The 144,179-nt window shown below is 36.4% G+C and overlaps 1 long non-coding RNA gene and 1 pseudogene across 1 annotated transcript; one reads left to right on the top strand and one right to left on the bottom strand.

Moving 5' to 3' along the window:
* Positions 1 to 25,721: 25,721 nt before the first annotated feature.
* Positions 25,722 to 77,502, bottom strand: LOC139037693 (uncharacterized). The gene is made up of 3 exons (XR_011490524.1): positions 77,433 to 77,502; positions 62,930 to 63,096; positions 25,722 to 25,855 (listed from the first exon to the last, which is right to left on the bottom strand). It is a non-coding gene; the product is annotated as an uncharacterized lncRNA (long non-coding RNA).
* On the top strand, positions 57,206 to 58,338 carry LOC110144195 (trifunctional enzyme subunit beta, mitochondrial-like; annotated as a pseudogene).
* Positions 77,503 to 144,179: the final 66,677 nt, after the last annotated feature.

Here is a 144,179-nt window from a genome sequence, read left to right as displayed (position 1 = left end):
GTCTACAGCCTACTAGGCTCCTCCGTCCATGGGATTTTCCAGGCGAGAGTACTGGAGTGGGGTGCCATTGCCTTCTCTGAAGCACATTTATATTTTTCCCCAAATACTGTATATTGATCGCAATTTATGTTTAACTTCATCCCAGTTAGTCTTCTCTCTTTTAAAATTGAGGTATAGTTGCTTTACAATATTATATAAATCTAAGGTGTACAACCTAGTCATAAATAACTTTGTGCAGATTATGAAATCTACCAAATATTCCCTTTCTCTGCCTCTTGTCTCAATAAAGTCCATTTGCTAAATATCATCGATAATGTTTCTTTTATATTACCAAGTCAGATAATATCACTTTTCTGTTCAGAAACTGTCCATGGATTCTCCATTCATATTAAAGTCCAGAACTTAACAGTGGCATAAATCAGATTCCAGCAAAATTTTCTGTAAAGATCAGTAAATAAATATTTAAATTTTGTGGGAAATAAGCATAACATGCAACTAAACTCTGCTATTGCAGGGTGCAAACAACCATAGACAGTGTGAATAAAAGAATGGATGTGTCTGTGTTCCAAAAAACTTTGTTAAAAAAAAATGGCAGTGGGTAGAATTTGATCTATAGGTTTACCATTTGCCAACTCCTGGCCTACAAATCTGGTTCTTTCTCTAATCTTAAAAACTCACTTCCTTCACTCACTTCACTCTTAACCCTGAAACCTGCCAGGCACTCTTCAACCCAGGTTCTCTGTACTTTCTGTCCCTTCCTCCTGGGATGATCATTCTCCAGACACCTACAAGGCTCACTCCCTTACTTTATCTCATTCAAGCATCTCCTTAACACAAAGGCCTTTCCTGATTGCCTTTCTCTGCTTTATTTTACTTAACAGCATTCATTACAACCTGATTTGTGTGTGTGTGTGTGTGTGTGTGTGTGTGTGTGTGTGACCACACCCTCTTTGCTAATAGTAAATTACATAAGAGAAGGATGTATCTGTTTTGGCTCAATGGTGGCACTAGTGGTAAAGAATCTGCCTGCAATGCAGGGGACCCAAGTTTGATCCCTTGGTCAGGAAGAGCCCCTGGAGAAGGGAATAGCTACCCGCTACAGTATTCTTGCCTAGAGAATTCCATGGACGGAGGAATCTGGCAAGCTACAGTGCGAGTGGTCCCAGAAAGTTGGACACCACTGAGCAAATAACACTTTCATGTTTTCACCTATCTGTTTTATTCATTGTTGAATCTCTAGCACCATGCACCTAGTTATCTCTCAGTAAATATTACAGAATAAATGATTAAATTAATAACATAACATCTGCATCTAATGATATATTGACATATATGTTGTAATTTATGAATCTATTAATAGTTTTTTATATTTCATTAATTATTTTTATTTTTTAACCAAGATTCCATATTTCTAAATAACTTATCTTGATATACGTCACTGTTAACTCCAAATATGCCTTTGAATTACTCTTTATTCCAAGAAGTAAATTTTTTGAGATTTTCATGAAATTAAAAGATGCTTACTCCTTGGAAGGAAAGTTATGACCAACCTAGACAGCATATTAAAAAGCAGAGACATTACTTTGCCAACAAAGGTCCATCTGGTCAAGGCTATGGTTTTTCCAGTGGTCATGTATGGATGTGAGAGTTGGACTGTGAATAAAGCTGAGTGCCGAAAAATCGACGCTTTTGAACTGTGGTGTTGGAGAAGACTCTTGAGAGTCCCTTGGACTGCAAGGAGATCCAACCAGTCCATCCTAAAGGAGATCAGTCCTGGGTGTTCATTGGAAGGACTGATGCTGAAGCTGAAACTCCAGTACTTCGGCCACCTCATGCGAAGAGTTGACTCATTGGAAAAGACCCTGATGCTGGGAGGGATTGGGGGAGTAGAAGGGGATGACAGAGGATGAGATGGCTGGATGGATCACTAACTCGATGGGCATGAGTTTGAGTAAACTCCGGGAGTTGGTGATGGACAGGGAGGCCTGGCATGCTGTGATTCATGGGGTCGCAAAGAGTGGGAAACGACTGAGCAACTGAGCTGAAATGAACTGAAGTGATGGGTAGTTTTAAAATTTGAATCACAATTTGTTTTACTCAAAACTACATGGAAATGGATTCATAGTTTTGACACTTATTTTTGTCTGAAAATTCTCATGTCTATCTTATTAGGCACCAAGTTGTTGTGAGTTTTTCTTTTTTCCTTTGTATTGTTTACTTTTTTAATATTTCTGCATGAATAAGTATAGCTGTTGTTGCTGTTGTTATTCTTGAAGTTACTTAATATATTAAGATGTGAGTCTCTTTTCATCACTAGAATTTGTTAGAGGTGATTAGAGGAAAGGGCTCAGGGAAAAGCTCTGTGGGTTTGAATCCAGGCTCTAACTTTCATCATGCACTTCAATTTCTGCTTCTGCAAAGTGCTGATAACAGTACTCCTTTAATAAGCTTTTATAGGGTTAATAAGTTATGAACATTAAGTGAATTTATAGACATAGAGCACTTTAGAAGTTAATCATTATTGTTACAGGCATAACTTATTTCATTGCTCTTCACCTTATTGTGCTTAACAGATACTGTGTATTGCAAACTGAAGGTTGTGGGAACTCTATTTGTCAGAGGATTAGTTAGTGTTTCTTTTAGCAATAAAGTGTTTTTGGTTAGGTATCTACATTTTAAAGACACATGTTCTTGCACACTTAATAAACTACAGTATGATATAAACATACCTTGTATGCACTAGGAAGCCAACAAATTTATGTGACTCACTTTATTGTGATTTGCAGTGGTCTGAAACCAAATTCAAAATATCTCAGAGGTATGCCTGTACTTTAATGCTAGTTATCATCATTACCATTATCCATTTAATTACCTAATATATCATGAATGCTTATATTAAAAAAGAAATTTTCTTAAACTTTTATAAAAATCTTATTTCTTTAGTATTGCTTCTCTTCCATTTGTCAACCTGGCATTCTGTTTACAATACTATCTAAAATTGTTAATAAATATATTTTATTTGTTTAATTATTTCATTTTTACCTCTATCATTTATTTTTAACCCTGTAGGAAAATCTTGAACTTCTTATTATTTTGGTGCTGACATTTTCTGTGTGAATAACTCAGTCTCATATATGGGCTTCTCTGGTGGTTCACACAGTAAAGAATTGACCTGGGTTTGATCCCTGTGTTGGGAAGATTCCCTGGAGGAGGGCATGGCAACCCACTCCAGTATGCTTGCCTGAAGAATCCATGGACAGAGGAGCCTGGTGGGCTATAGTCCATGGGGTTGCAAAGAGTCAGACACAACTGAGCAACTAAGCACAGTACAGCACGTGTATTTATAAAATCAGAAATCCTCTCCCAAATATAACAAAATTCAAGTCAACAAATATTTATTGAGATCCTACTATGAGCTACATATTATCCCGAAGCCACGATCCTTTTTTGATCTTATATTTTTCCCTCTTTATGTCTTTCACATCTATTTTTCTATATAGAGCATGCTCTTGATTTTATTCTTAAGAATAAAATCTGGGAAAAGGGGATTATAACAAAAATTTACTATAGTGATAAAAAATTATTTGTTATATGTAACACTCTTTAGAGTTGTTATTCACAACTGTTAGTGAGTTGTTTTAGAAGTAATATTAAACTTAATAAATTTAAGTACAGTCTTCAAGAAAATTAGAGATACCAAGGGAATATTTCATGCAAAGATGGGTACGATAAAGGACAGAAATGGTATGGACTTAACAGAAGCAGAAGATATTAAGAAGAGGTGGCAAGAATACACAGAAGAACTGTACAAAAAAGATCTTCATGACCAGATCAGCACGATGGTGTGATCACTCACCTAGAGCCTAACATCCTGGAATGTGAAGTCAAGTGGGCCTTAGAAAGCATCACTACAAACAAAGCTAGTGGATGTGATGGAATTCCAGTTGAGCTATTTCAAATCCTGAAAGATGATGCTGTGAAAGTGCTGCACTCAATATGACAGCAAATTTCGAAAACTCAGTAGTGGCCACAGGACTGGAAAACGTCAGTTTTAATTCCAATCTCAAGGAAAGGCAATGCCAAAGAATGCTCAAACTACCACATGATTGCACTCATCTCACAAGCTAGTAAAGTAATGCTCAAAATTTTCCAAGCCAGGCTTCAGCAATACATGAACCATGAACTTCCAGATGTTCAAGCTGGCTTTAGAAAAGGCAGAGGAACTAGAGACCAAATTGCCAACATCCACTGGATCATCAAAAGAGCAGGAGAGTTCCAGAAAACATCTATTTCTGCTTTACTGACTATGACAAAGCTTTTGACTGTGTGGATCACCACAAACTGTGGAATATTCTGAAAGAGATGGGAGCACCAGACCACCTGACCTGCCTCTTGAGAAACCTGTATGCAGGTCAGGAAGCAACAGTTAGAACTGGATATGGAACAACAGACTGGTTCCAAATAGGAAAAGAAGTATGTCAAGGCTGTATATTGTCACCCTGCTTATTTAACATATATGCAGAGTACCTCATGAGAAACGCTGGGCTGGAAGAAGCATAAGCTGGAATCAAGATTGCTGGGAGAAATATCAATAACCTCAGATATGCAGATGACACCACCCTTATGGCAGAAAGCGAAGAGGAACTAAAGAGCCTCTTGATGAAAGTGAAGGAGGAGAGTGAAAAAGTTGGCTTAAAGCTCAACATTCAGAAAAGAAAGATCATGCCATCTGGTCCCATCACTTCATGGGAAATAGATGGGGAAACAGTGGAAACAGTGTCAGACTTTATTTTTGGGGGCTCCAAAATCACTGCAGATGGTGATTGCAGCCATGAAATTAAAAGACACTTACTCCTTGGAAACAAAGTTATGACCAAACTAGATAGCATACTAAAAAGCAGAGACATTACTTTGCCAACAAAAGTCCGTCTGGTCAAGGCTATGGTTTTTCCAGTGCTCACGTATGGATGTGAGTGTTGAACTGTGAAGAAGGCTGAGCCCTGAAGAATTGATGCTTTTGAACTGAGGTGTTGGAGAAGACTCTTGAGAGTCCCTTGGACTACAAGGAGATCCAACCAGTACATCCTAAAGGAAATCAGTCCTGGGTGATCATTGGAAGGACTAATGCTGAAGCTGAAACTCTAATACTTTGGCCACCTCATGCAAAGAGTTGACTCATTGGAAAAGACCCTGATGCTGGGAGGTATTGGGGGCAGGAGGAGAAGGGGACGACAGAGGATGAGATGGCTGGATGGCATCACCGACTCATGGACATGAGTTTGAGTAAACTCCGAGAGCTAGTGATAAACAGGGAGGCCTGGCAGGCTGTAATTCATGGGGTCACAAAGAGTCGGAGACCACTGAGTGACTGAACTGAACTGATACATTGTCTACGTATTTTCTTGACTCTTTATAATTCTTTGTCATAGTGAGACATGTTTGTTTCTTAATATTGTGCTCTTTCCTTTGAACTGCAATATTTTTTCTTATGTCAGATAAATTTTCTCTTTGTTCCATGTTTAACAGGAAGAGAAATTAACTTTCATATTGTGAACTAAGACTCTGCCAGAGATTGTAGCTAACATTCATCTCTTCTTTCAACTTGCTATGAAGTAGAACATTTAGATCTCCTACAATCAATTTGGTTGTTAGACTTGACAATAGGCAAGATATTGAGAGAAGAGAAAAAGGATGGGTGGTTTTCCTTTGTTGAGAAAGCATCTGGACTCTCTGCTGAAGCCAAGTGTCTATCACCTGGCGTGGACACAATAGCTGAACAGAAGCATGGTCAGGGCTCAGTCACTTTGCCTGTGACTAATATTGTGCTTTCGTCAGATACTGCAGACTGGAGTAATGAGCACATCAGGATCTCTGTTCAACACTCCCTCATGAACATCTGAGAAACATTCCTGGAAAGGCTACTGATTTCCTGACATGATCTAGGTCTTACCCTTTCAAATGATGAATTCCACTATCAATTTTAAAGTGATTTGTGGTTGGTCATGTTCATCATTCATTATTTTTCCTTTCATTCATCCATTTTTATCTTTACTTTGCTGGCAGAAATGTCTTTATATTTTGACACATATACACAAGTTTTTTTTTTTTTTTCTGGTTTCCACTGCAATTCTTTTTCCTGTTTCATAGCCATTTAATTATTTGAAGATGAATCTGGGTTATGGGCAACTTTGAAGTGTGTTCTCACATATTTCACTATGTTTGATCCTTACTAGTATCAAAATTTCATTTTGATGGAATGTCACTACACTTCACCATACTCAAATGTGAAAAAACAATGATTTCTTTCCACATAAAAATGGAAACAATTATTGAGAAATAATAGAGATTCAGGACAAAATTTTTTAAAACACAAACTCATATATATATTCACCTTACACATATTGTGTTGCATATATTTCATGTTAATGTGTTCATATGAAACTTAAAAGAATAAATCTGTCTGGCTTAAATGAAAGAAAACTTTAAGTGTAGTATTTTAATTATAAATGTTATTGGCCCAATGTTTTGAGAGTTTCTCTCCAGAGATACAAATAAGTAAATACATCAAATTAAGTACAAGATTGATAAGAAGTTTCCTTTATTTACCAGCAACCCTCAGATAACTCATTCAGAATTAGAGATTCACGTATTCTCAGTGACAGCAGGACTCTACTTTCTACTCATTCTGGCATTTCTATCTCTGCATAATAGGAATACTTGGGCTTCTATTTGTATGTGTGCGTGTGTGTGTAGTGAAACTAACAAAAAAGGAAATAAAATATGTCACTGCCCATTTCTCTCTGCAGGCAAAAGATTTTTAAAATTTTCATTTCTGAACATGTCATCTACAACTACATAGCTCAAAACCAAAGTAAGGGCTGTGTTCTTCATAATAATGATTTAGTGTTTACATAAAAAATAAATGTGTTATTAAATGTTACATAAAGCAATTAATATTGAATATATTTAATTAGTAATATACTATAATATGGAGAAGGAAATGGCAACCCACTCCAGTAATCTTGCCTGGAGAATCCCAGGGACAAAAGCGCCTGATGGGCTGCCGTCTATGGGGTCGCACAGAGTCGGACACGACTGAAGGGACTTAGCATGCATGCCTGCATTAGAGAAGGAAATGGCAACCCACTCCGGTATTCTCGACTGGAGAATCCCAAGGACAGAGGAGCCTGGTGGGCTGCCGTCTATAGGGTCACAGAGAGTCTGACACAACTGAAGCGACTTAGCAGCAGCAGCAGCATCCCACTATAATATAGATAATATAATAATATATATAATCTGAAATTAGGATAGTATCATTTATAGTAAGAGAGTGACCAAACAAACCAATATAAAAGCTTTCCAGAAAGCAACAGTTTGGTGGTTGTTGTTTCATCACTAAGTGGTGTCTGACTCTTTGAGACCCCATGGATTGCAGCCTGCCGGGTTCCTCTGTTGATGGGATTTCCCAGGCAAGAATGCAGGAGCGGGTTGCCACTTCTTTCTCCAGAAGATCTTCCTGGCCAAGGGATCAAACTCATGTCTCCTGCACTGGCAGACAGATTCTTTACCTCGGAGCCAACAGAGAAGTCCAAGCAATAGTTTAGTTTTCTAAAATTATAAAAATACAGTCTTAAAAGGTAAACAGATTAATTTGCCTGTCTACCACTTAGTAAAGATGAATACTCAATATAAATAGGAAAAATTTTGACATCTGGGATAACGTGCCTTAATGATTCATTGACAGGCAGACTGGATTTCAACCATCTGCATATTTATTTCCATTTCCATGATGGTCCAGAGGCAAGTGTTACCACATTTGATAATGCCTCCAACTAGATCTGCACTCTTAAAGGATATCATTATTTTTGATAACCACTCTCAGATGGGTTTCATTCGAAGTATTCAACAGTAAAAATACATAAACAATACAGTTAACATTCAGTAATTTTCATGTCTCATTTCATTACAGGAATGCCAAATATTGATAGATTTTAGCAAATTTATGGCTTTGTACTATTTCAACATATCTCAATTTGTCTCCCCAGTGATTTTTGTGAACAATCTTATATGACTTTTAAATTAAAATATACATTCACATGATATATTTTACATGAAAAAATTAGGTCTTACGTATTAGTGGACTCCTAAAGATCCATTGCTACTTATTTTTCTTTATTTTTTGATTGATTCCTGCTTTCTTAACCAACTCTCCCTTTAAAATTATGGAAACACTCCAGTTCTCCATGAAGGAAGATGAAAGCTGAATTACAATTCATTTTTTCCTTAAGGCCTCAAACTATAAAGGTGGCTTCAGAAATCTGAGACATGCTGAGATTTAACTGGAAGCAAGGAGAGGCTTAAATTATCTCCACAACAGAAAAGCCTGCAGGCAAGGACGATGGACAAATTAAAACATTCCAAGGCACTCCCAGAGGTTCTTTTACGTCAGATATTAATTATCATTACATTCACTGGGGAGTGAACAGTGTTTTTGTGTATCAGGACTTATTTTTACCTTAATTTGGCTTTGTCCAAATAACCTCTGTCTGTGACAAAAGTCTTCTTTAACTCATAAGGCTGATTAGGCTCTAGAACAGTGAGCTAACTTTATTTTGAAGTCCTTTGATAGCTCTACTAACTAAATTCCTGTCCAGAATACATCTACCAGTTAAATAATCCCAAATTAATCCCCAGAGATAATCTTGAGTCATTTGGATTTTTTTTATTATGGGAGTCAATATCATTATAATAATAGTTGTGATCCCTAAGCAATAGGAAATGCTTTTTGATGACTCAAATATTTTGCTTTATTTCTTACACAATCAGGAAACAAAAAAAGAATAAAACAACCTTACATGTGGTTCTAGTTTATTACTTAAAGAAAAAAAAATCTGGTTCATTGATGGGTAGTATGTTTGCCTGACAACCCTGAACTAAGACCTCTATTGTTAGAGTTGAACAGAATTTTTAGAGTTTTAATTAATAGAATGGCATATTGGACACCTATGTTATCTTCTTTTGGGTCCTTATATTCCAACTATTCCTTTTTAAAACAGGACAATGAATCTGCTTCTTGCCCATTATATAATTTGTTACAGAAAAATTTTAATGCACTACTAGTTTGGAGCTGAGCTCGGTGCTATAATTTAAAAGGCACATGCTTTAAAGAGAAACAAAATTGAATTCAAATCCTGGTGCATTCTTTTGCTAGGTACATGGCCAGGCAAATAACTTATGAGTTTCAAACTCCTCACTCTAAAAAGTAGATAGTGATCACAAATGTTCAGGGTTTGTGGAAAGGATTAGAATTTAATGTATATGCTGCACTTAGTGCAGTACCTAGCAAAAACTGAATGTGTATTAATATATCTTATTGTTGTTATTATTATTAGAACTCTCATTCTGTTAGGGTGTTTCAAACTATCTGATCACTTCTACATTAAGAATCCTACAAAGCCATGGAAATTTATTATGTCCTGTTATAGTATTATTTTATATTTGGCAACATAATAGAGGATTAATGTCTCTTGGATATTTTCAATGTTGCAGCTTCAGAGTTATCCAGAATATTTTGTCAAAAGTTGTTTTCTGTAAATCAGGCTATGCTAAAGAGCACAGTTTAATTGTAAGCACATGGTGAACGTGGGCACATGGAAAACTGTCTCATTTGCGTCTTTCCATCTGCCAAATCATACAGAATCTACTAAAACAGTGAAGTGGAGAATGAGCCAACTCTGAGATATACTGAAGGAATGCAAAAACAGAAATAACCAGTAGTATAGCACAATCTCTTGCGAAGAGTGACATTTCCAAGTCTGGGCTAAATTTCATCAGTTCCTTAAGATGCAAGCCAGGAAGTGATTAGTATGTGACTCTTTATATGGCCTACTTAGGGTTTCTCTCAACTTTCAGCTATGAAATTTAGACTTCCCTTAAACCTTACAGGGTTTGGTTTTCTGGTAAATTAGGGTACATATGAAAGTGTATGAGCAATAGAATTTGAAAGAATAATATTAGTGATTTTAGCAGTTGTCCTAGACCACGAGGTGAGCAGAGTAATAGAAGCTGAGGTCACCAAAACAAGTGCCTGGACTGCACACTTGGGCAGTACTTCAGGTAAGAGAATTTGACATGATCCAAAATGAAAGGCTTTTATACTCAAAGGCAAACGAGCAGTCATGTTACACTTAGAGATGGATACTTTCCACAATAAGATGGAAATAGCTTTATGGTTAGAAACACTCTGCATCAAAGAAGCTAAACTCAGATCATCACCATATGTGAGTAAAATACCAGTTACCAAAAGTTTCCATTAATTTTTATAACCTACTGAAAGATTAGAGAGCATTCAGTGATTCCCCACGGTAATTGTAATCACTTGTGTTGTATATAATGCTGTTCTCAGAACATCAATTGCTTGAAATTGATAACAGTTCTACTCTAGAAACATAGCCAATTATGTCTCTTTCATTTGTCACACCAGATTAGATTTCTGGCCCATCTAGTTAGGCAGATTGCCTCTGCCAGTGACCAATGCAAGCAATGTTTCAATGTGAGGAAAAGAGAACACAAAGATATAAGAAGTGAAACAAATTAGCAAGTCTCATTGCCTGTGCTTCCTGAGAATATTAGCATGCCATCACATATCCTAGGCTTGTTAACATATATAATATCAGTATGTAATCTGATAAAAATATATATGACACATTTTGACATAAAAAATCTTTAAGGGCATTTAAAACATCTTTCAAGAAATTTATTTTCTATCACTCTGAATGTCAGTCACAAAGCATTGTCATCCCTATGGTTTAAAGGAAAAAAAAAACCTCAATTGTCTTAATAAAGTGAAGGCATTGACTGAAATGAAATGTTTCCCATTAAGGCAGTACACCGACAGTCATGTTTACTGGGGATCTAGCTCCATTCCACTGTCAGCTCTATCTTCAGGCTAGCTCTCTTCCTGGTGACTTGAAGTCTTCTCATAGTTCCTGTGGGCACATTGTTTTTTGTTTTTGTTTTGTTTTGTTTTGTTTTTTACATAAAAAGTGATAGAAACCATGCTGTCCTACCACCAAACAACATAAGAACTAAATTAAAAAAAAAAAAAGAACTAAATTTACTCTAATTTGATCATCTTTGGCCACATATGTCAGAAAAGAACATCTATTTTCTTGGTTTCCCATTTTTTTTCAGTCGATTGTTGCAAAAATAAACATTCTGGCCATTCTTTCCTATATTTCCTCTCTCACTGTAAGAGAGGAGGCTTGTCCTATCTAACGGGTAAGAGACTAGAGTCTTCCATTCTTTAGCTAATTCTTCCGGGGAGAAGGTGCTTTTTTTTCCTGTACTTGTAACTTCCTACGCTTACACTGTTGCAGCAAATATCATAGTATCCTCTGGGATTTTCTCTCTTTCTTGGATGCAGCCTTCTCCAAGGCTAGAATGAAATATTTATCACTACATCTACTGGCTGTTTATAGCCCTGAATTCATAGTAGATATTCAATATGTGGTTGATGATGAATACATTAAACTGAAGTTTAATTAAATAGTATCATAGAATGTTTTAGATATGCCTATATAAATTAAAAGACATTTGTTCCTCAGAAGGAAAGCTATGATAAATCTAGACAGCATATTAAAAAGCAGAGAAATCACTTTGCCAACAAAGGTCTATATAGTCAAAGCTATGGTTTTTTCAGTAGTCATGTACAGATGTGAGAGTTGAACCATAAAGAAGGCTGAGCACTGAAGAATTAATGCTTTTGAACTGTGGAGGTGGGGAAGACTCTTGAGAGTCCCTTGGAAGCAAGGAGATCAAACCAGTCAATCAAAATCAACCCTGAATATTCATTGGAAGGATTGATGATGAAGCTGAAGTTCTAATAATTTGGCCACCTGATAAAAAGAGTCAATTGATGGGAAAAGATCCTGCTTCTGGGAAACATTGAGGGCAAGAAGAGGGTGGCAGAGGATGAAATGGTTAGGTAGCATCATTGACTCAATTGACATGGGTTTGAGCAAACTCTAGGAGATAGTAAAGGACAGGGAAGCCTGGTATGGTTCATAGGGTTGCAAAGAGAGGGACACGACTTATCAACTGAACAACAACAATATAAATTCATACTGCATTTCTGTGCTGACTGCATCACTCCCTCCTACTACTTGCTTCAGTTTCAACTTGCTATGTGTAACGTCTTTCACTTGGGGAAGAAGTATCATAGTATCATAAGGATCCCTATTCATTTAAGCTGATTTTAGAGATATTTGCTTGAAGGCTGCTAACCTTCAATCTGGGTGTTCCAGATTGAAACAAAAAGACAGATGTTTTCATGTAGATTACAATGCTTAGGTCTTATATCAGAGGATATATTCAAGTTCATGCATAATTACCTAATGAGAATATACCATTAACCATTGCATCTATTTATCAGCTCTCTATCAGTATTCTGGATAATTAGTTTATAATGAATTTAGGGGCCATCTATAAAGTCTAACCATCAATCTTACTTGGGGATTTCATGTGAAAGTAGAATTAATTCTAGGAAGAAGAGTAGAGAATCAATGGGGAAGAATAAATACACTATAAAATCCCTTGAGAAGCTTCTTAACTGGTTAAAGGCCTTGCCTTGAGCTAGATCATCCAAATGATGAGGTTTTGGTCTAGCATTATAGATAATCTTGTAGCTTGGACCATCTCCTAAAGGTAGCCTGTGCTGCAGTTTTCTAGTAATATAGAAGGAAGAGTGAAAGGCTTTGGTGCCCTTTCCACCATATTCCTTTGATCACCATCTCCACAGCTGATATAAAGTGAAAGTGAAAGTCATTCAGTCGTGTCCAACTTTTTGTGACTCTATGGACTATACAGTCCATGGAATTCTCCAGCTCAGAATACAGGAGTGGGTAGCCTTTCGCTTCTTCAGGGAATCTTCCCAACCCAGGGATCAAAGCCAGGTCTCCTGCATTGCAGGCGGATTCTTTACCAGCTGAGCTGTTGATAGAACCAGGACATATTTATTGAGCACTTGTTTTTGGTTCCCTAAGATGAAATAATACCCATATTTCATCTCACAGACATATGGCAAAGATAATTAGGCCTCTAAACTAAAACTCTTTAAAGCCTTCAAACTGTATAATTTCCTTTGAGACAGAGATGACCAAAGAAGACATACAGTGTAGTATTAATTGCATCATATATCTCTAACATTAGACCCCTCCTCGGACTCTGTTGGGCTGGGAGTAAGTATGGGAACAGGGGAGTGGTAAGTTCTATGAACATGAAGAAGACATCTGAACTATTAAACTTAGATAGTTGGCCTTGGGCTTTGACTCCACTCCAGCATTTTAGCTACAACAAATACCCATTATGACATTTTAATAAATTAATCATTTCAGTACAACCAATTTGGAAGTCTACTTGTCACATTTTCTGTCATGAGGACTATGAATTCAGAGATATAGTTATCAGTGTTAGGTTATAGCAAAAAGTATCTAGGATTTCAGATTTAGGGGGAGGTGGGCAATGCAACAGCCTGGTGTCTGATAAGACTCATAATACTCTGATCATATATTTATGCATTTTTTTGTGCAGCAAATGCTTAATATTCACATAGTCTAATGGCATACCTAAGATTACTTGTGCATTTATGAATTTATTTATCTATGTTTTGGGCACCTTGGCTTCAGCAAAGACACTGCTACTTCAAGGAGGGTATCTTTTTTAAAAAGAGAAATAATACAAGACACTATGAAAAAATATGTAGCTTACTTAAGAATGACAAAATTTGGTGAATATTTTTATATTCAGGAAAGGGCAATATAATCAGACCATTTGCTTTATAAATGTCTAAAAGAAAAAGCTGCCATATATTTGGGGAGTAGGCAATCTCAGCAATTCTTGGGCTATGAGGTAATAAACCTCAGAATCTATCCTGAACCTGTCACTCTGGAAGCTTTCCACATTTTCACAGTGAAGTGTCCAAGTACTGAGAGGCCTATCTTTGGAAATGCACATACTTGGCATACTTTTCCGACCTAAGCAATAATCAGTTGAGTTCACTCACTCAGTCTCGTCTGACTCTTTGCGACCCCATGGACTACAGCATGCCAGGCCTCCCTATCCATCACCACTCCAAGAGTTTACTCAAACTCAAGTCCATTGAGTCCATTATGCCATCGAACCATCTCATCCTCTGCTTTCCCCTTCTCCTCCTGCCTTAAATCTTTCCCAGCATCAGGGGACTGTCAAATGAGTCAGTTCTTTGCATCAGGTGGCCAAAATATTGGAGTTTCAGCTTTAGCATCAGTCCTTCCAATGAATATTCAGGACTGATTTCCTTTAGGATGGACTGATTGGATCTCCTTGCAGTCTACGGGACTCTCAACAGCCTCCTCCAACATCACAGTTTAAAAGCATCAATTCTTCAGCAGTCAGCTTTCTTTATAGTCCAAATCTGACATCCATACATGATTACTGGAAAAACCATAGCTTTGATGAGATGGACCTTTTTAGGAAAAGTAATGTCTCTGCTGTCTAGGTTAGTCATAACTTTTCTTCCAAGGAGCAAGCGTCTTTTAATTTCATGGTTGCAGTCACCATCTTCAGTGATTTTGAGGCCCAGAAAAATAAAGTTTGTCATTGTTTCCACTGTTTCCCCATCTATTTGCCATGAAGTGATGAGACCAGATGCCATGATCTTAGTTTTCTGAATGTTGAGGATTAAGGCAACTTTTTCACTCTGTTCTTTCACTTTCAAGAGGCTCCAAGGTCAAAGGAAAAGCAAGATGGCAGGAGGGGAGAAGTCATGTTTAGAATCAAACCCCATACCCACCAGAGACACTCAGAGGGCTCAAACAAACCTTGTGTGCACCAGGACCCAGAGACACCACCCAGACTGAGACAGAACTGTGTCTGAGTGTCTCCCATGGAGGTACGGGTCAGCAGCGGACTGCCACTGGGTGCAGCAGATCTGGGTATGGAATAAGCCCTCATGGGTGAGGTTGCCATTAATGCCACCATAGAGCCACCAGAACTTACACAGGACTGGGGAAGCAGACTATTGGAGGGCACAAAGAGAACCGTGTGCACCAGGACCCAAGAGAAAGGAGCAGTGACCCCACAAGAGACTTACCCAGACTTGCCCATGAGCGTCCAGGAGTCTCTGGCAGAGGCTCAGTGGTGGGTCAGTGGTTGCCTGCTGCAGGGTTGGGGGTATACTGAGTATAGCAGAGTGTGCATGGGAACTTTTGAAAGAGGTTGCCATTATCTTCATTACCTACACCATAGTGTGGCCCCAGGTAAACAACAGGGAGGGAACACAGCCCCACCTACCAACAGGAAATTGGATTAAAACTTACTGAGCATGGCACTGCCCATCAGAAAAAGACCTAGTTTCCCCCTCAATCTGTCTCCCATCAGGAAGCTTCCATTAACCTCTTATCCTTCTCTATCAGAGGGCAGACACATTAAAAACCATAATCACAGAAAACTAACCAATCTGATCACATGGACCACAGCCTTCTCTAACTCAATGACACTATGAGCCATGCCAAGTAGGGCCCCCCAAGACGGATGGGCCATGGTGGAGAGTTCTGACATAATGTGGTTCACTGGAGAAGGGAATGGCAAACCACTTCAGTATTCTTGCCTCGAGAACCCCATGAACAGCATAAAGAGGCAAAAAACATAGGACACTGAAAGATGAACTTCCCAGGTCGGTAGGTGGGGAAGATGCTACTGGAGATCAATTGAGAAATAACTCCAGAGAGAATGAAGAGATGTAGCCAAAGCAAAGACACCACCCAGTTGTGGATGTGACTGGTGATGGAAGCAAGGTCTGATGCTGTAAAGAGCAATATTGCATAGGAACCTGGAATGTTACATTCATGAATCAAGGCAAACTGGTAGTGGTCAAACAGGAGATGGCAAGAGTGAACATCAACATTTTAGGAATCAGCAAACTAAAATGGACTGAAATGGGGGAATTTAATTCAGATGACCATTATATCTACTACTGTGGGCAAGAATCCCTAAGAAGAAATGGAGTAACCATCATAGTCAACAAAAAAGTCCAAAATGAAGTACTTGGGTGAAACCTCAAAATGACAGAATGATCTCTCTTCTTTTCCAAGGCATACTATTCAATATGACAGCAATCCAAGTCTATGTCCCAACCAGCAATGCTGAAGAAGCTGAAGTTGAATGGTTCTATGAAGACCTACAAGACCTTCTAGAATTAACACTCAAAGAAGATGTCCTTTTCATTATAGGGGACTGGCAAAGGACCCTATAGAAGTCAAGAAGTCTTGACTTCTTGAAAGTCAAGAAATACCTGGAAGCAGGAAGTCAAGATATACCTGGAGTAACAGGCAAATTTGGCCTTGGAGTACAGAATGAAGCAGGGCAAAGGCTAATAGAGTTTGGTCAAGAGAACACACTGGTCTATACACTCTCATCACCAGATGGTCAATACCAAAATCTGATCGATTATATTCTTTGCAATCAAAGATGGAGAAGCTCTATACAGTCAGCAAAAACATGACCAGGAGCTGATGGTGGCTCAGATCATGAACTCCTCATTGCCAAATTCAGACTTAAATTGAAGAAAGTAGAGAAAACCACTAGACCATTCAGGTATGACCTAAGTCAAATCTCTTACGATTATACAGTGGAAGTGAGAAATAGATTTAAGGGAACAGATCTGATAAGTAGAGTGCCTGAAGAACTATTGACAGAGGTTCGTGACATTGTACAGGAGGCAGGGATCAAGACCATCCCCAAGAAAAAGATGTGCATAAAGGCAAAATGGTTGTCTTAGGAGGCCTTACTAAAGCTGTGAAAAGAAGAGCAATGAAAGACAAAGGATAAAAGGAAAGATATACCCATTTGAATGCAGAGTTCCAAAGAATAGCAAGGAGAGATAAGAAAGCCTTCCTCAGTGATCAGAGCAAAGAAATAGAGGAAAACAATAGAACGGGAAAGACTAGAGATCTCTTCAAGAAAATTAGAGATGCCAAGGGAACATTTCATGTAAAGATGGGCATAATAAAGAATAAATGGTATGGACCTAATAGAAAAAGTGAAAGTGAAGTCACTCAGTCTTCTCTGACTTTTTGTGAACACATGGAATGTAAGCTACCAGGCTTCTCTGTCTATGGGATTTTCCATGCAAGAGTACTGGATTGGGTTGTCTTTTCCTTCTCCAGGGGATCTTCCCGACCCAGGGATCAAACCCAGGTCTCCCATAATGCAGGCAGATGCTTTACCTTCTGAGCCACCAGGGAAGCCCAGACCTAACAGAAGCAGAGGAAATTAAAAAGAGGTGGCAGGAATACACAGAAGAGCTATACAAAAAAGATCTTCACGACCCAGATAATCACAATGGTGGGATCACTCACCTAGAGCCAGACATCCTGGAATGCGAAGTTAAGTGGGCCTTAGGAAGCATCACTATGAACAAAGCTAGTGGATGTGATAGAATTCCAGTTGAGCTATTTCAAATCCTAAAAGATGATGTTGTGAAAGTGCTGCACCCAATATGCCAGCAAATTTGGAAAACTCAGCAGTGGCCACGGGACTGGAAAAGGTCTGTTTTCATTCCAATCTCAAAGAAAGGCAATGCCAAAGAATGCTCAAACTACCGCACAATTGCACTCATCTCACACACTAGTAAAGTAATGCTCAAAATTCTCCAAGCCAGGCTTCAACAGTACTTGAACTGTGACCTTCCAGATGTTCAATCTGGATTTAGAAAAGGAAGAGGTACCAGAGATCATATTGTCAATATCTCTTGGATCTTTGAAAATGCAAGAGAGTTCCAGAAAAGTGTCTACTTCTGAGTTATTGACTATGCCAAAGCCTTTGACTGTGTGGACCACATTATTTTATGTTTGTCTGCTGTAAAACTACCATGACAGAATTGAGTCATTACAACAAAGCCAATGATTTTCAAAACCTAAACTTTTTACTATCTGCTTCTTTATAATAAAATACTTGTCAAACCCTATTATGACATAAACTCACTCAAACTTCCACTCCTTAGCAAAATCTTACAGTCTTTCATAAAGCTCTTAAATTTTGCATGACTGTAGATTGTTTCATAATTAAAACCAATTGTACCAATAGTACTGTTCCATGTTGTCATCTTTAATTTACATTTCCAAAGTATTTTTAATAGGTTATAGACTAAGACTTTTTGGTGTTGTTAGAGAGGTCTTGATGCTTTGAATCAAACTAGTTACATGTTTTTATTTATGCCAGCAATCCTTATTTAAATAAATAAGAAACCCAATAAATTTCCTTGGAGAAAGAATGAATTAAGAGCCTTTTTGATACTTCTTGAAAGAAAAGACATTTACTCTTTATATTAATTTGCCACAAACTGAATGTTTTAAATGCTGTCCAAGCTATGTGTTTTTTTTTTTTGTTTTTTTTTTGGTTTTTGGGGGGGGGGGGGGATTGAGGTGGGTGGGTGGGTAAAGGGTATATGGGCAGATCAGGTGATTTACAAATCCCAATTCTACTGACTTAGAATTACAGTAAGATGTTGCTTTGCTGAATCGCTTCCTTTCATGTTCTTTCTCTCCAGCTCTGGCAGGAGAATCATTTCTGAGATCAACAGACTTTGCTTCCTGGAGAAACAGAGGCCGAACTGACAAGAATTGATTAATAGGGATGCCTTTACTACATTGTTCTATCAGAGACTGAGACATCATGGAAAATATAAACAATACATGAAGGAATACTCCAGAAAGTCAGAGGCAAATACTTGCCAGAGGCAAGTACTTGAGATTCTCACCAAGAATCTCAAGACACAGAGGTACAGTTAGTTCTTTACTTCTCCCTGAGGTATTCTGAAATTAGGATCCTGCTTCTCAAAAATACCTTTTACAATGTTACCTTTTACAGTGTGACAAAAGGTTACTCTTTTGTCCAGATCAAACTGAATCAGATAAATAAGTTCAACTATTTTCCTAACCATATGCATACAAAACCTACACTGTCCTTACAGATATTGTCAAGACTATTGCATTGAGACAAAGAAGAAGAGAAATAGAGATCTCCTTGTTCCTGGCTTTTTCCCATCACTATTCAAACATTAAAACTTTTTATTAAAGAACCTCTTCATTAACCCAATCATTGTACAGCTGCTGCTTTATCTTTTCCATGACAAAAATAAATTTCTTCCAATAACCTGTTAATCTCATTGTCCCCTTTTCCTCCATAAGTGATTGCATTATTAATAGTTTTCTGTATTAATTATTCCTCTGAACCTGGGATCCAAAATCATTTGACTTGTTCACCTTAAATTAACTGAAGATACACATTTTTTTTTGTTTTCATATGTCACCTTTTGATCCCTCCTTTTACTTCTATAAAGTTACAAAGCTATGTCTCAAATCACCCTACTCTCGTTTGCTAAAGATATATGTTTTGTTCAATTGCCAATTGCACATGTACATTTGAATGTTTTCCAGACACATAATACTTAATATTTGAACATCTAAACTCATTATCTCCCAAACTTGCCTCCTTTCAGTGTTCTCTTTTTAAGTAAATAGTTTGATGTCTACCCAGTTGCCCAACATGGGAGATTGTGACGCTTCTCTGTTTTCAACTTCTTAATGGCTTCTATTTCCTTTTAGAAGAAAGACTACACTCCTAAACCTGACTTACAAATGCCATCATCACTAGAAGGTCTAGTCCCTTCTTTCTCCAACCTTGCCTCTTAAACTAGTATCTTTCACACTCTGTATTCAAGTAGCTATCGCTGAATTTATTTTTTGTCCCCTTGATGTTCCATGTTTTCTCATCTAAGTCTTGAAATATGCTCTCTATGTCAAAAATATTTATCTCCACTCTGTGTTATGAGTCCAGTGCAGAGGTGGGGAAATCATGTCTATTGTGGCACCATTATATTCCTAACCGAAGACAGGGCTTGGCATTGAGTAGGCACTCTAGACTGCACAAAAACACTCATATTTTCTATCAGTGACTCTGTTGTGGATATTTTGAGTCTTAATTTTTTTTTTACTATGGTTATTACGATTTCTTTGCTTGCTTGCTTTAAGGAAGACTGATGAATTTTTCAATGTGCATTTATAGAATACTAAAGTAGTTCGATAAACAGCAGGTTCACAATTTATCATAACCATGTTCTGAAAAGTCTCCGTGCTTTGATGGAAAGCAACAATCACATTTTTGGGCATTAGAGTTTCAGCCAGCAGCCCTGGCTCTCCTACTGTAGGAGAGCCACTTTCATAATGAGAGCTATGGGGAAAGCCAGCTACCCTTAAGGGTTTCCACCATGGACCCGGATCCTAACTGTTCTTTCAAATATGAATGGAATAGGCAGGCTGTTTATGTCTAAGTTATGGAATACCTGGACAGGAAAAGTTATGTTTTCAATGACTTCATAAATGTTGCAAATATTTTATCATTTTCTCTCTCCCATCTTATTGGGAACATTTCATGTAAAGATAGGCACAATAAAGGACAAAACTGGTAAGGATATAAACAGAAGCAGAAGAGATTAAGAAAAGGTGACAAGAATACATAGAACTGCGCAAAAAAAATCTCTTAATGACCCAGAAAACCACGATGGTGTGGTCACTCACCTAGAGCCAGATATCCTAGAGTGCTAAATCAAATGGGTCTTAGGAAGCATTACTATGAACAAAGTTAGTGGAGGTAATGGAATTTCAGCAGAACTAGTTCAAATCCTAAAAGATGATGTTGTTAAAATGCTGTACTCATTATGCCAGCAAATTTTTAAACTCAGCAGTGGCCATAGTACTGGAAAAGGTCACTTTTCATTCCAATCCCAAAGAAAAGCAATGCCAAAGAAAGTTCAAATTACCATACAATTGCACTCATTTCACATGTCAGCAAAATTATGCTCAAAATCCTTCAAGTAAAACTTCAGCAGTATGTGAATTGAGAACTTCCAGATGTTCAAGCTGGATTTAGAAAAGGCAGAGGAATCAGAGATCAAATTGCCAACATTCGCTGGATCATAGAAAAAGCAAGGACATTCTAAAAAAAAAAAAAAAAAAATCTACTTCTGCTTCATTAGCTATGCTAAAGACTTTGACTGTGTGATCACAAAAAAATTGTGAAAAATTCTTAAAGAGATGAGAATTCCAGGCCACCTTACCTGCTTCCTGAGAAAGCTATATGCAAGACAAGAAGCAATGGTTAGAACTGGACATGGAACAATGGACTGGTTCAAAATTGGGAAAGGAGTATGTCAAGGCTGTATATTGTCACCCTTCTTATCTAACTTATATGCAGAGTACATCATATGAAATGCCAGGCTGAATGAAGCACAACCATAATCAAGGTTGCCAGGAGAAATATCAATAGCTGCAGATATGCAGATGATACCACTCTAATGGCAGAAAATGAAGAGGAATTAAATAGCCTCTTAATGAAAGTGTAAGAGGAGAGTAGAAATACTGGCTCAAAACTCAACATTCAAAGAACAAAGCTTCATGGCATCTAGTCCTATCCGTTCATAGCAAAAGAAGGGGAAAATGTGGAAACAGTGTCAGATTTCATTTTCTTGGGTTCCAAAATCAATGTGAACAACGACTGCAACCATGAAATTAAAAGTCACTTGTTCCTTGGAAAATTAGCTATGACCAAACTAAACAGTGTATTAAAAAGAAGAGATATCACTTTGCTGACAAAAGTCCATATGGTCAAAGCTATGGTTTTTCCAGTAGTCATGCATGGATGTGACAGTTGGGCCATAAAGAAATCTGAGCATCAAAAAGTTAATGCTTTTGAATTGTGGAGTTCCAGTTTTGGAGAAGACTCTTGAGAGTCCATTGGACATCAAGGAGATCCAACCAGTCAGTCCTAAAGAAATCAACCCTGAATATTCATTGGAACGACTGACGCTGAAGCTGAAGCTCCAATACTTTGGTCACTTGATGGGAAGAGTTGATTCACAGGAAAAGACCTTGATGCTGGGAAAAATTGAGGGCAAGAGGAGAAGGGAGAGATGGAGGATGAGATGGTTGGATGGCATCACTGACTCAATGGACATGAGTTTCAAAAAACTCGGGGAGATAGTGAAAGATGGAAGCCTGACATGCTGCAGTCCATGGGGTTGTATAGAGTCAGGACACAACTGAGCAACCGAACAATAACAAACTTATTAGGTTTTTGTTTGCTAATATAGTCTTAAAACTTTAAATATATAGACCAAAAACAAAGAAAAATAGCATTTTACCCTTCATATTTATAGTTTTAATTAGTTACTAATTATATGAATTTGAAATCTTATTTTTTAAATTTACCTTGGAATATTCATTTTAACTAGATGATCCAATTTTTAATAAAACCTATTCTACATTCCTAATGGTAATAACAAACTATCCAACATTTTCATAGGTTTAGGGGGTCAAAATGTTTGAGGACTGCAATGTAAACAGCATATGCAATATGTTCTGATTTCTTCCACAAGAGGTGTTATAGACTTACAAAAGTTGCTCAAATAATCTGAACACAATATATGACCTACAAATGTATTAATATAACTCTCTTTTCAAGAAGATAATCTCAGTTTTAGTCTACTAGATTATACAACTGGTATTAAATGAAATTTTTAAAAGTAGACAAAGATACTTTGGAATAATGTGTGCAATTCAAGCCCAAAATATTTTTTCAAGCTTTTACAGATTTTGTCCCTATCACTCTTAGATTTCAAAATTAAATTTCATTTGCTGGATGATTATGTTAGCACCACTGAGCCCATCAAAATGATAGAGTATCTTAAAGAGATACTAGCACATGTACATCATTAGCCATTAAACATTTCCCCCCCAGTTATTGGAACAGATGGTAGGAAAAGCACATCTTGGAAACTACTTATCTAACAGGAGCATAACTTATCTAGAATAAATAAAAATGCAAATTGATGTACTTTACTTCAAATTCTATTGAAAAGATGTTAAAATAATTTAAAGCATAGTAAAGATTAAAAAATAAAAAATACATTTTTTAATACAAGGCAAAAAAGAAATGGACTGTGATCTAGGAGGAGTACAGAAAATTAAATGCAGAGATGAAGACATATAACCCGCATTTTAAAACTTGGTAGTATATTTTAAAACTCGGTAGTGCATAGAGATTGTATATTGTATATGTTGTATATTGTTGTACAAGGTTGTATATTGTCACCCTGCTATTTAAGTTATACACAGAGTTCATCATGCAAAATGCCAGGCTGGATGAACTCAAGCTGGAATGAAGACTGCCTGGAGAAATATCCATAACCTTAGATATGCAGATGACACCACCCTTATGGCAGAAAGTGAAGAAGAACTAGAGTCTCTTGATGAAAGCGAAAGAGCAGAGTGAAAATGTTGGCTTAAAACTCAACATTCAGAAAACTAGGATCATGGCATCCGGTCCCATCATTTCATGGCAAATAGATGGGGAAACAAGGGAAATAGGGAGAGACTTTATTTTATTGAGCTCCAAAATCACTACAGATGGTGAATGCAGCCATGAAACTAAAAGATGCTTGTGCCTTGGAAGAAAAGCTATGACTAACCTAGATAGCACATTAAAAAGCAGAGACATTACTTTACCAACAAAGGTCCATCTAGTCAAAGCTATGGTTTTTCCAACAGTCATGTATGGATGTCAGAGTTGAACTATTAAGAAAGTTGAGTACCGAAGAACTGATGCTTTTGAACTGTGGTGTTGGAGAAGACTCTTATGAGTCCCTTGGACCGCAAGGAGATCCAACCAGTCCATCCTAAAGGAAATCAGTCCTGAATATTCATTGGAAGGACTGATGCTGAAGCTAAAACTCCAGTACTTTGGCCACCTGATGCAAAGAACTGAGTCACTGGAAAAGACCCTGATACTGGGAAAGACTGAAGGCAGGAGAAGTAGGGGATGACAGAGGATGACATGATTGGATGCCATCACCGACTTGATGGACATGAGTTTGAGCAAGTTCTGGGATTTGGTAATGTACAGGAAAGCCTAGTGTGCTGCAGTCCATGGGTTGCAAAGAATCAGACATGAACTGAACTGAGTACATAGAGGTGGTTGTATCTGCTTTATACACTATGATAATTCTAGAATATCTGGCCAAAATCAATAATATTTGGTGAAAAATGTCACTATTTAAGTAATGATGACTACTTTTGATGACACTGCTAATATGAACAGATTTTTATCTTTACCCAGTTCAGACAGTGACTGGTGATATATAGAGTAATTTACACAATTCAATCAGTGATTGGTGATATATAGTTCTATTAAATTTAATTCTGCCTATAAATATTAAGGTGGACTTCCCAGCTAGCTTAGTGGTAAAGAATGTGCTTGCCAATGCATTAGATGCAGGGGATGCAATTTCAATCCCTGGGTCAGGAAGATCCCCTGGAGTGGGAAATAGCAACCCACTCCAGCATTCTTGTCTGCAAAATACAATGGACAGAGAGACTGGTGGGCTACAGTCCAAGGGGTGGCAAAGAATCAGACAAGACTGAGTGACTGAGCAGATATGTAAGCTTAAGAGTGCTAAGGTTGGATATACACAGACACTTGATATAAATAAGGTAGTTCAATCTTTTCAAGAGCCACATGTTTATCAGCTGATCCACTGACTTATCAAAGTTAATTTGGTTTCCTGGGTTTATATAAAGAGCTCTTAAAGCATTGTGGTGATATATGATTTGCATGGATTGTGGAAAGGTGTGAAATTCCATTTGTTATATATTTGAAGAGACTTTAGGTCATTATGGTAAAGATGCTATGATAATTAAAAGGTATCATGGATAGAGCGTTGTACATGACATCTATGTTCTTCCATCAAGGCCCAATTTTATGACTTGTACATTAAGTTAGCATATACATATTGCATCTGTCCAAGTGAAAATAACATATGCTACTTAGAACTACAACATACAAATCATAAAATATGGACTAGCACACATTTGGTCCTGCCCAAGCCAAAAGGTCCTTGAAATCTGATCCTATCAAAACATCCATAAGCATATTTGTTACATAAAAAACGTTCCTTGATATTTGGTCCTGTCAAAATGCCCATGCTTAGAAAATGTCCCTGGGTTCCTAAATGCCCAAAACATCTATTTATACTTTGGTTTAAGAGAATAATACATAAAATATTATCATATTGTATTGGTCCAATAACTATGTTATGGTTGTATTGACAATTTATAACCCTTCTTGCCTCAGTGGCCTACCTAGTAATGGCATATGCAGTTAGGTAGATGGGTGAGGGTTCAAATCTTGCAAAAGAGTGGGAGTTATATTAATTATGGGTACCAAGGAAGAGTCTTACAGTTGGAGTCTTACAGTTGGAGAAATGCATAGAATATATCAAGTCAAGGATGGGATCTTGTGATGCATGGTGCATTAATATATCATCAGGCATTTGGCTGGATGAGGCTGGTCATTAGAGTGGAGTTTGTAAACAGGAGCTTGGTCAAGACACTGTAAAACAGGTGGCAAATGAGTTTATGTGAACACTTTATACAGTATCTCACTTGTCACTGTAATATCTACCATGGGGTGATATCACACATCTAATTAATGCCCAACCAACTATTCTATGTCTCAGAGCTAATGGGTGATTTTTCCCTTGAACTGATGTCCTATAGATATACAACTAAGGTAGACTTCAAGGAGCACAGAGAGGCTTTAGTGGGTGTGACTCCCACACTTACCTGCTAATCAACATGAACCACCACATCTTCAGCTGGGGTCTCCTGACTGGCTGAGTCAGCCTGGCCAAATAGGATGTCCAGTCCATAAGACATTAATAAGGTTTCCCCTACCAGTAAACCAGCAACCACTGATCGGATGTCTACAAAAGAAAAAAAAAAAAGCACTCTTTTTATTTCTTAGCAATGTGAATATGAACGGCACAAAAGGTATACTCACAAAAAATGTTGCATTATAATGGTTTTGTTACCATTTCCATTCCTTTAACAAAAACAGAAGTAAAAGGTACCAGCACTGTAAAGAGAGAAAAATCTGCAATGCATAATTTAGTCAGGATTATGATAACAGTCCAGTCATTCAAGATGCAACAAGAAAATATCAGCACAATGTTGGTGTTGGAAGGAAATCAGTCCGGAATATTCACTGGAAGGACTGATGCTGAAGCTGAAACTCCATTACTTTGGCCACCTGATGCAAAGAAGTGACTGATGGAAAAGACCCTGATGCTGGGAAAGATTGAAGGCAGGAGGAGACATGGATGACAGACGGTGAGATATCTGGATGGCATCACTGGCTCGATGGACATGAGTCCGAGAAAGCTCTGAGAGCTGGTAACAGATAGGGAGGCCTGGCATGCTGCAGTCCTTGGGGTCACAAAGAGTCGGACATGACTGAGCAACTGAACCAAACTTACCACACTACTCAGTAATGGCAACTTCAAGATGGCATCAACACTGTTCAGTCAGATATGTACTGTGCACAATACTGAGTTACATAGTACTACTGATTTTGCATAATAATGGAAAGATGAAAAGACATACACACACACACACACACATAATACTTGCATTTACATGGGAAAAACTTTTCAACATTATAACCTTTCACTGTGTGTGATGGATTTTGAGATTACAAATATGTGTGTGATTCAACTACTCTTAACCAAAGGCACAAGTAAAAGAATCCTTGTTTCACTTTTCATAATCACTGTGGCAAAAATTATCTTTGTTGGCTTTAACATAAGAGTATACGACAAGTAACACCTCTAAGCATGTATTCATGTTTTTGGACTTTCATATATGCTTTTGGAAGATGTGAATGAAACTTTTGAGTACATTGCGGAGAGTGCAAAAAAAAATTTAGATGACCAAATGGATTATGTGGAGAGAGTATATGTCCTTGAAAGGCATGACAGAGGCAGAGAACTAGAAGGCCCACGATTTCCACAAGAAACTTGGAATGTTCACACATCAGCAACTGAACAGCAACCACAGGATGAACAATGCAATGGAAGGCTGGCATGGCAAATTTCAAAAGCTGATAGTAGTGCCTAATCCTTTAATTTGGAGGTCTAGTGGAGTGTTAAAAGATGAACTTAAAAAAACATGTATAAGTTATCATCCAGATTTTTGGTGGTCACTCTCTGAAAAGGTCACCAACCTCATGATGATACTAACAAAATCAAATTCATACTATAGAGATTGCTAGCATATCACAAACATAAAACTAATAATCAGGTCTATATACATTTGAGAGAAATTGCTCATTTACTGAAAAGTAATTTAATGATGAAGAAGAACAAGAATAAATGTGAAATACAAAATTCATCATGAACTACAATAAAAAATAATATAAAAAGTAATGAAGTTAAATGTTTATATTAATAAGCAAATCATGGACCAATGTCTCAATGGATATTTTGGACAAGACCAAATGTCTTCCAAGATAGACTATGTAATACCATGAGGCTAATTTTCTGGTATTTGTTATTTTTTAAGTGCTTGGAAAATTGATCATCTTGGCTATAACACCTTCACATATTCTTATCAATCTTCAAATATATCTGCAAAGGTGTCATGTTCCTTTTACAAATACCCGGACCCATCATCTCTGGTTGTGTGCTTACTTTAGGACAGAAACAGTTTAGTTGGCAGAATCAAAGGTAATACATTGGTCATAGACACCTTCACTCCACCATTTGCCACAATAAAGAACTTGTTCTGAGCCAGAGACAGATTTTAATCAATCACAAATTTGATTTCAATAACTTCTCAGGAAAACTTTCTACCAATTGTTTTCTCACCTAAATGACAGACTAATAACAACCCTCTTTCATATTAAAAGGGCAGAGAAGAGAGTTTTTCCTAAGGCAAAGACAATTTCAGTAGAGAGATGATGCTAAATTTTATTCCATCTCTGTCCTGGTGGTAATATCTGCCTGTCTGTCTCTTTTTCTTCATTTCTCTTATAATACCTTAATTTCTCTCCAGTTCTTATAATCTGGCATACAATTTATGTTAGACATAGAGGTAGAGAACCATACCAAGTGTGGATATTTCTGAGTGTAAGGCCCTGTGTAAGCATATGGGGTCACACTTATGCTTGTTCAACATCCTTTATGTTTAGACTTCGATATAATCAATAAGGAAACAAAGGTATTCTTTAGCAGCCCTATATTTACAATTGTTTATAGATATCCAACTATAAAAGGGATCAAAGTTGGGACACGTTTGTTTAATTAAGTATGTAACTGAATCAGTGGAGAAGGAAAATATTACAGGGAATGTTACAGGAAAATATTACAGGGAATCATTACAGAATGATTCTGCCATTGAAGACACACTTTTAAAAAATTATGCACCATCTAAGTTGACTCTTAATTATGTGTTAATGTACAATTAATAATATTATATCACTGATGTATAGAACAGACATTTGGACTCTGTGGGAGAAGGCGAGGGTGGGATGTTTCGAGAGAACAGCATCGAAACATGTATATTATCTAGGGTGGAACAGATCACCAGCCCAGGTTGGGTGCATGAGACAAGTGCTCGGGCCTGGTGCACTGGGAAGACCCAGAGGGATCGGGTAGAAAGGGAGGTGGGAGAGGGGATAGAGATGGGGAATACATGTAAATCCATGGCTAATTCATGTCAATGTATGACAAAAACCACTACAATATTGTAAAGTAATTAGCCTCCAACTAATAAAAATAAATGAAAAAAGAAAAGAAAATAATATTACATATCAAAACCACACATCTGTTCGGTTCTGACATAGACTTCTGTGATAGCTGCTGGTAGTGGTTCTGTGTTAGTGGTATTTGCTCTCAGTTTAACAGCCAATGGATACCAAGGACAAGTTAAATTAGACATTAAATTAGACATTGATTCACTCAAATTTGAATGAATTTGAGGGAACAAAATGAAAAGTTGAAAGACTGCAAGGAAGACAACTGATATGCCAGTAAGATTGCCTGAGCAGAAGGGACAGAGTTAATCAAGACTCAAAATTAGTGTAGTCCAAGGCAAATAAAATATAATGGATCAAATGAGAAATTTTGGTGTTAGTGCCATATTTGCAAGTCTATTATAATATTCTGGTTATGAGCACTTTGGCATGTCATTCAGAGGTGAACTTAGTAGGCTCATAATACAAAATTTAATCACGTACATTTCAAAGCCCAGAGTTTTCCTGAAGTTTAGAGTTTACATAATCACAATCTAATAAATACCAATCAAAATAACTACATATCAATATTATATTAATGAAAAGCTATATTTAAGCTAGTTGTATAATGCCAAACTTCGAGCTAAAATTTATTCCAATGTCCTTAAGTACCACGCCAAAAGAAACCCATTTTGTTCATGCTTTCACTCCAGGACCTTAGAATCTATTCCATGTGTAGTGTTTTCTAAATATTCTCAATATCTGGAATTGGGAATCTGAATCTGGATATCTCCCGATATCTGCACCTTGTCTATAAGAATAAAAAATGCTATAAAGACATGAGTTTAATGTTTTTAGTCGTTAATGATATACTCATGATATGTGTTGTTTCTTTTGCCTAGAAGCTTCTCTACGTTAACCTTCTAACAATAAAATACTACCCTCCCTGTGATACTTGGTTGGATGGTTTCTGGTGATTTACTTTACAATGATATCACAGATGAGTAATAGTTGTGAGTAATAGCAGTTAATAGCCAATGTTAGAGTATTTCCTAAGGGGAAGGATTTATGTGTAAAAAGGGATAAAAGAAGTTCTCACATAAAAATTACATTTGAAAGTAGGGTATTTAGAGGTGGGAAAAACTGTTTTCTCAAGCAGTAATCATACAAGAGCAGCTGTGATGACTGGATCCCTGCCAAAACCTTTACAAAATCTCATCCCTGTTAGTATATAGCAACAAGGTGTCAAATTGAGCCATTAGTTGATAGGAGTTAGCTCTAAATTAAATACTGGGCCTCTGCCATCATAGTTATGTTAAAAGAAAATTAGGCAGATTGCTTGCTTGTAAGTAATTGTAAGACTGGTGAAAAATATATCTTTTAACAATATTCAATTCAAGTGACTTAGAATTATGCCATTTCTGACTGATATATAATTCTGACACATCTTGTCACTTGATTCAGGAATCAAATTTTTTTTAAGTAACATTGGCTTTATTTCTTTTTTTCTCCATTTATTTTTATTAGTTGGAGGCTAATTACTTTACAATATTGTAGTGGTTTTTGCCATACATTGACATGAATCAGCCATGGATTTACATGTATTCCCCATCCCGATCCCCCCTCCCACCTCCCTCTCTGCCTGATCCCTCTGGGTCTTCCCAGTGCACCAGCCCTGAGCACTTGTCTCATGCATCCAACCTGGGCTGGTGATCTGTTTCACCCTAGATAATATACATGTTTCGATGCTGTTCTCTCGAAACATCCCACCCTCGCCTTCTCCCACAGAGTCCAAAAGTCTGTTCTGTACATCTGTTGTCTCTTTTTCTGTTCTGCATATAGGATTATCGTTACCACCTTTCTAAATTCCATATATATGTGTTAGTATACTGTATTGGTCTTTATCTTTCTGGCTTACTTCACTCTGTATAATGGGCTCCAGTTTCATCCATCTCATTAGAACTGATTCAAATGAATTCTTTTTAATGGCTGAATAATATTCCATGGTGTATATGTACCATGCTTCCTTATCCACTCATCTACTGATGGACATCTAGGTTGCTTCCATGTCCTGGCTATTATAAACAGTGCTGCAATGAATCAAAAATTTAATTTCTAAATTAAGTAACTGATGTTTAAAGAAAAGATACTGAATCCTTTTAAAATTGACACACACTAGGTCTGTGGTTGCATATTTTTCCCTGAATATTTTTGTCACATGTATGGAAGAAAGAAGTCAAGAAAAATGCTTTCTGATACCATTCTCACCTATCTCTTTCTTCCTTTTTTCCCCTTAATTAACAGTAGCTTCATGGAGAAAAGGCTTTTTTTCCCTAGTAGACAATAAAACATTTAAAAGAGAGAACTGCAGTCTCTTTACAAGTAGCCCAAGTACCTTTTCTCTCCTAAGCTTCCTTCCCTTTCACTCAACCTGCATCACTGCTCCCTTATGTCAGGGTCAAGCATGGTTTACTCTTAACTGAAGCTCTAACTTCAGAAGGAACTTAAGAATTAACCTGCAGTTATAAACCCCATGGTGCCCTTACAAATAAAAAAGCTGGAAAACGTGGCAAATTATAATAAATTTTTATGATACTTGTAATTTAAAACAGAAACTTCAATTTTGATTTAGTTTATTATTTTGTTTTTGAGTTTTGGCAATAAAAATACATCCGCTTATCTAGTTATTATGTGAGGTATATATGAAACATGGAACAGTTTTCGGTCTTCATTTATATTACAATTTTAATGAGAAGGAATAATATAACACATAATACTGCTTAATGCAAGCAAAATATATGGAAACAGCTACTCAAATGACTATCTTGCCTACTAGAATGCAAGCTAGTAATTCTCAGATCCTGCTGCTGCTGCTAAGTCACGTCAGTCATGTCCGACTCTGTGCGACTCCATAGGCGGCAGCCCACCAGGCTCCCAGGCAAGAACACTGGAGTGGGTTGCCATTTCCTTCTCCAGTGCATGAAAGTGAAAAGTGAAAGTGATGTCGCTCAGTTGTGTCACACCCTTCACGACCCCATGGACTGTAGCCTACCATGCTCCTTCGTCCATGGGATTTCCCAGGCAAGAGTACTGGAGTGGGTTGCCATTGCCTTCTCCTCTCAGATCCTAGAGCAGCATTAAAACACACCCCACATAGTCATACCCACCCACTCATACACATACAGACACTCAGAGGGAATAGCTGGTCATGACAATTAATGTCATAAGTTATTAGTTAAATTAGATAAATATTACCAACAATTAGAGTACTCAGGCAAACAATAAAAATTCATGTTCATTCTAACTCTACCCATTGAAATATGACCATCATTTAGGAAGGTAATGTCTGGGTGAGAATTTCAGGAAGTAGAAATTGTAGAAAAAAGGAGGGAGAGGAATAAAATGAGCACTATGTCACTGTGGGATGGTGGTACCACTAGACTGTTGAGGAGGTAATCAATATCAGACTGGGGTATGTGTGTGTATAAAGATAGGGTAGAAGAAATATGCTGAGATAGACTGTAAGGATTTGAAATTCAGTTTGAAAAAATTGGTAAACAGAATAAAACATATTTCAGAATATTTTTTCCCAAATATTTTATTTCAGGATAATTTGATTTCCTGATTCTTTTATATAGTGAAATTTTATTCAAGATGGTTCAAAACTGAATATACTTATGGTAAAAGAAGACAAATAACATAGTTATACCTTATATCAGGGGTTAGCAAACTACAACCATGGACCAACTGCATCAGCCACCTGTTTCTGTAAATAAAGTTTTATTAGAATATAGCCATGCCATTCATATTACATGTGGCTGCTTTCACATTATAATGGCAGAGTTGAATAGTCATGACAGAGAACATCTGGCTCATAAAACCAAAAATATTTCACCTTTGGTTTATTACAAAAATGTTTGCTCTAGACAGAGAGCAGAAAACCGGGTGATCTCTGGAGGGGTTGTTTCTACAAAATTATGTGTGAAAATTCCCAAAGACCAAACAACTCTTTCTGAATCTGGAGAAACTTAGGGTTGTGTGGAGTGGATTAAGGTCCTAGAGTAATATCTTTAACCCTTGAGTCTTGAGTCTCATGTCCCAGGACACAAAAAGCAATGCCATCTGTTAATGTGAAAAGAGTACTGTCAGTGACTCTAGGACTGGGAAAATATGAGTGATTTGGTATCCACTGTAAGAATATCAAGAAGCCAATAAAACATAGCCAGTATGATAGCTGTTTGCTGCATAAAATAACTCTTTGCTTAGGTCAACCTCTGTCTCTGTTTCTTTATTTCTTTCGGTTTCTCTGCTTCACACACACACACACACACACACACACACACACACACACACACACTCACAGAAGCAGAGTTTTATAAAAGCTTCCAAAACTGATAAATTTTGTAAATTCAGGGAAAATTTTAGATAACGTGGAGCTCAATTACTTTACCCTAATTTCTATGTAATTCAGGAAAATCTGTATTTTAAGAGATGGAATTTTAAGTTTGACTTTGAAAGCACTGGTTGTTTGCATTGGCTCTTTTCTAACCTAGTAAGATTTGTTTCAGAGAAGAAACTATTAAGCAAAAATAGATAGATAATAATAAAGTTTATGCCCTTGTTGTCAACTGGTTCTCCGTTGATGTGTGCTGTGTATTATGCGTCTGGTGATAAAAATATGATGATGTAAACATAAAATATATACTTAATATGATGGAAAGACCACAGTTTTTAGAAACCAAACAGTTTGGGGATGAAATTTGAGTGACTTCAGTTATAAGGCACATGATTTTTGCAACCTGCTTAAACTCAGTGAGTTTCAGATTCCTCACTTGTAAAATGAGAATAATGCCTGCTGAGAGAGTAAGAATTTATATAAAATGACAGAAGTGTCTACACAGTGACTGACACAACAAATGAAGGTACTATTGTTTTTACTGGTAGGTGGCTATACTATTTGTTCAGTCTAATAATTTTGTTCTCTGAAAATGTCATTTTGTAGATCTTGTCCCTTAAAACGCAAGACTGCTTATCATTAAATACCTATATATAAAGGATAGTACTGATACTGACACTCCAACAGGCCGTATAGTCCACTTACTATGTGAGTAATTCTGTAACAGATTATGGATCGAGGTATCAAGTTTTTAATAACATATTAGGTTTAATTTAATTTCTCCAATACCATAGTTTTCATCATGTAGTCCAAACCCTTAATCCAAATAACAGCAATAGTCTTTTAACTGGTTTCCTTGCCCCTAATGTCACCCTTCTCCAAATCCATAGTATTATCAATTAGATAACCTTGTACCACCCAAGTCTTACTCAGAGTAAACAGGGAGATGGAAATCCAGAGCTGGTGTTGGCTTCACATGGATTCATTCATAAGTCCAACTTCATTTTTTTTATGTGAGATTATAAATTTATATCAGAGTATTTTTTCTTTTTTTTAATATTCCTTCACTAAATAAGCAGGACTGTCATCAATATTGCAAAAGTCACATTATAAGAATGTAGTGATTATGATCTAAAGAGTTCAAGAGAAGACGTTGTGCTGTTCTACATTTATGCTATTAAATTCTAAATGGTAACTTTAACATGTCCAAAAAATGAATTATCACCCACTGTTCCCTGCACATTCTGAGTAAGACTTACATTTGTAGTCACCATCAATGATTCAAAGTAGCAATCTTGGATAGAGCCACTGAAACTCATTATTTCTTGGGTGACATGTTAGATGATGCAGCATCACCAGTGTATTAGCTTTCTAGGGCCGCCATAACAAATTACCATAAACTGAGGGGCTTAAAACAATGTGAATTTAGTCTTTATATTTCTGGAGGCCAGAAGGTCAAAATAAAGGCTTTAATAGAGTTGATTCCTTCTGAAGGCTCTGAGGGAAAAATAGTTCCGTGCTTTTCTCCTAGCTTTTGGTGGTTGCTGGAAATTCTTGGAGTTCCTTGGTTTGTAGACATACAAAAAATAATCTCTACCTCTATCTTCACATGGTCTTCTCCCCTGTGTCATCTGTGTCTGTGGCAAAATTTCCCTCTTCTTACAAAGAAACAAGTCACTGCATTAGGGTTACTTTTATCCCATATGACCTCATTTTAACTTGATTATAAATAAGGTCACCGTTCACCAGGGGTTAGGCATACCAAGGGTTAGGATTTGAACATATCTTTTGGGAAAATACAAATGAGTAATGATATAAGTAACATTAACTACATAGCAAGCAAATCTATGTTGTTAAATATAATTAGGTCCTGAAGAACCATGCATCATTAGTGGTACAGCATTCTTTCCTTATGTCTTGGTGAGAGACATGAAATTAACTAGAATGGCACAGCTGACAATAAAGGTGAGATGGTGCATGGGCACTAAGAAAAACTCTTCCTGTATACTGCTTGGGTGATAAATATACCTCCTCTATCCATTGTTCTAAATCTCCAGACAGATCACTAGAGCTTACATGCTTTATGAATTTTTATGAAACAGTATTTAATCTAATTGTTCATTTACATAGACAGGGACCTCCAAAAATTAGTTTTATGAAGCCTCAGCCATCTGGCAGATTTAGCAGCAGCTCTAGATCCTCCCATGATAAAATAATACCAAAGACTATGCATTGCCTGTAATATGCACCCAATATTTCTTAAGTTATACTTTAATTCCTATCCCACTACATGAACTAATTGAGAACATTATTATGCTGGCTTAAAGAGTTAGCTATTGATGTCTCTGAAAACAGTTTACATTTTCCAAAGTTATTCCTAGGTTTCTCGTTGTTGTCCAGTCGCTAAGTCATGTAGGACTCTTTCCAACCCAAACAGCATGACAGGCTCCCCTGTCCTTCACTATCTCCAGGAGTTTGCTCGTCATGTCCACTGAGTCGGTGATGCTATCTAACCATCTCATCCTCTGTCGCCCCCTTCTCCTTTGCCTTCCATCTTTTCCAGAACCAGGGTCTTTTCCAATGAGTCAGCTCTTCCCATCAGGTGGTCAAATTATGGGAGCTTCAGCTCAACATCGGTCCTTCCAATGAATACTCAGGGTTGATTTCCTTTAGGATTGACTGATTTCATCTTGCAGTCTAAGGCACTCTGAAGAGTTTTCTCTAGCACCACAATTTGAAAGCACTGATTCTTCTACTCTCAGCCTTCTTTATGGTCCTGCTCTCAAATCCACACATGACTAATGGAAAGCCATAGCTTTAACTATAAGCATCTTTGTCGGCAAAGTGATGACTCTTCTCTTTAATATGCTGTCTAGGTTTGTCATAGCTTTTCTTCCAAGGAGCAAGTGTCTTTTAATTTCATGACTATAGTCACTGTCTGCAGTGATTCTGTAGCCCAAGAAAATAAACTCTGACCCTCTTACATTTTTCCCCTTTTGTTTTCCATGAAGATGCCGTGGTCTTAGTTTTTTTTTTTAATATCTAATTTAAGCCAGTTTCTTCAGTCTCTTCTTTCACCCTCATCAAGAGGTTCTTTAGTTCCTCTTCACTTTCTGCCATTAGAGTGGTATCATCTGCATATCTGAAGTTGCTGATATTTCTCCTGGCAATCTTGATTCTAGTTTGTGACTAATTCAGCCCAGCATATCATATGATGTACCCTGCATATAAGTTAAATAAGCAGGGTGACAATTTACAACTTTGTTGTACTCCTTTCCCAATTTTGAACCAGTCCATTGTTTCATGTCCAGTTCTAACTGTTGTTTCTTGACCTGCATACAGGTTTCTCAGGAAACAGGTAAGGTGGTCTGATACTCCCATCCTTAAGAATTTTCTAGTTTGTTGTAATCCACACAGTCAAGGCATTAACATAGTAAATGAAGTAGATGTTTTCCTGGAACTCCCTTGCTTTCTTCATGATCCAAGGAAGGTTGGCAATTTGATCTCTGGGTCCTTTGCTCCTTTGAAATCCAGCTTGTACATCTGGAATTTCTCCATTCACATACTGCTGAGCTTGAAGGACTTTGAGCAAAACCTTACTAGCATGTGAAATAAGCACAACTGTATGTTAATTTGAATATTCTTTGGCATTGCCCTTCTTTGGGACTGGAATGAAAACTGACCTCTTTCAGTCCTGTGATCACTGCTGAACATAAAATTAAGTTTCATTTATCCCATCGTACATCTGTAACAGTATATTTGTACATCTTTATTCAAACACACAAACTATAATTAGATTGCATCTTCCTCTATATTCCAAAGTTGATTTGCAATTGATTGTATCAAGTATTTCACCAAGTTTTCTAGGCAACATATTTATAAACTATGTCTTTGGAAAAGGAATCTCTGCAAATAGTTATGCCATTTGTTTTAGCCCAATTTTTCATAATAGTTTTGCTCTCTGAAACTGTCACATCTAGACCTTGTCACGAGACCACTTACTGTTAGATGCCTATATACAGAGTAAAGCATTGACACTGACATTCCAGCAGGCTGTACAGTCTATGTAGGAGCTCTCACATGAGTAATCCTGTAACAGATTATGGATCATTTTAAGGTGTCAGCTGTGTGCTAAAGACTGACAACTAAACCGTATCTTACATGCAGCCAAATATCTTCACAAGGGGTACAGCACTGAAAGCTGTTACTGAATTCTCATGCCCCAGAAGTAAGCTTTTAACTGATTCACCAAAAGTCAAGTCAAATCAAAAATTGAAAGATAACATGAAGGAAAGCCAAATCAATAAAATCCCTGTGTCTCTGGGGGACTCACTGACAGACCGTGGCTTCAATGCAGCATGAAGCTCCCAACCAAGAATATGCGCTATGACACAGGTCTATTCTATAGTTGTCCAGGCAGGAGGATAATACTACAGTTAGACAGACAAGGGAAATATACAATGGGGCAGGGGGCTTAAGATTTTTAAGATTATCAACATTAAGCAAAATACAGAAGACAATTGCATGAAAATATTAATGAATGTAACCAATAAAGAGCTTTCAAATCTAATATTTTGGTTTGTAATCATTTAGGATGAATGACTGAGATTTTATAAAATATATGCATAAGTTTAAGGTTTAGATATAGATCCTCAATTGTATTTAGCATATCTTATCTGTAATTCAACTAGAATATAATGTTTACTTTCTAAAATAGAGTATTATATTTGAAAGCCTCATCTGATGGCCTTGGGAAGGGAATTTGAAGTTATTGATGAACAACTGGTTATAACTATCGCTGCAAAAATTTAGGCATCCTTTTTTATTTTCTTCTCATCACACACAGAACAAAATGACTTTACAATTTATTTTGAAATATCTCCCCTATGCATTTCTTCCTTTCCTCTCTGGTTATCACAACTATATTACCAATGTCATCACTGATGAACTATTACATATTTTACAGCACTATTAGAAAAATACTTCCTCAAATAAGAGATGTGATATAAAGGGAGACTAATTTATTCATAATAAAATATCACATGATACATTCAAAGTTACCATGATAACTGAAATATGAAATATAAATCCATATTTAATAAAGTACCTAGCATTTGCTTTTGTCATAAATTATATGCCATTATGTCCCAAAAGGAAAAACAGTAATAAAATTTTTTAGTCCAATGGGGTAGTAATATTTTGAAAAGGAAAAATATATTTATAACATCATGGTCTTTTGAGGCACAAATTTCTAACAGCCCTTTAGAGAAATAAGAATTTGAAATCAGAGAGAGCTGATTTCAAATACAAAGCAGGTATTTTAAAGTTTCTTTCTCAAAAATTATCTGATTAGGAGTATTAATTAAGGATTTTTAACATTCAACAGTTAAGACTAATGAAACTATGAATAAATTTGCACAAAATTTAAGAATCAAACCTGATTGATACAGAGCTAGTGGAAGTCCATTTGTATAAATCAATACCTATGAATTTAAATTTAAATGAAATAATTACTGTTATTAAAATTTAATAATTTTAATATAGAATTTTAATACTAATCTAGTACTATCTTCTATGTTGTAACTTCTCATTCATTTCATGCATACTTTTTTGCAAATATCACATATTCAGCTGTCTGAAGGATCCAGGCAGGTGACTCATAACATTGAAATTGTTGTAAGAAAAAACATGGGGATCTCTCAACCATTAGAAACTGGACAAACTACAGGATATTTGTTGGAGATGAGGAAGAGGCTGGGGTTTGCAGACAGTATTTGGGAACATGGCTGGGACTGGTGTTTTTCAGATTTTTTCTGAGAAGCCAGATTATTGTGTAGAATTTCCCAAGTAATAAATATTTATTCAATTTAAAAATTAAATACTGTGCAGACCCAACACAAAAATTCACACATTAGATCTTGCCTCAGGATATGTTTGCTAGTTAAAGTTGGAAAAAGCCTACTAAATAATTACCAAAAAAACCCAAAAAAAAAAACCCCAAAATACATACTAGGCTTTGGGATATAAAGATAATTAAGATTTTTTTTTTTTTGTCTTTCTAGAAGTTCATAGAAGTTAAGGGAGATATGCAAAACAAGTAACGTTTGTGGGACCAGATCAAGAGTACAAACATGGGCACCGAGTGAGACCTCTTCACTCCTCCTTCCACCCCTGCCCTGGTCCCTGCACTTTCTCTCACTAAAAGGAACATTACTTAGCCTTCGTATCCAAGCTCTATCCACAAGCCCTCAGGCAAAGATGGAAGTCCAGGTCCATTATTAGGGCCTAGCAGTGAGCACAGTAGCAGTAAAATCAGCTTTGTGTAGTCTTGGAGAAAAGGACTCTGAGGAACTAAAGGTAATTCCAGGGTCTAAGTTCCATGGTGAAGGAGGGAAACAAACTTCAGGTATGGCTTCTACAATTCATTCACTTTGGAAAGTGCAGTGACCAGTGGAAGGCAAAATGGGGGTCTCTAAAGCATGCTGTAAAGAGCAGGTTCACAATGGCTGACTGTAAGGGTTATACTGAAGGAGAACAACATGAATATACATACCTATATATATATATATATATATATATATATATATATTAGGCACTGGGTGATCATTTATCCTTTGTGTTTAGCTATATGGCTAAAGAGATTTATTCCCTGTATGACATAACTTGTGAGCACTTATTCTCTTAACAAAATATTCTGTTTGTATTTGAACTTAGGAAAACCTGTGCAATCAGCTTTTTATATCTAAATTAAAGGACTCGCCTGCTGCATTGTAAAGAATTATTTATTTTGCTCAGAACATATTCAGTCAGGAAAGCAGTTTATGAATGTCTTTTAAGGAGGACACAATTACAAGTCTTTACTTGGTTTCTTGCCCCTCTATGTTAAAGCACTCAACTCAGTAACATGTAGTACTTCAAAGTCATAGAACACCATATTCATAGCTATAGTTTTTTAAATGTTAAATTTTTACTACTTCCTATATGAAAGTCACAGGTAGTATGTTTTTGTACTCTTTGGAAAACAGATTTTCAGTAAGATATTAGAAGAAAGAAAGAGGGGAGAGAGAAGAAGGAAGGGAGGGAATGAAGAAAGAAAGAGACACCGATAGATACAGAAAGAGAAAAGGAGGGAAGGCAATAAGGAAGAGAGAGAAAGAAAGGAAGTAAAGAAGGAAAAAAAAACTAATACTCTTTAAAAACAAAAGGATGCCTTTAGGGTTGTTTGAAAACCTAGCTTGGGCATAAGAGGAACACAGCTCTCCATTCCCACTGTTAATGCCTTGTTAGTCCACAAGGAAGACAGTGCAATAGGAAAGTGAGGTGCACAGGTTAAGCATCTCTGATGCATTACTAATAAAATCTGAGCAGCTGTTCTAAAACTTGGCAATTTTGAAGCAGAGTCAGTAGCACAAGTCCAATAAAGGGTACTCTCATATCACACAGAATAATTTTAATAGTTTTTCTCATGCTCAATGCACTGAGCATCCTGATTGGAGTGCTAAATAGAAGTCATAAATGCAACAAAGTTGTGATAAAAATGGTTAATGAAGTTTATCTGCCAGTATTTTCCTGTTAATTTTAGAGTTATACTGTTGATAAACATTGAAGCACTGGTATATTTGAAAGATTATCTTCATAAATTTACCTACCCACAAAAGTTGAACTTAAAAGTTTTTGTTATTAATACATGTACATTGTCCCACATGGGTGTGCTAAGTAGAATTATGATCACAAGTACTTGTGGTAACTGAAGTACTTATACAAATAAATTTAATATAAGAATTTTTTAGATATAAGAAATATACAGGAACTTTGGTTTGCCATGCCTAAAAATTGAACTTCCTGTTCATTCAAATTATTTTAGGAAGTCCATGGGGGAAATTCCCCCTGTATAAAACCTTGAAACCAAAAATTAGATTACATAGGTCATATTATCCAGAGAGAGTCAAAAATTATTTCTATCCAGTGAGATATTCTGTTTGCTATTTATTTAGATATTTTACAAGCTGTATTATGAGAACCCTAAACTAGAGCTATGAAATAGAGCTTTTTGACCATAGGTAGCTAAGACTAAACATAGGAGGATACAAGTGACAAACAGTATAATTTTCTTAAATACAAAGCCAATTTTTAAATGGCATATCTAAAATTCAAGTGACCTCTCACATAATGTATTATGTTGATTTTTAATTTTTTTATCCTAGGCCAAAAATCATTTTCATCAATTAAGGAGATACCTGAAATGTCTATATCAATTAATGAGTGAATATGAATAATTATGGGATAGTCCCTCTAAAAGTATTACTTACTTTCATCTTTCTTCATTTTTCTGTCAATGAGAATAATTATGAAATTGTTTAATACAATGATATAGCTTTTTAAGGACTCAATCAGTGTATGTTTTAATGATTGCAATTGATTATTAATTAAATAGCTTAAGGAGCCTGGCAAATTTTACTATCAAATGTTTGAAAATAAATAGTTTATTTAAGTGTGTCTAGACACTACTATATATTTTTCCTTAAAGAGTATGTTGCTATAGCACATTGTCATATTGTTTACAAATAAACTGCAAAAATAAAACCCTGAAAATGTGGAAATCACATGTACAGTACAAGCTTTGACAACCACCTTCTAATTAAGCAACATGCTATATTTCAATCTATTTCCTCTATTCTGTCTGCTAATAAGCATACCTTTGGAACACTGATGACTATTGGGTTACTTATGAAGAGTTTCTTGGCACTTGCAGTCACCTAAAGTTGAATGCCTACTAAGTTCACCGAGGATATTCTCGACTCTCTCATGCCAGTTAAAACTGTGACAAGTACCAGGTGATTTAATTAAGCATTATATAATTTGCTAATATCTATGTGTCAAGGAAACTGTGTCCGTTTGTGTGTGTGTGTGTGTGTGTATCTGTGTGTTTACATAAAACCTACATCTATTGCTTTGGAAAAATTCAGTAAAAGGAAATTCATTTTAAAATGCTGTTAAATTACCTTGTGTTTAATATAATTCTAAAATATTGAAGGAAATGATAAAATTTTTAAAAATCTATATTCAAATTTAATTATGAGTTTAAAAAATATTTTTTGTTTTGTTTTATTTTTCTATTTAATTTCCTTCCTTATTCAACTGAAAAAATAGCATTAGAAACACTGAAGTCACATTGAATTATAAATATAAGAACACCAATCTATATATACATTTTCAATAGAAACCTTGGTTCTATCTAAAAATATTTGCCAGAGACTGTATATTAAAATGATTTAAGTTAAATATTCTTACAAAATATGTATGAATGCTTTTTTAAAAAATTCAAGCTCTTTGTGGCTATTTCAATTCCAATGACTACAGGATAAAATGGCTTCTCTGTGCTCTTTTGGGTCTTTTTAATGCAAGTATGTATACTTCTTGAAGGATTAATACTCTAAGAATTTAATTTGCTCATATTAACTTTATAAAATTTTAACTTTCTAAAAAAGACAACTCCCAAATTAATGAATATATTCATATATGCACAAGTAATCGTTCAGAAAAGCTTAATTGTGAAATGATAACTCTACTGGGTTTAGTAAAATCCATGCTCTTATGCTATCTTTTTGTTGAAACAATGTTAATTTTGACTGTATTTGCTCATCTATGTATTCAGCTTTACTTATGGCCAAGCCGATACCCTACCTAAAACAAATTACCGTCTCAGTTCAGAGATCTTATTCATTTGCATTTAGAAGGATTTGAGTGGGGACAAGACCCATTGTGCAGTTAGACACATAGATTAAGTTGGTGAATTCAACAGGGATCAGGGGAACTTTTGAATAAGATACATAGATTATCAGGTTCTCTAATTTCCTTTCCAAAACCAGAAATAAATGATTAAAGAAAATAAAAGAAAGACCTCAATATACCTGTGTAAATGTGAAAATCAAAGGCAGCCACTTCCTACCCCAAGCCCCTAGGAATTCTTTTTTATTAAATCAGGTTTAAAAAGACAGCATAGAGAAACCTCAAATTTATTTGCAAAAAAAAAAAAAAAAAAGCAGGAAGTATGTACAGAAAAGCCTAGAAGGGCTTCTTCAAAATATCTTTAACTGGAGAGAGTTAAAGGCTCTGGGAAAATGAAGGATACTTTAAATAATTTTCCACTGAACATGAGACAACATTTATGGAGGCCATGAGAATGTGCTTCTCAGATCTGTCACAGAGAGTGTAACTAATTGTACACTAACTACAGTTAGTGTAACTAACTGTAACCCCAGACGGTGCTTTTCCAGATCCACTACCACTTCCATATTATGGACATCCTTTCCAAAGACTTCTACCCATTGATGACCGGGCAGAAAAGTGGTCTTAATGCAGTTCTCTTCCTGTGTCTGCCCCTGCATCCTGGCTGAATCTTCTTTGGAACTCTGTTGCAGCCTACCCAGCCCCCTTCCTTCTCTCTCTTCTTGACTGATGGGAAGCATACGTTAGGTCAGAAGACTCTTCTTGCCTCCTTTGGTTTCCTGATATTTGTCCTTAATTGTTATTTCCACCTATATATCTGTTACACATGTAATCTCATCTTTACTTCTGTTTCTCAGAAGATCCAAGATTTGTCTACAAAAACAGGCAACAGGGTAGGAATTTGAAACTGACTCACTCACCATCAGGCAGGAAAGAAGGTGTCATTCTGAGTAGAATGTGGTCACTCAGAGCCCCTGGTAAAAAGTAGGGGTGGGGGGACTTCCCTGGTGGACCAGTAGTTAAGACTCCATGCTTCTAATGCAGAGGGTGCGGGTTGCCTCTCCAGTCAGGGAACTAAGATCCTATATTGCCTTGTGGCCAAAAAATAAATAAACATATATGTGTATGTGTGTATATATATATATGAAGTGCTGGTCAAACTACTGATGAAATAGCATTCCTAGGGTGATCTGAGAAAACATGTTAATATAGGGAAATGTTCCTTCAGGTGCAATATTTCAAGCATTTCGACACATACAGGGGTATCTGTGACTAAAAGGACAGTGGAACTAACTAGCTAGTCTTATACTAAATTGATGCTTGCTGAGAAACATCACAGAGTCGGGCAAAACTGAAGTAACTTAGCAGGCATGCACAAGAAACATTAACAGTTATAAGCTAAATAAGAGGCCTCTTATATCCTATAATGAAAACAGACACAGCAGAGAGAAAGACTGAGGAGCTGATAGAACCACAGAGTTTCAGAGACATTTACATATGAAATTTAAATTTCAGCCAAAAATCAGGTATGTCATGCTAATATCAAGGCTGCAGTTGGGAATTTCTGGGATCCTGAAACATGAAGTGCATAAATCCGTAGGAATGCTCTGAGAATGTTCTGTTCTGAGTCCTTAGAACTTTTACAGGTGATGCATTATTCTTTAATAAATCTAGGACACATCTAGTGTTAGTATATGGCAGAGGGATCTCTCTGTTGACAGGTATTTTCAAAGATTCCTTACCTCCTTTCCTGATGGCCAGGACAATAGCTAGGGTTAAGTTTTAACCATAACACTACACTGAATATGCTGGTCCTGACAATGGAGGAAAGACATTACTCACCTAAAGAGCTACAAGAATTTGCTAGCATGTTCCCATAGGAACTTGGAAAGCATGAATGAGATTGAAGTTTGAGACTGATGTATCAAGAGGGGGCAAATGTAAGAGTGGATTAAGCAAGAATTCATTGATTTCAGGTCACTTTTTTTGGAATGTCTGGCAAGTACATCAGTGGATGGAGAAAGCTCTTAGAGTGGCTCATAGATGTCTAGAGAAAAAGATGTCCCAAGCGACAGAAAGAATAAAAAGGCTGAAGAAAGTGGGAATGCTAGAGGGAAACTAATATGTAATTTTAGATAAACCGCTAGAGAACTGTGTTGTCTAAACAACAATGTGTACAGAATTGCCTATTTTGAGCCCAGTTCTGTAAGACATAGCAAATCATTAAGTTTGACCATGCCCAGGATCTGGTCATTATAACATAGAAAAGGTGCATCTGGATTGAGCATCAATAGAAAGAAAGGGCATGAGTAAACTATATGACTAAATGGCAAGTTGACTACTCTGACTTCTTTTATCCTGGAAGGGCCTGAGATTTGTCTTCAGAGGAATGAATACCTCTTCTAGATAAGCAACTACCTATTTTTTCAGGAGAGTCTCAGTCAGAATTTACTACCCAGGAGTTATGGAATGCCTCATGTACTCTATTGTAGATAATTCCATCAGTGAGTGGTGACAATGGGAACATGGAAACAATGCAGGCCCATTCCTGCAAGATGTGGAATTCCTCCAGTTGGTGACTTTGAGGACACCCTTATTTTGGCTAAAATATTCATAAAACTAGGTTTCAACCTTAATTTCTTCTTTCCCAATGTTAATTACCTCCCTCTTCTTCACAAATGTCAAACCTACCATACAGACTATAGACAGCTTCAATTGCTTGCTCCTCTTTAATCTTTTAACAGTATTTCTCTGTAATAATTCTCTTGTATTTCAAAACCTATATTTGTGTCTGCTTTTTATAGGATTTGACCTAACAATATCTTAAAAGAAGGTGCCCTTGGATGACTAAGCATTGTAAACTCATCTTATTTCTACTAAAGTGAAATGCTCTTATTTTTATTTGAGATCACAGTAATCTAGAAACCAATTTAGGAAGAATTTTGTTTGGATATTTAAATAAAACACAAAAACATCTTGAAATACTCAGGTCAAAGAAAGAAAGGATTATTTTGAAAATATTAATATGAACATTGTGTTTCAAAACATATGGCATATGACATACTCTGTAAGCAGAAGAATATTAACATCAAATTTTGCATTACTGTATAAAAATGAAAAACTTGAGTATTAAAATCAGTAAGGTATAAAGCTAATGAACATGATAGTGAGACAAAAAAGTAATAAAAATGAGAACAGCATTAATAAAAATTAAAATATGAACTAGAGAATTCATTTAAAAAATCAAGATTTATTTGTTTGAAGTGATCAGCAAACTATACTGATCTTGAGGTAGCATAATAAAGAAAACAACACTTTCCTGCTTGAGGTTCCACTCAAAGTTGGCTGCCTTCTTCATCACCTTTTTATGTGAGTTGAAGTAGTATTACTAGGTGTGGATGTGTGGTGCCTGAAGGCACTGTGTATTTCTAATTATAAATAAATTGTATATGTAATTTTATACTAATAAATGATGAAAGGATTAGATTGTTTCATATTATATATATATATATATATATATATATCAACAATTCATATTGTCTCAAGGAAAACTTAAAAATAAAACAATAAGTAGGAATAAAATTAGAGAACGTTTTTGGACATATTACTATAATTAAAAGTGATGATTACAGCTGATTTTTAAAGCATACTACTTTAACATCTGAAGAAATATTTGACTGCTGTTACATAAGCACAATTTAGAAAAGATGAAAAGCTTCCTATACTATGTACACAATTGCTAACAAAAACTTGACTAAACAACAACACAAAATCTGTGTTGTCGTTCAGTTGCTAAGTTGTGTCCAACTCTTTGTGACCCCATGGACTGTAGCCCACCAGGCTCCTCTGTCCATGGGATTTTCCAGGCAAAACTACTGGAGTGGGTTGCTATTTCCTTCTCCAGGAGATCTACCTGACCCAGGTATCAAAACAGTATATTATACTATAGACCAGAATGAATTCCCCATGTGTGAACTACATACCCATATTCACATATAAATAATTCATTCTGGTCTATAATGTAATATACTCCTCCATGAAAGTGTTACACCAAGTGTTGTTTTACTGGGCTTAATGCAGGGAAGATTCTTCAAGAACTTGAGCCAGGACTTAGATCATAAAAATCTGGGTTAGATGCAGCTACCCTTTCATAACCTAGGCAAACTTATCAATATTGAGGCAGAATTTTTCTTTTTAACTACTTTTAAAATTTTTATACAATTTTTAAAAGTTACTTTCTACTTACAGTTATCACAAAATATTGACTATATTATCTGTATTGTACAATACATCCTTGAGCCTGTCTTCCACCCAATAGTTTGTATCTCCTACCCAATAGTTTGTATATTCTACTCTCCCACAGCTATATGAGGCAGGACTCAATAAAATACTGGGTTGACTGAAAACTTCATTTAGCTGAACTTTTTGGCCAACCCAATAATAAATTCAATCCCACAATGTATTTCTTTTTAATTAATTAGTTTATTTTAATTTGAGGCTAATTACTTAACAGTATTGTAGTGGTTTTTGCCATACATTCACATGAATGAGCCATGGGTGTGCCCATGTCCTCCATCCCGAATCCCCCCCCACCTCCCTCCCCACCCCATTCCTCAGGGTCATCCCAGTGCACCAGCCCCGAGCACCCTGTCTCATGCATCCAACCTGGACTGGAGATCTATTTCACATATGATAATATACATGTTTCAATGCTATCCTCTCAAATCATCCCACCCTCACTCTCTCCCACAGAGTCCAAAACTCTATTTTTTACATATGTAAATTCCACAATGTATTTTTAAAAATGGGATTGAGTCTATTACAGGAAACAAGGATGCAAAACAACAACAATAAAAAAATGGCTTCATATAATTAATGGAGATACACTTAAAAATGAAAAATAATATTTTGTACTAAAATAAGTGAAAAATCAGACAGCATATTGAAATCAATGGAAAGTTAAGACTCAATTCTGTTTTAAAATATAGATAACTTTGAAAAACAAAAAAAGCTGGAAAATTCTTATATACATTTAACTGAGATATGACATCCAAAAAACACCATAAGCTTAAAAACATAAGTGTTTAATAATATTCCATTCAAAATTCAATGGAATTTTATATAGTAATTTCAAATGTTAACTTGGTATAAGAAGTCAAAGCAAACATATGTTTATAAAAACAAATTAACCAAGCAGGCCTCTAAACTATAAGAAAAAATTAAATAGTTAAATTAACTTTTGAAAAGTGTTAAGATTTTTCAAATTTTGAGCTCTGCCCTGTATCACACTCCAGTGCCCATGATGTGTACAGTATACACTATAATTTCAAACATTTTATAGGAGCAGAAACTAAAAATTACAGAAACACATGCCAAATTAAACACAGAAAATATAAATTATAATATTCATGTATCTGGTCTTGGGATAGAAAGGAGCTTTTAAAACTAGATATAAATGAAAATATACCATCAAAAATATTACAGCTGATAGAAATCAATATGTGAAGCTTTCAATGTGAATTAAAAATTACCATAAAATTAGAAAATGAATGGAATATAAGGGAGACTAATCTACCCCATATCTGACAGACTATAAGAAGAATTTTAAAGTTATATAAAAACAATGAGTTTTCCAGTTGAAACTGGAAATACAATGAACTGTACAAAATTAAAATTGATAAAAAATATAATAACTGTGCTAATATTAACAACAAGATCAGTGATTATGTTAAAAATTATAAAATGGCTCATTCATAGAAAATTCTTCTCTATAACTTAGGCTAAAGTCAGTAATACATTTATATGAAACAATATTCATTGAAACTTTGTTATGATCATGAGAATTTAGAAATAGCATAAACTCAATACAGGAGACTAGTTTAATAAAATTAACACAACTCTACACTAAAAGCTGTAATGTAGTAAGGATTTTAATGAAAAATATTAAAATCTTCATGTATTTACTTGAGTAAAATTTATAATGTACAAATGTAAATATGCAGTATGATTTCTATTTTCTAAAATAATGATCATATTCTTGTAGACAAACATCATACATATGTATATAAATTTTTACATTTAAGTTCACATTTTTTTCCAGGGTTTATTGATGAATTTAAATATAATCTATGTAATGGGTGTGCGAAGAATCAGTTCTTTGATTTTTACAATCTTATTTGGTAAGGGATTAAGTAAATAAACATCACTGAAATATCCCCTAGACCTCCTCTTTTCCTATAAGAAAACACAATGATCATTTTCATTAAGAACTAGTTGATAAAAAAAAAAAAGAACTAGTTGATAAAGCAAAATTACTTTCTTGCTTTTTGTTCATTTGAGAGCAGTTATAGATCCCAAATCAATCAGAGTGAAGAATACCACATAGGATGTTTTAGGTCTCTATATGCTATAAGAATGTTGTCACGACATTTTGCTGAATAGCAGCAGAGGGTAATAAATGCATAAAATGATATCTGAAGTTCAGTAAAATACTGGACACAGGCTACTGGTGATTGTTGAGAGCGGTGGGCTAGCACTACTTATTACACATCAATAAGGCAGACACTAGTGTTTAATATAGGAGAAAAAGAGACAAAAATATGCAAATAAAATTGTATTAAAATTTAAACTTTTACAAAGCAAAACAATATTCTAAAACACTGAAACTGAACGAATGTTCTCATAATATATAGTGACATTACCTCTACTCACTATCAGGTTGACATTTTTATAAGTAGACAAACTAAAATATGTATCTATTCTTTAACAAAAAATGGTTTCCTCAATAACTGGTACCTAATGCTAACCAGTCTTTATCACATTTGGGGATGAGGATAGAGGAAGTCTGGTGACAGAATTCTTAGGCTTTGTTGCATAGATAATGTGGGTTTCAGACTTTGCAAAATCACAGAATCATTAGCTTTGACTTCACAGTCAAGCTCAGAATTTCTCTCTTCTCTCCTTTATCTTGTTCCTAGTAGAGAGGTAGTTCAACCTTTTAATATTTAAAAGTCTATTCCTAGGCTATTAAAAAGATAAAGAAAGAAGGGATGAAAAGTGCTGTTAGTAATTTGATCTGTATTTTAGGGGCTGAGAGCTGGGGGTCACATATAAGGGTTTATAAAACAAGAGTAATTTAACTTCCCTGTTCTGTGACACTCTCAAGATCCTCCCCTCCCCACCACATTGCTACACTCTCCCCAACAACACTACACTAAGGTATTTACCAGAGAGTTTCTGGAAAAAAGAGATACCTATGCACTCAGTTTCCATGCAGACAGTAAATGTGGAGAAAAGAGTAAAAGGATGTTATGTCACAACTGGATGCAAAGAAAGAAGATTCCTAAATACAGCCAAATCTTTTATTGCCCATCACTTCATTACACTTTGCAGGTATTATATTTTTTTATAAATTGAAGGTTTGTGGCAACCCTGTGTTATCAGATGATGGTTAGTATTTTTTAGCAATAAACTTTTTAAATTAAGGTATGAATATTGTTCTTTAAACATAATGTTACTGTATACTTAATGGAATGCAATAAGAGAGTTGGATTTAGAAAAGGCAGATGAACCAGAGATCAAATTGCCAGCATCCACTGGATCATAGAAAAAGCAAGAGAATTCCAGAAAAAATTCTACTTCTGCTTCATTGACTATGTTAGAGCATTTGATTGAGTGGACGACCACCAACTGTTCAGTTCAATTTGTTGTTCAGCTGTGTCTGACTCTTTCCGACCCCCTGGACAGCAGCACACCAGGATTCCCTGTCCATCACCAACATCCAGAGTTGCCCATTGAGTCAGTTATGCCATGCAACCATCTCATCCTCTGTCATCCCCTTTTCTTCCCACCTTCAAACTTTTTCAGCATCAGGGTCTTTTCAAATGAGTCAGTTATTCGCATCAGGTGGCCAAACTACTGGAGCTTCAGCTTCAACATCAGTCCTTCCAATGAATATTCAACACTGATTTTCTTTAGGATGGACTGGTTGGGTCTCCTTGCAGTCCAAGGGACTCTCAAGAGTCGTTTCAAACACCAGAGTTAAAAGCATCAATTCTTCAGCACTTAGCTTTCTTTATACTTTAAATCTAGCATCCATGCATGACTACTGGAAAAAACATAGCCTTGAATAGACGAACCTTTGTCAGCAAAGTAATGTCTCTGTTTTTTAATATGCTGTCTAGGTTGGTCAGTCAGCAAAGTAATGTCTCTGTTTTTTAATATGCTGTCTAGGTTGGTCATAACTTCCCTTCCAAGGAGTAAGCGTTGTTTAAATTCATGGCTGCAGTTACCATCTGCAGTGATTTTAGAGCACAAAAAAATAAAGTCTGTCACTGTTTCCACTGTTTCCCCATCTATTTGCCATGAGGTGATGGGGCCAGATGCCATGATCTTAGTTTTCTGAATGTTGAGCTTTAAGCCAACTTTTCCACTCTCCTCTTTCACTTTCATCAAGAGGCTCTTTAGTTCTTCTTCACTATCTACCATAAGGGTGGTGTTGGCTGCATATGTGAGGTTATTGATATTTCCCCCGGCAATCTTGATTCCAGCATGTGTTTCATCCAGCACAGCATTTCTCATGATGTACTCTGCATATAAGTTAAATAAGCACAGTGGCAATATACAGCCTTGACATACTCTTTTTTCTATTTGGAACTAGTCTGTTGTTCCATGTCCAGTACTAACTGTTACTTCCTGACCTGCATACAGACTTCTCAAAAGGCAGGTCAGGTGGTCTGGCATTCCCATCCCTTTCAGAATTTTCCACAGTTTATTGTGATCCACACAGTCAAAGGCTTTGGCATAGTCAATAAAGCAGAAATAGATGTTTTTCCTGGAACTCTCTTGCTTTTTCAATGATCCAGTGGACATTGGCAATTTGATCTCTGGTTCCTCTGCCTTTTCTAAAACCAGCTTGAACATCTGGAAGTTCATGGTTCACGTATTGCTGAAGCCTGGCTTGAAGAATTTTGAGCATTGCTTTGCTAGCGTGTGAGATGAGTGCAATTTTTCAGTAGTTTGAGGATTTTTTGGCATTGCCTTTCTTTGGGATTGGAATGAAAACTGACCTTTTCCAGTCCTGTGGGCACTGCTGAGTTTTCCAAATTTCCTGGCATATTGGGTGCAGCACTTTCACAGCATTGTCTTTTAGGATTTGAAATAGCTCCACTGTAATTTCATTACCTCCACTAGATTTGTTCGAAGTGATGCTTCCTAAGGCCCACTTGATTTCACATTCCAGGATGTCTGGCTCTAGGTGAGTGATCACACCATCGTGATTATCTGGGTTGTGAAGATCTTTTTTGTTCAGTTCTTCTGTGTATTCTTGCCACCTCTTCATAATATCTTCTGCTTCTGTTAGGTCCATGCCATTTCTGTCCTTTATTGAGCCCATTCTTGCATTAAATGTTCCCTTGGTATCTATAATTTTCTTGAAGAGATCTCGTTTTTCCCATTCTACTTTCATCCTCTATTTCTCCCATTCTACTTTCATCCTCTATTTCTTTGCACTGATCACTGAGGAAGACTTTCTTATCTCCCCTTGCTATTCTTTGGAACTCTGCATTAAATTGGGTATATCTTTCCTTTTTTCCTTTGTCTTTCACTTTTCTTCTTTTCTCAGCTATTTGTAAGGCCTCCTAAAGACAGCCATTTTGCTTTTTTTGCATTTTCTTTTTCTTGGGGATGCTTTTGATCCCTGTCTCCTGTACAATGCCACAAACCTCCATCCAAGTTCATCAGGCACTCTGTCTAGCAGATCTAGTCCCTTATATTGATTTCTCAGTTCCACTGTATAATCATAAGGGATTTGATTTAGGTCATACCTGAATGATCTAGTGGTTTTCCCTACTTTCTTCAATTAAGTTGAAATTGGCAATAAGGAGTTCATGATCTGAGCCACAGTCAGCTCCCAGTCTTGTTTCTGCTGACTGTTAAGAGCTTCTCCATCTTTGGCTGCAAAGAATATAATCAGTCTGATTTTGGTGTTGACCATATAGTGATGTCCGTGTGTAGAGTCTTCTCTTGTGTACTTGGAAGAGGGTGCTTGCTATCTCCAGTGCGTTCTCTTGGCAAAACTCCATTAGCCTTTGCCCTACTTCATTCTGTACTTCAAGACCAAATTTGCCTGTTACTCCAGGTGTTTCTTGGCTTCCTACTTTTGCACTCCAATCCCCTATAATGAAAAGGACACCTTTTTTGGTTTTTAGTTCTAGAAGGTCTTGTAGGTCTTATAGGACCATTCAACTTCAGCGTCTTAAGCATTACTGGTCAGGGCATAGACTTTGATTACCATGATATCAAATGGTTTACCGTGGAAATGGGCAGAGATCATTCTGTCACTTTTCAGATTGCAACCAAGTACTGCATTTCAGAGTGTATTGTTGACTGTGATGGCTACTCCATTTCTTCTTAGGGATTCTTGCCCACAGTAGTAGATATAATGGTCATCTGAGTTAAATTCACCCATTCCAGTCCATTTTAGTTCCCTGATTCCTAAAATGTTGATGTTCACTCTTGCCATCTCCTGTTTGACCACTTCCAATTTGCTTTGATTCATGGATGTAACATTCCAGGTTCCTATGCAACGTTGCTCTTTACAGCATCAGGCCTTGCTTCCATCACCAGTCACATCCACAACTGGGTGCTGCTTTTGCTTTGGCTCCATCTCTTCATTCTTTCTGGAGTTATTTCTTCACTGATCTCCAGTAGCATATTGGGCACCTAGCAACCTGAGGAGTTCATCAAGGAGTTCATCAAGGCAAGAATACTGAAGTGTTTGCCATTCCCTTCTCCAGTAGACCACATTTTGTCAGAACTCTTCACCAAGACCAATCTGTTTTGGGTGAGCCATGCTGTGTAGGACCACAAACTGTGGATCACAACAAACTGTGGAAAATTCTAAAAGAGATGGGAATACCAGACCACCTTACCTGCTTCCTTAGAAACCTTATGCAGGTCAAGAAGCAACAGTGAGAACCAGACAATGGTTACACAATGTTACAGTTAGAATGGAACAATGCACTGGTTCAAAAGCTGGTAAAAGAGTATGTCGAGGCTGTATGTTGTCATCCTGCTTACTTAACTTATATACAGAATACATCAGCTGAAATCCTAGGATGGGTGAAGCACAATCTGGAATCAAGATCACTGGGAGAAATATCAATAACCTCAGATATGCAGATGACATTACCCTCATGGCAGAAAGTGAAGAGGAACTAGAGCCTCTTGATTAAAGTGAAAGAAGAGAGTGAAAAAGTTGGATTAAAACTCAACTTTCAGAAAATAAAGATCATGGCATCGAGTCCTATCACTTCATCGCAAATAGATGGGAAAACAATGGGAACAGTGACAGACTTTATTTTTTGGGCTCCAAAATCACTGCAGATGCTGACTACAGCCCCGAAATTAAGACACTTGTTCCTTGGATGAAAAGCTATGACAAACCTAGAGAGTGTATTAAAAAGAGAGAGACATCACTTTGCTTACAAAGCTCCATCTAGTCAAAACTAAGGTTTTTCCAATAGTTAGGTATGGATGTGAGAGCTGGACCTTAAAGATGTCTGAGCACTGAAGAATTGGTTCTTTTGAACTGTGGTGCTGGAAAAGACTCTTGAGAGTCCCTTGGACTGCAAGATCAAACAAGTCAATCCTAAAGGAAATCAACCCTGAATATTCATTGGAAGGACTGATGCTGATGCTGAAGCTCCAATACTTCGGCCACCTGATGTGAAGAGCAGACTCATTGGTAAAGACCCTGAAGCCAGGAAAGATTGAAGAAGGGGGAAGAAGGGGATGACAGAGGATGAGATGGTTTGATGGCCTAACTGACTCAAAGGACATGAGTTGGAGCAAACTCCAAGAGGTAGTGAAGGACAGGGAGGGGCTGCAGTGCCTGGGGTCTCACATGACTGAGTAGACTGAACAAAAACTACTTTCATATGCACTGGGAAACCAAATTTCAAATGATTCCCTTTACTGAAATATTTGCTTCATTTCAGTGTTCTGGAGCAAAAGTCACAATGTCTCTGAGGTGCACCTATATCAAGTTCTTCTAATGTTTTCTCCTTCCTTGCGAGGAAACAAGAAGACCAAGTGGTCCAGAATGACTTCAGGAAATATTGGTGCAGTGCCACATTATTTAACAAGGAAGGCATGCAGATCTTATTGGACAGGCATTAAATCATTTTAATTATATGTTAAAGTGACATGTTTAGGGTTCCGTTTCCAGTTCTGATACAAGGATCTTAAGTCACCACCCTATCCTAATGATAAAAATTTGAAAAGAGTGAAAAATCAATAACTTTACTTGGTTCCCTAGAGAGGGGAGGACACAGGGAAAACAGCTGTGTCTAGGATTGGAGACAAACAGAAGATAGACAGGCAGTGATGCCTGACCTGAGCAGAGATCCCAAGTAGAAATCACCTCTAGAAATGGGAGGGGGCAGGTAGTAAACCTGGGCTATGATTGAAGAACTGCTGGAGACTCCATGTGGACAAATCGGAGAGGCAAAAGAATTAAAAACTCAAGGGGAACCCAGCCACAGATGCCCCTCCCTCTAAATTACAGGATTTCCTATGAGAAATTCATCCAGGTTCTCAGAGTAAATATTAGAGAAAAATCCCCTTGGGCTTCAGGAAGGGGCAGGAGAAATGGAACCATTTTAAAATACTCCAGCAACCCTCAGTTTTTGAGAAGGCTGACCTTTTGGGTAAATGCTTTAACCAAAACCTAAGACAGAGCAAGAAAGGGACAGAGAAAAAAATAAAAATAACGACTGAGAATTTCCCCAAATTAATGTCAGACACCAAACCACAGATCCAGGAATATCAGAGAAAACCAAGCAGGATAAATGACACCACCACCACCAACAACAACAACAAAACAAACAAAAACCTTAAGCTAGGCATATCTTTTTCAAACTACAGAAAATCAAAGGGAAAGAAAAAAAATTCTGAAAGAAGCCAGGAGTTGGGGTGGAGAAAACCACATTACTCAAAGAGGAACAAAGATAAAAACTGCCATCAACTTCTCCTCAGTAACCATGTGAGAAGAAAATAGAGTGAAATATTTAAAGTGTTGAGAGATTTCTACATACGGTATGTAAGTTCTTAGATCTCTAGTCTCATTGACGGTAGCTGCGGTAAAACTATTTCCAACCTTCTTCATCCTCTTCTGTCCTCTTCTCCCTACCCTTCCCCTCACTCTCGCCCCAGGCACCAGGGGAAGGGGTTGGCTAACTCAGACATGGGGGGAAGCAGAGTTTGTGGAGGACGTGCTGAGGACTAGCTACCAGGGGAGACAAGTTTCCACTTCTGAGATGCGCATTCCTTGTCATCGCAAGTCAGGGAGAAGAAGAAAAAGAAGCAAGGATGTGGAGGAAAAAGGTAACACTTTGAATCTCTATATTATAAAATTCATTTCCGCTTTGGAAAGGTGAAAAAGACACTTTGCCCCTTTCTGGTAGACAGCAAGAACTTTTCAGGCATGAGTATCTGATTTGGGGACTTACCTCAAAAGAGGGTATATATGTAATTAGAAATATTGATTTAAAAGTTAATTTTCCAATTCCTCTTATTTTTGTAAGACGAAAACCTGAACATGAGGAATTTAAAGACTTGGAGCAAGATTTATATGTTGTACTAATGTTTCATTTCTGCCTAACTCATGATACCTGGTGACTTAAAAGATCAGTTTAGGGTATAAAAAAAGGCTGAGAGGAAAAAACCTACCAATCTAGAAGTCTATAACCTGTAGTTATCCTTCAAAAGTGAAGGAAAAATAGATTTTCTCAGATAAATAAAAACAGAGGGAATTTGTTACCAGGATACTTATCATGCAAGGAATGTTTTTTGAAGTTTTTTGGCAAAAGAGATGAGGCTCAGAGGCTGCCTTAGCCTCTGCAGGAATTCTGCCCAGGCTCTGGAATATCCTAGTCAGACTCAGCCTTGCACTAGCCAGGCCCTCAACATACTTTCTGACTAACCCAACCCTACCTGATCACCTCTCACCCTGCCAAACCCATGCTGACTTACTTCAGGTCCCTTAATGGTGCCCTTCACTTTGGCTAAAGGGGCAGAAAGAACCCTTCCACTATTGAAAGAAAGAAGGCCTATCATGAGGTCAGATGTCAGTCATCTAGTCAGGTTTCAGGCAGACAGCCGGGACCCAGCTACACCTCTGGAGTCTGATGGCTTGCAAGAGGGGTTCTTTCTAGACTAGATCCACCCCTAGCCCCCTAGATCCCTTTCATCCCAGAAACTTGAGGCAAAATGCTGCTCACAACAGGAGCTCAAGCTAAGGTGGGGACCACTGCAGCAGGGCTCCCATCTTGCCATTAACTTGAAAAAAATCTTCCAAGTTCAGCAAAATGGGTACTCAGATTTTCTTGAGACTTCGGAGCTGTTCCCAGCAGCTAAATGCTGCCCCCAGCTGCCCATAAAAAATTAAAGAAGACCTTGGCTAAACCCTATATAAAGAATATGGTGGTGGTAGATAATGTCACACTCCATTTTTGCTGTCAGGCACTTTATATAAAGACCTGATGCCATGTGATTTGGCTCTGATTTGTTGCATCAAACCAAGGTCCCAAAGGAAATTGTTGGTTACATCATCTTTGGCAAAGTTATACAGAAGTAAAAACAATGTAGGTAAACAGTCTGTCCCTTGAAGCTGACCTCTCTGACAAGTCTCCTGTGATCTGTCACCATGGCTTGCATCTTTGCTAACCAAACCAGGACTACAAGTGTTGGCTTGATTACTTCTAGCCAGTAATGTGGTTGTGGCAGTGATATAGAGTTAATATCCTATGTAACTATTTGTCACTTGAGGAAACTCATGCTCGATCTCAAAAAGGCCAAGATTTTAGGTCAGTGACTATCTTTAATCTTATCACCTGAGCGTGACCATGCATCGGTCCTCAGACTGACTTTCATCTGCCCTGTTGTTTCTCAACTGCAACAGAGTGAGCATGCACTGCATTTGCACAGTCTAGCCAAGAAGGCTCAGGGTGAAGGACTTCTTTCTGATGTTGTACATCTTCAAATACAAGGAAAAGATATAGTCACCAAAGATAGTGGCCTTTGTCCTTTCTGAAGTAGACAGTCAAGCTAAAACCTGCATTCATCAAGCCCTATGGCACAGTGACAGCTGCAAATTCTTCTTTCCTGACAGTGCATCTGCAACGCTGAGGAAAAAAAACTCTGGTCATAGGTTATAAGCTGAAGGCACATATGAGGGATTTTGTGTATTGGTTTCAGGATTCCAAAGATCAGCTTTCACTTGAACCAACAACATATACTACACTAAAAGTGCTAGAAAAGTTAGGATTAACAATAAATGATAGCAATGCTTTTGAATTTCATGAAGCCTTCTCAGGTCATATTTTAACTAACCATAAAGTCATAGATTCTGATTAGTTTATACAAAACTACATGGATAAAAAAGCAAAGTTGCATTGAGTCCTTTGAAGAAGTTTAACAACTGAGGTGAATCACTGTCCCTACATTGGCTGCCAACAAATTATGAAAGGACAAAGGCCTGCATGACTTAGTGGCTGTCTATGAGGTGGAGTGCAGGGCCATGCTATGACAAATAACAGACTAGGAACTGGTGACTTGGAGTTCTTGTGCAATACTCACCCAAGACAAGGCAATTTCAATGCATTAATAAATGACATATATATCTCCTAGTTCCTCTTAGGAAACACAATTTGTGGCCTTCTGTTAACTGTTTGCAAGTAAACCTTGCTAGCGTTCTGAGCTTTCCAATAATCATGGTTCACTGCTCTTTCAGGGATTTCTTAGTCATCAGAATCTCACATAGTGATATGTTTAAGCATTTGTTTTTGGACTCTATTTTCATTAAAGATTAAACAAGTGGTTGCAATTTGAGAAAGAGATTAGCTAGCATTTGAAATCATCTTTATAATATTGGCAAAATATACTCATTCATATTTGTGACCTAAAGATAAATTATTTCCTGTGAAATACAAACCAATGTGCCTCTGTCTTTATGGAAACATAGTTCAGAATTTAAACATAATTGAAAACTTACAATAAATATTTAGATACAAAAATACCATATCTATTAACCTTAAACTGGAGAATTGTTGGAGGGGAAGAAATAATAATTATTATTAATAGGTACTCATACTACCCATGAAGTGATATACTATCATTTGAAAATGGACTTAAACTATATGTGAATACCTATTGCAATATTTATGGTTACCCTAGGACAACCATAAAAACAGCAAAAAAGAGAAGTATAACCTATATGCTAAGAAAAGAGGAAATATGGAATCATGTAAAATGCTCATTTGAAACCACAAACAAAAGACATACAAAGAGTGGAAGGCAAAGTAGGAAAAAAGGAGAACATTAAATTCAAATAGTAACAAAGATGGTAGATATGAGTCCAAATACATCTCTGAATATCAATGGTCCAAATGCATCAACTAAATGATAAAGACTGTCAGAGTGAACCACAAAACAAGACCCAAGTATCTAATGTCTACAAAAAACTAATTTTAAATATATATAAAAACATGCATAGATTTGAAGTAAATGGCTGGAGAAAAATATAGTAACACTAATCAAAGAAAGCAGAAGTAGCTACATTAATCTCAGATGGAGCAGATTTCAAAGCAAATAAAGCTATTATGGATAAATAAGGGCATTATGTAATGATAAAGGGGTCAATTTTCCAGGAAAGTATTACAATCCTTAATATTTATACACCTAACAACAGAGCATCAAACTATAAGAGGTAAAATCTGATAAAACCAGAAAGAGAAATAGGTGAATCCACTATCATGTTGTAATTGTCAAAATCCTCTCTCAGAAATGGACAGATCAAGGAGGCAGAATATGAGTAAGGACATGGCTGAACTCAACAACAGCATCAATCAACTGGATATAATTGACATTTATAGACTTAATCTTCCAACAACAGCAACATACACATTCTTTTCAAGCTCACACAGAACATTCATCAATATAGACCATGTTCTCAGTTTAAACACACCTTAAAAATTTAAATAATATATATCAAACAATGTCTATTCTCAGATCACAATGAAATTTAACTAGAAGTCAATAATAGAAAGACAACTGGAAAATATAAAAACATGTGGTGATTAACCAACACACTTGAAGCAACACGTGGACCAAAGAAGAAATCTGGAGAAAAAATTTACAGCATTCTTTCCTAAAATTAAAAAACAACTTATGAAATTTGTGGGATGAAGCAAAAACTGTACTTGGAGGATAATTTATAGCATATAATTCATAACATAAATTTATAGAATACATATATTAGAAAAGAAGATTTATACTATTGACCAAAATTCCTAATGGATATTAATGCAAAAATCTTCAACAAAATATTAGGAAGTTGAATGCAACAATGTATAAAAAGAATTATATACTGCAAATAAGTGGGATTTATTCCTGCTAAACAAGGATGATTGAGCATTCAAAAATCAGTTAGTGTAATTCACCAATAGACTAAAAAAGCAAAACCACATGATCATATCAATAGAGGCAGAAAAAAAATTTTACAAAATCCATCCAACATTTATGATAGAAACTCGCAACAAGCAAGGAGTAGAACCAAACATTCTCAACTTGATAAAGAATATAAAAGTTCTACAGCGAACATCATACTTTAAACTGGAAAAACATTGCCAGGAAAAATATCAATAAACTCAGATATGCAGATGATACTATCCTTGTGGCAGAAAGTGAAGAGGAACTAAAGAGCCTCTTATGGACAGTGAAAGAGCAGAGTGAAAAATCTGGCTTAAAACTCAACATTCAAAAAACTAAGATCATGGCATCCAGTCCCATCACTTCATGGCAAATAGTTGGGAAAACAATGGAGACAGTGACAGATTTTATTTCCTTGGGTTCCAAAATCACTGCAGATGGTGACTATAGCCATAAAGTTAAAAGACAATTTCTCCTTGGAAGAAAAGCTATGACAAACCTAAAAAGCATATTAAAAAGCAGAGACATTACTTTGCTGACAAAGGTCCATCTAGTCAAAGCTATGGTTTTTCTAGTAGTCATGTGTGGATGTGAGAGTTGGACTATAAAGAAAGCTGAGTGTTGAAGAATTGATGCTTTTGAACTGTGGTGTTGGAGAAGACTCTTGAGAGATCCTTGGACTGCAAGGAGATCAAACCAGTCAATCCTAAAGGAAATCAGTCCTGAACATTCATTGGAAGGACTGATGCTGAAGCTGAAGCTCCAATACTGTGGCCACCTGATGTGAAGAGCTGACTCATTAGAAAAAAAAAAACGGTGAAGGCAGGAGAACAGAATCACAGAGAATGAGATGGTTGGATAGTATAGCCAACTCGATAGACATGAGTTTGAGCAAGCTCTAGGAGTTGATGATGGACAGGTAAGCCTGGCATGCTGCAGTATATGGGGTCACAAGGAGTCAGACATGACTGAGCGACTGAACTGACTGACTGACTGAACATCATACTTAATGGTAAGAAATACTGCTTTCCGTTTTGCATATAGGGTTATTGTTACCATCTTTCTAAATTCCATATATATGTGTTAGTATACTGTAATGGTCTTTATCTTTCTGGCTTACTTCGCTCTGTATAATGGACTCCAGTTTCATCCATCTCATTAGAACTGATTCAAATGAATTCTTTTTAATGGCTGAGTAATATTCCATGGTGTATATGTACCATGAGACAAGTGCTCGGGCCTGGTGCACTGGGAAGACCCAGAGGGATCGGGTGGAGAGGGAGGTGGGAGGGGGGACCGGGATGGGGAATACATGTAAATCCATGGCTAATTCATTTCAATGTATGACAAAAACTACTGTAATGATGTAAAGTAATTAGCCTCCAACTAATAAAAATAAATGGAAAAAAAAATACTGTTTTCCCACTAAGATTACAATAAGGCAAAGATGTCTTCTTTCATCACTCTTTTTCTGTATTGTACTATAGACGTTCTAGCTAGTATAAACAAGAAAAGGAAGTAAAATATACACTGACTAGGAAGGAAAAGATATAATTATCTTTGTAGATGACATGATCACCTGTGCCAAAAATTTGAAAGAACTGACCCATAAAACTTAAAACTAACCATCAGAGTTGGAGGATACAAAATTAATACATAAAAATCTATTACTTTCTTACACATCAGCAATGAACAATTTGAATTAAAAACACAATAGCATTAACATTAGTACTAAAAAAGTACAATAGGTATAAATCTAACAAAATATGTACAAGATATATATAAGGAAAACTATAAAACACTGATCAACTAAATGGAAGAAAAACCAAATAAATGAAGAGATAGTTCATATCCATGTATAGGAAAACTCAATATTGTCTATATTGTTATGATGTCAGTTTCTTGCAGAAACCAGTAATCGAGAAAGCACACTTGGAGAGTTGGAGAACTCAGGTTTATTATGCTGGCGGACACAGAGGACTTAACACTCTAAGCTCTGAGGCCCGAACAAAGGGGTTACAGAGTTTTTATAGACAGACTATAGTGGGCAACACTATATTTATTGCCCACTGCTGGTTTAAACTAAGGGGTTTCAACATGTAAGGGAATAGTAGTCAAGATGGGGAGAAGGATGCCTGACCTTTACACGGACAGGCATAATTAAGCAGGTTTGCAGGGGCTGGGCAGTTGCAAAGAGCAGGACAAGGGTGAGTGAGATAATCTCCAGTTCCTAGTATTGTGATAAAGTGAAGTCACTCAGTCGTGTCCGACTCGCTGTGACCTCATAGACTGTAGCCTACCAGGCTCCTCCGTCCATGGGATTTTCCAGGCAAGAATACTGCAGTGGGTTGCCATTTCCTTCTCCACCATTGTAAGTCCCCACTTTCTGAGGCTACATGACCTATGTGATCCAGACATTGCAAGGAGCAAGCTGAGTTACAGAGGAAGAAGGAGCAGGAGGTTATGTAAAATTTTAGCCTTTCCTCTTCAAGTTCTTCCCATCTTGATCTATACATTTAATGAAATCACAATCAAAATACTAGCAAGTTATTTTTTGTATATGGACAAATTGATTCTACAGTATATATGAAGAGTCAAAAGAACTAAAATAGCCGATAAAATACTGAAGAAGAACAAAGCTGTAAGACTGACCCTGTTAGAGCAAGCAGATAGCTAGGTATGAGCAGAGAAATGGGTCCAAGAGCTGGGTGGCAGGAAATCCCACATCTTGTAAACAGCAGGATCCATAGGCAAAAGAAAGCAGGAAGCTCGAGCTGACAGGAAACCACACATTTTGGGTGAGAAGTGTCTTCTGGATACTATAGACAAAGACAGATGGGGAAAGATGGTTATCTCCTGTGACTGAATACAACCTTTTGCTCATTGTGCTCTCATTACAATAAAATTAGCCTTACAGATAAAAAGTACCCAGCACGTACCAACACCATGACACTTCTGATTTAAGCTGAATAAGCACAAAAATCCCACCTTTCCTTAGGAAAATGGAGTTGGGATGAAAATTGGGGAATATGACCCCAAACTCCTCTTTCCCCAGTGAGTATTCCACCCTTTCATTTGTTTTCGCCTCATAACCATCTTGAGCTTCCCTGGTGGCTCAGAGGTAAAGAATCTGCCTGCAGTGCGGGAGACCCATGTTTGATCCCTGGGTTGGGAAGATCCCCTGGAGAAAGGGACGGCAACCCATTCCAGTATTCTTGCTTGGAGAATTCCATGGACAGAGGAGTCTAGCAGGCTACAATCCATGGGGTCCCAAAGAATCAGACACAGCTGAGTGAATAACACAAACATATAACTAGCTTGCCAAAGAAACGGTGCAACAACTCCTCACCTGCCTGCCCACTCTCCCTCTGAGAGCATATCCGTGCTTAAATGAACTCTCACTTTACTTTCTTAACCTTTCTGCTTTGTCTCCAAATTATCTCACAACAACAACAACAAAAAACAACCTTAATTTCACCAGGAACAACACTGTCTGACTTCCAGATTTACTATAAAGCTACAGTAATCAAGGGAGCATGAAGCAGGGCACCCAAAACCAGTAACCCTGAGGGATAGAGTGGGGGGGAGTTCAGGATGGGGGGGGATGTGCACCTACGGCCATGTATACCTATGGCCGATTCATGCTGCTGTGTGGCAAAAACCATCACAATATTGTAAAGTAGTTTTCCTTCAATCAAAATAAATAAATTAATTTAAAACAAAACAAAGAAAGCATGGAATTAGGGAAAGAAAAGAAAATTGATCAATGGAACCCAATAGAGAGCCCCAAAAGAGACACAAATATAATCAACTGATTTTTGACAAAGGAGCAAAACTAATACTATGGAGCAAAGACAGTATCTTCAATGAATGGTGCTGGAGCAACTGGACATCCATGTGCAAAAACCAAAAATTTATATGTTTAGACATAGAGCTTACATCTTTCACAAAAATTAACTCAAAGTGAATCACAGATGTAGGTATAAAACCCAAAACTATAAAACTCCTATAAGACAACACAGGAGAAAATCTCAATTACCTTAGATATGTCCAAGACTTGTCAGATACAACACAAAAGGCATGATCCATGAAAGAAATTACTTATTAATATAAGCTGGATTTAATTAAATTTACAAACCACAGTTCTGTGAAAGAGAATATCAAGAAGATATTCTGGGAAGGCTAAGTTATAGACTGGGGAAAATATTTGCAAAAAACACATATGATAAAGAACTATTATATAAAATATACAAAGAACTCTTAAATCTGAACAACAAGAAACAAACAAAATGATGTAACTAATGGGCCAAGGACTTTCACATACCTCACCAAAAAGAGATGGCACAGATATCAAATAAATGTATGAAAGATGCTCTGCATCATGTCATCAGGGAAATGCAAATTAAAACAGGGAGATATACCTACAATCATATTAGAATAATCAAAATCAAGAACAGCAACAACCCCAAATTCTGGTGATGATGTAAAGCAACATGAACTCTGATTACTGCTGAAGGCAATGCAAAGTGGTACAGCCACTTGTAAAGATGGTTTGGTGGTTGCCCACAAAAGTAAATATACTCTTACTATATGATTCAACAATCATGCTTCTTTGTTTACAAAAAACATTTGAAAACTTCTTATATCTTAACACAAAAAGCTGCATATGCATGTTTACAGTAGCTCTATTCATAGCTATAAAAATACGAAGCAACAAAGATGTCCTTCATTATGTGAATAAGTAAATAAGCTGTGGTACATCCAGACAACAGAATATTCTGCACTAAAAAGAAATTCACTATCAAGCCATGAAAAGCCATGGAGGAACCTTAAATACATAGTACTAAGAGAAAGAAGTCAATCTTAAAAGGCTATGTACCATATGATTTCAACTAGATGATATTCTAGAAAAGGTAAAACAACACAGTAAAAAGACAGTAAGAAGATCAGGTTTGCAGGTGGGTATGTGGGAGGGAGGAATAAACAGATGAAGCAGGGAGAATTTTAGGGCAGGGAAAATGCTCTGCACTGTGCTTGTGCTCAGTAGGGCCACTCTTTGTGGCCCCGTGGACTGGAGCCAGCCAGGGTCCACTGCCCACAGTATTTTCCAGGCAAGAATACTGGAATCGGGTACCATTTCTTAGTTTAGGAAATCTTCCCAGCCCAGAGACAATCCCTGTCTCTTACATGTCCTGCATTGGCACGCAGATGCTTTACCACTAGTGCTAACTAGGAAGCCCAAAAATACTCTGTATGATACCACAATGATGGACATATATCATTATACATTTGTCCAGACCTATAGAACTTACAGCACTGAAAGTGAACCATATTTTAAATTATGGATTTTGGGTAACTGTGATATTGATGTAGGCTCACCAATTTTTATAAATATATTTCTCTGATGGGGGATGTTGATAATGGGGGAGGTTGTGCATGTGTGAAGGCACGGGATATATGGGAAATCTCTGTACCTCTCCCTCAATTTGTGAATCTAGTACAGAAATTTTCTTTATTTAATTAATTTATCTTATTATTAAAAAATAAAGTCTTAGTAAAACAACAAAATCAAAGTTTTAACCACATATTTAAGAGAGATGGAAAAGTAGGTTTGTTTATGAGGTGAAGAGGAGAAACCTTCGGGCTGGACATGTAGAACTGTAAAAAATAAAGATGGAAAGAAAGAGATAAGCAAAAGTGGATTATTAGATTTAGCTTGAAAGTAAAAAAAAGGTAGTGACCAAAAGATTTCCCAGGTTTCTGAAGAGGCCATTTGACTGCCAAGTTGATGTTTTAATAAAATTATTTGGAAGCACTCTACACCTCTCTAAAATTTGCTTTTTTTTTTTTTTTTTTTCATAAATCCTATCAGCATCCTCCAGAACAACATGTAGAGATTAGTCAGTTTCACTCTTGAAATCTCTAGCATATCTTGTGAGAAAATTATACATCAATAGAATCCATTACTTCAATCAATATTTTAGGAAGCCCCGAGAGCACAGACTGGCCAGTGACAATCTGTGTAATCATTCCCAAGGAAAGGTGAACATTCCTTCTTAGCTTTTTTAAAAAATGGATATTAGTTATTCCATGAGAAAATACCAAACCTACCCATTTCACTAATAAGGAAGTGCTATTTCAATGAGGAAACTATTGGTTGTCTAATGAAAAAAGGAATGACACAATCATGGGGAAATGGCCATTTATAGAGGGATATCTATTCACCACATTATTGTAGAACAATTATCTGAGAAAAAGTGTCCTTAGCAGAACTAAGACTTGAAAGAAAAGCCTTTGTAATTGCTATCATTACCAATTACAGTCCTTACATAGTCATTTTAATACTTCCACTTTTCAATGATAACAGTTCTCTAATGCCTAAATATGAGAAAAAAACATCACCAGGACTTGGCTGTTTCTTATCACTTTCACACATTTAAGTATTTGAGAATCCTAAATACTAAATTCCTAAAACATTATCAAAGAATGTATTGTTTCAGTTTCTTCTTCCACATTTATCTATTTAACCATCTGTCTACTTACCTACCTTTCTAGTGCCTACTGACCTACGTACCTATTCATTATCTATCTATCAACCGATCTTATCATCTCAACAAGAGTTTCAAATGAAATACATTTATGCAAATTATTCTTTGTTGGTCATTTATAAGATGCTGAAAACCTTGTGACCTTTTGTCAGATAGTTAACAAATTTGATTGCCATTGACCAACTATGACAGCTTTATACTTTAGACATAAATAGTTAATAAGTAATTTTTATGATTTTTGCATTATTTTCTTATTTATGTGTCATATGAAACCCAGGAATATTCAGTAAAATGATATTAAAACTGTCTTATACAGAAATTGCCATTGCAATATAAAAATATCATGTGTCTTCAAACTGTGTCTTCTGGGTAAAGTCTTTTAAACCTATTTTAACAAAAATATGGATTAAAAATTCATTCTTAGTTAAACTGTATTTTCTCTAAGGTTATGATCAAAATTATACACATTTAAATGGATCTGCTATCATTTGAGCTAAATTAATTTTTTAAATTTATTTTATTTCTTATTGAAGAATAATTGTGTTACACAATTTTGTTATTTTCTGTCAAACTTCAGCATGAATCAGCCACAGGTATACATACATCCCCTCCGTTTTGAACCTCCTTCCCATCGCCCTCCCCACCATACCCCTCTGGTTTCATAGAGAGCCCCTCTTGCGTTTCCTGAGCCATACAGCAAACTCCCCTTGGCTACCTATTTTACATACGGCAGTGTAAGTTTCCGTGTTTCCATACATCTCACCCTCTCTTCCCCTCTCCCCGTGTCCATAAGTCTCTTCTCTATGACTGTTTCTCCACTGTTGCTCTGTAAATAAATTCTTCATTAACATTTTTCTATATTCCATAAATATGCATTATAATATGATATTTATCTTTCTCTTTATGGCTTACTTCACTCTGTACAGGTTCTAGGTTCACCCACCTCATTAGAAATGATTCAAACGTGTTCCTTTCAATCGCTGAGTACTATTTCATTGTGCATATATACCACAACTTCTTTATCCATTCATCTGTTGATGGACATCTAGGTTACTTCCATGTTCTAGCTATTCTAAAATGTGCTGCAATGAACAATTGGATACATGTGTCTTTTTCAATTTTGGTTTTCTCAGGGTATATGCCTAGGAGTGGGATTGCTGGGTCATATGGTGGTTTTTTATTTTTATTTTTTTAATTTATTTATTTTAATTGGAGGCTAATTACTTTAAATTATTGTAATGGTTTTGCCATACATTGATATGAATCATATGGTGGTTTTATTCCTAGTTTTTTTAAGGAATCTCCATACCATCTTCCATAGTGGCTGTATCAATTTACATTTCCACCAACCGCACAAGAGCATTCCCTTTTCTCCACACCCACTCCAACATTTACTGTTTGTAAACTTTTTTTGATGATGGCCATTCTGACTGGTGTGAGGTGATATCTCATGGTTTTGATTTGCATTTCTCTAATAATGAGCAATATTGAACATCTTTTCATGTGTTTTTTAGCCATCTCTATGTCTTCTTGGACAAATGTCTCTTTAAGTCTCTTTCCCACTTTTTGATTGGCTGGTTTGTTTTTCTGGTATTGAGTCATATGAACTGCTTGTATATTTTGGAAATTAATTCTTTGTCAGTTGTTTCACTTGCTACTATTTTCTCCCATTCTGAGGGTTGTCTTCTCACCTTGCTTATAGTTTCCTTTGCTGTGCAAAAGCTTTTATATTTAATCAGGTTCCACTTGTTTACTTTTGTTTTTATTTCCATTACTCTAGGATTTTGCTTTGATTTATGTCATCGAGTGTTCTGCCTATGCTTTCCTCTAAGACTTTTATAGTTTTTGGTCTTACATTTAGGTATTTAATCCATTTGAGTTTATCTTTGTGTATGCTAGTAGGAAGTGTTCTAATTTCATTCTTTTACATGCAGCTGTACAGTTTTTCCAGCAGCATTTATTGAAAAGGCTGTCTTTGCCCAAATGCAGATTCTTGCCTCCTTTATAAAATAATAAGTTAACCCATAGGTGCATGGGTCTATTTCTGGGCTTTCTATCTTGTTCCATTGGTCTATATTTCTGTTTGTTTGCCAGTACCATACTGTCTTGATGATTTTAGCTTTGTAGTATAACCTGAAGTCAGGAAGGTCGATCCTTCCAGCTCCATTTTTCTTTCTCAAGACTGCTTTGGCTATTTGGGGCCTTTTGTGTTTCCACATGAATTGTGAATTTTTTTGTTCTGGTTCTGTGAAAAATGCCATTGGTAATATGATAGGGATGACACTGAATCTGTAGATTGCATTTGGCAGTATAGTTATTTTCACAATATTTATTCTTCCTACCCAGGAACATGGAATAGCTCTCCATCTGTTTATGATGTCTTTGATTTCTTTATTAGTGTCTTATAATTTCCTATGTATAGTTCTTTGACTCCCTCAGTTCAGTACAGTAACTCAGTCATGTTCGACTCCCTGCGACCCCATACTGCAGTAACCCAGGCCTCCCTGTCCATCACCAACTCTCAGAGTTTACCCAAACTCATGTCCATTGAGTCAGTGATGACATCTAACCATCTCATCCTCTGTCATCCCCTTCTCCTCCTGCCTTCAATCTTTCCCAGCATCAGGGTCTTCTCAAATGAGTCAGCTCTTCACGTCAGGTGGCCAAAGTATCAGAGTTTCAGCATCAACATCAGTCCTTTCAATGAACACCCAGGACTGATTTCCTTTAGGATGGACTGGTTGGATCTCCTTGCAATCCAAGGGATTCTCAAGAGTCTTCTCCAACACCACAGTTCAAAAGCATCAATTCTTCTGAGTTCAGCTTTCTTTATAGTCCAACTCTCACATCCATACATGACCACTGGAAAAACCATAGCCTTGATTAGACAGACCTTTGTTGACAAAGTAATGTCTCTGGTTTTAATATGCTGTCTAGGTCAGTCATAACTTTCCTTCCAAGAAGTAAGAGTCTTTTAATTTCATGGCTGCAGTCACCATCTGAAGTGATTTTGGAGCCCAGAAAAATAAAGTCTGACACTGTCTCCATTGTTTCCCCATCTATTTGTCATGAAGTGATGGGACTGAATGCCATGATCTTAGTTTTCTGAATGTTGAGCTTTAAGCCAACTTTTTCCACTCTCCTCCTTCACTTTCATCAAGAGGTTCTTTAGTTCTTCTTCCCTTTCTGCCATAAGGGTGGTGCCATCTGCATATCTGAGGTTATTGATATTTCTCCCGGCAATCTTGATTCCAGCTTGTGCTTCTTCCAGCCCAGCATTTCTCATGATGTACTCTACATATAAGTTAAATAAGCAGGGTGACTATATACAGCCTTGACATATTTCTTTTCCTATTTGGAATCAGTCTGTTGTTCCATGTCCAGTTCTAAATGTTGCTTCCTGACCTGCATATAGGTTTCTCAAGAGGCACATCAGGTGGTCTGGTATTCCCATTTCTTTCAGAATTTTAGGTAAGTTTATTCCTAGATATTTAATTATTTTTGTTGTAATAGAGAATGGGATTGATTCCTTTATTTTCTTTCAGATTTTTCATTGTTAGTATATAGAAATGCAAGTGATTTCTGTGTATTGATTCTGTATTCAGCAACTTTGCTAAATTCACTGATTAGCTCTAGTAGTTTTCTGATACTATCTTCAAGGTTTTCTATGTACAGTATCATGTCATCTGTAAACAGTGAGAGCTTTATTTCTTCTTTTCCAATCTGGATTCCTTTTATTTCTTTTCCTTCTCTGATTAGTGAAGCTAGGACTTCCAGAACTATGTTGAATAACAGTGGTGAAAGTGAACAACTTTGTCTTCTTCCTGATCTTAGGGGGAACACTTTCAGTTTTTCACCATTGAGAATAATGTTTGCTGTGGACTTATCATATATGACCTTTACTATGTTGAGGTAGGTTCCTTCTATGCCCATTTTTTGAAGAATTTTAATCACAAATGGGTATTGAATTTTGTCAAAGGCTTTTTCTGCATCTATTGAGATTATCATATGATTTTTAGTTTTCAATTTGTTAATACAGTGTATCATATTGATTGATTTCTGTATATTGAAGAATCCTTGCATCCCAGGAATAAACCCAACTTGATCATGGTGTATGAGCTTTTTGATGTATTACTGAATTCTGTTTGCTAAAATTTTGTTGAGGATTTTTCCATCTATGTTCATCAGTGATATTGGCCTGTAGTTTTCTTTTTCCGTGTTGTCTTCGTCTTGTTTTGGTATCAGAGTGATAGTCGCTACATACAATGAGTTTGGAAGTGTTCCTTATTCTGCAATTGTTTGAAAGAGTTTTAGAAGGATAGGCATTTGCTCTTCTCTAAATCTTTGATAGAATTCTCCTGTGAAGCCATCTGGTCCTGGGCTTTTGTTTTTTGGGAGATTTTTGATCACAGCTTCAATTTCAGTGTTTGTAATTGGGTTGGTAATAATTTCTATTCCTTCCTGGTTCATTAAGTCTTGGAAGATTGAACTTTTCTAAGAATCTGTCCATTTTTTTTCCAGGTTACTTACTTTATTGCCATGTAGTTGTTCATAAGAATCTCTTATAATCCTTTGTATTTCTGCATTGTCCGTTGTAACCTCACCTTTTTCATTTCTAATTTTGTTGATTCGATTCTTCTCTCTTTTTTCTTGATGAGTCTGGCTAAAGGTTTGTCAATTTTGTTTATCTTCTCAAAGCTTTTAGTTTTATTAACCCTTACTTATTATTACTTCCTCATCTTTACCATTGTTTCTTTCATTTCTTTTAAATTTATTTCTGCTTGGATCTTTATGATTTCTTCACTTCTACTGATTTTGGGGTTTCTTGAGGTAGGGTTATATTGCTATAAACTTCCCTCTTAGAACTGCTTTTGCTGCATCCCATAGGTTTTGAATGTTCTGTTTTCATTGTCATTTGTTTCTAGAAATTATTTTTTTCCCTTTGATTTCTTCAGTAACCTGTTGATTATTTAGAAATGTGTTGTTTAATCTCCATGTATTTGTGTTTCTTACAGGTTATTTTTTTTTTGTAATTGATATCTAGTCTCATTGCATTGTGGTCATCGAAGATGCTTGATATGACTTCAATGTTCTTAAATTTCCTGAGGTTTGTGACCCAAGATGTGGTCCATCCTGGAGAATGTTCCATGGACACTTGGGAAGAAGGTGTAGCCTTCTGCATTTGGATGGAACGTCCTGAAGATATCAATGAGATCCATCTCATCTAATCTATCATTTAAGACTTGTATTTCCTTAATAATTTTCTGTTTTGATGATTTGCCCTTTGGTGTGAGTGGGGTGTTAAAGATTCCTATTATTGTGCTACTGTCAGTTCCTCCTTTTATGTCTGTTTGTGTTTTTCTTATGTATTGAGGTGCTCCTATGTTGGGGGCATAGGTATTTACAATGGTTATGTCTTCCTCTTGGATTGATTCCTTGATTATTATGTAGTGTTTTTCCTTATCTCTTGTAATATCATTTATTTTAAGGTCTATTTTGTCTGATATGAAGATTGCTACTCCAGCTTTCTTTTTCTTCCCATTTGCATGGAATATGGTTTTCCATCCTCTCACTTTCAGTCTATATGTGTCTTTAGGTCTGAAGATGTATTCTTATAGACAGCATATATAAGGGTCTTGTTTTTGTATCCATTCAGCCAGTCAGTGTCTTTAGGCAGGAGCATTTAATCCATTCACATTTAAAGTAAGTATTAATATATACATTCCTATTGCCATTTATTAATTGTTTGGGGTTGATTTTGTAGCTCTTTTTTCTTCTCTTGTATTTCTTGACTATATAAATTCCTTTAACATTTGTTGTAAAACTGGTTTGGTGGTACTGAATTCTCTTAACTTTTGCTTGTCTGAAAAGTTTTTTATTGCTCCATCAATTTTGAATGATATCCTTGCTGGGTACAGTAATCTTGGTTGTAGAGTTTTCCCTTTCAGTACTTTAAATATATCCTGCCATTCCCTTCTGGCCTGCAGTTTCTGCTGAAAGATCAGTGGTTAAGCATATGGGGTTTCCCTTCTGTGTTACTTGTTGCTTCTCCCTTGCTGCTTTTAATATTCTTTCCTTGTGTTTAGTCTTTGTCAGTTTGATTAGTATGGGTCTTGGCATGTTTCTCCTTGGGTTAATCCAGCATGGGACTCTTTGTGCCTCTTGGACTTGATTGACTATTTCCTTTTTCATGTTGGGGAAATTTTCAACTATAATCTCTTCAAAAATTTCCTCATACCCTTTCTTTTTCTCTTCTTCTTCTGAGGCCCCTAATTTCAAATGTCGGTGCATTTGATATTGTTCCAGAGGTCTCTGAGACTATCCACAGTTCTTTTCATTCTTTTTCCTTTATTCTGCTCTTCAGAACTTATTTCAACCACTTTATCTTCCAGCTCACTGATGTGTTCTTTGCTTCATATATTCTGCTATTTATTCCTTCTACAGTATTTTTAATTTCAGTAATTCTGTTTTTTGTCTCTGTATGGTTATTCTTTATTTCTTTTAAGCCTTTGTCAATTAAGTCTTGTATTTTCTTCATTTTGTTTTCAAGTTTTTTGATCATCTTTACTCTCATTATTTTGAATTCTTTTTCAGGGAGTTTGCCTATTTTCTCTTCATTCCTTTATTGTGTCTCTAGTTTGTTCCTTCATTTGTGTAGTATTTCTCTGCCTTTTCATTATTATTTTTAACTTATTGTGTTTGAGTTCTCCTTTTCCCAGGCTTCAAGGTTGAATTCTTTCTTCCTTTTGGTTTCTGCCCTCCTAAGGTTGGTCCAGGTTTTTTGTGTAAGCTTCCTGTAGGGTGAGAATTGTGCTGAGTTTCTGTTTGTTTTTGTTTGTTTGTATTTCCTCTGATGGGCAAGGCTGAGTGAGGTCAGAATCCTGTCTGCTGATGATTGGGCTTGTGTTTTTGGTTTGTTTCTGGCTTAGATGAGGTGTCCTGCACAGGGTGCTACTGGTGGTTGGGTGATGCTGGGTCTTGTATTCAAGTGGCTCCCTTTGGGTCAGTTCTCACTATCTGATGCTCCCGAGGGTTAGTCTCTGGTAATCTGAGGCCTTGGAGTCAGTGCTCCCACTCCAAAGCCTCAGGGCTTGATTTCTTGTCAGGAAGAAATCTTCCATAAGTGGTTTGTTACGGCATTCAGTGACATTAAAAAATATATCCAAAAATGAGAAACCAAAGATGAACCTCAGAGAAATGGCAGTTACAAAATCAGGCAGATAATAATTAAAATAATGGAATATACACATATACATATACACCCATTAGCAAAGTCAAATCAGCCCATCAAAATAAAGTACCGTAGATTGACCTGGCAGACAAAGGAAATAAAAAATCATATTTACCAGTAAAGAACAAAACTAAAGCACAAGCTGAAAAACAAAACTAAAACAAGGTGCCAGTAGGGAATCAAGCAATGAAAATAAAACTAACAAATATGTTGAGAGGAAAGGAGAGAAATAAAGAATAGATATGCAAAGTTAAATAGAGGTAGTGAAAGAAGATTTCTGTACATTAAAGATTAACTGCAAGGGGAAAAGAACAGTAGGAAAAGCAAACAAAGGAATAAATGTAGAAAAAATAATAATAATAGGTTTAAAAAATTAGAAGTTAAAATTTAAAAAAAAGAGAATAAAAATAAAAAGGAAAACTCCATAGAACTGCAAAAGCCCAACACAGAGGTAGAGGTTTATAACAACAACAACAAAATGTGACTAAGGGAAAAAAAAACAAAACCAAAAGCCTAATTTTATTTCATAGTGCCAATAAAATCAACAACTAAAACAGAGCAGAAAGAAAAAAAAAAGAAAAATAAAAGAATCTACAGAACGAGTCAAAACCTAAGCATAATAAATTGTTTCCTTGAGTCACTGCTGTCAGAGTCCTTTCCCTTACTGGGAGTCACAGTCCACCTCACTTTCCCTAGGATGTCCTCCAACACCTGTGCTGTTCTCTGGACCTGCTGTGGGGGCAGCTCAGATTCTCATTTGGTCCTACATCTGTGTGTTCTTGCCTCCAATGTCCACAGCTATCAGAACTAGTGCATTTTCTTTTGTGGGAACTCTCAATGACCTTTTATATACTCCATAGACACAGAGTCTGCCTAGTTGATCATGTGGACTTAATCTGCAGCCTGTACAGCTAGTGGGAAAGTTTTGGTTCTTCTTCCTTAGCCACACTGCCCCTGGGTTTCAGCTGTGGATTATTTCCATCTCTACATGTGGGTCGTCTACTGGGGTTTGCTACCAAGGCTGCCTTGGAGGACTTGGGTTTGCCCTGTGAGGGCCAGGTGAGGAGGTGGTGCAGCTGCTTGGGTCGCAGGGTTTCTGGCAGCACCAGGTACTCAGGGGAGTTGGCGGCAGGGCAGCAGGAAATATAGTGCTCTAGAAGGGCATGGCAACCAGTACTGGCCAATATCACCCCAGTATTCTTACCTGGAGAAGCCCCTCCCTGACAGAGAAGCCTGGCAGGCCACAGACTACAGGGTCACAAAGGGTCAGACGTGACTGAAGTGACCCTGTGTACATAGGCGCAAGATTTTTTGCCTGTGGCAGCTCTGCCCCAGTGATAGATGAGCATGAATATGGCACAGCTGCTTGGATTGAGGGGACCCTGTGAGCGACAAGTGTGCAGGAATACAGATTGCCTCCACCACAGGAGTTATATCCCTATCAGTGTTTTTTCGAGCCTCTTGTAGCTGGCGATCAGAAGGCCTCTCTGGCCAGTCTTTCTCTTTAGCTCTACCCATTCAGGCACTTAGAGGGCTCCCTTTCCTGGGGTCCTTCTCTGTTGTTTGGCATTGGCAGCAGAGGTGATCCTAAATGGAGGCCATGGGATGGGATGACCCACAACATAAATACAGTGTATGCTGTGACTGTGTCACAGAAAGACTGTGGTGTCAGCAAGAGGTGGTCATCAAAAGCTGGCTGGGAAACAAGTATTTAATATGATGTATTGTCACAGAAACTGCCTAAGACCCACAGAACAGGAAGAGGACAGACCAATGGGTCTAAAGACACCTTCTCTTAGCAGGGGAATCAGGTACGTTTTTCTCTCAACAGAGATACCAATCTGGAAAAGAGTAGGGAAGGAGAAATCCTAATTGAACTTATGTATTTACAAAGTGGCACTAGTGGTAAAGAACTCGCTTGCCAATGGAGGAGACATGAGTTGGGGGTTTGATCCCTGAGTCAGAAGGATTCTGTGGAGCAGGAAATGGCAACCAACTCCAGTATTCTTGCCTAGGAAATCCTATGTTCCATGGAGATGCAAAGAGTTGGACATGACTGAAGCAAATTAGCACATTTTAAAAATGGGGGCTTTCCAGGTGGCATTAGTGGTAAAGAATCCATCTGCCAACGCAGAAGACTCAAGAGACCTGGTTTGATCCCTGGGTCAGGAAGATCTCCTGGTGTGCCAACGAGAGTATTTAAAAGGAAAAGTTAACTGTAATGCCCATGTTACCCTGGCCAGAGAGTACTTACTCATGAATACTGGTGGGTAACTTGATTTTTCTTAAATCACTTATACAAGCAAGAAACCATAGTTCCCTATGCATTCCTACTATGCTGCTGTGTTATTGGGTCAGTCATGTCTGATTCTTTGTGACCCCATGGACTGAAGTCCACCAGGCTCCTCTGTCCATTTGGATTCTCCAGGAAAAAATACTGGAGTGGCTTGCCATGCCCTCCTCCAGGGGATCTTCCCAACCCAGGGATTGAATTCACGTCTCTTGGATTGCAGGAAGGTTCTTTTACCATTTGAGCCACCAGGGAAGGCCAAGAATACTGGAGTGGGTAGCCTATCCCTTATCCAGGGGATCTTGCCAACTCAGGAATCCAACTGGGATCTCGTGCATTGAAGGCGGATTCCTTACCAGCTGAGCTATGCAGAAAGTCCATATACTTGCCCTATTGGTATACAAACATAAGACTCCACAACAAGTACATATCTCTCTTTCGTTGAATTCATAAAAGGTAACTCTGAATTAAATTATTGGAAGTATTTAATCTATTGAAGTTACTGCTTACAAAGATGGTTGAGTCCATATTAAAATAGCAGAATGTATTTTATTATTTCATAAGAAAAGAAGTCTGACTGCTGACAAGGAAACTAGACTCTGGAAAGGTGACTAATTACTAGCCCCCATTAAATGAAGCTTGAAAACAAGTAGTAGTATTCATATCTTAGGAAATGGAGTGAATGTTTCTTTAAACAAAACTATTTACAAGGAACTAGGAAGTGAAAAAATGGAAAAGAAATATATCAGTAGGAGGGCAGAGAGCAAGGGGAAGAACAATTCATAAACTCTAATGCTAACCTCATTTCAAAATGTTTTCACCAAAACATATTTCTAAACTTTTGCTCCAAAAAGGTCTATGACAGGAACTCTCAAACTATAGCATGTGAGGAAATCGAAACTTTTGCCAAGCTAACCAAGAAGAGAGAAGACACAAATTACTAGAAATAAAGGAAAGGCTAGCACTACTGATTCAATAGACACTAAAAATATAATAAAGGAGTATTAGAAATATCTCTATATCCACAAATTAGATAACTTAGATTAAAAGAGGGCTTCCCTGGTGGCTCAGCTAGTAAAGAATCACCTGCAATGTGGGAGACCTGCGTTCAATCCCTAGGTTGGGAAGATCCCCTGGAGAAGGGAACAGCTGCCCACTCTAATATTCTGGCCCTGGAGAATTCCATGGACTGTATAGACCATGGGGTCACAAAGAGTCAGAAACAACTGAGCGATTTGTTTGAAAGTCAATTCCCTGAAAGACACAAAGTACCAACACTCACACAAGGATAAATAGAAAATATAAATAGGACGACACCTTTCAAAAAAACTGAACTGATAACAATAACATTCCCCAAAATTAAGGCCCAGATGAATTCACTGGTGAATTCTATGAAACATTTAAGAAAGAAATAATCATGTCTCTTCCTATTTCAGAAAATAAAAGCAGAGGAAACACTTCTTAATTGATTCAATGAGGCTAGCATTACTTTAACATGAAAACCACATGAAGACATTACAAGAAGGGAAAATACAGATCAATGTTTCTCATAAACATAGATGAAACATCATCAATAAAATATTAGCAAATCTAATCCAATAAGGCATTAAAAGATTCATACAAAACTATCAAGTGGGATTTATTCCCTGTATACAATGGAGGTAGAGATTAGATTTATGTAGCCACAAACCAAGGAATACTCAAAGCCACCAGAATCTAGAAGAGGGAATGAAAGATTTATCTCTAGAACTGTGGTTCTACTGACACCTTGACTTCACATTTATGTCTTCCAGACTGTGAAAGAATATATTTCTAGTGTTTTAAGTCAGCAGATTTGTAGTTATTTTTTATATCAGTCATAGGAAAACAATGCAAAGCCTAATGAAGTAATTCAATATTTTGAATACAAATGTTTTTTAATCCTTTGCAAATATTCATAATACATTAGGAACATGGTTGAGAGAGATGCTACCTAGTCATTTAAGATATCATTTAAGTAAGAAAAAGAATACTATTTAAATTTATGTCCTATGTTCCAGTTGGAGAAGGAAATGGCAACCTACTCCAGTATTCTTGCCTGGAGAATCCCATGGACAGAGGAGCTTGTTGGGTTACAGCCCATGGGGCTGCAGAGTTGAACATGACTGAAGCACCTTAGCACGCATGTTCTAGTTTACCAGTATCAGATCTTTTCTTAAAACAACCTCTTTGATGAAATGTGACTTGGACATTATCATGTAGTACAGAAAATACAAGATTCACAGCAGCATGGTATAACAGTTAGAAACTGATTCTTCAGTCAGTGAAAGGAAACAGAGTAAAAGGTAAACAGTAGTCTCTGTCTATTTAATAATAATGAGACTAATTTCAATCCTAAAGAAAATCAGTCCTGAATATTCATTGGAAGGACTGATGCTGAAGCTGAAAATCCAATACTTTGACCACCTAATGAGAAGAACTGACTCATTGGAAAGGACCCTGATGCTGGGAAAAACTGAAGGCAGGCGGAGAAGGGGATGACAGAGCATGAGATGGTTGTATGGCATCACCGACTCGATGGACATGAGTCTGGGCAAGCTCCAGGAGTTGGTGATGGACAGGGAAGCCTGGTGTGCTGCAGTCCAGGGGGTCACAATGAGTCAGACACAACTAAGCAGCTGAAGCGAACTGGGCTGAACTTTACCATGTCTGAGCTAAATGTCATATTCTGGGTTTTAATTAAAGTTGTTCAAAATTGTTTTTACATAAAGAAATCTCCTATATATTTATTGTGAGTGGGATATGAGACATACTGCTGCTAAGTCACGTCAGTAGTGTCCGACTCTGTGCGACCCCACAGATAGCAGCCCACCAGGCTCCCACCCCTGGGATTCTCCAGGCAAGAACACTGGAGTGGGGTGCCATTTCCTTCTTCAATGCATGGAAGTGAAAAGTGAAAGTGAAGTCACTCAGTCGTGTCCGACTCTTTGCGACCCCATGGACTGCAGCCTACCAGGCTCCTCTGTACAGGGGATTTCCCAGGCAAGAGCACTCGAGTGGGTTGCTACTGCCTTCTCCAATATGAGACATAGTAAGGCATTAAAACAAATTGTTTGAAAAATAGATTGAACAGATGGTATATCTGAACCCCAACAACTCAGCTGAGTTTAGCCATTCTTGAAATTTTAAACCAGTGCTGATGGTTGAGGTTTTATGAGTTTTTCCATAGATTTTTAAAAGGTATTTAAAAATATCTTCTGCAAAATGAATCATTCCTAATTGACTATAACTTAGTGGCTTCCCTGGTGGCTCAGCTGGTAAAGTGTCTTCCTGCAACGCGGGAGACCAGGGTTCGATCCTTCGGTCAGGAAGATCCCCTGGAGAAGGAAATGGAAACCCACTCCAGTACTCTTGTCTGGAAAATCCCATGGACAGAGGAGTCTGGTAGGCTATAGTCCACAGGGTTCCAAAGAGTCGACACAACTGAGCAACACCTTCACTTTCACTTTAGAAATGATCAACAAGATAGGTAACTATCTCAATAGTATAACGACTTTGTCCACAAATAAAAGCAATACTGAACTATCTTTTGAATGTGAAAATAAATCTTTACATTCTGTGGTGGTTTGTGCTTGTTTTACAATAATATTAAGATTACTTTAAGGGAGTGTGCACAAATATATTGATGTGTACCAATATAGTATAAGTAATATTTGTAGGATATATTTGAGACAAATATCATATGATATCAATTATATGTGGAATCTTTAAAATGGATATAAATGAATTTGTCTACAAAAGAGAAATAGAGTCACAGATATAGAAAACTTACCAATGGGGAAAAGATGGGAAAGGGATAAACTGGGAGAGTAGGGCTGACATATACACACTGCTATGTATAAAATACTTTAATTAATAAGAACTTATTGTATAGAAAGGAAACTCTATTCAATACTCTGTAATGGCTGAGATGGGAATAGAATCTAAAAAAGAGTGGATAAACGTGTATGTGTAATTGATTCACTTTGCTGTATGGGAGAAATTAACATCATAAGTCAACTATACTCAAATAAAAATTAATTTTTAAAAGTAAAAACATAAAAGAATAAAAATCTAGTATATGTGAAAACAAAACAACAATAACAAAAAGAAAAGCTACCTGATTTCTCTATTGGCCTGTTAGCCAGAGACATAGTCCTTATTCACTTTTATTACTGCCTATTCAGTTACTGGCAAAATAATATGGTAGCTGGTCTTATTTCAGTCTCTGTGTTTTTAGAAACTTTTCTTCAATTCATTCTGCTATTTGTTTCCACCAGATGGAATTTTTTTTTAAAGGGAAATAAAAAACCTTATTACTACTTTCTACAGTGTAGCTCTACTACTGATTGAGTATCTTGCAAATAAAAGACATAAAACTTTAGACTGAGAAGATTACATTGAAAGAATTTTAATTTAACTTGAAATGTATTATCACATTTATTTTAACTTCACTGAAATTGGAATGAAAACAACATCTTGGAGAGTTTTCCTACAATATTTTAAATAAGAACAAATTGGATAGTAAGTCCATAGGTTTCTAACATTTTAGCTGTCTTCAACTTACAAAAGTTAAGTCCTATAAATTCTGATATCAAGTCTAATTTATCTAGACTTGTAAACACATAACAGTATACATGAACATCTGAGGAAATTTAAACTGTTCCATGTTTCTTTAAATCCAAATATCACCTTCCATAATTGATTGACTTCTAAAGGGTCTTATTATGGAACCTGAAACTGCATTAAAAATTAAGTTTTAGTAATATATAAGTCTACAAAGTTCAACCAAACTTAGTAAGAGAAAAATGTTTGCATTAATGGTTTTAAAGACATGGGCTTTCTCATTACCGTCATAGTTTTCTCGGAGCACTTTTTTCTGTGGACTCTTCTTGTCCATGCCTTCCCATGAAGTTTTCCCTTGTGTGGTTTTCCTTTGCTGAGGACATTTTTCTAAGCGAAAACAAGTATAGGTATCATGTGTTTCAAAGAACTTGAGAAGAATCTTCCTGTCTTCTTTCCATATACCCAGAGTGATCTTACATCTCAGACAATTTTAGGTATAAATTTTGGATTATCTCCCTTCTAATTATCTTACTCTGAGATCTTACTTGACTACTTAATCTCAATGTTCTTTACTGTAAAATATAGAGATAAGCATACTTAAATTTACAATGTTTTCTGGAAGGATTAAATGAAGAAAACTATGTAAAGTACATATCCCTAACTTCTGGAGCATAGTCTCACAAATTATTAATGTAAAACCAAATCTCAGAAAATTTAAACAACATTGATTTAGAAATTGAGGGCCATTGAGAGTTCAGAGGATTAGGGGGTGGGAAAAATGGGTGAAGGTGGTCAAAAAGTAAACTTCCAGTTATAAAATAAATAGTCATGGGATGTAATGTATAGCAAGTTGACTACTGTTAATAATACCATATCACATATTTGAAAGTTGCTAAGAGATTAGATCTTCAAAGTTCTTATCACAAGGAAAATATATATAACAAGATACGGTGAAGTCTGTTAACTAAGCGTGGTGATCTTTTTGCAATAAATACAAATATCAAAGCATTATGTTGTATAATTTAATATAATATATGTCAATTATATTTTGGGGGAAAAAAAAACATCATGGAAACAAACCTTGAACTACAGTGCTTTCAATAAGAGGTATTTATTGTGGCAGATACTGGCAGCTGCCTATCCTGTATGGTGTCTCCTTTTCTTAACTAACTATGAGAATGATGATTACTGTTTTTAGAAAAATACCTGAGCATCTGACTTCCTTTATAGTTAGAAGGACTTACGTGACAGGCCTGAACATTGCCATAAATGACAGTCTTGAGGGTAGGGTTGTGTAGTGTGGGAGGGGTTGCCTTTTGAAAGTCTATTAAAGGGGAACTGGATTGTCAGCTGGCCTCTTCAGTCTCTTCCCACCTAACTTTTCTTTCTGCCTGGAGTATGCTAGATCAGAAGAAGGAAATATCTTTCAGACATGAAAATGAAAATCAACACTAAGAATGATGAAAAAGAAACAGAATAGCCTTAAGATATTTATGACTTCATTGGGTTACTGATTGAGTTCTGAACTACCTACATCTGGACTTCTTCAAGATATAAAAATAAACCCCTCAATATTTGAGTGCTCTTATTCAGGTTTTTCTTAACACGCAGTCCAAGAAAGTAGATTCACCTGTTTTTTCTACAGTAGAATTCAAAATGGAATGTAGATAGCTGTCTTTCTATAGCTCTACGAAGTCATAACTGCCCCCAAACTCCAGTAGAGATACCTTAAGAAATTAAACAAACTCACGTAAACCTTGTACTAAGCATTAGTTTAAGGCATTATGCGTCAAAAAATTGTATGTTCATATGCACTGATGTGGGTGCATGTGTATGAAAACTCACTCATACATACCACAGAAAAGTACAAAGTTATTTTACACAAGTATAATTTGAACCCAAATGTATAACAAAATAAAATATTTTAGAATTACAATAGAGTGAGAGTATGCCTCAAATCTCTGAACTCTTTAAACTTTGGTATATTTGAAAACTTTGATTTCTTAGTTTGTTTTAAATTTGTCAGCTGTGAAGTGTTTGTATTGTCAGAGAGCCAGCATTCTATCTACAATATGGTTGTTACACAGGAAAATCAGCATCAAGTGCTGAGCTGTTTTAAGTCACAATAGCAAAAAATAAGTATTTTGAATTAAATACAATATGTTCTGTTAAAGAATAAAATGACATATTTTGATCAAGCCTTGAGGAAAAAATAAGCAAATTAATTTTAATTTCAAAAATAAGCTCAATAATATCCAGTCTTCTTTTTATTATAAACCATCCTGCAGATTTTACTAAAAACACATTTATTTTGTTAAAGGTGTCATGCTTTCTATTTATTTTTTAAATTAGTTTATTTTAACTGGAGCATAATTTTTTTTTTTTTTTTTACGGTATTGTGGTGGTTTTTTACCATGTATTGACATGAATCACAAACGGGTGCACATGTGTCTCCCCATCCTGAACCCCCTCCCACCTCCCTTCCCACCCCATCCCTCTGGGTTGTCCCAGAGCACCAGCTTTGACTGCAGTTCTTCATACATCAAACTTGCACTGGTCATCTATTTCACATATGCTAATATGCATGTTTCAATACTATTCTCTCAAATCATCCCACCCTCACCTTCTCCCAGAGTCCAAAAGTCTGTTCTTTACATCTGTGTATCTTCTGCTGCCTTGCATATAGGACCATTGCTACCATCTTTCTAAATTATATATATATATATGCATTAATACTGTACTGGTGTTTCTCTTTCTGAGTTACTTCACTCTGTATAATAGTCTTCAGCTTTATCCACCTCATTAGAACTCAAATTAGACTCAAATGCATTCTTTTGTATAGCAGAGTGATATTCCATTGTGTATATATACCACAACTTCCTTATCCATTCGTCTAATGATGGACATCTAGATTGCTTCCATGTCCTAGCTGCTGTAAACAGTGCTACAATAAACATGTGTCTCCTTCAATTCTGGTTTCCTCAGTGTGTATGGAAATTTCTGAAAGAGATGGGAATACCAGACCACCTGACCTGCCTCTTGAGAAACCTAAATGCAGGTCAGGAAGCAACAGTTAGAACTGGACATGGAACAACACACTGGTTCCAAATAGGAAAAGGAGTATGCCAAGGCTGTATATTGTCACCCTGCTTATATATGCAGATGACAACACACTTTTTGGCAGAAAGTGAAGAAGAACTAAAGAGCCTCTTGATGAAAGCGAAAGAGCAGAGTGAAAATGTTGGCTTAAAACTAAACATTCAGAAAACTAAGATCACGGAATCTGGTCCCATCACTTCATGGCAAATAGATGGGGAAACATTGGAGACAGTGTCAGACTTTATTTTTGGGGGCTCCAAAATCACTACAGATGGTGACTGCAGCCATGAAATTAAAAGATGCTTACTCCTTGGAAGGAAAGTTATGACCAACCTAGACAGCATATTAAAAAGCAGAGACATGACTGTGTCAACAAAGGTCCATCTAGTCAAGGCTATGGTTTTTCCAGTGGTTATGTATGGATGTGAGAGTTGGAATATCAAGAAAGCTGAGTGCCAAAGAATTGATGTTTTTGAACTGTGATGTTGGAGAAGACTATTGAGAGCCCCTTGGAATGCAAGGAGATCCAACCAGTCCATCCTAAAGGAGATCAGTCCTGGGTGTTCGTTGGAAGGCCTGAAGTTGAAGCTGAACTCCAATACTTTGGCCACCTGATGCAAAGGGCTGACTCATTTGAAAAGACCCTGATGCTGGGAAAGATTGAGGGCAGGAGGAGACGGGGATGACAGAGGATGAGATGGTTGGATGACATCACAGATTCAATGGACATGTGTTTGGGTGGACTCTGGGAGTTGGTGATGGACAGGGAGGCCTGGCATGCTACAATTCATGGGGTCACAAAGAGTTGGACACCACTGAGCGACTGAACTGAACTGAACGGTGTGTATGCCCAGCAGTGGAATTGCTGGGTCATATGGCAGTTTTATTCCCAATTTTTTAAGGAATCTCCACACTGTTCTCCATTGTGGCAGTACTAGTTTGCCTTCCCAGCAACAGTGTAAGAGTATGCCTTTTTCTCTACAACCTCTCCAGCATTTATTGTTTATAGACTTTTTGATGGTGGCCATTCTGACCGGCATGGGATGATACCTCAATGTGATTTTGATTTGCATTTCTCAATGAGTGATGCTGAGCATCTTTCCATGTGTTTATTAGCCATCTTTATGTCTTCTTTAGAGAAATGCCTGTTTAGTTCTTTGGCCCATTTTTTGGTTGTGTTGTTTATTTTCCTGGCATTGAGCTGAATGAGCTGCTTGTATATTTTGGAGATTGATTCTTTTTCAGTTCCTTCATTTCCTATTATTTTCTCCCATTCTGAAGGCTGCCTTTTCACCTTCCCTTCGTTGGGCAAAATTTTTTAAGTTTAATAAGGTCCCATTTATTTATTTATTTTTTATTTCCATTTCTCTGGGAGGTGGCTTATAGAGGATATTACTGTGATTATGTCAGAAAGTTTTTTGTTTATGTTTTCCTCTAAGAGTTTTATAGGTTCTGGTCTTAGGTCTAGATCTTTAATCCATTTTGAGTTTATTTTTGTGTATGGTGTTAGAAAGTGTTCTAATTCCATTCTGTTTCACATGGTAGACCAGTTTTCCCAGAATGACTTATTAAAGAGATTGCCTTTTCTCCATTGTATATTTTTCCTTCTTTGTCAAAGATAAGGTATCCATAGGTACATGGATTTAATGCTTTCTATCCAGGAAAGCATTGTGGATAGAATAATGCTGGGCTTTCTATTTCATTCCATTGACTTATATTTCTGTCTTTGTGCCAGTACTATACTGTCTTGATGACTGTATGTTTGTAGTATATTTGAAGTCAGGAAGGTTGATTCTTCCAGTTCCAATCTTCTTTCTCAAGATTGCTTTGACTATGCAAGGCTTTATTGTGTGTGTTTCTGTACAAATTGTGGAATTATTTGTTCTAGTTCTGTGAAAAGTAGCTAGATAGGGATTGCATTGAATCTATAGATTTCTTTGGGTAGTATACTCATTTTCACTATATTTATTCTTCTAATCCATGAACATGGTATATTATTCCATATTTTGTGTCATCTTTGATTTCTTTCATCAATGTAAACCACATTTAAACAGAGAAAGAAACCATATGTGCATGCAACTATTGCTTAGTTTATTGATGGTATTTATACTTTGAATATACTAGATTTTTATTGAACATATTTAAGAGTAAAATATATAATATAATTTTATAAATGTAAAACACAAAATAATTTATTTGTGGACACAATTGTTTTATCTATTTTGAAATAGGTGGCACTAGTGGTAAAGATCCTGCCTGCCAATGCAAGTCGGATCCTTGGGTCAGAAAAATCCTCTGGAGGAGGGCATGGTACCCACTCTAGTATTCTTGCCTGGAGAATTCCATGGACATAGGAGCCTGGCAAGCTCAGTCCATAGGGTTGCAAGAGTCAGACACAACTTCTGAGACAGCACACACATGCACATTTTGAAATTACAGTTTTAATATCATTCTTATTTTTTGTTCTTTTTAAAAAATAAAGTTTCATCTTACAATAGTTTGAAATTTATAGAGAAGTTACAGGTTAGTACAGAGTTTCCTAATCCCCCACATCCAGCTCTTCCTATTATCATCATACCATAGTGATGTATGGTGTATAATACATACTGATGTATAATAATAATAGTGCATCAATACTAGTTAATTAGTAAGACAAAATTACCATGAACTAATGAACTAATGAACTAATATTGATGCACTATTATTATTCATATGAATTTCCTTGTTGTTATTGTTGTTCAGCCACTAAGTTGTGTCCAGCTCTTTGCAACCCCATGGATTGCAACAGGGCAGCCTTCCATCCCTCACCAACTCCTGGAGTTTGCCCACGTTCAGGTCTATTGAGTCAGTGATGTCATCCAACCATCTCATCCCCCATTGCCCTCTTCTCCTTCTACCTTCAATCTTTCCCAGCATTAAGGTCTTTTCCAATGAGTCGGCTCTTTACATCAGATGGCCTAAGTCTTGTAGCTTCAGCTTCAACATATAATCCAATATTATGTTAATTATTTTATTGTTCAAAATGTTCCAGCTTTAACCCTAGAGATTCCTTAACCTAGCTCCTCTGTCCCTTTAAAATACACCAATCATTTAAAATACCCATGTCAGAGGGAGGGGATATATATACACATACAGCTGATTCACATTGTTGTACAGCAGAAATTAACACAACATTGTAAAGCAATTATACTACAATTAAAAATAAAATAAAATACCCAGATAAATTTTACTTCCTTATTTCCTTGCACTACAAGATGTTTCATGTTCATCTTTGATTTTTCTATGCTGCAGCCCTAGAATCATCTATTTTTTTCATGAAAACATTTCCTTTTATAGGAAATGTTTATAATAAATGTTCTATTAATATCAATAATAGAATGATATTAGGAGTCAAGATCTGGGTGATCTTTTTTTCAAAAAAGTTATTTTATATTGATTATAGTGGATTTACAATATTATATTATTAGTAGTTTTAGGTGTACAACACAGTGATTCAGTTATACATCTATGCTTTTTCAGATTCTTTTCCCAAATAGATTATTAAAGAGTATTGATTAGAGTTCTCTGTGCTACACAGTAGGTCTTCATTGATGATCTATTTTATATGTAATAGAGAGTGTATATGTTAATCTCAACCTCCTAATTTATCCCTCTCCCTCCACTTTTCCCCTTTTGGCAACCATTAGTTTACTTTCAAAGTCTGTGAGTTTGTTTCTCTTTGGTAAATAAATTCATTTGTATCATTTGTGAGATTCCACACATAAGTGATATCATATATTTGTCATTCTCTGTAGGATTCATTTCACCTAGTATGATAATCTATGTTGCTGCAAATGACATTATTTCATTCCTTCTGATGGTGGAGTGATATTCCATTATATATAAGTACCTCATCTTCTTTATCCATTCATATGTTGATGAACATTTAGGTTGCTTCCATGTCTTGGCTATGGTAAATAGTGCTACAATGAACACTGGGGTGCATGCATCTTTTTGAATTAAGTTTTCTCCATATATATGCCCAAGAGTCAGATTACTGAATAATACGGCAGCTCTATTTTTACTTTTTAAAGGAACCTCCATACTGTCCTCCATAGTGGCTATACCAAGTTACATTGCTACCAATAGTGTAGGAAACTTCTTAATAAAACAGTGCATTAAACTGGTTAAAAAATTCTTATCACAAAAAGTGTATTCAAATAAAAGTAAATATTTCTCTCACATCCACATTCCTCTTTCTTTTTTTCAAATCCACCTATATTTCAGATGTGTTTTGATATTTTCTAGACATCTATACATCTCTCTAATCATTTTCCTTACCATTAGGTCTGGTTACAAAAAACAGAAAGACAAATGGCACTGACTCTTGTTTCTTCACATCAGTTCATACAGAAGTGGTAATTATATAGATCAGTATGTGGAGATAGTTCATTATTAAGATATATTTTAATTTAAAAAAATTAAATGAAATTCTATAATGGACCATTAGCTTATTTCCATCCTATTAATACTTTACAAGCATCACTATGATAAGCATATAATTTCAGAAATTAATATAACTTTTTAATAAAAAAGAGGCAAACATGGATGGCTTAAGAAAAGTCTAACTCAAAGGAATATATGACTCTTGGATAATACTGGCAACTGAATCCTAACAAAGTCTTCTCCTTGACCAGGAAGCTCTAATTGTTAAATGGTTGAATACATGTTTCCTGTTCTCCTTTCAAATCTCCTACATAAAAATGTAAATTATCATAAGGCAGAGTCTCTTTCACGACAATTTTTCTGTGATTTTCCAACTATGTCCAGCCCCAGCTAACCTACTTTAGGATACTTTGATCTTTAAAATCATCTGTGCTTTGGTGTCTCCCTTTCCTCTGAGTTTCTCCAATTAGTTTCACTTTACATTAATAACAAATGACAATAGTGCTTCATGCCTATGTACCCATGTGCAGAATATTTTGAATCCTAACAGGAACTTAAATAAACATTACTTGTATGAGCTCAGCTAAAAGATGAGTTACAATGATGGTGAAAAACAAAAGTGCAGATAACCCACTGTTAAGTCAAGAATAGATGTGGCTACTTCCACTAGACATAAACCCACATAAACAGATAGGCCAATGTGAAAATAGAGAACTTATTTTCCTTTTAAGATCCAAAGCAAGGGACAGCAACAAGGACTAGGGCCGAGGCTCAATTTTCCATCGCCCTTCCAGTTCAGTTTGTTTCAGCTCTCAGTTGTGTCCGACTCTTTGCGACCCCATGGACTGCAGCACACCAGGCCTCCCTGTCCATCACCAACTCCTGGAGTTTGCTCAAACTCATGTCCATCGAGTTGGTGATGCCATCCAACCATCTCATGCTCTGTCATCCCCTTCTCCTCCTGCCTTCAGTCTTTCCCAGCATCAGAGTCTTTTCAAATGAGTCAGTTCTTGACATCAGGTGGCCAAAGTATTGGAGTTTCAGCTTCAACATCAGGCCTTCCAATGAACACCCAGGACTGATCTCCTTTCGGATGGACTGGTTGGATCTCCTTGCAGTCCAAGGAACCCTAAATAACTTTGTGAGCTTACTACGTACTGAAACTTACAAGCTTCTAATCATGGTTATAAAAATGGCAGTTACTTGCTTGTTATCATTTTCAAGGACTATGCTTGTTCTTTTTTAGAGAGCCTATGTGATTTATATGGATATTCTACAGATGCAGGTGTTTAAATACACTGACTGAATGTATCCACTATAACCCTACCATTAGCACCTAGAGTGGTTACACAAACACATGGCCAAGAAAATCTGTAGTAGCTACAGAGCCCAAATACACATAATGAACTAAGGAGTAAGGGATAAAAAAAATTATTGTTCTTAAAATAAGATTTATAGATGTTTGGTATCGTCATTGTTTTCTGGAAGGCATTGCTGTTGGCAATGCACTGTAAACTACCAAAGCTTTAACAAGAATATGACTATTGCTAAACCTATAGTGGCTGAATATTTTGCTGCCTTTACTGGCATCTGGATGCAGTCTTTGACATTGCTGACACCTTCCTTTCTACACATATCCAGGGCACAACAACCAATATGCCTGACTCAATAAAGGGCACACACATTTGACATCCTTCCAGAGAGATATTTTAATTATCTTAAAGTATACCACCAACAGGCTAAGCAAACCTTCAGACATCATAAACTGTTAGTTGGTACCCAAATATTTAATTACATTCATAACATTTTTGTATTGGTAATCTTTACCAGAAAAGGTAAAAGAAAAAAAGAAATTCTTGCATTGTATTTCATGCCTTTTAAGTACTGCCTCTTCTAGGATGAGAACTAAACCCAAAGTTGTACAACTGGGGTGTAATTCCAATACATAACAATAAAGAAACCATTATATCTGTAAATAACAATTGTAAATAAGCTGATTTCTTTATATGTAGCATATAGCACAACTGATATCTAAAAATTTAAATAAATTCTCTATACCAACTAATCAATAGGCATCTTACATTGATTGGGAGCCCCTGCATACAAACATCCCTAGAAATTGCCCTTTTACCAACCAAAGATTTAAAAATTGGGTCTTCTATATCCCAAGATCTCATGGAATTATAGGTATATGCGACTAATTTTACTGTTGACAACAACAATACAGATTTTTTTGGTTGTTGTCACTTTGTTTTCACAAACCTCTAGGCTTTTTTATTCAAGTACTTTCACCTAACATAAAATCCATCTTGCTAAACTGTTCCCAGAGGCAGACCATCTCAGCAAAAGAAAAGATATGACTCCCAACCCATCACAAACTTCTGACAATGGATGTCAAAATTTCTTGAGTTGGGACCAGCTCCAGACATTTCCATTGTAGAATAAAACTTGCACATCCAATCAGATGCAAAAGTATGTCTCTTAATCTAAGCTGATTTTGGAAACACAAAGCTTCCCACCCTCCAGGAGGCAGGCACAGAGAAAGCACTATCTATTCTCTGCATAAGGCACTACTCAAAGATGAGGCAGCACTCTCAACCATAGAGAATACCATGGCAGATCACAACCAGTGATTAACAGAGGCCTGAATATCCTGGCCTGTAGGTCCAACTCTGAGCGATATTCTAGCTATAGAACTTCTGAGGGCACAGGGCCAAGTTACCTTTAGACTTGTTGTTCAGTCACTCAGTCATCTTCAATGCTTTGCGACCCCGTGGACTGCAGCATGCCAGGCTTCCCTGTCCACCATCTGCCAGAGTTTGCTCAAACTCATGTCTATTGAGTTGGTGATACCATATAGCCATCTCATTCTCTGTTGTCCCCTTCTCCTCCTGCCTTCAACTTGTACTACAAAACTACTTTCTGTTCAGTCTTGCTGCATTCTTTACTTGCAGATTTGTATTTGAAGAATATTACTTAGTAAACAGCTTGAACCTTAAATTCCAACTCAAGACAGGATTTTTTTCTCCTTGAGAAACCAATATGCAACACCTGACATTACTATAAAAATGAAATTAATGTGAGATTATTGTTAAATGATATGCAATTCAATGGGTAAATGTTCAGGGAGTTGGGCTTCCCAGGTGGTGTCTCCTTGCTAATGTAGGAGACATGGGGTTTGACCCCTGGGTTGGGAAGATCCCCTAGACATGGAATGGCAATGCACTCCAGTATTCTTGCATAGAGAATCCCACAGACACATGAACTGGGCAAGCTACAGTCCACAGGGTCACAAAAGTGTCGGACATGACTGAAGCGATTCGACACGCACGTGACTACTATAGAAGATGTGATGCTGGAATCAGATGTATGCATCTCTTTGTAGAGTAAATGTGAATGTGACAGTTATAAATACAGAACTTGGACAAGCTTTTGTGTTTGATAATCAAAATAACTTAGATGCCTGGGGCTATTTACTGTAATGTTATTTTTTTTTTAATTGCTAAAAAAAGAAAAATTCTAAACAAAGCAAAAATGCAACTTTCTTATATTTTATGAGATTTACATGCAAATGTATGTTTTATATTAAAACTGTCTAAAAAACTTAGTGATTATCCAAAAATGAATTGAATTTTAGTTTTAAGAATTTTTATCTTGATGAATGCCTACCAGAAAATTAAAATGTTAGAAATATGAGAAAAATTTATTTTGCAGGACTTTCCTGATTGTAAACCATTAACATCCCACTAAGGGCCAGCTAATCTCCACAGTTAACCTTAAAAAAATCCTCACAAGTTTCTAAAACTAATCCTAGGGGTCAGCATATTGAGAACTAATGATGTAGAAAATTTTAGGCTACTGAACAACTATGAATGCTTTGGGAAATCACAGGAGGTTATTGAGAAAATGAGCATATTAACTGTCATTTTAAGTAGCATTCTAGTTTATTATAATAAGAATTTTCTGAGTGGATGTAGAAAAATAAATATGCATTTATTGTTCATGTTCCATTTTTTAAACAAATTTACTGAAATATAGATGTCAAATAATGAACTGCTTATTCTAAAGATGAATAATTTGATAAGTTTTGACATATGTATACATCTTTGAAATCATCACTACAAATGAGACATGAATATATCTGTCATTTTCCACATTTATGCATGAGAGTGAAAGTGAAGTCACTCAGTCATGTCCAACTCTTTGTGACCCATGGACCATAGTCTACCAGGTTCCTCTGTCCATAGGATTTTCCAAGCAAGGGTACTGGAGTGGGCTGCCATTTCCTTCTCCAGGGGATCTTCCCAACCCAGGGATGGAACCCTGGTCTCCTGCATTGCAGACAGACACTTTACTGTCTGAGCCACCGGGGAAGCCTCACTTATGCATACTCCTTTCTAACTCCCCAACACTGGTCCAGCCTGTGTCTTGTACCACCATCACAAGAAAACCAGTAATCTGCTTTCTGTCACTATAGATTAATTGGCACCATCCAGAAATTTATATAAAGGGAATTACATAATATGTAACCCTTTTTGTCTGTATGGATATACCACATGTACACATATTTACATGGACAATCAGATTTTTTTTAAATTTGGTTGCCAAAAATGTACCTGCCATGGATATTCACATACAAGTTTCTTTATGGGTCAAAGCTTTCTTTTTTATTGGGTAATAGCCCAAGAATTGATAGGTAGGTCATGTGACAGTGTATGTTTAATTTAGGAAACTGTTTTCTTTAGGAAACAGTCAGTTTTCAAAGTACTTTTATTTACCATTTTACATTCTTACCAGTATATACAGTTGCAGTTACTCCACATCCTTGCCAATATTTGCTATGTTCAATTTTAATTTAGACATTTTTAATTTTAAATATTCTAATAATTGTGAGATAAATTTTTTTTAATTTAATTAGAATGGCACTAAGGTGTAATGATACTAAGAATCTTTTCATGGGTTTATTTTCCATTGGTTTATCATTAGTAAATTGTTCAAATTTTTTGTTCTTTTTTTTAAATTGTGCTGTTTCTTTTCTAATCATTATTCTAAGAGCTTTAAAATGTATTTTGATTACAAGTCTTTTACATGACACAAAAATATTTTCTCCCATTCACTGTTTTGCTATTTTTCTTAAAATTGTTTACCAAAGAACAGGATGGTTTATTTTTTATAAAGTCAAGTTTATCAAAGTTTCTCTTATAGATCATGCTCTCCTTTGGTATTACATGTAAGAATATTTGTCATAGCCAAGTTGCAGGGATTTTCTTCTAAAAATTTTATACAAAAATAACCAAAAATGGATCATGGATTGAAATATAAAGTGTAAAATTATAGTTTATAAAAAATATTGGAGAGAAGTTTTCCTCTTGCTTATGAAAATATTTATTAAAATCAACACCAAAAGCACTATCTCAAAAACCGATACATTTGATTTCACTACATTTAAATACTTTTTGATAAACATCATTAAATTAATGAAGAGCCAAAACAGAGACTGGCATTTATGCATACTTAGTTACTCAGTCATGTCTGATTCTTTGCAACCCTTTGGGCTATACCCACCAGGCTCCTCAATCAATGGGATTTTTCAGGTGAGAATACTATAGTGGACTGCCATTGGACACACAAAAAATGTTTAAGACTCAAGAATATGAAAACAAAATCCAATCAAAATGGCAAAATATTTGAAGAGACATTTACCCAGTAAGATTTATGGACAGCAAAAATAATATGATAAGATGCTCAATAATACTGAATAGTAGGGCAGCACAAAACATCAATTATATATACTACACAAATATTTCATAATGTTAAACATAAATTACCCACCAATCTTACTCCACCAATCTTACTAACAAGTTTTTAGCAAACTTAAATGAACACTTTTGTTCATGGAAAATCTTACACAGTTCTGTTTATAGTGTCATTATTTGTAACTGCCCCCAAATTGGAAACTCAAGTTTCCTTCAATTGGTGAAGGGATGAACAAAATTATAAGTCCACAAAATTGAATACTGCTCATTATTTGCAACTGTCCCCAAATTGGAGGTAACTCAAGTTTCCTTCAATTGGTGAAGAGATGAACAAAATTATAAGTTCACAAAATTGAATATGAATGTAATACAATTCATATTGAATGAAAAGACAACCACCGGGATAAATCTCAAATTCATTATGCTAAGTGACAGACAACAAACAGAAAAGACTATAAGATCTGAGTGTGGGATCAGGTTCAATCATATGACATTCTGGATAAAGAAAAACTATAGGAACTGGAAGCAAACCAGTGGTTGAAAGAGACTGAGAGTGCTGAAACCCTAAACAAATAGCTAAGGAAAAGCTGGAAGGGAGGTGGGCAGCACTGATAGATTGTTTTATTTTTGGTTATGGTGGCAATTACATGTCTAACTGCATTTAGCAAAATGCAGAAGTATACAATAAAAAGGGAAAACTTGCTACATAATTATAATCTATAATATTAAAAGGTGAATAAGTAATTATGCATTGATATATTGTTTTTATAAAAATTGAAATTTATTTGCCTTAACCTATATCAAATAGTCAGTTTTCTCTTTGGCTTTTCATTATTTATCTCAGTTTTCTAGCTTAAAAAAATAAGCTTACAATAATATAAATTGATCCAAACCATTGTACTTTTCTTATGGCCTCTTTCATCATTATTAAAGAATTTTAATACTTTAAATATGTTATTTGAAAATTGCATTTAAAGTATTTATAAAACCTGAGTAAATAGAACAAATGGTGAAATGCACTTCTCAAAAATAAAAGATGTCTATGTATAATTATTAATTACTCCAATTATATATTACAAAGAATATTTCCACTTTTTGAAAAAAAATTTTATCTCTGTACAATTAGGTAATTATTTTTCAGCCCAGAATTTTACAAACAACCTAAATAACACAGCAAATATTATTACTTTACAAAATAATGTTGGAAGGATATAAAATACCATAAAGAACATGCAACATATACGAGGTGAAAAGCAAGAAGATCATTGCTGGCTTAACTTCTGCCAGTGGTATGTTTGCTCTCTCTTTATAGCTCCAGGATGTATACTTTTAAGAAATTTTATACATTTGGTGTATAAACTCTGTCTCCACTTCTGTAAACTCTCATTTTTAGCCCAGTTGACTCATGATCTGGGGTATTGTCAATATGATTATTAAAATATTGATTTCCCAAATGGGCAAAACAAGTGACACTACATAAATACTATATGCTCTTTGTAGTCTTCTATCATAACTTCCTCATTGTTAGCAAACACCTAAGGGATATAATATAACTGTTTACTATGGTAAGAGAACAAATCGTATAGTGCTGAAACACTGCTTAAATTCAAGAAGACTAAATATTAGTATGTAAATCTTTTCTTTCCTAGATACCATAAATCAATTATTAGCTCTGAATAAAATAGTAATCATCATGATAAAATATAATGCTAAATAATTTGAACTAAAAATATTTAGTTTTTAAACATTTGAAGTAAGAGACAGAAAATTGGTATCACTGAAAAGTAGCAAATTTTGTGATGGCTTATGGGATTTAGACATGGTATGTGTGAATTTATTGAGGTAGGACAAAAATTTGACTACCATCCATCTAATTGAAAAGTTCTCAAAAGTATGACACTCAGTACAACTTTATACCCTTAAAACTTATTGAGGACCCATAAAACCTTTTGTTTATTTAGGTTTTATCTATCATTATCTCCCATATTTAATATTAAAACATAAATTTAAATTTTTATTTGTGAAAATTAAAAATAACAATAATAAATCTAGTTTTGTAACTGTCATAGTATAAATAACAGAAATTTATTAAAATAATTGTACTTTGTAAAACAAAGTAGTGAAAAGAGCAGCACTGTTTTATATTTTTGCAAATCTCTTTTATGTTTGTTTTAATAGAAGCCAGGGAGATTCTCATATATGTTGCTGCATTCAAAATATTCTTTTGGTTGAAGTATAATCTGATTAACTATCGACAGATACTTTTACCTGGTAAAGTTAAGAATGATTGGTAACTGAGGATGTTATTTGACTTTCACCAACATTTAACAAGTTCTTTAAAGTTGTTTGCAATATGGAATCTTACCATACCAATAAATTTTGGTACTCTTTTACATTTAAATGGTCTGTCTTATAGTATGAGAAAATAGGTTACCAAGGCATAGTTTTACAATGCCATGCATTCTTTATTCTGAAAATATTGGTTCACTGATTATGCAAATATTCCAAATTTTGACAGTATAAAATATGAAATATTCACCTTTACTAATATCACTACATATTGCATCAAAGAAGTTTTTAAGTGTTTGAAGCTGCCAAGCTCACATTAGAAGATACAAGACTTCTAAATTCTAAGTTCTGTATTAAAGCTCAAAATTAATTATTGGTAATAAATACTGTCATTTGTTTTTCTTGAACTGTCAGTCTCACTTGCTCATTTTCTTAAAGTACCTGACAATTACCAAAGTCAAAATAATCATATTTCATGTTTAAGCAAAACAATACTCCATAAAAAAGAAAAAAATGACTAGCTCAAATAAAAACTCAAAATACTGTTTTCTTCCTTGAGGCAATCATCATAATTCAGTACTCAATTTAGGTGCTTTACACATACTTCCTATTTGATCTCATTAAATAATAAAAATGCATAATTCTCTGTTAGAGATCTATCTTCACTTTTATTGGAGTCATAAGGTAGTGGAAAAAGCAATAACTACACATAGCATTTAATGCCTCTGCTTTGACTCATGATTGTGATATTATCTATTATAAATTTTGAGCCATCAGCACAAGTGTTAACAAAATGAAACTGTGAAATTTCATCTTTGCATTACTAGGTAAAGAGTTTTACCCTTAAATTGTCTTATAGATCCATAATGGTCCATGGACCATTGAGAATGCCTACTCTAATCCATTGCACTGATTGGATTATTAAAATAACAACTCTTCATGACCCCATGGACTGCAGCACACCAGACTTCCCTGTCCTTCATCTTCCAGAATTTGCTCAAATTCATGTCCATTGAGTCAGTGATGCCATCCAACCAACTCATCCTCTGTTGTCCCCTTCTTCTCCTGCCTTTAATCTTTCCCAGCATCAGGGTCTTTTCTAACAAGTCAACTCTTTGCATCAGGTGGCCAAAGTGATGGAGCTTCAGCTTCAGCATCAGTCCTTCCAATGAATATTCAGGACCAATTTCCTTTAGGATTGACTGGTTTGAGCTCCTTGCAGCCCAAGGGTCTCTCAAGAGTCTTCTCTAAAACCACAGTTCAAAAGCATCAATTCTTTGGTGCTTAGCCTTCTTTATGGTCCAACTCTCACATTCATATATGACTTCTGGAAAAACCATAGCTTTGACTAGACAGACCTTTGCTGGCAAAGTAATGTCTCTGCTTTTAAATATACTGTCTAGTTTTGTCATAGCTTTTCTTCCAAGCAGCAAGGGTCTTTTAATTTCATGACTGCAGTCATAACTAGTAAGGGACTTTAATCAACCTACTTACATCAACAATCATTCAGAAAATCAATAAGAAAATATTGTTTGAATGATAAATCAGATCAGATGGGCTTAATAGAAATCTGCAGGACATTCCGTCCAAAAACAGAACATATATTCTTTTCAAGCACACATGGGATGTTATCATGATCAAGAACAGATCACATGTCAGGCCACAAAACAAGTCTCAACAAATTTTAAAAGATATAAATTATATCAAGCATTTTTTCTGATCACAGTGGTATGACACTAGAAATCAACAAGAATAAGAAAAATAGGAAATGCACAAATACCTGAAGACTAAACTTCATGCTACTAAAAACAATGGGTCAATGAAGAAATAAAAATAGAAATCAGAAAATACTTCAAGACAAATGAAAATGCAAACACAAATTCATAGAATCAGTGGGATGCAGTAAAATCAGTTAGAAAAGGTAAATTGATATTAATAAAGACCTACTATTAAACTATTTTCTCATTCCATACACAAAAGTAAATTTAAAATGAATTAGAGACTTAAAGGTAAGACCAGAAACCAGGGAACTAGCAGAAAGGCAGAATACCCTTTGACATAAATTTTAGCTATATTTTCTGGATTCATCTCGTAAGACAAAAGACAGAAACAAAAACAAACAAATGAGACCTAATTACTCTCAAAAGCTTTTGTAGAGCCAAAAAAAAAAATCAATAACAAGAAAATACAACCTAATGAGAGGGAAGAAATATTTGCAAATTATATGACAAGAAACTGTTAATAACCGAATAACATAAACAGCCCGTACAACTCAAGATCAAAAAACAAAACAAAACAATGCAATCAAGGAATGAACAGAAGTTCTGAATAGATATTTTTGAAGGGAGATATATAGATTGACAACCACCATATGGAAAGATTTTTCAATATCACTAATCATTAGAGAAACTCAAATAAAAATCACAATGAGATACCCATTCATACCTGTCAGAATGGCTATCAACAAAAGTCTACAGTGGAGAAAGGGGAATCCTATTACACTGTTGGTGGCAATATAAATTGGTGAGGCACTATGGAAAACATTATGCAGATTCCTCAAAAAACTAGAACTACCATATGATCCAGTAATACCACTCCTAGGTGTATATCCAAAGAAAACAAAAACATCAGTTTGAAAGTACACATTCACCGAATGTTCATAGCAGCATCGTTTACAAAAATGAAGATATGGAAGCAAAATAAGAGTCCATCAACAGGTGAATGGATAAAAAAGATGTGTTTTATTTACTTCTCTATCTATCTATCTATAACATATGTAACCTATCTATAGACTTACACATAGACACACACACACACGATGGACTATTACCCAGTCATAAAAGAGAATGAAATTTTGCCATTTGCAACAACATGCGTGGATCTGAGAGGAATCATGTGTAGTAAAATAATCAGATAGAGAAAGACAAACAGTACATATTATCACTTATATATGAAACTTAAAAATAAATAAATGAATGAATATAACAAAACAGAAGGAGATTCATGATACAGAGAACAAAGTAGTGGTTACCAGAGGGGACGGGGAAGAGGAAAGGGCAATATAAACCTAGAGTATTAAGAGGTATAGTGTATCATGCATGAAATAAATAAGATACGTGGATATATCATTAAGCATAGGGAATACAGACCACAGCCTTTTGGTGAAGGGGCTTGCATAACTCAAAGAAACCATGAGCCACACCATGCTGGGCCACCAAGATGGACAGGTTATAGTGATGAGTTCTGACAAAACATGATCCACTTGAGAAGGAAATGGCAACCCACTCTAGTATCCTTTCCTAGAGAACCCCATGAACAGTATGAAAAAGCAAAAAGATATGAGGCTGGAAGATAAGCCCCTAGGTTGGAAGGTGTCCAATATGCTATTAGGATAGAGAGGATGGCAATTATGAATAACTCCAGAAAGAATAAAGTGTCTGGCCAAAGAGGAAACGACGCTCTGTTGTGGATGTGTCTGGTGGTGAAAGTAAAGTCCATTGCTGTAAAGAACGATATTACATAGAAACCTAAAATGTTAGGTGCATGAATCAGAGTAAATTAGACATGGTCAAGCAGGAGATGGCAAGACTTAACATTGACATTTTAGGAATCAGTGAACTAAAAGGGACAGGAATGGGCAGATTTAATTCAGATGACAATTACATCTACTACTGTGGGCAAGGATTCCTTAGAAAACATGAAGTAGCTCTCATTCTCAACAAAAGAGTCTTAAATGCAGTACTTGTGTGCAATCTCTAAAATTACAGAATGATTTTGGTTCGTTTGCAAGGCAAATCTTTTAACATCACAGTATTCCAAGTCTATGACCCAACCGCTGATGTCAAAGAAGTTGAAGTTAACCAGTTCTATAAAGACACATAACACCGTCTAGAACTAACAGCAAAAAGGATGTCCTTTTCATTATAGGAAATGGGAATGCAAAAGTAGGCAGTCAAGAGATACCTGGAATAAAAAGCAAGTTTAGCCTTGAAGTACAAAATGAAGCAGAGCAAACACTAACAATTTTATCAAGATAACATAACAGTAAGAGCAAATACACTTTTCCAACAACCAAAGAGACGACTCTACACATGGATATCACCAGATGATCAATACTGAAATCAGACTGACTATATTCTTTGCAGCCAAAGATGGAGAAGCTCTATTAAATACACTAAATACATTAAATACAGGGCCTGTATTAAATACATTAAATACAGGGCCTGGAGCTGACTGTGGCTCAGATCATGAACTCCTTATTGCAAAATTCAGGCTTAAATTGAAGAAAGTAGAGAAAACAATAAAATCCCTTATGATTATACAGTGGAGCTGCTGAAGACTCAAGAGATTAGATCTGGTAGAAAGAGTGACTGAAGAACTATGGATGGCGATTCATAACACTGTACAGGAGGCAGTGACCACAAGCATCCCAAAGAAAAAGAAATGCCAAAAGACAAAATAGCTGTCTGAGGAGGCCTTGCAAATATCTGTGAAAAGAAGAGATGCAAAAAGCTGACAGGAAAGGGAAAAATATACCCATCTGACAGCAGAGTTCCAGAGAACAGCAAGGAGAGATAAGAAAGCCTTCTTAAGGGAACAATGCAAAGAAATAGAGGAAAACAATAGAATGAGAAAGACCAGAGAGCTCTTCAAGAAAATTGTACCTATCAAGGTTACATTTCATGCAAGGATGGGCATGACAAGGGACAGAAATGATAAAAACCTAACAAAACAGAAGAGGTTAAGAAGAGGCGGTGAGAACACACAGATGAACTATACAAGAAAAGTCTTAATGGCCCAGTTAACTATAATGGTGTGATCACTCACTCAGAGCCAGACATCCTGGAGGGTGAAGTCAAGTAGGTCTTAGGAAGCATTACTACAAACAAAGCTAGCGGAGGTGATGGAATTCCAGCTGAGCTGTTTCAAATCCTAAAGGATGATGCTGTTAAAGTGCTGCACTCAATATGCCAGCAAATTTGGAAAAATCCACAGTGACCATAGGACTGGAAAAGTCAGTTTTCAATCCAATCAAAAGGGCAATGCTTAAGCTTTTTCAAACTATTGTACAGGTGTGTTCATTTCACATGCTAGTTATGCTCAGAATCCTTAAAGCTAAGTTTCAGCAGTATATGAACCAAGAATTTTCAGATGGGCAAGCTGGGTTTTGAAGAGGCAAGAGAAGCAGAGCTCAGATTATCAACATTAGTTGGATCATGGAGAAAGAAAAATGTCTACTTCTATTTCATTGACTATGCTAAAGACTTTGACTGTGTGGTTCACAACAAACTGGAAAATTCTTAAAGTGATGGGAGTACCAGACCACCTTACCTGTCTCCTAAAACACCTGTATGTGGGATAAGAAGCAACAGAATCAGATGTGGATGAACAACTGACTGATAAAACAAGGAAAGGATTATGACAAGGATGTATATTATCATCCTGCTTATCTAACTTCTATACAGAGTACATCAATCAAAATGTTTGGCTGGATGAATCACAAGTTGGAATCATGATTGCCAGGAGAAATATCAACAGCCTCAGACACACAGATGATACCACTCTGATAGCAGAACATGTAAAGGAACTAAAGAGACTCAATGAGAATGAAACAGAAGAGTGAAAACGCTTGCTTAAAACAACATTAAAAAGCCTAAAACCATGGCATCTAGTTCCATTAGTTCATGGTAAATAGAAAGGAAAAAATTGGAAGCAGTGATATGTTTTGTTTTCTTGGGCTCCAGAATTACTGTGGATGGTGACTGCAGCCATGAAATTAAAAGATGCTTGCTCTTTGGAAGGAAAGCTGTGACAAAACTAGACAGTGTTACTTAAAAACAGAGAAGTCATTTAGCCAACAAAGCCGTGTATAGTCAAAGCCATGGTTTTTCTAGTAGTCATATACGGATATGAGAGTTAGTCCACAAAGAAGACTGAGCACTGAAGAATTGATGCTTTCAAATTGTGGTGCTGGAGAAGACTCATGAGAGTCCTTTGGACTGCCAGGATAAAATCAGTCAATCCTAAAGGAAATCAACCCTGAATATGCATTGGAAGGACTGTTGCTGAAGCTGAGGCTCCCATACTTCAGTCACCTGATGCAAAGAGGCAACACATTGGAAAAGACCCTGATGTTGGGAAAGATTGAAGGCAAAGGTGGAGCAAAAGGGGGCAAAAGAAGAGATGGCTAGATAGCATCACCAACTCAATGATCATGAACTTGGGCAAACTCAAGAAGATAGAGTATAGAGAAGCCTGGCACGCTACAGTCCACAAGGTTCTCAAAGAGTCAAACACAATTTAGCAACTGAACAATAATAATAGTGAATATAGTCAATATTTGAACATTTTAAGTATTATACAATCTATATAAATATCAAATCACTCTTCTTTACACCTGACACTAAAATAGTATTGTAAATCAAGTACATTTTGGTTTAAAAAAATTAGTATAAGCATACAATGAAATATCATTTAGTAAGAAAAAGGAAGAAATTTATTATATATGCTACAACATGCATTAACTTAAAACATTAGTTAAGAAGCCACATATGGTATGATCCTTTCATATGAAACACACAGGAAAAACAAATGTATAGAGACACAAAGCAGACCAGTGATTTCCAAGGTCTCTGAGAGGGATTGGAGGTTGACTGCCTCTAGTGGCAGGGGGATAATTTCTGGAGTGAAGGATATGTTCTAAAATTAGATCATGGTGGGGCCTCCCTGGTGGCTCAGATGGTAAAGCATCTGTCTGCAATGCAGGAGACCAGGGTTCAATCCCTGGGTTGGGAAGATCCCCTGAAGAAGGAAATGACAACCCACTCCAGTACTCTTGCCTGGAAAATCCCATGGATGGAGGAGACTGGTAGGCTACACAGTCCATGGGGTCCCAAAGAGTTGGACATGACTGAGCAACTTCACTTTCAAAGCTTGCACAACTCCATAAATTTAGTAAAAATATTTTGGCTCTACACTTTAAATGGGCAAATGGTGTGTTCCTTAAATTATCCCACAAAAATCTGTAAAGAAAACTGAGTTTTCAAAGGCTGGATGACTTAGGAATCATTTAAAAATAGGTTTTCAAAAAAAATAAAATAGGTTTTCATAACATCTCCATATTAAAAGAACTTATCCAAAGTAGTTTTTTTTACTTTAGTGACCTCAACTGTCATGAATATAATGCAAAGTAAATAATCTAGAGATCTTATAAATTAAAATTCTAGAAAACTTTCACTTCTGTGATTTAATTTATAAATGTTCCCAAACCTAATACATTATCTCCTTCTTTCATAAAAACAAACAAACAAAAAAACAAAAAACAATATAAGACTCAATAGTGGTGATTTCACCAAGGTCATAAATTCTAAGGGTTATTTAGAATCTGAACCTAACACCAAGTTTATTTGTATTTGTACTCAAAATCCTGTTTACACTACAGAACTAACTTTCTCAAAAATTAAAGGAGGTAAAGGAGTAAAGAAGGCAGTATTTCAGTGAAATTCCTTTTACCTCTTTCTGATTTCCCAAAATACAATTTACCATTTTGTTTATGTTCTTTTTAAATAGGATTTATCAATACTCATTTATAAAAGTTGTACAAATTGTTATACAAATTGCTTGAAAAATATGGAAAAGAGATTAGTGGCTCAAGAGTCCCTTAGACAGCAAGGAAATCAAACCAGTCAATCCTAAAGGAAATCAATCCTGAATAGACGCTGGAAAGACTGATACTGAAGCTGAAGCTCCAATATTTTGGCCACCTGATGCCAAGATCATTGCAAAAGATCCTGATGCTGGGACAGACTGGGGACAGGATGGGGAGGGGGCAACAGAAGATGAGATGGTTGGATGGCATCACAGACAGTGGACATGAGTTTGAGCACACTCCAGGAGATAGTGAAGGACAGGGAAGCCTGGCATGGTGCAGTTCATGGGGTCGCAAAGAGTCAGACACGACTTAGTGACTGAACAACAACAATAAAAGTTATACAAACTGTTTGAAAATATGGGTAAAGGCACAAAAGAAAAGGAAAAAAAAAGATATAATCACAAAACCATACTTCATGAAATTTAAGCAGCTTTAACGTTGACAGCTTTGTGATTTTACCAGAAGGTGCTAAGGAAGATTTTCACACATCTATGTCATGACTCCAACTGGCTGGCTGTGATTATAAAATCCCATTGAATATAAAATGCATCCATGATTTAGAGAGGTTAAAGTATGCATTTCATAGACTTTTTTGTAGATTTTTTTCCTGGTCTCATATTTCTCTTTCTCTCTAGATACTTATAAATACGTACATACATAAACATCAAAATATAAACATATATAGCATACATTTCATAAATATTTTCCAATTTTTTTAATAGTTTTCTAAATCCTTGTACTATATACGTATAATATTTCATTGTTAGGTGTATTATAATAGATCTAACCTTTCTGCAAATTTAAGAAATTTGGAGACTGTCTTCCTTCATTCTTATTAAAATTTCACTTATATATCTTTGAGCAAAATATTTTCATATATTTTCAGTCCCTGAAGAATGAATTGTTACAATTACTGGATCAAAGGCAAAAGTTGTTTATGACTTCTGATATAAATTCCTATTTTTCATTGAAAAGCTTTGAATTGAAATATAAACTAATATGACTAAGCAAGAGATTCCAGAAGGATTTTATCTGTATGTCCATTATGGATATACACAAACTATTTAATCGTTATATAGAAATACACAATATTGCATATGTAAACTGTAGAAGAGTGTTTCCTTTTTACCTGCAGGCCTAAAATTATTAGACATCTTGTATAGATAGTTTTCACTTTTTAAAAAAATTTCCAGTTTGATCTCCAGCCAGCCTCTCTGTCTCTCTCTAAACATACCCATACAAGCACACACACACACATACACACACACCGGAAGGAAAAGAAATACCAAGGAAACAGTAAAAGTCAAAGCATGTAAGAACCCTATATTTACTCTTAAATATGCATTGTGAATGAGTGAAAGCTGCTCAGTCCTGTCTGACTATTTGCGATCCTATGGACTGCAGCCTGCCAGACTCCTCTGCCCATGGGATTCTTTAGGCAAGAATACTGGAGAGGGTGGCCATGCCCTTCTCCATGGGATATTCCCAATCTAGTGATCAAACTTGGCTTTCCCACATTGCTGGCAGATTCTTCACCATCTGAGCTACCAGGAAAGCTTAGCTATGTATTTGTATATCCATATTTCTAGAATTTTATAAACATTACAGAAAACACAAAGTATTGATAGTATATTTAATAATCTTCCTAAATTATTAACATGGTAATCATATTGTGCAACTTAAATAATCAATTCCACATCTTCATTCTTTGGATTCTTATTACATTCTAATATTTTACACACTGGGCTTCCCTGGTGGCTCAGTGGTAAAGAATCCATCTGCCAGTGCAGGAGCCACAGAAGACACGGGTTGGATCCCTGGATTTGGAAGAGCCCCTGGAGAAGGAATGGCAACCCATTCCAGTGTTCTTGCCTGGAAAAGAATTCCCTGAACAGAGGACCCTGTCATGCTACAGCCAATGGGATCACAAGGACTCAGACACAACTTAGCAACTAAAGAACAAAACAAAATTTTACATATTTTGGGTATCATGATGAATGACATAGGACTATTCTTTTGGAGATTTATTGTGAGGAGAAATTGCTAAACATTTTTCTTTTAAGTTATTTATGTAGTACTAGGTACTATGAGAAAAATGAAAGACTTGGGTAAATGAAGTTGGAGTGGTTGACAAGAGGCAGATCATACAGAAACAACTGAGAGGTTTTTTTGTTTTGTTTTGTTTTCTAAAACTAATCCATTGGAAGGTTTTAGCAGGGGGATGACTGCTTCACATGTTACAATCAGGACCCAGACTGCCTTATGGGGCAGGAGTGGAGAGAAGAGGGCCAATAGTTCAGAGGCTGGTGGTGGTCTCAGTAATGTGAAAGTGGCTGGTGTTTAGACTTTATTAGTTTTAAGATGAAGAGACATAACCAGAGAGACTTGGGAGGTGGAACCAACAGGACATACTGTTTGCAGTTATAATTGTAACTAAAATTTTCCATGGCTCCTTGTAAGTTTCAAGATGCAGCGTATTGTGCCGCACGAGCACACCTTATTATCTATCCCATTTTCAGGCCCCATTTTGCCCTGCTCCCAGTGTGTTTTCCTATTTTCCAAAAACTGTTTACTTGAGTACACAATCTTTTTCTCACCTAATACCTAAATGACTTGTTTCCACTGCCCTCGATGTCCTTTAAGAAACTGCAAATTACTATCACCTCTTAGAAATCCAATAATTCTGCTAAAATCTCCTATAGGGTCACCATCTTTGGGCTTGCCATTATCCTCCCAATGTCTGTATCAGAGCAGCAATCATACAATACTATTTACATATTAAAATCTGTAAGGTTACTGTATAATGTACCCTACAAACCAGGACACTTTTCAGAATGAAAAGAGTTGTTATCAATAATTACACCAAGACAAGCATAAACCAGTGTTGTTTCATCTAAACTTCATAAACCACAAATATGTTAGATAGTCATGATAGCATAAATTTTAAAATATTTATTAAGCATTGTCACTTCATAAACAGACATAGCTAGTCATTGATCAGTTACAGATATAACTAATTTTTTAATTTTTTAACTAATTCATAACTATCAGAAATAGATTATTTCCTTTCCATATCAAAATTAACTATTTGCCAAAAAACCTTATGCCCAGAGTATTTCGTAAAAGGAATATGACTAAATCTATCAATCATTCTGTGTTGGCAATTAATATTTTTTCTGTACATATAATATTTATAAAGTAAGACAATAAATGTTACATGTATCATTATAACAATTTGATGTATATATAGTCATAGTTTCTCAGTTTTGTTTTTAAACTGTAGACTCTTTTTCTCATCACAGGCAACATCTTTAAAAATGTGAAACTAGATATATAAATTAGTTTAAAAAAAAAGGCCCACTTTTTGAATTGCTTCCCATTGGAGCCACTGTAAAGACATGCACTGATGGAAGGGAACATCTGACACGCTCAAAACCAGAGTCCCGAGTTAAACAAATCTTATGAGAAATCTTATTATTTATGCATCACATGTGTATTAATTTATTTATATATTAAACCATGTTCCAGAAGATTTAAATTTGAAAAAGATAAAAAATATGTAAAAATAATATATATCTAATTTGTGACCCTGGCAATGGCCTGACCTAAAATAACTTATAGAATAAATCACATAAATTGTTTTTAAAGTTGGATATTTGCAGATATTTGTTACTGCTAATGGTTTTGCATGTCTGTATGTGTACAGTGTGTATAAGTATTTGCATGCTGGTCAATCTGAGATCGACAATATGATATTATGCACAGTCTTTTCATATCTGACTCACATATATGTTTATCATATCAAGGACTTAATAAACTTATATTGAAGTGAAAGATCTTGGGTTATAAATAATAATTATAGTAATATGTTAAATAAATTTTTATTGTATTGAACTGATTCTAGAAAGAAAAATAAAAGCAGTGCCATAATTTAGAATCATTTTGTTTAGGACAAAAATGAAGTAGGTTAACATCTTACATATTTGTCTTGGTATGACAAAGAATTAAAAAATTACCAAGTAAGTGTTAATAATTCTGATCCTGCAGATTATTTCTAAGTCTTATATAAGTAAAAAACAAGCAATAAGACTTTAAAAGTATTTACCTGTGTTCCCAGATTCTCCAACTTTATGGAGATTTTAGTGGTTGAAGATAAAATTTTTAAAGTTTTAAGTTATCTAAAATTTATAAACCATATTTATCCCTAATGAGTATTACTAAAATGTACATCATTCTATGATAAATTTCCTTGATTTATTTAATAAAAAATTTATTATGAATGACAGAATCAAATACTTCCATGTATTTTATTGGACATGCCTCTTGGTATTACACTTGATTATATTAATATTTATCTCATAATAATTTAAGTTGTCAGAAAAGTGCCATATGCTTAAGATACATGAATTTATTATAATTATACAAAAATTACTAGAAAACTACTAAAGGCAATTTTTTTAACCTTTAAAAGCAGTTGCTTTTCCAAGGGCTTCAAATATTATCGATGTTAAATGGTAGCTTTATGCATGCACTGGGAGAAAAGCAAAGTTGTCATGTGCAATTGATTCAAGATTCTGATTGATTATACTATTGCTAGGTTTAATTATATATCTGATGAGTAAAATTACTGTAAAATATTCTCTATAGAATGTGTGAAAAATTCTTCATTGCAATGAGTCTATTATTTATGTTGCAATAATTCATGGTGAGGAAAAGTAATAAACCAACATTTTCAAAAAGAGTGTAGTAATATCAACATTTTACTTAGCTCATCTAATTTTTATCAATTTATTCTAAAGAAATGGTTTTCCTAAAATCCATAATTTGTATAATAAAACACAGTAGGCAAGTTCTGTGGGTATATAAACCAGTGTAGTTTGCTTGGAGCTTTAGATATCTCTGAGGTTGCAGGGGCAGTAGCCACATGGAACACTTTCCACCTGTGAGTCCCAGAACTTGAACTGTGAGCAGAGTGGCTGCTGCCTCTGGTGTGTGCCAAGTAGGGATGGGAAAATCTTTTAGTCCTGTTGCTCTGAGGAGAATCCTTATCACCACACTCTATATCTTTAGACTCTGATTTTTAAGATTCTTAAAAAATATATGCTATACCTTGTTTCTTTCATGTTTTATGCTGTATTTTCCTTTGTCATCTCAAATTGGGCTGAGTTTTGATTAAAGAAATGATGGCGAATTGGTTACACAGAAATATAAATTATTTACTTTCTACTTGAAATACTGTGTGTGCACATATATATATATATGAGACAGAAAGAGGGAGAGAAATGTGTTTTGGACAGGAAGTATTGGCTTAGTCTACCATCATTTTTTACCTGTTGCCACAGACATGGATTGGGCTTCCCCAGCGGCTCAGCAGTAAAAGAATCTGCCTGCATTGCAGGAGATGTGGGTTTGATCCCTAGGTCAGGACAATTCCCTGGAAGAGGTCATGGCAACCCACTCCAGTATTCTGGCCTGGAGAATCCTATGGACAGAGGAGATTGGCAGGTTGCAGTCCATAGGACTGCAGAGAGTCAGACATGACTGAAGCTGTTGGGCAAACATACCTGCACAGACATGGACATGTAGTTTAGCTACCTAAACACAAACATACACACATTCAAATGTAGATGTGAATAATCAAATACACTGATAGAGTAATATCTGTCAGTAACATTTATCAACTACTAGCACATCATCAACAGAAAGAATTTCCTTAAGTGCCCAATGTGTTGACTGGTGAAGCTCCAGTTATTTCTCCTGTCTATACTGTAAATTACACTGTTAATAAAATGAATTGTTTAAAATTTTTACTAACAAATACATACTGAATCTCTACATAAGAGCCTCAATAACAAAAATTAAATTTTAAGCTTTCAAGGGAATTATAATTAAGCTTTATAAATAAAAACTTGCCTATAAAAAGTGAGTATGATAATGGAGGTTTGCAACTGAATTTCTGATGAGTGCTACTAAGGAATCTTCTGAAAGGCTTGAAATTAGGGAGCAAAGAGAGAAAGCATATCTCCTTAGAATGTGAAGGGTTTGAGCTGGACGGAACTATAGCAGTGAGTGTTTGAGATATTTTTTTAAATGACTATATAAAAACAGTACATTAGTAAACTATCTCTTTATTAGTTAAGTCTAATTTTGATTATAATACAGTGTCCCCCAATCTTAAAATATGGAATGGTCAGGTAAATAATTATGCTCATGCCCACTTGTATATTCAAGGCAACTGACACTCAAGAAGCTGTGTGACTTTCCGGGTGTGGAACAGCCACTCTCTTCTCTGGAAGCTACCAAGCGTCTAAGAAGCAGAGTAGCATAGGTGCTGAGAGCATGGACTTTGCAGCCAGCCTCTTGAGTTAGAATTTCTGTGTCTCCCTCATAAACTGGAGGCATCTCTGTGAGTTACTTAAACACTATGACTTAGTTTTCTCACAAGGGAAAGGCACTAAGAGTGCCTAATCACAGGGCTGTAATAAGGAATAAATACTAAGAATTAATATATGTAAAACAGTACAATACATGTGATTTTATCACAATTAGCTAATGAGACCTAGATCTTAGGCCCAGATGATAGTCTACTTTTATACTACTTCTACCACAGAAGAGCTTTGCATTATCACTTCCTCTGAATTATCAGTAATCAATCCTCAGTTCCTTGGTCTTAGTGAAAGTGTATATCTGACAGGTCCCTTCTCTGCTTAAAAGATATTACTCTCAATGTATACCTCACTCCCTTAGTTCCTGGTAGCCCTAAGTTTGTTATCTGTGACTCTATTTCTGTTTTGTAATTTCATTTGTATCTTTTTTTTCCCCTTTCACAGAAATATCATGATATTTGTCTTTCTCTGACTTTCTTTATTCAGTATGACAATCTCTAGGCCCATTCATGTGCTGCAAAATCACATATACAAACTATTGTATATAAAATAGATAACTAATAAGGACCTACTGTATAGCACAGAGAACTCTACTCAATAATCTCTAATGGCCTATATGGGTGAAGAATATTAAAAAGATTTGACATATGTATAATATATAGCTAATCACTTTGCTATACACATGAAACTGATACAACACTGTAAATCAACTATACTTCAATAAAAAAAAATTTTTTTAAGATTTTGCTCTCACTGACACTGAGTCTACATCTTTTCATCCATTAATCTCGAACACTTGTTTTGTTGTTGTTTTTGTTGTAGTTTTCTACCCTTGACCTAGAACATGTGTATTTTGTTTGTTTCTACCCATGCCTTCCCAGGTGCTACCAAAGGTAAAGAACCCACTTACAAATGCAGGAGACATAAGAGACAAAGGTTCAACACCTGGGTCAGTAAGATCCCTGGGAGAAGGAAATGGCGACCTATTCCAGTATTCTTGTCTGAAAATTCCCATCGACAGAGGAGCCTGGCAGACTACAGTCCAAAGAGTTGCGAAGACTCGGACACAACTGGGCACCCTTGATACATCCCACTTCTTTTCTACTGACTCAGCAACTTCTTACTTGTTCCCAATCTGCATGTTATCACCTCCACCATGCCTTCTTTAATCCATCTGAGCCACGTGGATCTTCTTTGGGGGCTAGTATTTTGCATTCTTATAAGTCTGCATGTAAGTCATACAAATTTTCAGTGTACTTTTTTGGCTTTTTCTACAATACTGTAAACTTGTTCAGGGTTTAGTCTCTTTTTATTTGAAGTGTGTGTATGTGTGTGTGTGTGTGTGTGTGTACGTGCGTACGTGTGTCTGTGTGTATTTTATGACAAATTCCTGTAAGGACTTAGCACAGACTTGGTTTTTGTTGTAATTCTTTTATCTCTGTATTTATGTGTTTTACCTGCTGAAAACATAACCTCAAGGAGAATAAAGCAACTTGTTCTATAGAAAGCTGCCACATGAGTACAGTGTAATCTTAGCTTGTGCTATATAGTGAAGTTAATGGTGTTTGGAGTCAAAGGACCTAGCTGTACCATTTATTAAATATATAACATTGTAAATATCCCTTAAACTTTTGATTGGTTAGTTTTCTGTGATTGTGGTTTTCAGTCTGTCTGCCCTCTGATAGAGAAAGATAAGAGGTTTATGGAAGTTTCCTTATGATTGAGGGGGAAACTGGGTCTTATTCTGATGGGCAGGGCCATGCTCAGTAAATCTTTAATCCAATTTTCTGTTGATGGGTGGACCTGTGTTCCCTCCTGCTATTTACCTAGGGCCAAACTATGGTGGAGGTAATGAGGATAATGGTGACCTCCCTCAAAAGATCTCATGCATGCACTGCTACAGTCCATGCCCCAACCACACCTTCACGGGATGCTTCCGGACGCCCACAGGCAAGTCTCCTGTGGGGTCACTGTTCCTTTCTCCTGGGTCCTGGTGCACAGGTTCTGTTGTGCCTGCCAAGAATCTATTTCCCAGTCCTATGCAAGTTCTGGCAGCTCCATGGTAGGGTCAATGGCGACCTCCTCCAAGAGGACTTATGCAATACCCACACCCAGAGCCCCTGTCCCTGCAGCAGACCACTGCCAACTCGTACCTCCACAGGAGAGGCTCAAACACAGTTCTGTCTCAGTTTCTGTAGGGTCCCTGGGTCCTGGTGTGCACAAGGTTTGTTTGAGACTTTTGAGCATCTCTGACAGGAATGGGGTTTGATTCGAAATGTGAATTCGCCCCTCCTACCATCTTGCTGCGACTTCTCCTTTGCCCTTGGATGTGGGTTATCCCCTCACAGCGCTGCAGTGCCTACCATCTTACTGAGTTTCTCTGACCTTGGACTTAGGATATCTCAGAGTCACAATCACAGAGCTAACCAATCTAATCACATGGGCCACAGCCTTGTCTAACTCAAGGAAACTATGACACATGCCATGTAGGGCCACCCAAGATGGACGGGTCATGGTGGACAGTTCTGACAAAATGTGGCCCACTGTAGAAGGGAATGTCAAACCACTTCAGTATTCTTGCCTTGAGAACCCCATGAACAGTATGAAAAGGTAAAAAGACAAGACACAGAAAGATGAACTCCCCAGGTTGGTAGGTGCCCAATATGCTACTGGAGAACAGTGAAAAAATAATTCCAAAAAGAATGAAGAGACAGAGACAAAGCAAAAACACCACCCAGTTGTGGATATGACTGGTGATGGAAGCAGGGTCCAATGCTATAACAGCAATATTGAATAGGAACCTGGAGTGTTAGGTCCATATATCAAGGCAAATTGAAAGTGATCAAACAGGAAATAGCAAGTGTGAACATTGGCATTTTAGGAATCAGTGAACTAAAATGGACTGGAAAGGGTGAATTTAACTCAGATGACCACTATATCTACTACTGTGGGCAAGAATCCCTTAGAAGAAATGGAGTAGCCATCATAGTCAACAAAAGAGTCCTAAATGCAATACTTGGGTGCAGGCTCAAAAACAATAGAATGATCTCTGTTTGTTTCCAAGGCAAACCATTCAATATCATGGTAATCCAAGTCTATGTCCCAACCAGTAATGCTGAGGAAGCTGAAGTTGAATGGTTCTATGAAGACTTACAACACCTTCTAGAATTAACAACCAAAAAAGATGTCCTTCTCATTATAGAGGACTGGAATGCAAAAGTAGAAAGTCAAGAAACACCTGGAGTAACAGGCAAATTTGGCCTTGGAGTACAGAATGAAGCAAGGCAAAGGATAAAAGAGTTCCAGCCAAGAGAATGTGCTGGTCATAGCAAACACCCTCTTCCAACAACACAAGAGAAGACTCCACACAAGGACATCACCAGACGGCCAACAACAAAATCAGATTGATTATATTCTTTGCATCAAAAGATGGAGAAGCTCTATACAGTCAGCAAAACCAGGAATGGGATCTGACTGTGGTTCAGATCATTAACTCCTTATTGCCAAATTCAGACTTAAATTGAAGAAAGTAGGGAAAACCACTAGACCATTAAGGTATGACCTAAATCAAATGCCTTATTATTATACAGTGGAAGTGAGAAATAGATTTAAGGGATTAGATCTGATAGACAAAATGCCTGAAGAACTATGGAGGGAGGTTCCTGACACTGTACAGGAGACAGGGGCCAAGACCATTCGCAAGAAAAAGAAATGCAAAAAAGCATAATGGCTGTCTGAGGAGTCCTTACAAATAGCTGTGAAAAGAAGAGAAGTGAAAAGCAAAGACAAAGGGAAAGATATACCCATTTCAATGTAGAGTTCCAAAGAATAGCAAGGAGAGATAACAAAGCCTTCTTCAGCGACCAATGCAAAGAAATAGAGGAAAACAACAGAATGGGAAAGACTAGAGATCTCTTCAAGAAAATTAGAGATACCAAGGGAACATTTCATGCAAAGATGGACTCAATAAAGGACAGAAATGGTATGGACTTAACAGAAGCAGAAGATATTAAGAAGAGGTGGTAAAATACATAGAAGAACTATACAAAAAAAGATCTTCATGACCCAGATAACCATGATGGTGTGATCACTCACCTAGAGCCAGACATCCTGGAATGTGAAGTCAAGTGGGACTTAGAAAGCATCACTACGAACAAAGCTAGTGGAGGTGATGGAATTCCAGGTGAGCTATTTCAAATCCTGAAAGATGATGCTGTGAAAGTGCTGCACTCAATATGCCAGCAAATTTGGAAAACTCAGCAGTGGCCACAGGACTGGAAAAGGTCAGTTTTCATTCCAATCCCAAAGAAAGGCAATGCCAAAAAATGCTCAAACTACTGCACAATTGCACTCATCTCACATGCTAGTAAAATAATGCTCAAAATTCTCCAAGCCAGGATTCAACAATAGCTTCCAGATGAAGCTGGAAGCTTCAATAGCTCTGAACCAAGAGCTTCCAGATGTTTAAGCTGGTTTTATAAAAGGCAGAGGAACCAGAGATCAAATTTCTAAAATCTGCTAGATCATCGAAAAAGCAAGAGTTCCAGAAAAAACATCTCTTTCTTCTTTATTAACTATGCCAAAGCTTTTGACTGTGTGGACCACCACAAACTGTGGAAAATTCTGAAAGAGGGGAATACTGGACCACCTGACCTGCCTCTTGAGAAACCTAAATGCAGGTCAGGAAGCAACAGTTATAGCTGGACATGAACAACAGACTGGTTCCAAATAGGAAATGGAGTATGTCAAGTCTGTATATTGTCACCCTGCTTATTTAACTTATATGCAGAGTACATCATGAGAAATACTGGGCTGGAGGAAGCACAAGCTGGAATCAAGATTGCCAGGAGAAATATCAATAACCTCAGATATGCAGATGACACCACCCTTATGGCAGAAAGTGAAGAAGAACTAAAGAGCCTCTTGATGAAAGTGAAAGAGGAGAGTGAAAAAGCTGGCTTAAAGCTCAACATTCAGAAAACTAAAATCATGGCATCCAGTCCCATCACTTCATGGCAAATAGATGGGGAAACAGTGGAAACAGTAACAGACTTTATTTTTCGGGACTACAAAATCACTGCAGATGGTGACTGCAGCCATGAAATTAAAAGACACTTACTCCTTGGAAGAATAGTTATGACCAATTTAGACAGCATATTAAAAAGCAGAGACATTACTTTGCCAACAAAGGTCTGTCTAGTCAAGGCTATGGTTTTTCCAGTAGTCATGTATGGGTGTGAGAGTTGGACGGTGAAGAAAGCTGAGCGACTAAGAATTGATGCTTTTGAACTGTGGTGTTGGGAGAAGAGTCTTGAGAGCCCCTTGGTCTGCAAGGAGATCCAACCAGTCCACCCTAAAGGAAATCAGTCCTGAATGTTCATTGGAAGGACTGATGCTGAAGCTGAAACTCCAATACTTTGGCCACCTGATATGAAGAACTGACTCACTGGAAAAGACCCTGATGCTGGGAAAGAATGAGGGCAGAAGAGGGATGGGATGACAGAGGATGAGATGGTTGAATGGCATCACAGACTCAATGTACATGAGTTTGAGTTGGTGATGGACAGGGAGGCCTGGAGTGCTGCAATCCATGAAGTTGCAAACAGTCAGATACGACTGAGCAACTGAACTGAACTGAACTGAAGCTTTTGAGCCCCTGATTTTTCCACATGAAATTTAATAAGTATTCTAAAGAGTTAGTACAGAGTAAAACAATAACATGATAAAGCAAATAATGCAGATATTAATAATTCTTTAATACAATTTAATCAAATCCAAAACTTGCTATGAATAATCAACAACATATATTAGTGGCAAAGACAAAACTTAAAGATATCTATTTTACCAACCTTTTAGATAATATATTTAATTAATATTATTACTTTATTTATCTGCTTTTATCATTCCTATTTAATTTACCAACCTATTATAAAGTAATTTAGTTCACAGGAAGATAGAGTATGCTTCCAAAACTGCATGTTAAATTATTCACACATTTCATAACTGTAATATGGGCAAATATAAAGTGACACTTTGAAAGGTAATAATAAAATGAAAAGATATACTTCCTTGACAAAAAAAAAGTTCATCATACTTTAAGATAGATATTCTTATATCAGTAATTTGTAAAGCAAACTTTCAGTCACATAAAAATCCAATCATTTGCATGCAAATAATTAATGAGATCTAATTTCTAATGCATACTTATAAAATAGCTGATAAATAACATCCTCATGAAATAACTCTCACAGATGCATATTATATTGTAACTACAAATTCTGTAGATTCTCCAGTGGCTAAACATAGACTGAGAACTCATAATATATTCATATTTCCTAGATTCATGGGCAATTTATATTTTCCCATTATATTGTTTTTTTTTTTTTTTAATGTACTGGTTTTATTTTTTTTATTTATTTTTTTATTTTTTTTCCGTTTATTTTTATTAGTTGGAGGCTAATTACTTTACATCATTACAGTAGTTTTTGTCATACATTGAAATGAATTAGCCATGGATTTACATGTATTCCCCATCCCGGTCCCCTCTCCCACCTCCCTCTCCACCCAATCCCTCTGGGTCTTCCCAGTGCACCAGGCCCGAGCACTTGTCTCATGCACCCAACCTGGGCTGGTGATCTGTTTCACCCTAGATACTATACATGTTTCAATGCTGTTCTCTTGAAACATCCCACCCTTGCCTTCTCCCAGAGTCGACAAGTCTGTTCTATACATCTGAGTCTCTTTTTCTGTTTTGCATATAGGGTTATCATTACCATCTTTCTAAAGTCCATATATATGTGTTAGTATACTGTAATGGTCTTTATCTTTCTGGCTTACTTCGCTCTGTATAATGGGCTCCAGTTTCATCCATCTCATTAGAACTGATTCAAATGGATTAATATAAAAAATATACAAGCAACTCCTCCAGCTCAACTCCAGAAAAATAAATGACTCATTATATTGTTAACTGGGAGAAAATTCAGCAGCAACATATGTCTGAGTCCAGTTTTTAAAATTTGCCTGGCTCTAGTTCCCTACTTTCTACCACATTTGTTTAAAAAAAAAAACAAAACAGAAAGATGAACCAACAGTATCAGTAAAAGATTAGTATATGCATTCTTTCTCTTTTTTAGATTTAGAGATTTCCTTATTTGCCAACAGAAAAATTATGAATTGAATTAGGTAGCCTATATTGTTGTCACCACTACCCAGGAAAAAACCATATCTTCCTTAGATCTCAGTTTTCTTAGAACACTGGGTAAATTACAAATATTTTATAATTTAATGTTGATACATTTTTACATAACACTATGCTTTTCAAGAGAAGATTCAAGTAAGATTTTCTGCTCCATTCACAACACCTGTATTATGTAAAGCACTTCTTCACTGCCAGTTATGAATGTTGGAAGTATTATTCTTTTTTCTTGCTGTATAAACCTATGAGTTTCATGTTTACAATTTATGTTGGCCACCACTAAATCTACATGTCAGACAATTAAAATTTATCCAAATTAAAAACTGAAATGCTTAGGCTATAATGTTCATCAGTGAAATTGAAGTGGGTCTATAGGACATCTTATACTCACCGCCTTGAGCCGTTGGATACTGATGGACTCCAGGTAGCAGCCTGTGTGGTCTGATAGGCTTCAGTGACATTAGTGCCCTGCTCACATCTGTCATCAGACTGCTGATATGCATCTTGGGGCTTCCATACTGTCTCTGATGTATTAGATGCCACAATAACTCCCTGCTGCCCAGTTATGCACAAACTTGAATACTTCCTTTTGCTTTCTAAAAACTTGGTCACACATAATTTTGCCTTACACTCTGGTTTCTGTGGAATTCAGGCTGGAACTGGTGGTGTATCTCATGCTTAAGATCATAGCTTTTGAAATCAAATGGACCTGGAACTATTTCAAGCTGTGCATCTTTTGGGAGTATTACTCAAATTCTTTGAACTTCTTTCCTTCAGGTAAAATGAAAATAACAAGACTTATTTCACAGAAATCTGGCAGGAATTAAGAGGAAAGGATGGGCAAAATTTTAATAGAGTGCCTAACACATAATAGGGCTTCCCCTGTGGCTCAGCTGGTAAAGAATCTGCCTGCAGTGCAGGAGACCTGGATTTGATCCCTGGATTGGGAAGATCCCCTGGAGAAGGGAAAGGTTAACCCACTCCAGTATTCTGGCCTAGAAAATTCCATGGACTGTATAGTCCATGGGGGTCGCAAAGAGTCAAACATGACTGAGTGACTTTCACTCACTTTAACATATACTAAGAGCACAATAATTACAATCTAGCCATTTAAGGACCATTGCCAATTACTATTTTGCCTGTTTTCTGAGTACTACAGAAAACTGTATTTGGAACACCTGTCAGCTAAGTAGAACTGAGAAATTTATTTTTGAGTTCATACTTACATAATGCAATGAATTATTCTAAGGAGAATTTGAAGTAGAGATGGTAATTTAAAATATTATATATATATATTTGAAGATAAGAAAATAATTAAAATCATTTAGAAAAAAAGTTTGCACAATACCTATATATCCTCAAGCAGTGTGTTTAATATTGACCTCACCATATTGTTGTTAAGATTTAATTAGAAAATCCACTTAAAGCACTTAATATGGTTTCTGTCATATTACAAGTACTTAATACTTATTTTTATTATTAGCATACCTAATAGACTGATACAAGTAGGACATTTTATTGCACTCAGTCGTTCAGTCATGTTTGATTCTTTGCATCTGTAGCCCACAAGCTTCTCTGTTTATGGAATTTTCCAGGTAAGAATAATGGAATGGGTTGCCATTTTCTACTTTAGAAATTTTATTACTTTGGCTTATTTAATATTTTCAGCATCACTGTTTGTTAAAGTACAAAATTAAGAAAAATTAAACAAAAGACTGAGTAGCATGAACTATTTAATGTATAAAATTATTATACAATTTAACATAATATACATACAAATAATAAATTGCATAAAGATATCTGCTATGGCGAAATGTTTAGTTACCATTAACTGGGCAGTTACTATGTGCCAAGATTTTTGTTTTGCTCTTTATTTATGCTAATGCTGAAAATGCTAACAAATTCTTGAGAAAGAGATCACCATTAAATAGCATGTTAGGAAACTGAGGAACAAGAAAATTCAGTTTGACCAAGATCAAATAGTAAATGTTCACACTAGAATGTAACCAAAGCTCTCTGGTTTTAGAGCATATGTGTTTAATCACTATAAAAATATTAAAAAATAAAAGAAAGGAATGTATAAAAGAGGCAAGTTCACAAGGGAGGAAGGGAGAGAGGAAGGGAAGGAGAAGATGAGAAAAAAGCGAGTAAGTTCAGGCAGCTTAGATTCCGTTTCTGTCATATAAAATTCATTCTGTTCCTAAAAGAGATGATTTCTAGACAAGAAGTCTATTAACCTCTATGGAAACTTAAGTAGGTTACTATTTGACTTTAATTGACTTGGAGCTGTATTTCTATCAATTGATTTATTGCTACTAACATTTGCCCTCTGCCTCTTGCATTCAGTTGAAACCCATTTATTGGGACTTTCTATGTTAAGATCTGAAGACTAATTTGCCTTCATTAGAATTGGTAGTTTGGAGTTAATCACAGTTAAAACCTCATAGAGATTATGGGATGTAATTGGAAATAATATTTGACATAAATCGGCACTAAAAATGAAATCTAACTTGTTTCACTAAATGATCACATATGAATTATATATATGAGTTCTGTCATAACTCAGATTGCCTTAGGAGTAAGGACTAATTGTACAGTACATATAATACTTGGCCAAGAACTTCTGACAGCATGTAATCCAGAAGCCACTGCTACCAAACAGGTATTAAACAGAATCTTTGTTTTGGTGATAACATTACTGAATCCTATTTTAAGTAGAAAGTAATTTTTCTCAAATATGTTTTAAAAGATAACATTTTATATACCTACAATTCCTTCTGTAAAGAGAATAAAGAAAAAAAGACACAGACTCCTCACATCAGATAGATAAAGAACAAGAGTTAGCCACAGCTACAGACAGCAGTTTCAAAACATACTTATGAGAAAAAAAGTATTTCCATAGAAACAATTGGTAAATATTTAAATTCTATACTCCAGTAAAAACATAAGGAAAAGTCAGAGACTCCATTAGTAATTAGAACATTTGAAATAATTGTAAGCATCATATGGTAATGTCATGGGAAAACACATGCTTTCTTAGATCATGATAATCAAAATGAATTTTATACTGGTAGCTCGACAGAAAAAATGAACCCATTGTGTATCCTTCAGATTTTGTTGTACTTAAGCTTTTGTATATACAGGATATATATACAATATATACAGGATATGCAGGATTTCATCAGTTCTAAGAAACACACTTTCTCCAAGTTTCAACATCTCTAGAATTGTAGTGCCCTACCATAATAACTAGCAGTGGTTTTTTCTTTCCCTGTTTTTCCTTTTCTTTCTTTCTCTTTCTTTCTTCCTCCTTCCCTCCCTCTCTTCCTTCCCGTTTTCTTCCCACCCTTCCCTCCCTCTTCTCTTTCTCTCTTTCTTACTAACATATTTTGAACGGGCGATATTGAGAGTAGACAGTATAGGAGCAAGGACAGAAGCATGGAGAACATTAAAGGAGTCTATTTGAATAGTACTGGAGAAACAGTATCATAATTTGACCTGGTGATAAATACTCACATTCTATTTCATTTTGGAAAGTGCCATTTAAAAATATGATATATCTCACTATTCACAGATTCCATATTTAAAATTCCCTACCAAGTAAAATTTGTTTGCAGAGTATACTTTTTCCATCATTTGTGGACCTGCTCAGAGCTGCACAAAGTTAGAGTTGCCCAAACATGCCCTTAGGTGCATGTTTCCACCTGAGGTCAAATTAGGCAATGCTCTGATTTCTTGTTTCAATTATCATACCATAAACACATCTTGTTTTCACCATCTTTTTAGTGCCACAGTTATCACATTTTTGAGCTTCTTGCTTATAATCTTGCTCTCAAATTGGCCACCAAGTGTAGCTCTGAAGGCTATCTAGAGTTCCTAAAGTGCAAGAAGGCTAAGGTATATGTTTTGGAGAAAATAGGAGTATTAGATAAATGATGGTCAGGCATGAGTTTTTGTGCTGTTGGCCCAATTTCAATGCTAATGAATCAATATTAAATAAGATATTAATGAATATATATTAAATAAAATATCTTTAAAGAGAAACACACATAAAATCATGTAATTTGTTAATCAGTGAGCAAAAATATGACCAGAGGCTTATAGGAACTTAAATCTGTATTTTCCCTAGAAGCAATGGCTCACTATTTGATAATTAAATGTTTTTGGCAGTTTTACAGAACACATTACTGCAAAAACAAAAATAAGGGCATTTAATTCACTTCATATATGGTGTGAAAAAAAGAGAATAGAGAATAACTGCAATTCTGAACTAACCAACTGAAATTATGGAGTTGTCATTAATGATTATAGAAAAGAATATGGATGATGTTGCTTTCAAGAAAAACAAGAGTTTAGTTTTGGTCATATTTAGAGATCTCTATCACATGGCCAACAGGAGATGATATTAAGTTATCAACAAATAGGGAGGTTTTGCTAGAGAATACTAGGCTGGAGTTATAAATAGCATATTACTCATCATACAGAATGTATTGCAACTAAAACCAGATAGACTCTAGATGAAATAGTCAAAGAAATGAGTGTAGTTAAAAAAAAAAAAAAAGAGTCAATGATTGAGCCTTGTGGACTTATTAACTTATGATTTCACTGCTAAGAGTGGAGAGAAGAAACACTCAAAAAAGACTAAGATGAAGCCATCAGTGTGACAGAATGAAAACAAAGAAAGTCTGATGTCCTAAAAGCCAGGTTTAAAAAAAATTAAGTTTTTTTTCTTTTTTTCTGCTCTTTAAGTAAAGTACAAAGATGACATGTGATTGCCTATTACCTCTGGACTATATAACAGATGCAAAGACAAGATTTTTGATCCCAAATTAGGTTCACAGGCATAAATTTAAAATTTAAGTTAGAAATTAAGCTTGTCTCATGCATTTTTCCACCTATATTTAATGGCAGAAGTTTAGGTTTAGGGTAGACAGAGTTGGATATAACGTGGGTTGTAATTTTGCAAATATTGGGTACTGACATCCCAAAAAAACAAACAAAAAAAAAAAAAACTGAGGAATATGCAAAGGAGTAATTATGATGTGACCAACAATCATGGCCTGAGAAATCTCAAAAACAGATTCTGGAAACTCTACAGTCTATTGGGAGTATGGGCTCAAAGCGACAAGAGAGGAGGGAAGATGGGTAGTGAGTTAAGAAAAAAGGGAAGGAGTTCTATTTCATACACTAAGTTAGAGACTGCCCTCTGAAAATGCACAGCCTGGTGAGGAATCACTACAACTCAGAAGAGTGTTCACAGTAAGTGAGAGCCAGATCTTTGTCATCTCCCGGCTCTCAGTGGTCAATTTGGTCCCACAGAGTGAGCACTAAGTCTCTGCATTTCCCAATTGTGTTCTCTGGTCCTTCTGGTGACCACTGGGGAAGACTGATCAGCCAAAGCACAGAGTTTGGAGCAGAGCCATGGAGTGGAGGGAGGAATCCTCTCATGTCTATATGGGCCTCCTAGGCGGCACAGGGCATGATCTGCCGGGTCTTCTGTGTTTTACATAGCAGAGCCCATGCTTAGTAAGTTGGTGCCTTAATAACAAAAGAACTGGAAATTGATATGCCCCACTGAAAATCCTTTAGGTTTTGTTCTATTTAAGAATATAAAATAAATGCATATGTGTATGTACTCAGCTGTGTCTGACTCTTTGGGACCCAATGCACTGTAGCCTGTCAGGCTCCTCTGTCCTTGGAATTCTTCAAGCAAGAATAATGGAATGGGTTGCCATTCCCTCTTCCAGGGGATCTTCCTGACCCAGGGATCGAACCCATGCATTTTGCATCTCCTGCATTGCAGGCAGAATCTTACCACTGAACCACCTGGGAAGCTCCATAAAATAAATAGAATATATTATTTTTCATCAACGTGATTGGGAACAGGGAAAATATAAATATATGGCTGAGGCAGATAACTTGAAATTGCCAAGTCAAATCACAATGTTGGAACACATACAAATTTTTGTAGTACACAATGTCATATTAATTTAAGCAAACTATTTTTAATAAATTATGATATTTGTGGAACAGAAATAAACTCAGTCTTATTTTAAGTATAATTCATAATTGTACAGTTAAGCACCTGGACCCTGCTTTTTAACTTCTCTCATACAACTGCAGACGTTCTTGGTTACCTGCACATAAAATAATAGAAAAATATTCAGCCAGTCGTATTGACAGGAATACAAGTTGAAACAATAAAGTACCAATTTTTTTTTGTCCAGCAAATTTCCAAGCACAAAAATTATATCAGTTTTAAGCTATATTGAGTTGTAAATTGATCCAAATTTAATTCTGGAATTTTTTAATACATATCAATCTTTTAAGTTATTCACAAGGAAAAATGTAGCAACACATGCAACATTTTCTATAGGAGATAATTTTCTGCACTATGTGTTTAAAAGAACAAGTTTGCTAAAAGCCTGAATGTTTGATAATACTCTGATAGGTTTCAGAGAAATGAAAAACATTAAGGAAAAACAACATATATTTTTAATACATATTTTAAAAGATATTGTAAAGATAATTGAAATGTGAAACTTGAGCAAGAAGTGACTATACAACTGAAAATCAAATATTTGAGGGGAAAATATTTCAAATATTCAAGTTTTTTAGAAAAAAAAGGCAAAAGGGACAGAAGATAAATGACGAGGGACTCAAAAAATATAATTACAGGGAAATCCAGAAAAAGAAACAAAAGTAGACATAGAAAAGACTTATATGTGTAGAAGAAATGTATGTCATTTTCTATGTTTCTGTTTTATTGGGTATGGTGACAGTGGCCCTGCAGGCAGGTTTCTCTAACGATGCCGTGAAATCACTCATGAGACCTAACACTAAAATATTCTAAATGTTTCAGTAAATTGCATACTTTGCTGCCAAAATGTGCTCAGGAATAGTTGTTTTTTTTTTTTTTTTTTTTGCTTTGAATGCTTTAAGATTTAATAAATATGCTTTTTGTGGAAAGAAGAGATGACTAGATACTTAGATACTGTTGGGTTCAATTTGGAATAACTGATACTGTTCTATAATTTCAAGTAAACAATAATAATATTTACTTTATTAGAGAACATTTTGAACATTACAGATTATCTTCAAAGTGACAATTTCCTATAGAAAATAAATAACAAAAAAGTCTAATACAGAAAAGATTTCCTGAGAAGAAACTAAAAAGAAAATGCTAAATTTAGTTAACACACATTTTTTTTTCTTAAATAAGAATAAATCATTCTCCTGTCAATAAATAATGTGATGATTTTAATCTTAAATGTGATGACATTAAAAATGCATGCATTAACAATAAATACAATGGAGCAATAACATACAACATTAATCTCCTGTTTATGATTTGCAGTATATCTATCAATTCAGTTCTGTTCAGTCACTCAGTCGTGTCCAACTCTTTGCAACCCCATGGACTGCAGCACACCAGGCTTCCCCGTCCATCACCAACTCCTGGAGCTTGCTCAAACTCATGTCCATTGGACAGTGATGCCATCCAACCATCTCATCCTCTGGTCATCCTCTTCTCCTCCTGCCTTCAATCTTTCCCAACATCAGGGTCTTTTCCAGTGAGCCAGTTCTTCGCATCAGGTGGCCAAAGTACTGGAGCTTCAGCTACAGAATCATTTCTTCCACTGAATATTCAGGACTGATTTCCTGTAGGATGAATTGGTTGGGTCTCCTTGCTGTCCAACAGACTCTCAAGAGTCTTCTCCAACACCACAGTTCAAAAGCATCAGTTCTTCAGCGCTCAGCTTTCTTTATAGTCCAACTCTCACATCCATTGATGACCACTGGAAAAACCATAGCTTTGACTAGATGAACCTTTTTCGGCAAAGTAAAGTCTTTGTTTTTTAATATGCTGTCTAGGTTGGTCAAAGATTTTCTTCCAAGGCTCCAATGAGTTTTGGAGCCCAAGAAAATAAAGTCTGTCACTGTTCCCATATCTCCCATCTATTTGCCATGAACTGATGGGACGGGATTCCATGATCTTAATTTTTTTAAATATTGAGTTTTAAGCCAGCTTTTTCCCTCTCCCTTTCACTTTCATCAAGAGGCTCTTTAGTTCCTCTTTGCTTTGTGCCATAAGGGTGGTGTCATTTGCATATCTGAGGTTTTTGATATTTCTCCCAGCAATCTTGATTTCAGCTTGTGTTTTATCCAGCCCGGCATTTTGTATGATGTACTCTGCATATAAATTAAATAAGCACGGTGACAATATACAGTCTTGACATACTCCTTTCCCAACTTGGAACCAGTGCGTTGTTCCACGTCCAGTTCTAACTCTTGCTTCTTGACCTGCATACAGATTTCTCAGGATGCAAATAAGGTGCTCTGATATTCCCATGTCTTTAAGAATTTCCACAGTTTGTTGTTAACCACACTGCCAAAGGCTTTGGCATAGCCAATAAAGCAGAAGTAGGTGTTTTTTCTGGAACTTTCTTGCTTTTTCTATGATGCAACAGATGTTGGCAATTTGATCTCTGTTTTCTCTGCCTTTTCTAAATCCAGCTTGATGTATTTATCAGATACTGAGTAATCTTAGGTATTCAAAACTAAATAGCAGTTAAACATATTGATTGAATCTATACCTCAGTATCAATTTGTTAAACAAATTTGTGTCCTTCAGAACTGATTAATACATACTGATCAACTTTTTAATTTATTTGGAAAAACACATATTTCTGTAATTTATTCCAACTCTGAAAAGAAAGTGAAAGTGAAGTCACTCAGTTGTATCTGACTCTTTGCGACCCCATGGACTATAGTCTACCAGGCTCCTCCATCCATGGGGTTTTCCAGGCAAGAATACTGGGGTGGGTTGCCATTTCCTTCTCCAGGAGGTCTTCTTAACCCAGGGATTGAACCCGGGTCTCCAGCATTGTAGGCAGATGCTTTACAGTCTGAGCCACCAAGGAAGTCTGAGATTTCATATTAAACGGAAATAAAACAAGAATGACATTATTTCATATTTTAGAAAGATTCCAAATTAAATGATCTACTACAGTATTATAATACAATATTTCTGTAGCAAAATATATTCTAAACCATACTCAATATAACAAGGACAGTGCTCTCCCATTCCTTCAAGCTGTGGTCTGTGGCTGCTTGTGCAAGAGTATAACTTCCTTTTCTTGCATCATCTAATTTAAGACGCTGAGATTGACTCTAAAACCTGAGCATTAGACGTCTTTCCTGTTAATGGGTTCTCTCAGATTTTGTGTGACTTTTAGGAAAGGAAATATGAGGTTAACATCCCCAAAGTTATAAAATTTTCTAATACCTTGGGAAAGAGGGACTTTGCAGTTGTACTGAATTTTCTTTAAGAAAGTGAGAAAACAGATAATTTTTCTAAACTTGAATTTTTTGGCTATAATATCTTCATGTTATCTATAGGTAATGTGCAGATATTATAGCCAAAAAATTTTCACAAATGAAATACTCTATAATCTACTGATACATTTTCAAGTCACTAATTTATTTTGTTTTCAAATACTAGGGTCATGGGTAAAGGAAAACTTTATTTAACCTCATATCACAATTGCCAGGCTTCCTTGGTCCCTCAGATGGTAAAGAATCTGCCTACAATGCAGGAGACCTGGGTTTGATCCCTGAGTCGGGGAGATCCCCTGGAGGAAGGCATGGTGACACACAAGTATTCTTGCCTGGAGAATGTCATGAACAGAGGAGCCTGGTGGCCACAGTCCATGGTGAGGCAAAGAGTCAGACACGACTGAGTGGCTACCACACACACACATCACAATCTCCACCATACTTCATCCGCACCTTGCAACAAAACTAGGGATTTTATTTTGGTTCTAAGATACATAATGTGTCAGGTTTGCAGAAACTATATTAGAATCTCAAACAACAGTTAGACAGTGCCAAAATACAAAGACCTTTCACTATCTTTTGAAATGTGCAATTAAAAAATTGAGAGAATTTCCATACATATGGTAAAGTCATTTCATACTTTTGAGTTCTCTTGTCTTTCCTATGGGGCATTGCCTCAGCCACTTTTACCAGATATTAGGAATAGGATGTAACACGTTGACATGAGACAATTGTAGAGATCTGATAACTCAAATTTTCAACTATTTCCAAAATACATGTATTTGCTGTTAAAAGATAAAATGTCAAAAGACCAAAGTATTAAAAATTCAGTGATAAAATTTCACCCTCTTCATCAGCACTAGGAAGGGAACTATTTGGGGTATATGTACACTGACAATGACCAAATAAACCCATACACACAATTAAAATGTTAAAAAAATAAATCCAGTGGTCTTGGAAGTCTTTGCTATAATTGATGCGATTTTGTTAACTTGTAAAACTAAGGGTTAAAATAGGGGGGAAGTTGCACTTAGGGAAGTTCCATAGAAATTTGAATTTCTAAAGATAGTAAAGCAATGAGAAATTGAAAACTAGGGTTACAGCTTTGCATTAAACAATCTATTTCAAAAATCAGCAAGACTTTTTGACTACACATTATATTGTGTGTTATTGTGTTAGACTTGAGCTTGAAAATAGTCTATCATTTTTAGGGGTGAATTGTTGAAGAATATACTGAATGATTCCCTGAGGGAGCAATTATAATTGTTTAAGGAGGATAAATAAGAATAGAAAAAATATCCATGTCACAGGTCACATTAAATTCAACACTGCCAATATGAGTGTTGGAAGATAACTATGGGGAAATCGTAGATATGGATTGGCAGAATTATTGATTTAAGACACTGGTTTCTTGAAAGGAAATGTTGAATTTGGGTTGAGATGCCCAACGTCCAGCCAGCCTTCCTGGTAAATCCTTCACTCTTCCTGCAGTTTGAGCACCACATGTCTAAAGTTCAAACACTCTTTCAGTTACCACTGAGTGGCAGCTCTCCTGTTTTAAATAACCTATCTAAGCAAGAAACCTGCAGTAATCTCTAAAACATAAAGCTCCTCTTAATTCTTAAGAGATGTATCAGGAAAGCAAGACTTCTCTGATTTCCTGTTAGCAAACACAGAGTAGCTCAAAGAACTGTTCACATCATAACATCCCCCCAGAGTAATCAGTACAGCAGCGCTAAGTGGCAGGTATTCTGAAACATGCCACTGTGAGGACTGCTCATGCAAAAAGTTGTGCTGCTCAATTTGAAATAAAAAAGGAAAAGAATTTTCCCAAATCATCCTGCTATCTTTTTCCTATGTGTGGTTATTATTTGTGCCTCCTTTCTCTTCTTTTAGGACTTCCAAATTTCCTTTATGCAAAACAACAACAGTAAAAAAAAAAAAAATTTCTTCACTCTTATCTCATGTGACTCACATAACACTGGGTTTAGTAGGGGAAATGGAACTCAGACAAAGCTAAGCAATATAATTCCAACCTCTGGCTATAAGCATTGGTTCTGGGATAAGCCTATGATCCCAACTGGTTTAAATTATATTAATTACACATACATAGACACTGACTAACACACATACTGGAAAAGGTCGATTTTCAATCCAATCCCCAAAAAAGGGTAAAGTCAAAGAATGTTCAAACTACCATACAACTGCACTCATTTCACAGGCTAGCAAAGTTTTTGATCAAAAATCCTTTAAGCTAGGCTTCAGCAGTATGTGAATCAAGAAATTCCAGATGTATAAGCAGCATTTTGAAGAGGCAGATGAACAAGAAATCAGCCTGTCAACACTGGTTGGATCATGGAAAAGCATGAAAGTTCCCCCAAAAAAACTACTTTTGTTTCAATGACTATGCAAAAGCCTTTGATTGTGTGAATCACAAGAAACTATGAGAAGAATTGATGCTTTCAAATTGTGGTGCTGGAGAAGACTCTTGAGAGTCCCTTTGAGTGCAAGAATATCAAGCCAGTCAATCCTAAAGGAAATCAATCCTGAATATGTTTTGGAAGGATCGTTGCTGAAGCTGAAGCTCTAATACTTTGGCCACCTGACGTGAAGGGCCAACTCATTGGAAAACACCTTGATGCTGGGAAAGATTGAAGGAAAAAGGAGGGAGGAGGGCACAGAATGAGACGGTTAGATAGCATCACAATGGACGCGAATCTGAGCAAACTCCAGGAGACAGTGAAGGACAGGGGAGACTTGTATGCTGCAGTCCACAGTAGTGGAAGACAGAGGAGCCTGGCATGCTACAACCCACGGGGTAACAAATCAGACACAACTTAGAGACTGAACAACAGCAACAAAATACATACTCTTGTTTTTACTGTCCCTGATATAAGGCCTAGATGATGTAGCAATACGTTACTGGTAACCACTATGTTGAGCTATAAATAAAACCATCTTACAGTAGATAAGTAGAGAGAAACAATGGAAAAAGACAGAGCTCTGATGATATTAAGATTTCACATTAAAATTCTACCTGAAGCTATTTCTATTTCTGTGTTCTTACCAATGTAAACAAGTAAGTTCCCATTTTAAGTCAGTTGAGTTTTCTTATCCCTTTCTATGGAAACCACCTAAAAGATACAGTAACTTAACCTATATTAGGTGTGAAATAGAAAATACAAATATGAGCCTTAAGTCAAGGAATGTTTATCTAGTATTATAAAGTTCATGAAGATATGCACAGAAAGATTACTTTTGAGGCCCGACTCAGTCATGAATCTGCCCTTTCCTCTAAAACCCGTTATGTCTTTTAACATCAACCACCAAATATTATCACAGGATATTTAAGACAGCACTTTTAGGAGAGTCTCTCACAGGCATAAAATGTAATTGTAATCATCACTTTATACAGTAAAGTGCAGCATAGCAAAACACAAATTCTAGCATCTTGTGAAGCTAGGCTTCAGTTATAGATATAAACAAACAATGATGACTCAATACATAAAGTTTGAACTTTGAGAAACTGCAGAGACACTAAGAACTCTCTGTCTTTGTGATTAAGGATCTGAAACTGCAAGCTCTTCTAACTGTTCCCGAAAAAAGTCTCAGCAAAATTAGAAGGATCAAATTTTTTCATTCACTTATAGATTAAAAAAAAAATTAATGCTCTGAGTTACATGTGTTTTCACATGTATTTTTGTATTAAGTATTGTATGACATTCAAACTTTGGAGAATATTATTCAGCCCTGTGTAAATAACACTGAACCACGGATTGATTGTCTTATTAATAGCATTTTGCCACAGTAATAGCATTTAAGTTGGCATCTCTGATTTCTCAGAGGAATATTTCTTTGCAATGCTTCTTTGGTTAGATGGGACTGGAATATCTACATGCACAGTAGACGGAGAAATCATTGGCATCTTATTTCATTTAAATGAACCAAGGCAAAATATATGATCTATCAAAGTAGTGATTAGGAGTTTTTAGATTTAAAAATATGTAGATTTGGACCCTTTTCTGGCTTTTGTATGATTTTTGGTAAATGAATTAACCTCTCCAAGGCTTAATTTTCTCATCTATAAAATTTATTTGGCTTTATGACTCATTGCAAAGAAGCAGTTTTTTGTTACATTGAGTTTATTTTCTTTGCTTTCTATAATATATCATTGATTTTTGCTTTATTCTTTATGTTTTCCCCTGCTTCCTTTGAATTTCATTTTCTAATTTACATATTTATTTATTGGCAAAGTCTTAAATGACTGTTTTATACTTCTGTTTAAAATAAAAGTTGAATGATATAAATTCTACTCTAAGCATTAAGTTGGATTACACTAATATTTGAAATGTTCTATTTTCATTTTTGATTAGTTCAAAAAGCTGTTTCCTTAATATCGCTTCAAACTTGCTCTTTAATTCATAGATATTTAGAAGTGTACTCGTTAATTTACAAATATTTGAGAATTTCTAAATAACTCTCTTATTAAAGATTAATTCTATTCTGGTCATTAAATTACCATTTAGTGTACTATTCTGTTTGCATGATTTGTTATATAGTCAAGACTATGCTGTGCCTTAGTCAAGTTCCACATGCACTTGAAAATAATTATTCTGCTGATACTAGGTAAGTGTTCCATAAATGTTCACTGTTTCATTCAATGGTGTTATTCAATTGTTATAAACTCTTATTGATTGTCTAGCAGCCAGTTATATTAATTATAGATAGAGGAGTGTTGTAATCTCCAGCTATCATTGTGGATTTCTCTATTTCTCTTTGCAGTTCTATCAGTTTTTGCTTTATATAATTTATAGCTCTGTTATTAGATACACACACACATAAAACTGTCATGTCTTCTTGGAGAATTGGTGCTTTTATCACTCTGTATTATCCCTCTTTATTCCTGGGAACATTTCTTCTGAATTTAGTCTATCACACATTAATGTATCTTTCTTGTCCCTTTAACATCCCAATGCCAAGATATTTAAGTGTGTTTCTTGTAGATAGCTTATAACTGATCTTTGTTTATTCAACCTATCAATATTTGCTGTCATCTTTTCAGTTCAGTGGCTCAGTCATGTATGACTCTTTGCGACCCTATGTACTGTAGGACACCAGGCTTCCATGTCCATCACCAACTCCAAGAGCATGCTCAAATTCATGTCTACCGAGTTGGTGATGCCAAACAACCATCTCATCCTCTGTCGTCCCCTTCTCGTCCTGCCTTCAATCTTTCCCAGCATCAGGGTCTTTTGTAATGAGTCAGTTCTTTGCATCAGTTGGCCAAAATATTGGAATTTTTTAACTACCTATATTTATTTGGCATCTTTTTTTCATTTATTTTTATTAGTTGGAGGCTAATTACTTTACAATATTGTAGTGGTTTTTGTCATACGTTGACATGAATCAGCCATGGATTTACGTGTATTCCCCATCCCAATCCCCACCTCCCTCTCTACCTGATCCCTCTGGGTCTTCCCAGTGCACCAGGCCTGAGCACTTGTCTCATGCATCCAACCTGGCCTGGTGATCTGTTTCACCATAGATAATATACATGTTTCGATGCTGTTCTCTCGAAACATCCCACCCTCACCTTCTCCCACAGACTCCAAAAGTCTGTTCTGTACATCTGTGTCTCCTTTTCTGTTTTGCATATAGGATTATCATTACCATGTTTCTAAATTCCATATATATGTGTTAGTATACTGTAATGGTCTTTATCTTTCTGGCTTACTTCACTCTGTATAATGGGCTCCATCTTTTAACTACCTTCACTGTGTGGATCACAATAAACTGTGGAAAATTCTGAAAGAGATGGGAATACCAGACCACCTGACCTGCCTCTTGAAAAACCTGTATGCAGGTCAGGAAAAACAGGTAGAACTGGACATGGAACAACAGACTGGCTCCCAACAGGAAAAAGAGTACATCAAGGCTGTATACTGTCACTCTACTTATTTAATTTATATGCAGAGTACATCATGAGAAACGTTGGGCTGGAAGAAGCACAAGCTGGAATCAAGATTGCTGGGAGAAATACCAATAACCTCAGATATGCACAGGACACCACCCTTATGGCAGAAAGTGAAGAATAACTAAATAGCCTCTTGATGAAAGTGAAAGAAGAGACTGAAAAAGTTGGTCTCAGATCTGTGTTCCAAATTTGTTCACCTGGTGACTGCAGCCATGAAATTGAAAGACGCTTACTTCTTGGAAGGAAAGTTATGACCAACCTAGATAGCATATTTAAAAGCAGAGACATTACTTTGCCAACAAAGGTCTGTCTAGTCAAGGCTATGGTTTTTCCAGTGGTCATGTATGGATGTGAGAGTTGGACTGTGAAGAAAGCTGAGCGCTGAAAGATTGATGCTTTTGAACTATGGTATTGGAGAAGACTCTTGAGAGTCCCTTGGACTGCAAGGAGATCCAACCAGTCCATCCTAAAGATCAATCCTGGGTGTTCACTGGAAGGACTGATGCTGAAGCTAAAACCCCAGTACTTTGGCCACCTCATGTGAAGAGTTGACTCATTGGAAAAGACCCTGATGCTGGCACAGATTGGGGCAGGAGGAGAAGGGGACGACAGAGGATGAGATGGCTGGATGGCATCATTGACTTGATGGACATGAGTTTGAGTAAACTCCGGGAGTTGGTGATGGACAGGGAGGCCTGGCGTGCTGCAATTCATGGGGTCGCAAAGAGTCGGACATGACTGACTGAACTGAACTACCTATATTTAAAGTAATTATTAAGATCTATTATATTCCCAGCTGTTTTCTATTTTTCCAGTTGTATACAGGTATTTGTTACCTCTATTTATGCCTTTGCTAGATTAATAGAACATTTTAAATAATTATATTTTTTCTATGCTACTGACCTACTGTTTATACCTGTTTTAATTTTTCAGTGGTTGCCTCTGTTTAAAATATATTTTCTTACTTAATCAGTTGGCCTTCAAACAAAATCATACTACGTCATGTGTAGTTTAAGCACTTCGTATCGTATATTGTTGATTACTCCAATCCTATCTTCTGTACTATTTACTGTCATACATTTTATTTTTACATATTCTGTACACACACATTACTCTTATTTTTTCTTCAGAGAATCAGTTATTGCTTTGGTCTGATTTTGTTTACAATATTTACTATCCATCTTATTCCACACATAGAAATTACAATGAATTCTTTGCAGTATCAGAACACTTTTAAAAAACCATCACTATGAAAAGACTATACATTTTATTTATTTATTTATTTATTTATTTTTTTTTTAATTTTTATTAGTTGGAGGCTAATTACTTTACATCATTACAGTAGTTTTTGTTATACATTGATATGAATTAGCCATGGATTTACATGTATTCCCCATCCCAGTCCCCCCTCCCACCTCCCTCTCCACCCGATCCCTCTGGGTCTTCCCAGTGCACCAGGCCCGAGCACTTGTCTCATGCACCCAACCTGAGCTGGTTATCCGTTTCACCCTAGATAATATACATGTTTCAATGCTGTTCTCCTGAAACATCCCACCCTCTCCTTCTCCCAGAGTCCACAAGTCTGTTCCATACATCTGAGTCTCTTTTTCTGTTTTGCATATAGGGTTATCGTTACCATCTTTCTAAAGTCCATATATATGTGTTAGTATACTGTAATGGTCTTTATCTTTCTGGCTTACTTCGCTCTGTATAATGGGCTCCAGTTTCATCCATCTCATTAGAACTGATTCAAATGAATTCTTTTTAATGGCTGAGTAGTATTCCATGGTGTATATGTACCACAGCTTCCTCATCCATTCGTCTGCTGATGGGCATCTGGGTTGCTTCCATGTCCTGGCTATTATAAACAGTGCTGCAATGAACATTGGGGTGCATGTGGCTCTTTCAGATCTGGTTTCCTTGGTGTGTATGCCCAGAAGTGGGATTGCTGGGTCATATGGCAGTAAAGACTATACATTTTAAATGTTAAGAAATCTGAACTTTCACTGAAAATGAGGACCAGTAAACTGTGGATACAACTGAGCCAACAACCATTTTTAGTCTTCGATTATTGATATTCTTCTGTCAGTTTTTCTAAGCCAATTATTTTTTATCAAGTTACCTGGAAAACAGGCAATGAAATGAATAGTATCTGTAGAAATAAAAGAAACATTGAGTAATATCTGTAGAAATTAAAATAAAAATAGAACTAGGCAGAAAAACAAATTATGATGCAATTGCAACAGTGGCCTCAGCTAATATCAAGAAGGGTCTCAAGCTGCTGAAACCCTTCAGAGACGCCCCAACTTAAGAAAAGGTCCTGGGACTTTAAAGACCTGTTTTAACTGCACTGGATACAAGTTTCTTCCCATGGAGGCAGTGTAAAAGTGTATGAGGCACCTTCCTTAACTGAGGCCAATTTTCTGAGGAGGGACATTTCTATTAGATACCAGTAGCTATCACCCCCAGCATCTGGAGCAACATGTGTCCCCATTCTGAAAGGGGATTTCAGTAGTACATCATAACCTCTAGTACAGTCCACTCTTTGCACCACTTAGATCCACTTGCTTCCTTTGACAGGTTACTCCATCTGGAAACAAATCCTTCAGGTCTCTTCCTGGGGTAAAAAAAAATATATGCTGTTGAGTCTAATACAAGCTTTTACCCTTTGACTTCAGCTGGTCTTAGGGCCATAGTCACTACTCACGGTGTTCCTACTCTAGCACATTTCTGTGCGTGCGTGCTCAGTTGCTCAGTCGTGTGTGAATACTTTTTGTGATCACATCGATGGGAGCCCACCAGGCTCCTCTGTCCATGGGATTTTCCAGGCAAGAATACTGGAGTGGGTTTCTGTTATTTCCTCTAGGGAATCTTCCTGACCCAGGGATTGAACCCATATTACCTGCGTCTCCTGCATTGGCATGCAGAGTCTTTATCATATTTCTAGAGGTCTTTTAAGTTCAACTACCACTTCTAACAGTTAAGAGATATTACCTGGTGGAGTAATAAACTCAACAAGATAGCTAAACAGAAAATTTCCATATAGTCTACTCTTTCTGTAAATACCGAAAAAAAAAAAAATTGAAAGCAGGGACTCAAACAGATATTTAAGGCCTTGTGTTCATTGCAGCATTATTCACAATAGCCAAAAGGTGAAAACAATCCAAGTATCTTTTAATTGATTAATGAATAATCAAAATGTATATAACATATTTTTTGAACATCACTAAGACATTAAAAGGGATGCTGCAACATGGATGGACCTTAAAAACATTACACTAACTAAAATAAACTGACAAAAAGGGACAAACATTGTGTGATTTCAATTATAAGAAATATTGAGGCAAGTTCATAGAGATAGAAAGGAGACTAGATATGGAGAGTGGGTGTATGGGGTAGGGCAGGAATGGAAATTTTCACAATGGCTTAACAGAATTTGGGGGTGGAAATACTGAAGTTTTTGAAATAGAGAGTGGTGAGCTGGCAAAGCATTGTGAATGACACTGAATCTAATCTAAAAATGATAAAATTTATATATGCAAGCTATGCTAAGTTGCTTCAGTGGTGTCTGACTCTGTGCGACCCTATGGACAGCAGCCCACCAGGCTCCTCTGTCCACAGGATTCTCTAGGCAGGAATACTGGAGTGGGTTACCATATCCTTCTCCAAAAAATTTATATATATGTGAATATAAATATATAACTATATATGTATGTATAATCATATACCAAAGCCTTTGATTGTGTGGATCACCACAAACTGTGGAAAATTCTGAAAGAGATGGGAATACCAGACCACCTGACCTGCCTCTTGAGAAATCTGTATGCAAGTCAGGAAGCAACAGTTAGAACTGGATATGGAACAATGGACTGGTTCCAAATAGGGAAAGGAGTATGTCAAGGCTATATATTGTCACCCTGCTTATTTAACTTATATGCAGAGTACATCATGAGAAATGCTGGGCTGGAAGAAGCACAAGCTGGAATCAAGATTGCTGGAAGAAATATCAATAACCTCAGATACACAGATGACACCACCCTTATGGCAGAAAGCAAAGAAGAACTAAAGAGCCTCTTGAAGAAGTGAAAGAGCAGAGTGAAAAAGTTGGCGTAAAGCTCAACATTCAGAAAACTACGATCATGGCATCCAGTTCCATCACTTCATGGCAAACAGATAGGGAAACAGTGGAAACAGTGACAGACTTTATTTTTCTGGGCTCCAAAATCACTGCAGATGGTGACTGCAGCCATGAAATTAAAAGATGCTTACTCCTTGGAAGGAAAGTTATGCCCAACCTAGACAGCATATTAAAAAGCAGAGACATTACTTTGCCAACAAAGGTCCGTCTAATCAAGGCTATGGTTTTTCCAGTAATCATGTATGGATGTGAGAGTTGGACTATAAAAAAAGCTGAGCACCAAAGAATTGATGCTTTTGAACTGTGGTGTTGGAGAAGACTCTTGAGAATCCATTGGACTGCAAAGAGATCCAACCAGTTCATCCTTAAGGAAATCAGTCCTGACTATTCATTGGAAGGACTGATGTTGAAGCTGAAGCTCCAATGCTTTGGTCACCTGATGTGAAGAACTGACTCATCTGAAAAGACCCTGAGGCTGGAAAAGTTTGAAGGTGGGAGGGAAAGGGGATGACAGATGATGAGATGGTTGGATGGCATCACCGACTCAATGGACAACTCCGGAATTTGGTGATGGACAGGGAGGCCTGGCGTGCTGCAGTCCATGGGGTCGCAAAGAGTTGGACACGACAGAAAGACTGAACTGAACAGAACTGAACTGATGTATGTATAATTACATATATGTATGTATAGCTATATATATACACATATGTATATACAATTACAATTAGGCTTCCCAGATGGCTCAATCGTAAATAAAAATGCAGGAGATGCAGGAGGCACAGGTTCAAGATCTGGGTCCGGAATATCCTCTGGAGGAGGAAATGACAACCCACTCTGGTATTCATGCCTGGAAAATCCCAGGGACAGAGGAACATGGCTGGCTACTGTCAGCAGGGTTGAAAAGAATCAAACATGACTTAGTGACTGAAAATGCACACAATGAAAAATAATGATGTAATATACCAAACCATTGAATTATAGCTTGAATGGGTGAATAGTATGGTCATTGGATCACCTTGGTGTCAAACGTATTTTTTCTTTAAACTATCATTTACCATCATAACTGTGACTGCTTTCTTCCAATGATCAAATAAATTACCTTTGCCAAGATACCCATTCTTAGCATTAAGAAACTGATGTCACGTGGCAGTTATAGCATAAATTTTAATAGGACTCTGACTGTGGACCCTGGTTGAAGTGTACCCTCATGGGGAACCTAGACCTCCAGATCTGAAAGGACTAGAGTTGTGGGGATGGGAAACCCACATTTCTAAAGGATGGGGAGGGAGGCAGGAGGGGGGATCGGGATGGGGAACACATGTAAATCCATGGCTGATTCATGTCAATGTATGGCAAAAACCACTACAATATTGTAAAGTAATTAGCCTCCAACTAATAAAAATAAATGAAAAAAAATAAAGTGAATCACTGGGAGTGATGACAAGCAGAGCCACTGCCACTTTTACGTCTTGTTTCTAAAGTTTATTGATTCTAGTTAATGAGGGTCGACACCATATAAGGACATCGATTTAATGTGTATACTGCTCCAAATGGTGTTTCATCTAAACAGGATATCATCTCCAACCTAGCTCCTCACTTGTGCTTCCACTTTGCTATTATTGTATATCCTACACTCCTTGAGTCCCTTGTTATAGTATAATGCTATGTAGAATAACTTTTTGGTGTCTCAAACATTTTATAGGCCCTTCAATGCTAGCTAGATTGGGAGAGTTAAGGACAGGAGATAGTGCATTAGTAATGGAGAAACTAGAAGTCTGAGTGACTTAATGCAAATTACTTATACTCCTAATATGATCTTGCCTAATTCCAAATATATTCCTTCAGTTTTCAGAACCATGTGATTTGCTATTGTGTCACACAGAACCCAGCTCAGAAAGGCTGGTGTGGCTGTATGGTCATTTGTGTCCCACAGTAAATATTTTTCTCATGGCTGAGGTTGTATGAGTACCATCTGTGAATGGTATATAAATCTCTGCTGTCTTTCCACCACAAATATACCTAATTCCTTAGTACCTATTTGTTTGGGTAACTTAGCAACAGGACCACTTGCTTTGCAGCTAGAATCTGTTGCTTAGCCATTCCTTATCTGGGCTCCACAGAAAGATGATAGCTTTCCATTTTAATCAATAAACTAAACAAACTGATCACATAGACCACAGACTTGTCTAACTCAATGAAACTATGAGCCATGCTGTGTAGGGCCACTCAAGAAAAAGGGGTCATGGTGGAGGGCTCTGACAAAACATTATTCACTGGAGAAGGGAAAGGCAAACCACTTCAGCATTCTTGCCTTCAGAATCCCATGAAGAGTATGAAAAGGCAAAAAGATATGACAGTGAAAGATGAACTCCCCAGGTCAGTATATTCTACTGGAGAAGAGAGGAGAAACAGCTCCAGAAGGAAGTAATAGGCTGAGCTGACACAGAAGCAACACCCAGTTGTGGATGTCTCTGGTGGTGAAAGAAAAGTCCAGTGCTGTAAAGAATAATATTGCATAGGAACCTGGAAAGTTAGCTCCCTGAATCAAGGTAAATTGGAAGTGGTCAAAGAGGAGATGAAGAGTGAACATCGACATTGTAGGAATCAGTGAACTAAAATGGGCCAAAATGGGTGATTTACTTCAGGTGACGATTATATCTATTACTGTGGGCAAGAAAGAATCCCTTGGAAGAAATGGAGTAGCCCTCATAGTCAACAAACGAGTCCAAAATGCAGTATTTGGGAGCAATCTCAAAAATGATTGAATGATCTTAGCTCATTTCCAAGGCAAATCATTCAATATCAAAATAATCCAAGTCTATGCCCCAACCACTAATGCTGAAGAAGCAGTTGAATGGTTCTGTGTAAACCAACAAGACTATCTGAATTAACACCAAAAAAAAATTATGTCCTTTTCATCACAGGGGACTGGTTGCAAAAGTAGGAAGTCAAGAGATACCTGGAGTAACGGGCAAATTTGGCTTTGGAGTACAAAATGAAGCAGGGATGGCAAACAGAGGTTTGCCAAGAGATCATAGTAAACACCCTCTTCTGACAACACAAGAGATGACTTCACATATGGACATCACCAGATGGTCAGTACTGAAATCCCACTGATTATTACTTTGGCAGTCAAAGAGGGAGAAACTCCATACAGTCGGCAAAAACAAGACCAGGAGCTGACTGTGGCTCAGATCATGAACTCCTTATTGACAAATTCAGACTTAAATTGAAGACAGTAGGGAAAACATTCAGCTATGACCCAAATCAAATCCCTTATGATTATACAGCGGAAGTGACAAATAGATTCAAGGGATGAGATCTGATAGACAGGGCGCCTGAAGAACTATGGACGGAGGTTCGTGACATTGTACAGGAGACAGTGATCAAGAGCATCCCCAAGAAAAAGAAATGCAAAAAGGCAAAATGGTTTCTGATGAGGCCTTACAAATAGCTGAGAAAAGAAGAGAAGTGAAAGGCAAAGGAGTAAACGAAGGATGTACCCATCTGAATGCAGAGTTCCAAAGAATAGCAATGAGAAAGCCTCCCTCAGTGATCAGTACACAGAAATAGAGGGGAACAATAGAATGGTAAAGACTAGAGATATCTTAAAGAGAATTAGAGATACCAAGGGAATATTTCATGCAAAGATGGGCACAATAAAGGATAAAAATGGTACGGATCTAACAATCAAAAGACATTAAGAAGTTCTGGTAAGTATACACAGAACTATACAAAAAAGATCTTCATGACCCAGATAACCATGATGGTGTGATCACTTGCCTAGAGTCAGGCATCCTGGAATTCGAAGTCAAGCGACCCTTAGGAAGCATCACTAGGAACAAAGCTAGTGGAGATGATTGAATCCCAGTTGAGCTATTCCACATCCTAAAACTTGATGCTGTGAAAGTGCTGCACTCAAAATGCCAGCAAATTTGGTAAACTCAGCAATGGCCACAGGACTGGAAAAAGGTCAGTTTTTCATTCTAACCCCAAAGAACAGCAATTCCAAAGAATGTTCAAACTACCATACAATTGCACTTCTTTCGCGTGCTAGAAAAGTAATGCCCCAAATTCTCCAAGCTAGACTTCAACAGCATGTGAACCGAGAATTTCCAGATTTTCAAGCTGCTTTTAGAAAAGGCACAGGAATCAGGGTTCAAATTTCCAACACCCATTGGACCATAGAAAAAGCAAGAGAATTCCAGAAAAAGATCTACTTCTGCTTCTTTGACTATGCAAAAGCCTTTGACAATAAACTGTGGAAATATTTCAAGAGATGGGAATATCAGACCACCTTTCTTGCCTCTTGAGAAATCTGTATGCAGGTCAAGAAGCAACAGTTAGAACAGGACATGGAGCAATGGACTGGCTCATAATTGGGAAAGAAGTATTTCAAGGCTGTATATTGTCACCTTGCTTATTTACCTTCAATGTAGAGTACCTCATGAGAAATGCCATGCTGGATGAAGCACAAGCTGGAATCAAGATTGCTGGGACAATTATCAATAAACTCAGATATGCAGATGACACCACCCTTATGGCAGAAAGCAAAGAGGAAGTAAAGAGCCTCTTAATAAAGGTGAAAGAGGAGACTGAAAATGTTGGCTTAAAACTAAACATTCAAAAAACTAAGATCATGGCATCCTGTCCCATCACTTCATGCCAAATAGATGGGGAAACAGTGGAAACTGTGACAGACATTTTGGAGGGGCTCCAAAATCACTGAAGATGGTGATCGCAGCCATGGAATTAAAAGACACTTGCTCCTTGCAAGAAAAGCTATGACCAACCTAGAGAGCATATTAAAAAGCAGAGACATTACTTTGCCAACAAAGGTCCATATAGTCAAAGCTATTGTTTTTCCAGTAATCATGTATGGATGTGAGATTTGGACCATAAAGAAGGCTGAATGCTGAAGAATTGATGCTTTCAAACTTCGGTGTTCAAGAAGATTCTTGAGAGTCCCTTGGACTGCAAAGAGATCAAGCCAGTCAATCAATACTGAATATTAATCCTAAATATTCTTTGAAAGGACTGATACTGAAGCTGAAGCCCCAATGTTTTGGCCACCTGATGCAAAAAGCCAACTCATTAGAAAAGACCCTGATGCTGGGAAAGATTGAAGGCAGGAGGAGAAGGGGCCAACAGAGGATGAGATGGTTAGATGGCATCACTGACTCAATGGACATAAGTTTGAGTAAGCTCCAGGAGATGAAGGACAAGGAAGCCTGGCATGCTGCAGCCCACGGGTTGACAAAGAGTCAGAAAAGACTGAGTGACTGAGCAACACGTCTTAGCCAGTGTTTAGATAGGAAGGAACAATGAGTAGGCAGAATACAGAGGATTTTTAAGATTGTAAAACTATGTTGTATGATATTTCAATGGTGGATACATATTTATACATTTGTTCAAAATCACAGAATGTACAATATCAGGGTGAACCCTAATATAAACTATGGATTTGGGGTGATAATGCTATGCCTTTGTAAGCCCTCTGATTCTAACTAATGTACCACTGTGGTAGTCAATTTTATAGTGGGAGAAACTGTACCGGTGTGGGAACAGGGGTAACATTGGAACTCTCTGTATTTTCTGTACAATTTTGCCATGAAGCCAAAATTGCTCCAAATAGTCATCTCTTAAAACCACATAACAAACCACAAACTGTAAGAGAATATATGCAGGTAAATTCAAGGGATTCATATAATGGGTAAGGAGATCAAACCATTCAATCATAAAGGAAATCAGTCCTGACTATTCACGGGAAAGACTGATGCTGAAGCTGAAGCTCCAATACTTTGGTCACCTGATGCAAAGAGTCAACTCTTTAGAAAAGACCCTGATTACGGGAAAGATTGAAGGCAGGAGGAGATGTGGATGACAGGGGAAGAGAGGGTGTGGCATCACTGTCTCAACAGACTTCAGTTTGAGCAAGCTCTGGGAGGTGGTGAGAGACAGGGAGGCCTGGCATGCAGCAGTCCAAGGAGTCACAGAGAGTCCATGGGATATGATTGAGTGACTGAACATCAAAAGTATTCCCAAATATGGACTATGCTGCCTCCAGAACCAAAGAAGTCTACTAGGGAATCAGGGTTACTTCTTTATGGTGGGGAATTTTTAAAATTATGTTTTATGTTTGTGTTTTGTGCTCAAAGAGATGTACCAGAACACCCAGATAACTGAATCTCTAAAAAATTCATTTATGTGCCCCATCTCTGAAATATCAGAGTTTCTGTCTCACACTGTGGATCATATATGTCCCACAAAGGCCTCCCTTATTTTAACTATGTCTTGTTCACCATTAGTTTAATGAACATAATGTTATAAACACTGTTTATCAATATTATAAGAGTATTAAAGTAGCCGTAATGAGTAGGCTAGGGGCGGGGCAGTTTAAGCTGAGATAGGGTTGGGACAAGGGCCTCAATTTATCCCTTAGGAAGATCTAAAACTGAGACAATTCTTCAAATATAATATCACTTGAGACAAGGGAGCTGGCACTCTGTACAAACTGATCAGTTATTAGAAGTAGGCTGTTCCCAAGACATGGATAAAATATTGGAGAAGGGCAATATATAGAGGTGGCCTCAGTTTTGAACCTTTAGCAATCAAACGCTAGGAAGCTGGAAGAATCTGAGAGGCACTTCATAGCATCTATTTCAATATATTGTTCCTGACAGCAAATATATATATATATATATATATATACACTAAATTTTCTGAAATTAAGGAGTTCATTTGTGTAGTAGAAAACATATATATTACTCTAAATTAAGACTTTTGAAGTTTGAAATAATTTACATATTCCATTTTGACTGACATACTGTTTGAAATTTCTTTTTGGCTAACCTAATTTGAACAAAGTACTGTTTGTTTTTAATATTATAAAATGTTTTAAAGAAAAAAACAAACCTTGAAAAACATGATGCATTATAAAAACTAAGAAATTCATTCATGAAGCACTGCTGTGTGCACCATATATTGCAGAGTTTTT

The sequence above is a fragment of the Odocoileus virginianus genome, chromosome 12, assembly GCF_023699985.2.
Source record: "Odocoileus virginianus isolate 20LAN1187 ecotype Illinois chromosome 12, Ovbor_1.2, whole genome shotgun sequence".
NCBI lineage: Eukaryota > Metazoa > Chordata > Mammalia > Artiodactyla > Cervidae > Odocoileus > Odocoileus virginianus.
Note: the sequence above shows the minus strand (reverse complement) of the source record. Positions and strands in the feature narration are given on the sequence as shown.